At 39.8% G+C, this 107,500-nt stretch overlaps 4 protein-coding genes across 5 annotated transcripts; 2 read left to right on the forward strand and 2 right to left on the reverse strand.

The window, feature by feature from the left end:
- The first annotated feature begins 11,347 nt into the window (after window positions 1-11,347).
- LOC133662294 (solute carrier family 2, facilitated glucose transporter member 4-like) lies at window positions 11,348-20,180 on the forward strand. The gene is made up of 3 exons (XM_062066179.1): window positions 11,348-11,506; window positions 11,576-11,779; window positions 19,610-20,180. Exons 1-3 carry the CDS (start codon window positions 11,423-11,425, stop codon window positions 19,817-19,819), a joined length of 498 nt encoding a protein of 165 aa, XP_061922163.1. The 5' UTR covers window positions 11,348-11,422; the 3' UTR covers window positions 19,820-20,180.
- Window positions 20,181-24,502: 4,322 nt separating this feature from the next.
- On the reverse strand, window positions 24,503-30,236 carry LOC133662866 (Y-box-binding protein 2-A-like). The gene is made up of 10 exons (XM_062067042.1): window positions 30,080-30,236; window positions 29,413-29,476; window positions 29,315-29,348; window positions 29,163-29,252; window positions 28,479-28,706; window positions 26,006-26,085; window positions 25,768-25,933; window positions 25,590-25,691; window positions 25,445-25,517; window positions 24,503-24,930 (listed from the first exon to the last, which is right to left on the reverse strand). The coding sequence occupies exons 1-9, from the start codon at window positions 30,171-30,173 to the stop codon at window positions 25,476-25,478; spliced, it is 900 nt and encodes a 299-aa protein (XP_061923026.1). The 5' UTR covers window positions 30,174-30,236; the 3' UTR covers window positions 24,503-24,930; window positions 25,445-25,475.
- Window positions 30,237-44,397: 14,161 nt separating this feature from the next.
- On the forward strand, window positions 44,398-86,393 carry LOC133662296 (eukaryotic translation initiation factor 5A-1). Of its 2 annotated transcripts, none has more exons than XM_062066181.1 (6): window positions 44,398-44,677; window positions 57,085-57,257; window positions 57,327-57,431; window positions 77,514-77,645; window positions 78,078-78,140; window positions 78,393-86,393. In XM_062066181.1, exons 2-5 carry the CDS (start codon window positions 57,090-57,092, stop codon window positions 78,138-78,140), a joined length of 468 nt encoding a protein of 155 aa, XP_061922165.1. In that variant the 5' UTR covers window positions 44,398-44,677; window positions 57,085-57,089; the 3' UTR covers window positions 78,393-86,393. The 2 variants fall into 2 exon arrangements, with proteins under 2 accessions (XP_061922165.1, XP_061922166.1); XM_062066182.1 differs by having other exon boundaries at window positions 57,088-57,257.
- gps2 (G protein pathway suppressor 2) lies at window positions 83,675-105,300 on the reverse strand. The gene is made up of 11 exons (XM_062066180.1): window positions 105,088-105,300; window positions 103,390-103,507; window positions 103,208-103,317; window positions 97,335-97,447; window positions 97,183-97,262; window positions 95,479-95,558; window positions 94,717-94,888; window positions 87,917-88,000; window positions 84,190-84,266; window positions 84,024-84,119; window positions 83,675-83,958 (listed from the first exon to the last, which is right to left on the reverse strand). The coding sequence occupies exons 2-11, from the start codon at window positions 103,481-103,483 to the stop codon at window positions 83,866-83,868; spliced, it is 999 nt and encodes a 332-aa protein (XP_061922164.1). The 5' UTR covers window positions 103,484-103,507; window positions 105,088-105,300; the 3' UTR covers window positions 83,675-83,865.
- Between the last annotated feature and the right edge of the window lie 2,200 nt (window positions 105,301-107,500).

The raw sequence follows: 107,500 nt of genomic DNA on the forward strand, positions 1-107,500 counted from the left end.
CCCACTAACTGACAAAGAAACAGATAACAGATTTGGGGCCGTACTTATCAAGCTTCTTAGAGTGCCATTTTTCACTTAAGTCCTGAGAATTTGCGAAATTTAGTCCTACTCTCAAATTTAAGAATAAAAGCTTTTTATCAACGTTCTTAAGTCTAAGAATCACTCCTACTCTCCACGATATTTAAGAGACCTTCAGAGGTGTCTTAAGTGGTTAGGAGTTGCCAGCAGGGGATGGCACTGAGGCGAGAGAGACGTGCGCAAACGTTCAGGGAACGGAACAATGTTTTTTTGTTTTTTTTTATGACGAGCAGCTGATCAAACGGCATCGTTTAGACAGAGCGGATATTATTTTTGTCACAGATTTAATATTTTTCGATTCCTTGTTGGTTTCTGCATGTGGCTGCAGTGGGCTAGTATATATAGAGCCACCCACACCAGTTTCAAATTAGTTGCCTAATTAATGAATTGGAAAGAAAATGTTATGACAGTAGCGTATGTGTGTGGCCGTGAGGTGAGTGACGTCAGTGAGTGTGTGGGCGATAGAAGAGAGGGAGCGGTAGCGTGAGTGCCGGCGGGGACTAGTTTGTTTTGTATTATTTTGTAGTTTATTGTCAAAATATACACTCCCATTGTCCACTTAAATATTTCCAAGATATTTCTTTATTCTTAGACAACGGATTCCCTTCCGTGATTGGTCATTTCTATGGACACAGAAATGACGTCACCTAAAATTCCGTTTACGGCACATAGTAATGTCGTAATTCAGCTCTGAGTGTGACACTTAAGATTCAGTCCTACACTTCGCTGAAAGTGTGAGTAAGACGCTTGATAACTAACTTTTAAGTGCAGCTTTCAGCGAAGAATTTATTTACTCTTAAGTCAACTCTTAGCAGACTTCTTAGGAGTAGTGATGGGTTGATGAGGCCTCATGAAGCGTTTCGACACATTGCAAAACTGTATTGATACTGTGTCGATACTGTGTCACTAAATACTGACATCTGCTGGACATTAAAAATCCCTACAGGCAACCTATGGACCGACTCAACTGACACTGATTTTATGACCTAGTATATACAATAATATAAACCAAGTCATTGTATTTCATTTAGGATTATTTAATATCTTCATTTAAATAAAAATATATTTTTATCTTTTTTAGATACAGTCAAATAATGTGAACATGTATCATGACTAGGATGGTAGAAGGTGGGGATTGAACCCCAGTAACCGATTGCTGGCACGGCCACGCTACCAACTTCGCCACGCCGTCATTCCTGTACCTTCTCTAGTAACAGTAGTGATGGGTCCTGCAACACAGATGCATAGGCGCATGCGTCGAGCTCATAGAGCGAAACCCTGTGTCGGTGCGCGTACCGCTTTTAGAAAGTCACGTGACCGATCATGAGCTGCTTTGGTCACGTGACCGATACGCGAACTGTATCGCACTGACGCCTCCTCTGTGCCCTGTGAGCAACATTCCCTCTAAGGTGCGCGCCTGCGCAATTGCGCAGTGCTCAAGCGTCCTCCGCGCACACCGTGCGCCGCACAGCCAATATATGCCGCGCACCAAATCAAACCCATCTGAATTCTAAACAAAATAAACACATTTATTCTGTGTAATTTTGAAATGCAACTTTGAGTGACAGTGACAACAAGCGGCCCTAACGGTGTTCGTCAACAACACGCATTGCGCCGCTTCCTAATAAACAGTTTGACGCGCAGGCGTCAGTGCGATACAATTCATGAGCGGTCACGTGACCAGAACAGCTCATGAGCGGTCACGTGACCAAAACAGCTCGTGTTCGGTCACGAGACTTTCTAAAAGCGATACGCGCACCGACACACGGTATCGCTCTATGAGCTCGACGCATGCGCCGATGCATCGGTGTTGCCGGACCCATCACTACTTAGGAGTAATTCTAAGAAGCTTGATAAGTACGGCCCTTGGTGTCCAGTTCAAAGTGTGACATGATTTAAAAATTTGAGAGTTTACTTTTGTATTTTACATGAGTTATTATTTGTACAAACATGGTGCAAAGTAATTCATGATTTGTTAAAAAAATGTTAGTGGCTAGCTAGTTAAAATGGGATATTGTGATTTCACAAGACTGTCTTAGAAGTGATCATTTGAAAATGTTCAATTTGAAAAATGTGCACTTAGAGAAAATATAAAAATAAAGTGTTGCATATTGATATTCATCTGTTTCTATATATATTTATTGTGAGAAATCATTAAGATGATCAGTGTTTCCACAAAGATAAATATCATTAATTATTAATAATAACAGAGTTAAAGGTAAATTGAGCAAATTGGCTACTTCTGGCAATTTATTTAAGTGTGTATCAAACTGGTAGCCCTTCGCATTAATCAGTACCCAAGAAGTAGCCCTTGGTTTCAAAAAGGTTGGTGACCCCTGCTTTACACATACAAACTGTAGCACACAAAAAAGCACATTTAATTTAAAAAAAACGTTATTATGGTCTTACCTTTACTTATAAATGAAGTCCATGCGCCGCACTTCTTTTGAACAAAAGCATCGATAACTTATCTTCCTTATCTTTCTTCAGTTTTAAAAGTCTCTCTGTCTCGATGGAGATCTTTCTTTAAGTATTACCTTCTGCTTCGATTGAAAGTCCACTTTAGAAAACTGTTTTATTTTAGATATATAATCCTCCATGTTAATAGTCCAGGCAAGAGGAAAAAATAAACGATCGCTGCTAACTGTTACTGCTTGTTGTCACTTCTTCTGCAGCCGAGTAGTCGCAAGAATGATCTCTGGGATCACTACTGCCCTCTACCACCAGGAGGCGGGATTACTGCGAGCCTCACACAGTGCGTCTTCGCAGCGGTTTTATGATTGCTCAGCACAAGAAATACGTTACACACATACAGTTGTTGACAAAATACACTGTACATTATATACCTCAGCTAACTAAACTATGGAAATGTATAATATAATTCATATAGCAATACGGTCTCACTGTACAGCAGGCCAGCAGTTAGCCGAGTCATTGCGCAATCCATGGTGAGGCTTAACTCAGTGATGTGCCTCAACTGGCTGGTGACTCACCGCAAGTCTCTTCTCAGTATTTGAACGGCAAATGTGAAAATTCAGCGATTTTGAATAAAAATAATCTAAAACTGGTGAAGTTAAATGGAAAATAACTTTATAGTATAATCACTGGATACATACATTAATTTTTTAAAAAAATTTCTTTTTACATTTTTTTTCTTTCCATGATGGCACGTGAGGCCCCGCCTCACCTGCCTCCCCTGACTGCACGTCACTGGTATACAGTATACTTATATACATACATATTAGAGCTGAAACGATTACAAAATATATTCGAGGAATTTTCGCTCCGTCGAGGCATCCTTAAGTTTTATTACGGCATTTTGCCTCGTCAAGGCCATGTCCACACGAACACAGATACTTAACAAAAACATACTTACATATGTTTAGGTCTCTTGTCCAAACGCAGACACATACTTTTTGTCCTTAAAAACGCAGACTTTTACAAGCGCTGGCCAAAGTGTAGAGATCCATGAATTGATTTACGTGGACCCCGATTTAAACAAGTTGAAAAACTTATTCAGGTGTTACCATTTAGTGGTCAATTGTACGGAATATGTACTGAACTGTGCAATCTACTAATAAAAGTTTCAATCAATCAATCCAAAACTCTCCGCTCAGCGGAGACTTGTGATGACGTCAAGGTTGTACGCTGTCATTTCCAAGCTCAAACAACACTGCCTTGCTGCCTTTAAACACATTATAAGAGGACTTAATGTATGTTTGAACGTAAACATGCAGCTATTTTCACTCAACATTAATAAAAAAAGACACATCAAAATGGGCTTTGCGACACTCCCACCGGCGCTAATGACAGTCAGCTGTTTTGGATACAATCTTTTTTTTGATTGATTGAAACTTTTATTAGTAGCTTGCACAGTACAGTACATATTCCGTACAATTGACCACTAAATGGTAACACCCGAATAAGTTTTTCAACTTGTTTAAGTCGGGTTCCACATTAATCAATTCATGGCATACTTGCCAACCCTCCCGGATTTTCCGGGAGACTCACGGAATTCAGCGCCTCTCCCGAAAACCTCCCGGAAGAAATTTTCTCCCGAAAATCTCCCGGAATTCAGCCGGAGCTGGAGGCCACGCCCCCTCCAGCTCCATGCGGACCTGAGTGGGGACCGCAACGACAGTCTGTTTTTACGTCCGCTTTCCCACGATATAAACAGCGTGCCTGCCCAATCACGTTATAACTGTAGAATGATCGAGGGCGAGTTCTTGGTTTCTTATGTGGGTTTATTGTTAGGCAGTTTCATTAACGTCCTCCCAGCGCGGTAACAACACACAACAACAGCAGTCACGTTTTCGTCTGCCGTAAACAGCAATGTTGTGACACTCTTAACAGGACAATACTGCCATCTACTGGATAGCCTCCGGAACACTGAAATTCAAGTATTTCTTTTATTTATATGTATAATAAAATAAATATATATATATATAGCTAGAATTCACTGAAAGTCAAGTATTTCATACATATATATATATATATATATATATATATATATATATATATATATATATATATATATATATATATATATATATATATATATATATATATCAGTGCGGTGAGGTCCATGGCTGGTGAGGCACTGACTTCATCACAGTCAGATTTACAAACATATGAACCCTAAAGAGTATCTTATTCACCATGTGATTGGCAGCAGTTAACGGGTTATGTTTAAAAGCTCATACCAGCATTATTTACACATACAAATTGTAGCACACAAAAAAGCACATTTAATAAAAAAAAACATTATTATGGCCTTACCTTTCTTGCTGGACATCCACACAGCCAGCCTTTGCGTGTTTACCACGCCGTTTGAAAAGAACGGGTCTTCTGTCCTGAAGTCAAAAGCAAACCTTTTAGCTCCGGCGTTGGTCTACTTTTAATTATTACCTCCTGCTTCGAATGAAAGTCCAGTTTAGAAAACTGTTTTATTTTACATATGTAATCCTCCATGTTTTTAATAAAAGTTCAGGCGAGAGGAAATAAACAATCACTGCACTTGACTTGCTAACTGTTGCTTGTTCTGCGGCCGAGGAATGATCTCTGGGATCACTACAGCCCCCTACCACCAGGAGGCCGAATTACTGTGAGCCTCAGCCATTACGTCTTTTGCAGCCGTTTTATGAATGCTCAGCACAAAAAATACGTTACATACATACAGTTGTTGCCAAAATACACTGTACATTATATACCTCAGCTAACTAAACTATGCCATAGTTTAGTTAGCTGATAATATTCATATAGCAATACGGTCTCACTGCACAGCAGGCCAGCAGTTAGCCGAGTATTTGCGCACAATCCATGTTGAGGCACAACTGAGTGACGTGCCTCAACTGGCTGCTGATCACCACACCGTCTCTTCTCAGTATTTGAACGGCAAATGTGAAAATAAAAATAAAAATAATCTAAAACTGGTGAAGTTAAATGTAAAATAACTTTAGTATAATCACTGGATACATATAACAATTTAATACATTTTTTTTTTCTTTTTAAATTTTTTTTCTTTCCATGATGGCAGGTGAGGCGGTGCCTCACCTGCCTCTACTGACTGCACGTCACTGATATACATACTTGCCAACCCTCCCGGTTTTACCGGGAGACTCCCGGTATTCAGCGCCTCTCCTGATAACCTCCCGGCAGAAATTTTCTCCCGACAAACTCCCGGGATTCAGCCGGAACTTGAGGCCACGCCCACTCCAGCTCAATGCGGACCTGAGTGGGTACAGCCTGTTCTCACGTCCGCTTTCCCACAATATAAACAGCTTGCCTGCCCAATGACATCATAACATCTACGGCTTCTAGAGAGTAGAGTGCACAACTGCGCACACAACAAGGAGACGAAGCAGAAGAACGAGGAAGTTACAGACATGGCGACGCCGTCGACGAGCAAGATGAAGAAATACGTTTGCAAGTTCCAAAACGAATGGAAACAAGAATTTCAGTTCATCCAGGACAGTTTGAAGGGGAAGGGGTATGTTGCCTGTACATTTTGTAGAACAGACTTCTCCATTGAACACGGTGGCCGAAATGATATACTCATTCATGAACGGAGAGCGAAGCACATGGCGGCGGCAGCGCAGCACCGTTCACAGCCCAGTATTATGGGCCACCTCGCAAAATGGAGACCCGATGGTGTAACATATGCCGAGACAAAGATGGCTATGCTGATAGCTGGAAGCAACATCCCATTCTCATTTGCGGATGTCTACAACAAATCCGTGTGTATATGTGTAAATAAATGAACACTAAAATTCAAGTATTTGTTTTATTTATATATATAATAAAATAAATATATATATATATAGCTAGAATTCACTGAAAGTCAAGTATTTTATACATTATATATATATATATATATATATATATATATATAAATAAATGAATGATAAATGGGTTATACTTGTATAGCGCTTTTCTACCTTCAAGGTACTCAAAGCGCTTTGACAGTATTTCCACATTCACCCATTCACACACACATTCACACACTGATGGCGGGAGCTGCCATATATGTATATGAAATACTTGAATTTTAGTGTTCATTTATACTTCATAAATACTTGAGTTGGTGAATTCTAGCTGTAAATATACTCCCCTCTTAACCACGCCCTTAACCACGCCCCCAATCACGCCCCCCCCCCCCGGTATCGGAGGTCTCAAGGTTGGCAAGTATGCTGATATATATATATAAAATATATATGAAATACTGGCCCTGCGATGAGGTGGCGACTTGTCCAGGGTGTACCCCGCCTTCCGCCCGATTGTAACTGATATAGGCTCCAGCGCCCCCCGCGACCCCAAAAGGGATAAGCGGTAGAAAATGGATGGATGGATATATGAAATACTCGAGTTGGTGAATTATAGCTGTAAATATACTCCTCCCCTCTTAACCACGCCCCCAAACAACCCCCGCCCCGCCCCGCCCCACCCCCGACCATGCCCCACCCACCCCCCACTTCCCGGAATCGGAGGTCTCAAGGTTGGCAAGTATGATTCATGGTAAGCTGTCAAATCTCCAGCAGATGGAACAACTTTGACAAGCAAGACTTTTTGCTGTGTGTCAAAAGAAAGGTGCAACGTTATTTTATGTTTTTAGTCCTTGTTTAACGACAAATCATGAAGTTAACTTACGTGTCTTGCGACCAAGTAACTAAAAAATAGCGTTGTAGTGTGTACTGATGTTAAAGACAATATACACTTCATTGCACATGTACTATATCACTATATCCATGATTAACTGCTTTATAATTCCACAAGAGTTTTGCAGCGGCACACGCACGTCCGTGCACTTTATATAGGCACTTCAACATGCAAAAGGGTTTCGTTAGTGTGTGCTGATTTTAGAAATAATGTAGAGTTAAGTTAAAAGTTAAATGTTGTCACACACATACTAGGTGTGGTAAAAATTGTCCTCTGCATTTGACCCATCTCCTTGTTCACCCCCTGGGAGGTGAGGGGAGCAGCGGGCAGCAGCGGTGCCACACCCAGGAATCATTTTTGGTGATTTAACCCCAAATTCCAACCCTTGATGCTGAGTGCCAAGCAGGGAGGCAATGGGTCCCATTTTATAGTCTTTGGTATGACTCAGCCGGGGTTTGAACTCACAACCTACCGATCTCAGGGCGGACACTCTAACCACTAGGCCACTGAGTAGGTGCACATGTAATACATCACCATGGGTTTCAGCACCACAGGCGTGCATTCGCTCTTTAATAATGTTCCCAGAAATCTGTGTGTACGTGCAGGCTGGTTTTAAAGATAATGTACATGTCATTGACGTCTAAAGTCAATCAAAATAAACATAATAGAAGGTGTAATGCCACCAAGTCAGATATTGCTGCTTTTTTCAAGCTTCTGATTGGACAAAATGTGCATGACAGCAAGTGTATGTTTGTGTGTAGACATAGACACTTTTGAAACTAAACTTGTGTGGATGGAGATTGTTTTAACCCCAAATATGTGTTTTTGAAACTCTCTTTGGTGTGGACATGGCCTTAGGCTGCACCAAATAATAATATGAATCCATTTAATAACGTCAAAATACATATAAGGAAACAAGAAAAGTATCCCACACTTCTCTTTTGTAAAGTAAATTTGTACAGCCGATATGGGCATCTACAGCAACAACATGATTTGCCAGAGAAGCTGGACAGGACAAAAAATAATAATAATAATAATCTTTTCTTTTTTTTTTAAAGCAAAAATATGATTTATTTGATTACTCGGTTAATCGATCGGGATATTCGATAGAATACTCGATTATTAAAATATTCGATAGCTGCAGCTCTAATACATATATACACATATATACATATACTGTACATATACACATATATATACATATACTGTATACCAGTGATGTGCGGTGAACTAAACACCAGGAGAGGCATAGATACTTTTTAAATTCATATGTGCTGCTCTAATCATTGTTGATTTAGGTTGCACATTAGAGTAACAGGAAAAAGAAGGGAGTTATTCGCTTTCATAAAAACGTTATCATAATGATATTATGATATGATAAATGGGTCCTAAAAGTATTTGACAAAGTTGTTATTAAATACTTTTTGGTCCCATTTGCTTTTAACAAAATAAATTAAGTATTGTGAGTGTATCTTTTCCTGAGGGAACTCTCCCGAAGGAATCAATAAAGTATTATCTATCTTACCTTTCTGTATTTGTATCTTAAGCAGCAATAGCTATCCTCCATGAAAACATACTTTTGTATGATCACATTCATTTTGTCTTAAAGTCCAGTTTAGAGAAGTATTTAATCTTGGCTACAGTATGTAATCCTCCATATTGGCAGACACATTCATTTAATTCAATTTCATTCCAAGCAATAAAACAATATCTTTGCATCTGACAAAAAAAAACCACAAACGCTGGCTAAATCTAATAAAAATGGCATGTTTCTTATAAATACAGTTTAAAAAAGAAAAAAAGGCTGCTATCTTGAGCGCCCCCACTTCTCCCAGTGTGGCGAGTCAGAGTACTGCTGAGGCATTGAACTGCAAGTTCACAATATATCACCCCCTACTTTAAGGCAGAGGTACTTGCTGCCTCATGGCCCGCCTCTTCCCAGTGGCGGAGAAATTAGCCTCCAAAAAGGGATAAGACAATGGGAATAGTAAGACGAGAGTCAATACTTCTGAGCGGTGGAGCGACCTTCGTGAACAAAAATATTTCAAAATGGAGGCTGTGTTTGCTCTATTCTCGTTGAGTGAAATAATATGCTTTTGCAAACATTGCTTTTGTAGTGTAACGTTCTATTGTAGGTGGCCTATATTATGACCGTGCTACATTCAAATGCGTCTTCTTTGTTGTTGTTAGGAGAGGCTAGACTTTCAATAATAGCGGACGTTATTAGCTAAACTTTGCCAAATCGCTAGCGGAGTGCAGTGTTCTTGTTATGTTTTTTGGTTTGAAAAATTTAATTTTGAGCAAGTCGCAAACAGGCACCTGATATCATAGCAAAAAAGTGACAACCGAGTTCAACCTGTTCAAACAGAAAGTGCCCAACATCAAATTCTTGGATATAAGGTATCCTGGGTGATTACTGATCTATGAATGGAGTTTTCATGCCTCTCCCAATATAGAAAAAACAGAACAAATTTCATGGTAATTTCACTTGATTTTTATACTTTAAAGGCCTACTGAAACCCACTACTACCGACCACGCAGTTTTCATCCCAAAATTCCACAGTATTCTGAACATCTGTGTTGGTGAATCTTTTGCAATTTGTTTAATGAACAATGGAGACTGCAAAGAAGAAAGCTGTAGGTGCGATCGGTGTATTAGCGGAGGACTACAGCAACACAACCAGGAGGACTTCGAGTTGGATAGCAGACGCGCTACCGTGAGTACAGCTTTGGCTAGGCTGACCATACGTCCTCTTTTCCCCGGACATGTCCTCTTTTGCGGGTGTGTCCGGGGTGTCCGGGCGGGGTTTCTTAAATGCCTCAAATGTCCGGCATTTTGAGTTAGGCATTTTGAGTTAGGGTTGCGTGTATTTTCAATGTACGTCTTGGGCAGGGATCGGCAACACCTAACAACTAAATTAAGGGCGTGCCGTGATGGCACTGCATATATTATCCTCTATTACTTGCACAAACAGCATGCCTTGGCACGCCAAGGCGGGCAAGGCCATGTGTCCTCTTTTTGGGATTTCAGAATATGGTCAGCCTAGCTTTGGCTTCCAAACATTTGATCGCTTGCCCGTACGTGCGTGTCGCTATGTGCATGTCACGTACGTAACTTTGGGGAAATATATGTTTCTTGCCGACTCTGCTGGCGGCCGGGGTGTCGTCGAAAGCTACAACGCCCGCCGCTGCCGCCGTCCCGTAGCTAAGTTAGCTTCAATGGCGTCGTTAGCAACAGCATTGTTAAGCTTCGCCAAGCTGGAAATTATTAACCGTGTATTTACATGTCCATGGTTTAATAGTATTGTTGATCTTCTGTCTATCCTTCCAGTCAGAGGTTTATTTATTTTGTTTCTATCTGCATTTGAGCCCGATGCTATCACGTTAGCTCAGTAGCTAAAGAGCTTCGCCGATGTATTGTCGTGGAGATAAAAGTCACTGTGAATGTCCATTTTGCGTTCTCGACTCTCATTTTCAAGAGCATATAGTATCCGAGGTGGTTTAAAATACAAATCCGTGATCCACAATAGAAAAAGGAGAAAGTGTGGATTCCAATGAACCCTTGTACCTAAGTTACGAAAAAAGATACGTCCTGCACTGCACTGTAGTCCTTCACTCTCACTTTCCTCATCCACAAATCTTTCATCCTCGCTTAAATTAATGGGGTAATCGTCGCTTTCTCGGTCCGAATCTCTCTCGCTGCATTGTAAACAATGGGAAAATGTGACGAGTCCTTCCCCCTGTGACGTCACGCTACTTCCGGTATAGGCAAGGCTTTTTTTTATCAGCGACCAAAAGTTGCGAACTTTATCGTCGTTGTTCTCTACTAAATTCTTTCAGCAAAAATATGGCAATATCGCTAAATGATCAAGTATGACACAGAATGGATCTGCTATCCCCGTTTAAATTTTAAAAAATCATTTCAGTAGGCCTTTAATGGTTGACTCATCCAACTTTAGGGCTTCAAACCAAAATGGCTGACTTCCTGTTCCGCATTGGTTCCAGAGTTTTTTATGTCTTTACTCATGGTGGACATGCTGACAGACTTTCATGTCGCGAGGTGAAAGCGGCTTCAGGGGCTGAATTTTCACGCATCACCTTATACCTTCCAATAAGTGGCATGGTCCAAAAATTAGACATGTTGATGTGTTCTAACAAGTGTCCTTGACAGCTCTTCCTGATTGAGAGGATGGGTCGGAGGACGCTACACATGCTCGGACTCGGCGGTATGTGCATCTGTGCCATCATCATGACTATAGCACTCAGCTTATTGGTCAGTATTACAGAATTTAGACTATATGGTTGCAGCAATTTCACTGACGTCCTGTTCTAAACCTTACAGGATAGTGTTCCATCCATGAGCTACGTTAGCATGCTGGCCATTTTCGGATTTGTGGCTTTCTTTGAGGTGGGGCCGGGTCCAATCCCATGGTTTTTTGTGGCCGAATTGTTTTCCCAGGGTCCCAGACCAGCCGCCATGGCAGTGGCAGGCTGCTCCAACTGGACTGCTAACTTCCTTGTTGGCATGTGCTTCCAGTATATTGCTGTAAGTATCGAGTTAGCTCAGTGCCTGCTTCTGTTTCCTCGTACGCGGACAATGTTTGCACGCGCTGTCTCTCTGTTTTCTACCTATGCGCCGTCGCTCCTTACTATTTGAAGACAGTTGCCGTTTCAAGGGACCAACCATAAAGGAGGGCAGTTGCCGGCTGTGTATTCCATGCCTGCACATAAATAACAAACGGCAAACAATCTCAGCGCAAAACTTTTTGGCCCTGTTTTGATGTCATATTTCACTTTCACCGTATTATAAGTTGGACCAATTTTAATATTAAGATTGAATTAGGGTGTTTGAATCTAGGATCCAGACAGTTACCAGGCTTGATCGGCGAGCAATTGCTGGGTTGCAATCGCATGACCTAGAGGCACTTCTGGGTTTCAGGTGGACGGCAAGAGTCCCATCAGGATTCTGTTTATTCACCTGCATCAATGCTGACTTGGGCGTATTTTGAATGGTTTGTAGGCAATATTACAAGCTATCATGAAAAAAAAATATTGAAATGGGATGGAGTTGATTTATACACTGTTAAGAAAAATAACTTTCCAAAGGTTTAAACCATTTATCATTACCAAAGCAGACTGTTCAAGTTACTGCTCGACCGCATTTACTTCTACACCCACAAGGATTTCAGGTAGAAAAGATTGTAGTCACATGTCTTTACATTTGGAGGGGTCCACCATTAAGCATTCATTTGTGAATGGCAACATTGGACTTATTCGTGTATCAGTAAGTAACGTATTTGATTAACAATAACGAGTACTGGGTTGTTGTGACAGTGATGCTAATGAGAAAAATGATAAATTCAATTTTTGCAGTGGATTTTCTGGCACTGCCATCTACAGTTCTGTTTAGCCAGATTTCCCTGTCGTTCAGGGGGACAATAGTGCCAACAATATTCCATTAACATGTCTTGACCTGAAAATTAACCAAATATTAGCGATATTGTTATTATAAGCGCCAATGCAGACGGACTATTTTAGCGGCGCATTGATAGCGGTGAGCTAATGCTAGCTTACGCTGCTATTGTTGACACACTATAGGTGGCTGCTTCTGATTCGTCTCAAACTTGCTGAAAGTAAATGCTAGATTATAATTCACGTATCTCTCCCCTGCTAGTAGACAAATGTGGCCATAGACCGACAGGCTGGTCCACTTTCACATCCCCCGAGGTGGCGAAAAAGACCCCTAAAGACGCTTCCTGCAGGAACTTTTTTTAACTCTTTGTGAGATTTGTAATTAATTCTTAATCTAAACGGGATTATGTGAGCATCCAGTCGGTCAACATCCCAGCACGGGTGGAAATAATACAGTAAGTGTATGTTTTATTCTGGTTTGCTATTGTTAGTTTGTATGTTTAGCACCTAGAAATGTTGCGGATGCTCGTGTCACAATAACACTGCATTTGGGTAGCAGTCGGCTTCTAAAACTCATCTTCTTTGTGTTTGCGCTCAAAAATATAGTCCTGGATCATAATTTTTCCCAAAGTAATCATTGTTGGCCCTCACAAAGTCTGCTTGATTTGCATTAGTGTTGACTGGATTCTCTGTGAGATTGTGGACAGTGCTTATTATAATTTTTTAGACATCTTTACTTCCCTGCATAATAAACATTGCCCCGTGAAAGAATATTTTATAAAATGAAAAAATAAAAATAGCCCTTGAATCAGAAAAGGGATAATTAATGCCTGTAAAAAGAAAAACAATCACTACAAACTTTTCATCAAAATAAAAACAAAAGAAGTCGAACAACGATACAAGAAGTACAAAAATAAATTAACTGATATTATAAGAACAAGCAAACAGTTATATTATCAAAAAAAATTATATGAAAACAAAAACAATATAAAAGGAACTTGGGATGTTTTGAATAGTCTAATCAAACAAGGATATTCAAAGTTGACATATCCTGATTACTTTATTGATGAAAACGGTGAAGATTATAATATGAGTAATATAGTGAATAAGTTCAACAGTTTTTTTGTAAATGTTGGTCCTAAATTGACTGGTGATATCCCAAACAATTTAGTTACAAAATCAACTATTGAACAGAATTCTTCGTCAATCTTCTTCTGAGCTACAAATGAGCAGAAAGTGACAAACATTGTGCGGAAGTGTAAAAATAAGTGCTCCACTGACTGCCATGATATCAACATGATATTGGTTCAAAAAGTTATACTGAATATTGTAAAACCCTTAACTTATATATGTAACCTATCATTCCAGACTGGCTGCTTTCCAAGTCAAATGAAAATCGCTAAGGTAATTCCGCTCTTCAAAAGTGACAGCAAACACGCTTTCACCAATTACAGACCAATCTCTCTTTTGCCTCAGTTCTCAAAAATCTCAGAGAAACTATTTAACTCTCGACATGAATCTTTTCTTGAGAAGCATCATATAATCAATGACGGTCAGTATGGCTTTAAGTCCAAACGAACAACCTCAATGGCGATAACTGAAACCATTGAAGAAATTACTAATGCAATGGAGCATAAAAGATATGCAGTTGGTATTTTTATTGATCTAAGGAAAGCCTTTGATACCATTAATCATTCAATTCTAATAGATAAAATGGGAAGATATGGAATTAGGGGGCTGGCTGGTGACTGGTTCAAAAGTTATTTAACAAGGAGGGTACAGTTTGTTAAAATGGGTCAATATGTATCTGATACTCTTGGCATTGCTTGTGGTGTCCCTCAAGGGTCCGTGTTAGGGCCAAAACTGTTTAATGTATGTATTAATGATATGTTTAATACATCCAAAGTACTGAAATGTATACTATTTGCAGACGACACAAATATATTCTACAGTAGTGATGACTATAATGAGCTCATAAATACAGTAAACACAGAACTAAACATAGTAAAAAAAAATGGATGGACACAAATAAATTATCTTTGAATATAAGTAAAACTAAGATAGTGATGTTTGGAAATTACAACATAACGTCTGAACGGAAAATAAGTATTGATGGTACCCAAATTGAAATCGTAAATGAGAATACATTTTTGGGAGTACTAATTGATAGTAAACTATCATGGAAACCTCATGTCAGACACATTAAAACAAAAATCTCCAAAAGCCTCTCAATCATAAACAAAGCAAAACTATACCTCAATGAAAATGCACTCGGTACTCTATACTGCACCTTGGTACTGCCATACCTTACATACTGTGTTGAAATATGGGGGAATACTTACCACAACACAATTCATCCTCTGATCATATTACAGAAAAGAGCAGTACATTCACAACGTTGGTTATTTAGAACACACTCATAATCTGTTTATGCAATCAAAGTTGCTCAAAGTTGCTCAAATTTGATGACCTTGTTAAATATAATACATTAATAATCTTATATAAAGCATTTTAACAAATTATTGCCGCCTAATCTACAACGTTTTTTTATAAGACGAGTGCAGGCTCATAACTTGAGAGGCTTTGGATATTTCTTATTGCCGAGAGCTCAAACCACCCGTAAACGTTTTTGTGTGTCTTTATGCGGAGTAAAACTATGGAACAAACTGGCCAAACTATTAATCGATGTAAACTATTATACAAACATTAGGTCTGGTTCAAATATAGAGATGAGGGTCTTTAATTTGACCTGCTGCTGTACTCTGTCTCAAAGTGTTAACATGTGCTCAATGTTTCCTTACCATTATTGCTATGTTGTCTATTACTATTATTGCTACGTTGTCTATTACCATCCATCCATCCATTTTCTACCGCTTATTCCCTTCGGGGTCGCGGGGGGCGCTGGAGCCTATCTCAGCTACACCATTGTAAGAGTATTCCTACACTGTTGATACAAATTATTGTTACAGTGTAATAATTATTGTTACCCGTGGTAATGCCACTATGATACAACATCTGTATTATAATCCTTGAACAAAGTAAGAGTGAAACTCATGTGAATAATCACTGAATGGAGAACTGGGGGTGGGATTAAATAAATTATCTTCTTCCCACTCCCTTTCAGGCAAAACTGGACAATCATGCATTACATACTATACATCACCTTTTGCACTATATTAATTTATATTATTATGTGTCGTCAACTTTGTACTTTTTTATGTCATTGCCTGAAATAAATAAATGAATGAAGAAAAAAAAAATTGATACTACAAACGTATTTTGATGATATCTTTGTATTCGCAAACTTTGGAAGTCTTTTGGTGTCATAAATCAGCTACAGTATACTGTACATGCCTCTTCAATATAGAGGCAACTTGTTTTTCCACTCTACTGCTACTTTAAGAATATTTTTGATGCTAACGAATAGCACCAAAAAGATACTATATATAGTGTGGCCATCTATGCCAAGTAAAGCACTTTGGTTGGTTTTCCTGCACAACAACATCTAGCTTTTAGTTTCTGCTATGAAAATCAACAATAGATTGGACCAACAATCCCAAAATTTATTACTAGGACTTAACATGACATTAGTTTGTTTCCACAATCAGAGGTCTCTGTACAGTAGTTATATTTAGGCACAGCAGCTATAATATAACCCAGACAAACACAAACTAATGCAATCTTTTGTCCTTAGTTTACGCTTAGTTCTGCTCTCACCCTCTACCTATATAGTCAAGAATAAACCTGATTGCATCACAGAAAGTTCCTCATGCAAATCAAATGTTCCAACAAACCTTTTACCACATGATCGCTGCAAACACGAGCATGGTCCGACTATACGCCACGAGATGTTTCAGAGCCATTTCCCTTCATGTGTTTCGGTAATTTCCCTGACTTTATTCTTTTTATGAACCACTTCTTTTGGGACCTTATTAAAAGGTTTTTCGTATTTTTTTATTTGAATGCTTGGAACAGCACAGCAAAGCGACATTTTCAGCTGAAACTCTTCAATCACTAGCGTGTCTTTATCCTCCACGTGCATTACAACGTGACAAAGCAATGTGGACGTGGCGTCATATTAGTAACATTGCACGCTGTTACCAAAATAGAGGGCTAATAGACATACAGGAGGTCCTCAGGTTACAAACGAGTTCCAGTTTTACGTCCATTCGTAAGTCCGTTTTGTATGTAAGTCGGAACATAGGCCTATTTTCTGCAGGTACGTACGTAAAGGTGATTATACCTAACAACACATGTAAAAACAGTATACATAAATACAATATAAATAACATTTGAGTGTCAGCACTTACTTTTACTGTGGTTTGCTTGCATTTGTACAAAGGGGAGATATGGTTACCGCACGTGATAGTGAAGTGAATTATTAACTCATATTATTTTCTACATATGGCGGATGTTTATATTCAACTTGGAGAAAGCGAACAACCAGGTTTAAGTAAATAATGGTTGAGCCCAATAATAAATGAATGAGCCTTAGGTGGACTGGGTTAACTCTCTCACGAGAGGTACTACAGCCCTCTAGAATGACGCTCGCTTGTAATGAAGCAACTTTTTGTTCAGCAAAGCGTCTCCGACGTCTTTTTTGATCCAACCGCACTGCCGTGTCGCCCTTCTGCCAGGGAGAGGGTGATAAGACTAGAAATACACATCAATAGCCTTCCTCTTCCCTGATTCCTCACCTGCACTCACATCTGCTGCACGTTTGGTAGGCATGATGAATAAATAAAAAAGAGTTGAAAATGCAGGGAACGCAAATGATGCGCGAAACGTTTCAATCCACAATGGCGTTCAACTAGTTAGCGTCTCTCCTCCTTCCTCGTTCATCCGCCCCGTAACACCGTATTCTGCCGCGGTTCGGCGACCGAACCGCTCGGTCGCCGTTCGTAACGGCGAGTTGCCGTAAATCGAAATGCCGTTAACCACCAAATGCACGCATTATACCATAGAATATCGTCAGCATTTCTGTATAAATGTTACCAAACATCTTTAACAATCAAAGCGTGATCATGACAATCCACCTTTTGTCTAACTAACATTCTAAATGCCTATCTAAACAGAGGTGGAGCCCCACTGCTTTGCATGCATGGGCTCTCCCACGGCAGGGAACACACGCCTCGTTCAGTATTTTTATCAAAAGGTGTCCAACTTCTGATCGTAAAATCTACACCACTGCGAGCAGCGGAGGTAACCCTTTATGTCTGGGATTTGTTGAAAGGGAATTTAAAAATATTTTCTGCACATGCGGCTCACTGCACGCATGCGGATTTGCCGCAGCAAAAGTGTAGCAAGAAGCACAGCCAACCGAGAGCTCCTGAGTTAAATACAGATGTATCGTTTTTTGTTGAACACACAAATTTGATTGAAATACACGTTTGCCAATCGTTTGGCTACAATACTACCCATGATTGTTTTGCCAGAACAGGTGTGCTGTACAACAGGTGAGTGATTTTCTCCTGTTCAAGTTGTATTTTTAAGCTACCAAACAGTACATGGTTCAATATGGGACGGACCGAGGAAAGGAAGAAAAATGTGATCGAGAATATAGCAACAGTCACATGAATATGTGGGATTGGCTAAGAAGAGAGAACAAGATAATCTACTGGGCCAGATACACTGCATCCAGAAAGTTTCCCACCTTTTGTTTTTTACAGCCTTATTCCAAAATTAAATCAATTCAATTTTGTTCTCTAAATTATACACACAATGCTCCATAATGACAATGTGAAAACAATTGTTTTTCAATTTTGCTAATTTATTAGGAATAAAATAAAAACAATACGCATGTAGATAAGTATTCAGACACTTTGCTCAGTACTTGGTTGCTGCACCTTTGGCCGAAATTCCAGCCTCAAGTCTTTTTGACTGCGATGCCACAAGCTTGCCACACCTACAGTATCTTTGGGCAGTTTCTCTCATTCCTCTTTGCAGCTCCTCTCAAGCTCCATCAGGTTGGATGGGAAGCATTGGTTTTCATCCAGGATGTCTCTGTACCCTGCTGCATTCATCTTAGTCTAGTCAGGGAGGTGACCAAGACTATGGTCACTCTGTCAGAGCTACAGCATTCCTCTGTGGAGAGAGGAGAACCTTCCAGAAGGACAATCCACCAATCAGGCCAGACGGAAGCCATTTCTTAGTAAAAGAAAGTTTGCCAAAATGCACCTGAAAGACTCCCAGACGATAACAAACTAAATTTTCTGGTTTGATGAGACAAAGATTGAAGTCTTTGGCGTGAATGCCAGGCGTAATGTTTGGAGGATACAAGGCACCGCTCATCACCAGGCCAATACCATCCCTACAGTGAAGCATGGTGGTGGCAGCATCATGCTGTGGATGGTTTTTAGTAGCAGGAACTGAGAGATGAGGGAAAGATGAATGCAGCAATGTACAGACACATCCTGGATGAAAACCGACGCTTCCCATCCAACCTGATGGAGTTGAGAGGTGCTGCAAAGTGGAATGAGAGAAAGTGCCCAAAGATATGTGTGCCAAGCTTGGGGCATTGTATTTAAAAAGACTTGAGGCTGGACTTTTTGGCAAAGGTGCATCAAGAAATTATTGAGCAAATGGTCTGGATATTTAAGTACATGTGATTTATTTTTAATTTTAAATAAATTAGCAAAAAAAAAAAAAAAAAGTAATGGGGTGTTGTCGGTAGAATTTTGAGGACAAAAATGTATTTATTCCGATTTGGAATAAGTATGCAACATAAAGTGTAGAAAAAGTGAAGCACTGAATACTTTCCAAATGTATTGTAAGTCTTGGGTGCAGTAGTAGCAGATCTGTAATCATATAATTGTATTGAGTGGGGTGGATTCGGTCAAATATTCCTCCGATGCAGGAGTAGCTGCTATCTAAAAGATATATTTCTGTCAGAAAGTCGTAAACATTCACTATGTACATGTCCAACAGAATCATGTTGCATAAGAAAATTGTGTTTTTGTTTTAGGATCTTTGTGGTCCGTATGTCTTCCTGATCTTCGCCGGTCTACTGCTTTTTTTCCTGGTCTTCACGTTCTTTCGTGTCCCTGAGACGCGAGGCAAAACCTTTGACCAGATTGCCACCAACTTCCTGCAGCACTCTGATGGAATGATGGACATGAATATGGACAAGACCAGCACAGAACTGGACTACTTAGGGGATGAGATAACCGACTAAGACCAGTCTGGGAGAGAGAAAGAGACTCCTTGTGGTGAAAATGTGTATTGTTTCAAATGGTGTTGTGGTGTTCTCCAAATATTTCTAAGGCCACATAAGGGATTTCCTGCACTTTAACGCCACGTACTGCAACTTTTAGCAGCTTGTTCAACTTCTGCACGTCTGTTTATTTTTGTATTCCTTAACGTAGTGAATCAAAACTGGCATCAATAAATCGAACAAGTAAACGGTCTTGTTGAAAACATTTAAAAGCTTCTACTTCCTCATTAGTACGTGCGAGTGTTTTACACACAGAAATACAACTAACCCATTGAAAAATACAAAATACTTGTATTTTAAAAAGAAATAATAAAAATGTAATATTTGTAATCAAATTTGAATCAATTTCAAAATCTTTAAATCTCCGGGTTTAAAAATGTCAAATTATTTTACATGAGTCTCCACATCTGAAAATACACACACACACACACATGTGTATGTACTGTATACCAGTGACGTGCGGTGAGGTTCATGGCTGGTGAGGCACTGACTTCATCACAGTCAGATTTACAAACACATGAACCCTAAAGAGTATCTTATTCACCATTTGATTGGCAGCAGTTAACGGGTTATGTTTAAAAGCTCATACCAGCATTCTTCCCTGCTTGGCACTCAGCATCAAGGGTTGGAATTGGGGGTTAAATCACCAAAAATTGTTCTCGAGCGCGGCGCCGCTGCTGCCCACTGCTCCCCTCACATCCCACGGGGTGATCAAGGGATGGGTCAAATGCAGAGGACAAATTTCATTACACCTAGTGTGTGTGTGACAATCATTGGTACTTTAACTTTAACTTTACACATACAAACTGTAGCACACAAAAAAGCACATTTAATATAAAAAAAAACATTATTATGGTCTTACCTTTACTTATAAATGAAGTTCATGCGCCGCTGTTGTGCTGGATTAATGCACCCCCGCCGTAGAATGCACCCCCTGACGGGAGTGTTATATCAACTAAAGCCCACACTTAAACTTTCCACGTGCAAGATTGAATCTATTTAAAAAAGTTATTTAATAAGAAGCCAAAAAGTGTAAAAACAATAATGTTCGTGTTGGAGGAGTTGTGAATGAATGAAATATGAAATCCGTGCTGCAGTCTGCTGGTGTACCTAATGTTGTAGCCCTGCAGTCATTCACAACTCCTCCAACACAAACATTATTGTTTTTGCACTTTTTGGCTTCTTATTAAATAACTTTTCTAAATAGATTCAATCTTGCACGTTGAAAGTTTAAGTGTGGGCTTTAGTTGATATAACACTCCCGTCAGGGGGTGCATTCTACAGCGGGGGTGCCTTAACCGGCACAAGGAAGCGGGATTACTGCGAACCTCAGCCAGTGCGTCTCCGCAGCAGTTTTATGATCGCTCAGCACAAGAAATACGTTACACACATACAGTTGTTGACAAAATACACTGTAAATTAAAAACCTCAGCTAACTAAACTATGGAAATGTATAATAATAGCAATACGGTCTCACTGCACAGCAGACCAGCAGTTAGCCGAGTCATTGCGCAATCCATGTTGAGGCACAACTCAGAGACGTGCCTCAACTGGCTGCTGATCACAGCAAGTCTCTTCTCAGTATTTGAACGGCAAATGTGAAAATTCAGCGATTTTGAATAAAAATAATCTAAAACTGGTGAAGTTAAATGGAAAATAACTTTATAGTATAATCACTGGATACATATAACAATTTAATTTAATTTTTTTTTTCTTTTTACATTTTTTATCTTTCCATGATGGCACGCGAGGCCCCGCCTCGCCTGCCTCCAGTGACTGCACGTCACTGCTGTATACATAATGTATATACACACACGCCCACACGAGTGTAATGTATATACACACGCACACATGTATGTAATGTATATACGCATGCACACGTATGTATAATGTATATACGCACATGTGTATGTATACATGCGGGCACAAGTATATATGTATGTTTATAGCAGTGGCGTGCAGTCACTAGAGGCAGGGGAGGCGGGGCCTCACCTGCCATCATGGAAAGAAAAAAAATGTAAAAAGAAAAAAAAAATTAATTAAATTAAATTTAAAAAGAAAAAAAAATGTATTAAATTGTTATATGTATCCAGTGATTATACTATAGTTATTTTCTATTTAACTTCACCAGATTTAGATTATTTTTATTTTTATTTTCACATTTGCCGTTCAAATACTGAGAAGAGACGGTGCGGTGATCAGCAGCCAGTTGAGGCACGTCACTCAGTTGTGCCTCAACATGGATTGTGCGCAATGACTCGGCTAACTGCTGGCCTGCTGTGCAGTGAGACTGTATTGCTATATGAATTATATCAGCTAACTAAACTATGGCATAGTTTAGTTAGCTGAGGTATATAATGTACAGTGTATTTTGTCAACAACTGTATGTGTGTAACGTATTTCTTGTGCTGAGCATTCATAAAACTGCTGCAAAAGACGTACTGGTTGAGGCTCGCAGTAATCCGGCCTCCTGGTGGTAGAGGGCGGTAGTGATCCCAGAGATCATTCCTCGGCCACAGAAGAAAAATAAATAAATAAATTAGTGCAGCGATTGTTTATTTCCTCTCGCCTGGACTTTTATTAAAAACATGGAGGATTACATATGTAAAATAAAACAGTTTTCTAAACTGGACTTTCAATCGAAGCAGGAGGTAATAATTAAAGGTAGACCAACGCCGGAGCTAAAAGGTTTGCTTTTGACTTCGGGACAGAAGACCCGTTCTTTTCAAACGGCGTGGTACACACGCAAAGGCTGGCTGTGTGGATGTCCAGCAAGAAAGGTAAGACCATAATAATGTTTTTTTTATTAAATGTGCTTTTTTGTGTGCTACAGTTGTGTAAAGAATGCTGGTATGAGCTTTTAAACATAACCCGTTAACTGCTGCCAATCACATGGTGAATAAGATACTATTTAGGGTTCATATGTTTGTAAATCTGACTGTGATGATGCAGTGCCTCACCAGACATTAACCTCACCGCACGCCACTGGTTTACAAACACGCACAAGTATATACAAACCTCTAAATCAGTGAAGTTAGAATGTTGTGTAAATCGTAAATAATACAATTTGCAAATCATTTTCAACCTAAATTATATTGAATAGACTGCAAAAACTAGCTACTTACTGTTCTAACTGTGAAACGAACTTTTTTGCAAATATTAGCTAATTTGGAATTTGATGCCTGCAACATGTTTCAAAAAAGCTGGCACAAGTGGCAAAAAAGACTGAGAAAGTTGAGGAACGCTCATCAAACACTTATTTGGAACATCCCACAAGTGAACAGGCTAATTTGGTGGGTGCCATGATTGGGTATAAAAGCAGCTTCCATGAAATGCTCAATCATTCACAAACAACGATTGGGCGAGGGTCACCACTTTGAACAAATGCGTGAGCGAATTGTCAAACAGTTTAAGAACATTTCTCAACGAGCTATTGCAAGAAATTTAGGGATTTCACCATCTACGGTCCGTAATATCAAAAGATTCAGAGAATCTGGAGAAATCACTGCACGTAAGCGATATTACGGACCTTCGATTCCTCAGGCAGTACTGCATCAAAAAGCGAAAGTGTGTAAAGGATATCACTACATGGGCTCAGGAACACTTCAGAAAAGTACTGTCAGTAACTACAGTTCATTGCTACATTTGTAAGTGAAAATTAAAACTATGCAAAGCAAAAACCATTTATCAACACCCAGCTTTGCTGGGCCCGAGCTCATCTAAGATGGACTGATGCAAAGTGGAAAAGTATTCTGACGAGTCCACATTTCAAATTGTTTTTGGAAACTGGACGTTGTGTCCTCCGGACCAAAGAGGGAAAGAACCATTCGGATTGTTATAGGCGCAAAGTTAAAAAAACAGCATTTGTGATGGTATGGGGATGTATTAGTGCCAAAGCATGGGTAACTTACACATCTTTGAAGGCACCATTAATGCTGAAAGGTACATACTGGTTTTGGAGCAACACATGTTGCCATCCAAGCAACATTATCATGGACGCCCCTCATTTCAGCAAGACAATGCCAAGTCACGTGTTACAACAGCGTTGCTTCATAGTAAAAGAAGTGCAGGTACTAGACTGGCCTGCCTGTAGTCCAGACCTGTCTGAACAACTTATGCTGTACATCAAGCAAGAATAAGAGTTCCATCTGAAAAGCTTTAAAAAATTGGTCTCCTCAGTTCCCAAACGTTTGTCCCTGTGCCAACTTTTATGCAATGTGTTGCTGCCACCAAGCTAATGATTTGCAAAAAAAAAGTTTCTCAATTCAAACATTAAATATCCTGTCTTGGCAGTCTATTCAATTGAATATAAGTTGAAAAGGCTTTGCAAATTATTGTATTCGGTTTTTATTTATAAATAACCTGCCACCTTCACTGGTTTTGGCTTTGTATGTACACACACGCCTATGTATGTGTAAGTACACACACACTTTTGAAAATGTTGCTTCACAACATTTATATAGAGTCACATGAATTAAAAGAACCACAAGATTTATTTAGTATATAACAATTCAAAAAAAGGTTTTATATTCCTCAAATGGTCGCTGAAAGAACAAGCAGTGGTCATAATTGCAAACATTTGACTAAAAAAATCAAAAAAAGGCTTAATATTCCTCAAATGGTCGCTGAAAGAACAAGCAGTGGTCATAATTGCAAACATTTATTGACATTGCACATAATCCCCTCCATATGAAGACGAAAAAAATTCAAATAAGTAAAAAGTAAAGTCAAGCGGCGTAACTAATCCAAGCTCTTTAAATGCACCTCCTTTGTTCTCCGCCCCCCTTTGTCTTTTTAACTAAATTAAAATTGTGAAATAAAAATCAAGTCTCTAGTCAATACTTGATGTGTTAAAGAAAATACACTTATTTAAATAAAAGGGGGTAGGAACAAGCATCTTTAATGCATTTTTTCCCCCTTTTAAAGATTGTCTCTGTAAATACACACCCGCCACCCATCTGGGTCACCTTTAACGGCGAGAACACCGGTCGCACGGGGTTAGGGGGGCGAGTGCAAGGAGGGGAGAGACATGCCGCATTCTCATAAGGCCAGCAGCCTTTTAACCCTGGGACCTATTGGGGAAAAAACAAACAAATGCATCAGTTCAATACAAATAATTGTATTTCTTTAATTATATGATCAAGTCCTTTTATTTTGACAGTGGAAGTAGTCCAATTAAAAAGGACAAGCTAGCATGTAAATAATCAGGAGTGTGTGGCCCATAGATGGGACATTGAGCTGTAAGAAAGTGCATTAAAGTTAAAGTACACACACACAAAGGTGTGGTGAAATTACCCTCTGCATTTGACCCATTCCCTTGTTTCACCCCCTGGGGAGGTGAAGGGAGCAGTGAGCAGCAGCGGTGGCCACGCTCAGATATCATTTTGGTGATTTAACCCCCAATTCAAACCCTTGATGCCGAGTGCCAAGCAGGGAGGTAACAGGTCCCATGCAAAATAGTGGCTTTTCTAACAGTCTATATTCTTGTTTTTACTAGGTCAAAAGATTCCAGTGTGTGTTGAAGTACATTGAACAACATATGACATTTTCATCATGTTACATTCCCAATATATACTATACACACACCTCTTCCCATTAGGTCACGTAACTGGGATCGTCACTCCGTTGGTGCCACTACATCTGTTACGGTGGCAGCTGCCTGAGTGCAACAATTCAAAGAACTAGTTAGAAAAAGCGGGATGTTAGCAACTTTAAAAAGAAGAAGCCTTACCGCTGGCGATTTTGGCCGTTTTGGGGATTTGGATTTCAATTCGACGGACTTTGACGTCTTAGGAGGGGTGCCGGGTTCCGAAGCTGTCTTTTCAGTATCATTCTAGGACAAAAAAAAATAAAATTTTTAAATAGTGTTAATGCTTCCTGTAGGCCTACAGGTTAGCGTGGTTACTGACTTTAGAAGTAGACGACCCAGAGTTCCTTAGCCGACGGCGTCTTGGTTGACGACGTAGTTTAGGGCCTTCGCCGGTTGTCTCGGCAGAGTCCACTTCTTCGGACGTCAGTGGAGTCACAACCTGGACATCAGCAGACTGTTCTAATGCGGGACGCGGACGGAACGGTCTGGAATGGTCACAACGATTAGTAAGTCAATGGGTTGGGGGGAAAAAAAAAACATGTAAAAAGTTAAGTTACCGCCGATACGGCCGCCAGAATCGACGATGCGGTGGTCTTCGCGCTTGATCACCTTCTGTTCTTGTTTCTCCTGCTTCCCCCTGTAAACCATACAAAGTTCAACAGTTAATTGGCAGGATAGCCCTAAGCTACAAGACAGATGTTCTTCCACTTTTGTCAATATAGCAGTTGGCTATGTGACTATTTCCACATTCACACACACACTGATGGCGGGAGCTGCCATGCAAGGCCCTAACCACGACCCATCAGGAGCAAGGGTGAAGTGTCTTGTTCAAGGACACAACGGACGTGACGAAGTTGGTAGAAGGTGGGGATTTAACAAGGAACCCTCAGGTTGCTGGCACGGCCACTCTCCCAACCGTGCCACGCCGTCCCCAAAAACATCTTGAAAAACATTCAAGAGGTTTGTTTGAGGGACAATGGAAAAGTTGCCCTGAATGCAAATGTCAGTCGGACATCTTTGATCAGATTTGTTGAGCCTCGCTTTAAAAACAGGAGAAAGAAGTCTTCCTCGGAGCGTGTTTAACAGTAGAATTAACTGAAGGCCGTAAATCTCCTTTACCAATCTTGGTTTGGGTGGGCAGAGAGTGACTCTGCACAGGAAGCACAGACCGAGAGCCTTGCCACTCGCCAGGCAAAATGAGGAAGAAAGTGCCGTTGTGGAAATATTTCAGCTTAAAAATCGGATGGCAATTTACACCTATAGACACGGACAAACTAGCAAGAAAGCCGTGATTGAAAACAAAAAAATAAAATACGTCCGACCTTGTGTTTCTAATTGGAGACGAAAAAAGAAAAAACCCTAAGATGTTTAAAGGAGCCATATGTAATAATTTCATGTCAAGTCATTAAATGGCCCTGATATGTCAGAAGGCTTTAATAAATCATGTTATTTTCCAATGGATATGCTCATTTCAAAATTATATTCACAGCCCCGATATATTGTTAGTTTTCATTTCGACGCCCCGCCCTCCACTGTTTGACCAATTAGAAAGTCTAAGTGTGTCATATCCAGGTTGCCAGCTACACACCGCCATCTTCATCGAGCTACTGCAAATGGTAAAGTTACTAAACATGTCATGTAAATCTAAAAAGGTGTCGTTACGATTCTCAACTTCTTCATGACAAAGCCAGGAACAAAACTAGTATTTGTGTCAGGGATGCCTTTGAAAGATGGAGACGATTGAAGGCGGAGAAGATTTTTTTCTTCATCCGACGCCAAACTTGCTAATTTACTTCTTGATAGGCAAGTCAGGCATTTAAGTTTTCTTATTACTTGTAATAAATGGAAATGGATATTTGGTATGTAAACTATATTCTCCAATACAGTATGGTCTTATCTAACAAAGCTAGTATGTTCGTGCAACGAATGCTTAGCATGCTAGCCCAGTTAATGACACATCGACACACAGGCTAACGGGTGAAAAATATATGCCCGTTACCCCGTATATCGACGGGTCATCCAACTGACCGGGCAAAATATATGTTACAAATAAAACCTATGTGGATATTTGTGAGTGCCTATTTCCTTCTCAATATAATGATACGCTGAGGAAATGGGTTCCAACATTAGCACAGCTGTCATCATGGCAATGTGAAACATATGGAGACAGCCAAATCACGTGATAAAATAATTCCTCATTTGTGTAGCATAGGCATACCTTGGTAAAATGTCTTTGTAGATTTGGGTGTACATTAGGCTGCTAAGCATGCTCTACTTATTTTCACCAGTATAACCATTGCTAGCATTGGTTGTAGTTGGTTTTAGTCTCTCTTTTCTGATAGTACTGACCACCATATGATTGCCATTTGTTGTGATATTGTACGCAGGCATGACGTACTTCCTGGAAATAGTCTAATTTCTGTTAAAAATGTGTTTGTTAGAGATTTGTTATTGACAAAACACTAGTCTATTTAGCTATTATGGTCCCAGCACCTCAACCCCTAGTAAGAGGCAGTGGAAGTTTGAAATTCCTTGCAGTAGCCCAGTCCATCGAGCTGGATTCGGCTGCGTATTTGGCAACCTCAGTCAGGGAGAGGGTACTTTAGAATTTTGATTGTGATTGCAGTACCATTTCCGGCCAGATTCCTACATATAGCTTCTTTATTAAAATTTAGCCTACAGAAAAAGTAAATTTTTCAGGGAGTTATTTGTTTTCCAATGACTGAACAATTCTACAGTAAGAAATAAGTTTACATCCAACCAACACTGTCCAAGCGATCATGCCATGGACCCCCAGTCGTGTTAAAACCCTGCATGCGCCCAAAGTGCGTAAACGTTTAATTGTGTTTCAAAGGCTTACATTATATTCCAAAAACTACAAATTAGCACCTCTGGAGCGATGCGTTTGTCACCATAGACGTAATAGTTGGCAAACTACAGGTTAAGCTTTGAAGTGGCCTCGTTAGCCATTAAGTGCCTCCATCAGAGCACATTCTGCTCAATGAAGGAAAAAAACAAACTGTTTTTTACGTCTTGTGGTTCTGGGCGTGGACGACGAGGTCCACGACGTTGCTGCTGAGGTCTTCGGTTCTCCTCCAACCCGGCTTCCTCATCACCGGGGGTCTGATCGTCCGCTACCTTGCCCTGGTCACTGGGTCGGGGGAAGAACTGCCGGCGGAAGCGACGTTTATTGGGAGCGTAGCGGCTCCCCTTGACCGGAACACCACCGGGACCGGTTACATTGGCTGCTTCAGAACCCTGCAGGGAAGAGGGGCAATACAAGTGAGAAATAAGTTGCATACAATTTTAGAGAGATGTGGTCAATAAAATATATTTTTGTAAAAAACCTCAATTAAAAAAAAGGTAACAAAAAGCTTTAAAAAAATTAATAGGAAGTCCTCCCAATGTGCATTTGTTTTACATTCATATTTTTAGCTAGGTTGACCAAAACTTTGTCCAATAGTTAGAGTGAGGAAAAGATGAAAATACAACTAAATAGGGGTATAATGGCACAGTTGGGTACGTACCTCGGTTTTAAGATTGTACATGAAATATATGCTAAGCTTGCCAAAAAAACAAACAAAAAAAACATCTTAGTTACAGGACTGTCTTTGTTTTGCTACCATAAACAAAATGGCCAAACCTGACCAGAGCCATTTAAACTCCAGCTTAGACCCGCATTTGGCAATTAATTGATTTGAGCAAAGAGCTTACCTTAGCTGCTTCAATGACATCGAACTCCACCACTTCTCCATCTCCGACGCTGCGTAGAAACTTTTTAGGGTTGTTTTTCTTAATTGCGGTCTAATAAAAAAAAATATATTACTATATACAAATATTGTATTTGAACAACTGGTTTGCATTACCTGATGAACAAACACATCTTCTTTAGTGTCATTCCTTGAAAAACAAACAGACAATGTAGTGCTCGTCACAGCTTACGCACATCCATCTCGTCAGTTACCTGTTGATGAAGCCGTAACCGTTACGCACGTTGAACCATTTCACCGTGCCTTGCACCAAAGTGGCTGCCGGGACACACACAAAAATTAAAAATAAATGGACAATACACAGACTGGAGTGCAGGAGAGGTCATGTGATCACACACACTGTAAAGTGCAAGACAACAAGAAAGTGTGACATTCTGAGTCAATTATTAACACCAAGTCTTTGAAAACAGGTCAACCAAAACCTCATTTAAAAAACTCAGGAGTATACTTTGAGATGTAATATTGTCTTTAAAATAGGAATGTTGATTAATGAAAGTACAGGGGGGGGAAAGAAAACCCTTACATTACAATAAATAGGACAAAAGAGGCCTCTGAAACTTGAAATTATAAACACCAACGATGACACTCGCACATTTTTCTATTTTCAAATTAGTTCACGATAAAGTTCTCACAAAACAATCAAAGCTTAAAATGTAAACAAAACAAAAAAAGGCCATGCAAATGTAATTATTTTTCTTTTTTTGAATAAAAGACGGAAACTTTTCAAATGAATAGACAAACAATATTGCCTCGTCTTATACACTTGATGTCGTCACACAACCCGCGCACAGGTGTGGTCACCGCGCCATCATTGTCAAGGTGTGTGTTTTTTTTAGGCGGTGAAAGACGCTCGGACCTCACCGATTACTTTCCTCTCCGGGAGCGGTTTGTCTTCCGCCGACGACGGCGGTGCCAGTGACGGCGGAGGTGGGCTGTGCGCCTCGGCGTCCGTCATGCTCGCTATAGCCTCCTTCTCCTTCTTCTTCTTCTTGTCGCCGACACACTTCCAACTTTTAACCCATCAAGCAGCGTTTTCATTGGTGGAGAGGAGCAGGTGTTGGGCGGGGTTTAATTGACGGTAAGGGTGGTCGATATTATGTTTGCAAAGACCCGATTCTGTTGAACTTCATTCGGGAAAGTCAAATGAAGAAAACATGAAGAAGAATGTCATTGGTGATAAATACCTTTTTTTAATGCAAAATTGAAGTTTAGTCAAATCGTATGAAATCATGCGTTAATAACAAACATTTATTTTTTATTTACCACATAAACCATAGACTTAGGTCAGGCTGATTAAAAAAATGAATACATCACATAAAAACTACACACTAAAAAATGCTGGGTTATTTTTATAACCCAATTAATGAGTTGCTAGTGTTGGTTTAAATTTTGGAGTTATTTTTATGACGAGCAATCCAATTTTTTGGTTATAAGAATCAGTATCAGAAAAATTTAAATATAATCCCCGAGGGGAAATTAAGATTTTCAACACAATCCCATTCAAGCGCAGACAAACATTACAGGGAGACAGAACAGGATCGCTGACAGGTCTGCCAACTTCCGGAACCCCTTACAAAAAAGGTGAGAAACAGGTAAACGCGGGGGGGGGGGGGGTGTTCAGTCTAAGCCTGGGGTTGGACTGGGGTCCAGACTGAGGCAAGGGAAAAAAACTCATAGCCATAGCACACATAAGCATGTGTGTAAGAGGAAAACATCCAACAGCAAATAACAGAAAGGACATTAAGGACATTAAAGGCCTACTGAAACCCACTACTAGCGACCACGCAGTCTGATAGTTTATATATCAATGATGAAATCTTAACATTGCAACACATGCCAATACGGCTTAACTTATAAAGTGACATTTTAAATTTCCCGGGAAATATCCGGCTGAAACGTCGCGGTATGATGACGTATGCGCGTGACGAAGTCAGTATAACGGAAGTTATGGTACCCCGTAGAATCCTATACAAAAGCTCTGTTTTCATTTCATAATTCCACAGTATTCTGGACATCTTTTGCAATTTGTTTAATGAACAATGAAGGCTGCAAAGAAGACAGTTGTAGGTGGGATCGGTCTATTAGCAGCGGACTACAGCAACACAACCAGGAGGACTTTGTTGGAGAGCAGACGCGCTAGCCGCCGACCTCACCTTGACTTCCTACGTCTCCGGGCCGCCAAACGCATCGGGCGAAGTCCTTCGTCCTTCTGCCGATCGCTGGAACGCAGGTGAGCACGGGTGTTGATGAGCAGATGAGGGCTGGCTGGCGTAGGTGGAGAGCTAATGTTTTTAGCATAGCTCTGTGCGGTCCGGTTGCTAAGTTAGCTTCAATGGCGTCATTAGCACAGCATTGTTAACCTTCGCCAGCCTGGAAAGCATTAACCGTGTATTTACATGTCCACGGTTTAATAGTATTGTTGATTTTCTATCTATCCTTCCAGTCAGGGGTTTATTTTTTTTGTTTCTATATGCAGTTAAAGCACGATGCTATCACGTTAGCTCGTAGCTAAAGCATTTCGCCGATGTATTGTCGTGGAGATAAAAGGCACTGAATGTCCATTTCGCGTTCTCGACTCTCATTTTCAAGAGGATATAGTATCCGAGGTGGTTTAAAATACAAATCCGTGATCTACAATAGAAAAAGGAGAGAGTGTGGAATCCAATGAGCCAGCTTGTACCTAAGTTACGGTCAGAGCGAAAAAAGATACGTCCATCACTGCCTCTCAAATCCTTCACTGTAACGTTCCTCATCTACGAATCTTTCATCCTCGCTCAAATTAATGGGGTAATCGTCACTTTCTCGGTCCGAATCTCTCTCGCTCCATTGTAAACAATGGGGAATTGTGAGGAATACTAGCTCCTGTGACGTCACGCTACTTCCGGTACAGGCAAGGCTTTTTTTTATCAGCGAGCAAAAGTTGCGAACTTTATCGTCGATTTTCTCTACTAAATCCTTTCAGCAAAAATATGGCAATATCGCGAAATGATCAAGTATGACACATAGAATGGATCTGCTATTGCCGTTTAAATTTTAAAAAATCATTTCAGTAGGCCTTTAAAGGCCTACTGAAACCCACTACTACCGACCACGCAGTCTGATAGTTTATATATCAATGATGAAATCTTAACATTGCAACACATGCCAATACGGCCGGGTTAACTTATAAAGTGAAATTTTAAATTTCCCGCTAAACTTCTGGTTGGAAACGTCTATGTATGATGCGTATGCGCGTGACGTCACAACGGCAACGGAAGTATTCGTACCCAATGTGTCACCATACAAACTGCTCTGTTTTCATCGAAAAATTCCACAGTATTCTGGACATCTGTGTTGGTGAATCTTTTGCAATTTGTTTAATGAACAATGGAGATTGCAAAGAAGAAAGTTGTAGGTGGGATCGGTGTATTAGCGGCTGGCTGTAGCAACACAACAAGGAGTACTTACTTGGATAGCAGACGCGCTAGCCGATGCTAGCCGCCAACCAAATCTGTGATCGGGTGAAGTCCTTCGTCGCGCCGTCGATTGCTGGAACGCAGGTGAGCACGGGTGTTGATGAGCAGATGAGGGCTGGCTGGCGTAGGTGGAGCGCTAATGTTTTTATCATAGCTCTGTGAGGTCCGGTTGCTAAGTTGCTAAGCTAGCTTCAGCGTCGTTAGCAACAGCATTTTTAAGCTTTGCCAAGCTGAGAATTATTAACCGTGTAGTTACATTTCCATGGTTTAATAGTATTGTTGATCTTCTGTCTATTCTTCCAGTCAGGGATTTATTTATTTTGTTTCTATCTGCATTTGAGTCAGATGCTATCACGTTAGCTCAGTAGCTAAAGAGCTTCGCTGATGTATTGTCGTGGAGATAAAAGTCACTGTTAATGTCCATTTCGCGTTCTCGACTCTCATCTCAAGAGGATATAGTATCCGAGGTGGTTTAAAATACAAATCCGTGATCCACAATAGAAAAAGGAGAGTGTGTGGAATCCAATGAGACCTTGTACCTAAGTTACGGTCAGAGCGAAAAAAATACACCCTGCACTGCCTCTCTAGTTCTTCACTCTAACATTCCTCATCCACGAATCTTTCATCCTCGCTCAAATTAATGGGGTAATCGTCGCTTTCTCGGTCCGAATCTCTCTCGCTCCATTGTAAACAACGGGGAATTGGGAGGAATTCTTCCTCCTGTGACGTCACGCTACTTCCGGTATAGGCAAGGCTTTTTTTTATCAGCGATCAAAAGTTGCGAACTTTATCGTCGTTGTTCTATACTAAATCCTTTCAGCAAAAATATGGCAATATCGCGAAATGATCAAGTATGACACATAGAATGGATCTGCTATCCCCGTTTAAATAAAAAAAAATCATTTCAGTAGGCCTTTAAAAGAGCAGAGCTGATGCAACCAGCCATTTGTACATACAGCTACAAAAGTAAAACAACAACAACAAAACATATACACTGTGGTGGCCTCTGCGATGTTGCACGCCATCGTCTGCTAGGTGGGGGGAACATGGCTAGAGTCAGGAGCAGACCCAACAAAGCAACCGAGAGAGCCAACTCCACCCTCGGCCGCCAACTAACTCTCGGCCAGTGTCCAGATGCAGGACATTTGTCCATCCTAAATTGAAGTTTAAAAAAATGTAATACATCACATAAAAACTACACACTAAAAAATGCTGGATTATTTTTATAACCCAATTAATGAGTTGCTAGTGTTGAGTTACATTTTGCAGTTATTTTTATGAAGAGCAATCAATTTTTTGGGTTTGAAGAATCAGAATAAGAATCAAAATCAGAAATACTTTAATAATCCCAGAGGGGAAATTAAGATTTTCAACCCAATCCCATTCAAGCACAGACAAACATTGCAGGGAGACAGAACAGGATCGCTAATGGGTCTGCCAACTTCCGGAGCCCCTTACAAAAAGGGTGAGAAACAGGTAAACGCGGGAGGGGGAGAAAAAAATTCAGTCTAAGCCTGGGGTTAGACTGGGGTCCAGACTAAGGCCAAGGAAAAAAACTCATAGCCATAGCACACATAAGCATGTGTGTTAGAGGGAAACATCCAACATCAAATAACACATGGACATTAAGGACATTAAAAGAGCAGAGCTGATGCAACCAGCCATTTCTACATACAGCTACAAAAGTAAAACCAAAACAACAAAACATATACACTGTGGTGGCCTCTGCGGTGTTGCATGCCATCGTCTGCTAGGTGGGGGGAACATGGCCAGAGATAGGAGCAGACCCAACAAAGCAACCGAGAGAGCCGACTCCACCCTCGGCTGCCAACTAACTCTCGGCCAGTGTCCAGATGCAGGACATTTGTCCATCCTAAATTGAAGTTTAGTCGAATCGTAGGAAATCATGTGTTAATAACAAACATTTATTTTTTTTATTTACCACATACACCTTAGACTTAGGTCAGGCTGATTAAAAAATGTAATACATCACATAAAAACTACACACTAAAAAATGCTGGGTTATTTTTATAACCCAATTAATGAGTTGCTAGTGTTGGGTTAAATTTTTGAGTTATTTTTATGAAGAGCAATCAATTTTTTGGGTTATAAGAATCAGAATCAGAATCAAAATCAGAAATACTTTAATAATCCCCGAAGGGGAAATCAAGATTTTCAGTACAATCCCATTCAAGCGCAGACAAACATTACAGGGAGACAGAACAGGATCGCTGACGGGTCTGCCAACTTCCGGAGCCCCTTACAAAAAGGGTGAGAAACAGGTAAACGCGGGGGGCGGGGGGGGGGGGGGGTTCAGTCTAAGCCTGGGGTTAGACTGGGGTCCAGACTGAGGCCAAGGAAAAAAACTCATAGCCATAGCACACATAAGCATGTGTGTAAGAGGGAAACATCCAACATCAAATAACACATGGACATTAAATAAATAAATAAATAAATGATAAATGGGTTGTACTTGTATAGCGCTTTTCTACCTTCAAGGTACTCAAAGCGCTTTGACAGTATTTCCACATTTACCCATTCACACACACATTCACACACTGATGGCGGGAGCTGCCATGCAAGGCGCTACCAGCAGCCATCAGAGGCAAAGGGTGAAGTGTCTTGCCCAAGGACACAACGGACGTGACTAGGAAGGTAGAAGGTGGGAATTGAACCCCAGTAACCAGCAACACTCCGATTGCTGGCACAGCCACTCTACCAACTTCGCCACATTAAAAGAGCAGAGCTGATGCAACCAGCCATTTCTACATACAGCTACAAAAGTAAAACAACAACAACAAAACAACAAAACATATACACTGTGGTGGCCTCTTCGATGTTGCACGCCATCGTCTGCTAGGTGGGGGGAACATGGCCAGAGACAGGAGCAGACCCAACAAAGCAACCGACAGAGCACCCTCGGCCGCCAACTAACTCTCGGCCAGTGTCCAGATGCAGAACATTTGTCCATCCTAAATTGAAGTTTAAAAAAATGTAATACATCACATAAAAACTACACACTAAAAAATGCTGGGTTATTTTGATAACCCAATTTATGAGTCTAGTGTTGGGTTAAATTTTGAAGTTATTTTTATGAAGAGCAATCCATTTTTGGAGGTTTTAAGGGTATTATTTTAACTAAATTTCTGGGTTTTCTAAATTATGAACCATTTTTGGGTTGTTTTTCAACGAGTAACGCATTTTGGGGTAAAATGCTTTTTTTAAATTAAAAAGTTACTTTTTTCTTGAAGAGAATTTAATTATGGATTAATCTCATTAACATTATTTACAATCACCCAACGATGAGTTAGCATAACTCAACTTTTTGGTTAAATAATTCAACGTAAAAGTTGGGTTGAAAAAATTGTACCCAAAATGTTGAGTTAAAATAACTCAAATTTGTCTTTTTCTGAACTAGCTGTTGGGTTAAAGTTGGGTTATTTTTTAACCCAACATTTTTTAGTGTGTAATGAAAAATAAATGTACATACATTACGCGTTGCTAAAATAAATCAAATCTAACTGAATTTATAATAAATAATAATAACAATATACAGTATATGTTTCTTCACAAAAATGTCAATTAAATGAAAATATACTCATAATTTTTGCACTTGAGAAAACTCTCTCTGACTTTAGCTTCAGACTTCTTTTGCTTGTTTGGTATAGTCCCTATGTGCCAAAGTCAAGGCAGATGAATTATCTATGGCCCCCAGGATGATATTTGATTAGTATTAGAACCTACCCGCAGGCCACAGCCGCCTGCTGCTGTTTTGCACGCACCAGTACTCCTTCAGTGTTGGTGCTAGGAATTTTCAAAATGGGGTCCCAGGGACTCCATCAAGTCATAAAAATGGGGTCCCACAGTAAATTTTTGGGGTCCCACTTTTTTGTAACCGTTTTAAAAACAAATGATAAATGTATGCATTATCCTGTTATATCTCACATTCTATATTGTGTTTTGGAAAAAGGTTGTCTTAAACGTTACTTAATTCATAAAAAAAATAATATAAAAGAAAACAAATTATTATGCGTATGTAAATTTATTCAGTTATAAACCTTCATTCACTTTCTTCTTTCCTAAACTTTACCGCTGCCGGTATATTTTTCTATATTTTTATTGTAATATTTTCAGTATGTGTTTGTTCTTTTTTTGGCCAAAGTACACGTTTGTAAGACAAAGAAAACAATCTGAAGTTGTTTTTATTTTTTAGTTTTAATGCAATGATTTTAATAGTCCAGCCTGCGTGTGTACAGATTTTCCTCCATGCCTCCCCTGAGCTAAAATGAATTTGACACCCCTGGTATAGTCATTACTGCCACATGTGGTCGCAAAGTGTATTACACCTGAGTGTGCCGCAGCCCACAGCTTGGAAACACCTATCTTGTGGCGGCCCAACAGTGGTGAGGAAGCTCTAGTCTAAAAGGTTAAGAACCCCTGCTCAACTGCTCGCTAGTGTTACCATACGAGTGATGGTGCAGAAAAATGGGGAAATAACTACAAAAGTACGCTTCAGTCACTAATCGTGTTACAAAAAAAGATCAGTTGGAATAATAAATAATGTTGGATATAGAGAACTCTCAAACCCTTTATTTATTGAATCAAAAATACTGAAATTCCACGATATAGTATATAGTTGCAAACAGCTAAAATGATGTACAAAGCAAACTATAACCAGCAAGCCAAGAATATACAACAATTCTTTTCAACAAAAGAGGAGAAATATAACCTTAGAGAAAATTTTCATTTAAAACATTTGTATGCACGTACAACACTTATAACCTTTAGCACAGTGGTTCTTAACCTGGGTTCGATCGAACCCTAGGGGTTCTGTGAGTCGGCCTCAGGGGTTCGGCGGAGCCTCCGCCACGGAGGTAAAGACACATCCGACTTATCGTGTAAATAAAAACTTCTCCCTATCGGCGTATTATGGATACCCCCAAACAATGTTCCCTCTAATTTTCCATCAGATTTGTAGGTTTTTTGATTGATTGATTGAAACTTTTACTGGTAGATTGCAAAGGACGAGAATACATTATATGAAACAGTACAGTTTACACAGTACAGTACATATAACGTACAATTGACCACTAAATCGTAGCACCCGAATAAGTTTTTCAACTTGTTTAAGTTGGGGTCCACGTTAATCAATTCATGGTAATGTGTGTAAGGTGTGTAATTTGTTGTGAGTTCATGCACTGTGTTGGTTTTGTTCTTATCATTTGAACAAGGTGATGTTCATGCACGGTTCATTTTGTGCACCAGTAAAAAAACGTATGACTTTTTCTTCAATTTGAAAAAAAACAAAAAACTATTATTTTTCACTAAAGAAGGGTTCGGTGAATGCGCATATGAAACTGGTGGGGTTCGGTACCTCCAACAAGGTTAAGAACCACTGCTTTAGCATATCGGTATGTGGAATTAAGTTATGGAATGGATTAATTAAAGAAATCAAACAGTGTACTAATATGATCCAATTCAAGAAACTGTTCAAACTCAAAGTGTTTACAAAGTACAAAGAATTATGAAAAACATTCTGAATTTATTGATACTACTATTAATCTCACCATATGAAACAACTTACTTCACTTCTTTTTTTTTTATTGTTTATTTTTAACGTTATTTATGGAGTACATTGTTGAGTTGAGTTGAGTTGAGTTGAGTTGAGTTTGAGTTTATTTCGAACATACAACATGATACATCACAATTTCCAGTTCCTCTAGTCAACATGTTTGAAAAGGAGGAGGAAGAAGCAGAGCTTAAACCCCTTTTCCTTTACATAGCAGTTGCTAAAACTTTTGTTCACTTTCTGTTCTCAATTTATTCACAATATACTCCATAAGTAATAACAATAAAAATAAATAAACAATACTTGGTGAAGTAAGGTATATTTCATATGGTGAGATGAGTAAGATTATCTTGAAAATGAATGAATGTATGGGATCAATTCAGAATGTTTATCATGGTTCTGCATTAAGTTTGAAGAGTTTCTTGAAGTGGATCATATTAGTACATTGTTTGATTTCTTTGCTTAATCCATTCAATAATTTAATCCCACATACTGATATACTGAAGGTCTCAAGTGTTGTACATGCGTGCAAATGTTTTAAATTACATTTTTCTCTAAGATTATATTTCTCCTCTTTTGTTGAGAAGAATTGTTGTATATTCTTGGGTAGCAGATTAGAGTTTGCTTTGTGTATAGTTTTAGCTATTTGCAAATTCACTACGATTGATTCAATACATAAGGGGTTTGTATGTTCTCTATATCCAACATTATGTATTATTCTAACTGATCTTTTTTGTAACACCGTTAATGAATAAAATGTACTTTTGTAGTTATTTCCCCATATTTCTACACAATAACTCAGATATGGTAACACTAGCGAGCAGTAGAGAATATGGAGTTATTTTTGGTCTAGAACATGTTTTGCTTTATTCATTATTGACGTGTTTCTTGCCACTTTGTTGTATATTTTTTACATGAGATTTCCATTTCAATTTATCATCAATCATTATACCTAGAAATGTGGTTTCATTTACTCTATTCTGTTTATTTGTATTTGTGTTTGACTTTCTCTTCTACTGTTACCAAATAGCGTTATTTCAGTTTTACTGAGATTCAGTCTGTTTTTGTCAAACCATCTTTTTAATTTGTTCATTTCTTCTGTTATTATTAGTATTAGCTTCTGTGTGTTCTCTCCTGAACAAAACGCTGTTGTATCATCTGCAAATAATACTAACTTTAAATCTTTAGTAACTTTACAAATGTCATTTATATAGAGATTGAACAATTTTGGTCCTACTATTGATCCCTGAGGTACACCACAGGATATATTTAGCGTTGTAGACGTGTGTTCGCCTAGCTTCACGTATTGTTTTCTGTTTGTTAAATAACTTTTAATCCAGTTTAAGACCAACCTTCTGATGCCATAACGTTCTAGTTTTTTTATTAAAATATTGTGGTTAATTGTGTCAAATGCTTTAGTTAGATCCATCAACAGTGCTGCCGCACATTTTTTACTATCTATTGCATTGGTAATTTCTTCTGTAATTTCAATTAAAGCCATCGAAGTTGAAACATTAGCTTTGTATCCATATCGGTTCTCAGCAAGTATTCTATTTTTGTTTGTGAAACTCTCTAATCTGTTATTGAACAGTTTTTCAATGATTTTAGAAAATTGTGGAAGTAGAGAAACAGGTCTGTAATTTGTAAATTGGTGTTTGTCTCCAGTCTTATAAATTGGTGAAACTTCAGCTATTTTCATTTTGTTTGGGAATTTACCTGTTTGAAATAATAGATTACTAATATACATTAATGGTCCTGAGATCTCTTCAATAACCTTTTTTATCATTTCCATTACCATCAGTTGAAGTCTTAGATTTGCATTTTTTCACGATTTGAACTATTTCCTCCTGTGTCACATTATTGAGGAACATTGAGTTGGGATTTCTCTCTATGGTATCATTATAGTCCTCAATTGAAACTGGGTCTGGAATCCTTCCCTCCAATTTTGGTCCAATATTTACAATGTAATTGTGAATAAATTGAGAACATGAAGTGAACAAAAGTGTTAGCAATTTCTGAGTAATGGAAAATGGGTGGAATTAAATAACTTCTGCTTCTTCCTACTCCTTTTCGAACATGTTAAAAAGAGAAACTGGAAATTGTGACTATCATGTTGTAATTGTATGCATGTTTGAAATAAACTTACATCATAACGTAGACAACATATTGTCGTGGTCAGTAATACGCAAACACAATTTCTCGATATATTGATTTAGATTAATCAATACAGTATATGACTATATAATGCTAAATGGTTTGATCAAATATATATTTTAGTCAGTACGTTATTGAATGGAAATGGTCAATTATTTACATATCAACAATTTTGCTCAGTGTGTGGTCTCACGCCTGGTGAATATTCCATTGTATTTATTGGTAATATATGCTCACTATTGATTGATGAAGCATCACTGGTATCTTACAAAGCCATCTTGTTTCCAAACCTGCAGCATTTTTTATTGGAATAACTTGTGAAAGACTGGATAAGTACTATTCAATAAAGAAAATACTTACTTTGAAACAAAGTAACCTTGAAAAGACCAAACTGCTAAAATACAAAACTGACATTGATTCACACTTTTTGTGCCAACGCAGACGCAACACGATCACATTTGTTTGATGAAAGTACTTTCTCTCACGAATTTTGGTCAGACCTGAACAATTTCATATATTTAAAATGTTAACCCTCATTAAATATATACATATATATATATATATATATATATATATATATATATATATATATATATATATATATATATATATATATATATATATATATATATATATATATATATATATATATATATATATATATATACATACATACATGTATATATACATATATGTATATATATAAATATATATATACATATATGTATATATATATATATATATATATATATATATATATATATATATATATATACATATATGTATATATATATATATATATATATATATATATATATATATATATATATATATATATATATATATATATATATATATATATATATATATATATATATATATATATATATATATATATATATATATATATATATATATATATATATATACATATATATTTAATGAGGGTTAACATTGCCATTCTCTCGATGAGCTTCATGAGGTAGTCACCTGAAATGGTTTTCTCTTCACAGGTGTGAAGCTCATCGAGAGAATTCCAAGAGTGTGCAAAGCAGTAATCAGGGCAAAGGGTGGCTATTTTGAAGAAACTAGAATATAAAACATGTTTTCAGTTATTTAACCTTTTTTTGTTAAGTACACAACTCCACATGTTTTGATGCCTTCAGTGACAATCTGATATAAATAGTCATGAAAATAAAGAAAACGCATTGAATAAGGAGAAGGTGTGTCCAAACTTTTGGCCTGTACTGTATATATATATGTATAATTTATTAGTGTGGTCACATGTTTAATTTATAAAATCAGATTGTTCACACTTTTGAAATTGAATAAATCTTGATTAATCACAGATTATTACTCGCCTGCATGAAATTAAGTTAAAAACGACCCCAATATTTGGACGCAAATTCAATGTTATTGTCAGAATGTCATCCAGGAACATGTTTTTAAAATGCTTTACTTAAATGCACGTTGTGTATTTGTTCAAACAAGTTCTTTCCAACATGCACACTTTATTGAAAATAAAGTCATTACTTACATGCAAGTGTATAAAATGAAAAATGAAAAAATTAAGCCCATTACAACTGCATTCGCAAATTCACTCATAACATTCAGTGGAGAAAATGGGTGACGATAGAAACGAGATTTATTGCCATGTGCACGCGTCTTTGTCCTGGATACAAATATTAATCAAAGTAAAACAGTGTATTACATACCACACCTACATGTGGTGTTGTAAACAGGCACATACAGAGCCACCAAAAAAAACTAATATTAATCAAAGTAAGAGTTATCGTGCATTACAAAACCCAAAACCAGTGAAGTTGGCACGTTGTGTAATTCGTAAATAAAAACAGAATACAATGATTTGCAAATACTTTTCAACTCATATTCAGTTGAATAGACTGCAAAGACAAGATATTTAATGTTCGAACTGAGAAACTAAATTTTTTTTTGCAAATAATCATTAACTTATTTTGGCAGCAACACATTGCAAAAAAGGAGGAGGACACGACGTCCACAGTTTCCAAAAAACATTTGAAATGTGGACTCGTCAGGCCACAGAACACTTTTCCACTTTGTATGAGTCCATCTTAGATGAGCTCGGGCCCAGCGAAGCCAGCGGCGTTTCTGGGTGTTGATGATAAATAGCTTTCGCTTTGCATAGTAGAGTTTTAACTTGCACTTACAGATGTGTGTGGGTGGGGGGTGGGGGGTGGAAGGGCGTGTCTGTGTTTACTAACAAGACCCCAGTCGAGTTTCTTAAGATGGAGATATTCTAACTACTTTTCTTTTGTCGAGCACAAAGAAAAGAACATTTTAGTTAAATGTAAGTTGTGTCTTGGATCAAAGATCCCATCTACTGCCCAAAACAGCAATTCAAATCTGCTGAAACAGCTACAAAAGCAACATGCTTCGACACAGCTAGTAAAGAAAGACACAGACTCCGATGCCACTTCACCTCCACCTCCACCACCACCTAAGGATTTTAACAGAGGCACTGCTAGCCAGGACAACAAGAGCCATTGCAGCGTATGTGATAGAAGACATGCAGGCTATTTCTACAGTGGAGTCACCCGATTTCAGGCAGCTAATTAGCATGATACCGGCGTCAAACAGCAAATGGCACGGAAAACATTTTCCACGTACCTGGACACAGTGGACAGTGAGTACATAAAAATGGAAAACCAGCTAAAGAAAACTTTCCAAACTCTGCCTCTGCTCATCATTCATCACTGAAGATACACACTCTGTCAATTCTCTTATATACTCTTTCATTCTAGACTTCTAGAGTGTTTGATTATCACATCACTCTAAATGTATAGACTATAAAGTTCACAAACATAAAGAGGGATCCTAGTGGGCCAGGACAATCTTTCCTTATCTCTAACTCGTAGTGTTCTGGGCTTCAGTACAGTGTTGATCTCCTGAAGACATGATTTTATTTCACAATTCCTTGAGAGAAAAAAATGCCTGGTTAGGCTTTGTGTGTATAGCAGTATGTGTGCTGTATATAGTGACATGACATATAATTGTGTCATGTGTGCCTTCCTTGGGTGAAGCCAGGTTTATACAGCTATGTTGTTATTATGCTGTTTGTTACTTATGTATGTTATGTTGCAGCTATTTAGAATAGTGTTGGCAAGTTGTTCTGGCCTGAAATAAATTGGCCCTTTGAAACATGTCTTTGTCTTTGTGGGTTGTATGTAGACGACATGGCTTAGCAAAGTTCAGTGATGCAAATGCATGTCAGTTGATCAACAGATTGTATTATTCTCCAGTGCAATAACAGTACTGAAATGAAGGCTAAAAGGGCATTAATGGGAGCCTTAAAAAAAATAAAAAATAAAATAAAAAAAGAAGTAACTAAATACTTACTTTTCACAGTAACGCATTACTTTTTGGTGTAAGTAACTGAGTTAGTAACTGAGTTACTTTTGAAATAAAGTAACTAGTCACTGTAACTAGTTACTGGTTTTCAGTAACTAACCCAACACTGGTGATTTCTTCAGATTCTCTGAACCTTTTGAAGATGTTACAGACCGTAGATGGTGAAATCCCTAAAGTCCTTGCAATAGCTTGTTGAGAAATGTTGTTCTTAAACTGTTTGACAATTTGCTAACGCATTTGTTCACAAAGTGGTGACCCTCGCAATAATTTAATTTAATCAGGTATGAATAATGAATACTGCGCATATGCACAAGCAGCAGTCAGTTCTCATGGATGACGAGCGTCAAGTCACAAGTATCCACCCGGATACATCTTACCTTCAAACTAAAAGCATTTTTACATAGGATTAACTAGAATTGAAACCTGCACTGTATGTGGGTTAAATATATGTCCGTTTAACGTAATAATATTGACTGTTAAAAACATTTTAATGAATTAAACGTGTACTGACATGTCTACGACACCACAGCGGAGGAATAGTGGGGGTTTTATTTTGATAGTCATAAAGGAAAGTAGGCACAGGTTTTGTTCTATCACAGACTGGACTGGGATGAGAGAGAGGGCGGGCAGTGCGGTCCAGCCAAAGCCGCTGACGCCACTCGAACAACGGGACCGAAGGAGCTGTCTGTTTTTTCTCCGGTCCGGCGGTGGCAGCGGCGCACTTTGACGCCTAAACAGCCTTGAGGGTTTATTTAAAAAAAGACAAGCTGTTGGGAGTGCCATGAAAACAGAAGATTAAAGACGAATACAACTGGCGGCTAACAATAACAACAAAGGGAGTAAAAGAGAGGGGAAAGTAGAGCAAGAGAGGGTATTTATATTCTTTAAAAGGTGAGTTTTGAATGAATCAATCCACATAATGATGTTTTATCTCAGGCGTGTGCTCAGAATCCAAACACCTGTGTCTGGGTTTAAGGCAGCTCATTGAAACATCGTCTCGTGCGCACAACAAGCTAGCCAACCAGTATTCTCCCATTTGTACCACTTTTATTTATTTATTTCTGTAACATTTGATGAAATATGGAATGTTTTTGTTGACATAGTTCAAATAGGTGTCAGCTCTCGTGTTGGCACTGCAGCGTTTCCAACCCGAAGTAATGGCTTCGTCATTACATTAAGCTAGCTGTTCTCATACCAGCTCCATCAGCAGGCCAGTATTCCAAACATCATGTAAAAATAGGCGAGATATTAAGACCTTTTTTGTTGTGTGTGTGTGTTTTTGGGGGGCTAAAATGTGGTTATCAGTAGTCGTTGAGAGTGTTGAGCGTCACTGCATGCGCACTGGATGAATGCGGCGAAGTGGGACCGCCCTGCTAGGCCGCAAGCATCACTGTTACCATGGACTTCCTGCTGTTATTATTGTTTTTTTTAAGTCACATTCCTTTTTGGATTTTTTTGATAGACAATTTAGTTAATTTATTTGTGTACTATGTTAATATTGGTTAATACGCTAACCTTACATCGCTAAAGTGTTATTCTAATAAAAATGGCTGATTCATCTGTTCCAGGGTCAAAGTATGGCCACCAGCCAGCCTGAATTAACGGTTTAAGAAACATTTTCAGCTCCACATGAGCAAAAGCACTTTTGGCAATTGAGGCGGGGGAGAACCGAAGTGCTGCCCCCACGCAAGGTATGGGTATCGTTTAGAGTTTAACCAGTAGTAGTACCAGATCGATACTAGGAAAAAGGTGCTGGTGCTTAAACAGTGCCTGAACCACAAACTTGCAAAAAACAATCAAATGTCATTGTTATGGAATTTCAGGTTGAATAGACTAGTTCAGTGGTTCTAAACCTGGGTTCGATCGAACCCTAGGGGTTCGGTGAGTCGGGCTCAGGGGTTCGGCGGAGGTCAAGTAAATGGTAAATAAAAATTCTCCCAATCGGCGTATTACGGATACGGCAACAGCAGAAGTCACACTGATTTGCAGGTGTGTAATTTGTTGTGAGTTTATGCACTGTGTTGGTTTTGTTCTTTGAACAAGGTGATGTTCATGTACGGTTCATTTTGTGCACCAGTAATAAAACATGGTAACACTTTAGTATGGGGAACATATTCACCATTAATTAGTTGTTTATTAACATGCAAATTAGTAACATTTTGGCTCTTAACTAGTCATGATTAAGTACTTATTAATGCCTTATTCGGCATGGCCTTATTATAACCCTAACCCAGGCTCTAACCCTAACCCTAACCAAATAACTCTAAATGAAGTCTTTGTTACTTAGAATATGTTCCTGTAATGTCCAAAAAACTGTAAATTAAGTCTTTGTTACTTAGAATATTTTCCCCATACTAAAGTGTTACCAAAAACATATAACTTTGTCTTGAATTTGAAAAAAAAAAACATTTTATTTTTCACTAAAGAAGGGTTCGGTGAATGCGCATATGAAACTGGTGGGGTTCGGTACCTCCAACTAGGTTAAGAACTACTGGACTAGTTATTGACATACTAACATTATACAAATTAAATGTGAAATACACATTAAGAAGTAGGACATACAATCAACAAAAAATGGTCATAATTATTGCAGCAATACAGAATGTAGAGACCGTGCAAAAAGCGACTTTTCTGTTGTAATATTGATGCTCATAATTCCGGTTGTTCCTGAATGCAACCTTGCCATTGGTGCATAATGAGAAAGGGCTGTGTTGGGTTGTTAAAAACGTAACCCGACATTACTTACAATACCTTATGTGTACAATTCCTTGAATCATAAGAATATCACGGCCATGGACTTGTTGCAGGTGGCTGAGACTGCATTAATTTAGCACCTAAATTAAGCAATGCTAGCTCAGTGATGTTGACGGGTTTTCAATGGAGTGAGCACCTGGGACCCACAGGCGGTCATTTGAGTGGGTCCTGGGAAAGTTCTGTGTTAACTCACTGAAAGGGACTGTTTGCAACCTATTAGCAGATGCCCAGAGGGCGCTAACTTTCCAATGTGTTTTAAGCAATTATATCCTGCTCTCATATGGCGTTTAGCACGTGATGAAGTAACTATGCCCGAATGTAACATAAAATAATCTTTGGGCACCTCACCATTCGATTACATTTACGGCTCAGGAGCTACGCTTCGATTAAAAATCGATTACTGATGCATCTTTAATTTATGTATTTTAATTAGGGCTGGGCGATATGGACGAAAAAGTATATCTCGATATATTTTTTCTTAAACTCGATATTCGATATATATCTCGACGGCGAAAATATTCATATAAAGATATACATTTTTGAGCAATATTCACTGAAATTGAAGTGAATGACCACTGTACTGCAAACAATCAGTGGCACTTTTTTAACCCACTTATTCAAGATGGGTATTTACAGCACAGAAAATAAACTGTTTAATTAGCACAGAATTACATAACATAAATAAAATAGAAAAATATTATTTCCTCGTAAAATAAATAACATAGCTGTGCAAATAATACAACATGTATCAACTCAGATAAAAAATAAATTTGCAGGCATGCAGGCAGGCACTTTTTAATTCCCAGTCGACGAAGTAATGGACACACACGTACGGTTCTGTGGTCCAACTAGAAGTGGTCCGTGCAAAGTAAGTGACTTGACTTCATTGTGCGGCTATGATCCTCCTCATTTCGTCGTACATTTCGCTCGAAAATTCTCTTTTCTCTTCTCTGACTCTTGTCGTCATTTGGGATGTCTGTTGTGTTTTCCCTTCCTGGGTTAGCGTATTAATCTTGCCTCTGATTGGCCTGTCCGTAATGTTTTGCCTTACTCGTAACCAATCGTGACTCATCATAGTAAACGAACCAATCATGGATGTTCTTATACGTAAACCAAACAATCATTGATCTTTCCCGTATATGTTGTCCCCTGCCTGTGGAGTTGCACTAGTCCACTGCTTTCTCTTCTCCCTCTCGCTTCTTTTGTAGCATGTAGCTTAGCTAACCGCTACATGGGTCTAAAAATAGCTAAGCTACGGAAATTGCTACTTTCCCAAGCGCGGCGCACACTGCTGCTCACAGGGATCTCTCAATAAGGTGGCTTGCTGCAGTCAGCCAAATTTGAGAACTGTCTGCATTACTTAATTTACAATACATACATCGATTATTGACATTTACTAATCGATTATGTAATCGTCTATGTCTGAATCGTGATGCATCTAAAAATCGATTATTTCCCCCACCTCTCGTGACAACTTACAAGCCTGAACGCAAAACAAATTTGTCGGACCACATTCAATTTTTATTCAAAGAATCAGTAATTGTGAAAAATATAGACACTTTAAAATATACATTGCTTTTTAGTTCTTATATTCCTGTTTTTGTAAAAAAAAAAAAAAAAAAAAAAAGTAACATTAAACTTATTTGGTGATGACATGGTATGATATTGTTGTAATTAAGTCAGGGGTGGGCAATTAATTTTTACCGGGGGCCGCATGAGCAACCCGAGCACTGCTAGAGGGCCACACCAACAATATTTCAATTAAATTTTGCTCAAATTATTTTTGATATACCGTAAGATGAATAATAATAATAATATTTTCATTTAACCTAACTTATCTTTATACAAAAGCAGATGGCTTTTGATGGTTTTATTTTTAACACTTTCTTATACAACACTTCCTGATGTATAATACAATGCAAAAATTTCCATTTCTGTCCCTTTATCCTGCATCCTCTTTGTGAACTTAGCACGCCTGTAAGGTGATTGGCGAAGAAGGAGGAAGCGTTGCTGTTGCGGAAATGAGGAGTGAGGATAGACGTGCGTGCGTGTGGAAAGAACGAGATAAGTTGAGCTGTGTTAGTATAGGTTGCTCAATAAAAGTTTAAAAAGAGCGTCAGACTTGGTGTGCACTTCTTCTGGACGCTACAATTGGTGTCAGAAGTGGGATGAAATGCCTCCCAGTTCGCCTTGCCATCAAACCTTGGAGTCTTTCTTGAAGGCGTAATTCCCCCATGCCAAGCAGCGTGCGCTGCACCTGTAGACGCTTCCTCTCTCCTTCCTCTCTCTCTCTCTCTCTCTCTCTCTCTCTCTCTCTCTCTCTCTCTCTCTCTGTGACGCTGCCTCTCTCCTTCCCCCCTCTCTCTCTCTCTTTGCGGCAAGCTCCTCACGTCCGGGATTCACACGGCACCTTAAAGGCCTACTGAAACCCACTACTACCGACCACGCAGTCTGATAGTTTATATATCAATGATGAAATCTTAACATTATAACACATGCCAATACGGCCGGGTTAACTTATAAAGTGACATTTTAAATTTGCCGCTAAACTTCCGGTTCGAAACGCCTCTGAGGATGACGTATGCGCGTGACGTAGCCCGACGAACACGGGTATGCCTTCCACATTGAAGCCGATACGAAAACGCTCTGTTTTCATTTCATAATTCCACAGTATTCTGGACATCTGTGTTCGTGAATCTGTTTCAATCATGTTCATTGCATTATGGAGAAGGAAGCCAAGCAAGCAAAGAAGAAAGTTGTCGGTGCGAAATGGACGTATTTTTCGAACGTAGTCAGCCACAACAGTACACAGCCGGCGCTTCTTTGTTTACATTCCCGAAAGATGCAGTCAAGATGGAAGAACTCGGATAACAGAGACTCTAACCAGGAGGACTTTTGATTTGGATACACAGACGCCTGTAGAGAACTGGGACAACACAGACTCTTACCAGGATTACTTTGATTTGGATGACAAAGACGCAGACGTGCTACTGTGAGTATGCAGCTTTGGCTTTTTTTTGCGTATGTACGTAACTTTTTTAAAATATATAAGCTTTATGAACCTTGGGTTAGGTGAACGGTCTTTTGGGCTGAGTGATTGTGTGTGTTGATCATGTGTTTGAATTGTATTGGCGTGTTCTATGGAGCTAGGAGCTAGCAGAGGAGCTAGGAGCTAGCATAACACGTACCGTACCGTAAGTGCGCGTCACGTACGTAACTTTTTAAAAATATATAAGCTTTATGAACCTTGGGTTAGGTGAACGGTCTTTTGGGCTGAGTGATTGTGTGTGTTGATCGGGTGTTTGAATTGTATTGGCGTGTTCTATGGAGCTAGGAGCTAGCAGAGGAGCTAGGAGCTAGCATAACAAACACGCAGGTGTTATTATGCAGGATTAATTTGTGGCATATTAAATATAAGCCTGGTTGTGTTGTGGCTAATAGAGTATATATATGTCTTGTGTTTATTTACTGTTGTAGTCATTCCCAGCTGAATATCAGGTACCGTGAGTATGCAGCCTTGGCTGCTAAACATTCGATAACTTGACCGTATGTGCGCGTCACGTACGTAACTTTTTAAAAATATATAAGCTTTATGAACCTTGGGTTAGGTAAACGGTCTTTTGGGCTGAGTGATTGTGTGTGTTGATCAGGTGTTTGAATTGTATTGGCGTGTTCTATGGAGCTAGGAGCTAGCAGAGGAGCTAGGAGCTAGCATAACAAACACGCAGGTGTTTTTATGCAGGATTAATTTGTGGCATATTAAATATAAGCCTGGTTGTGTTGTGGCTAATAGAGTATATATATGTCTTGTGTTTATTTACTGTTGTAGTCATTCCCAGCTGAATATCAGGTCACCCCCGGCTCTCACAGCATCTTCCCTATCTGAATAGCTTCAACTCCCCACTAGTCCTTCACTTGCACTTTACTCATCCACAAATCTTTCATCCTCGCTCAAATTAATGGGGAAATTGTCGCTTTCTCGGTCCGAATCTCTCTCACTTCATGCGGCCATCATTGTAAACAATAGGGAACTTTGCGTATATGTTCAACTGACTACGTCACGCTACTTCCGGTAGGTGCAAGCCTTTTTTTTATCAGATACCAAAAGTTGCAATCTTTATCGTCGTTGTTCTATACTAAATCCTTTCAGCAAAAATATGGCAATATCGCGAAATGATCAAGTATGACACATAGAATAGATCTGCTATCCCCGTTTAAATAAAAAAAATTCATTTCAGTAGGCCTTTAAGTCCCCACTCAATGTACTTCCCCTCCTGTTCCATCTTGACAAAGTCGCCAGGAAACATCGTGGCACGTACCTCCCGATGACGTAGCAGGCTGAGCACACAAGCAGCGCAGTATGCGCACACAAGCAGCGGCAGTATGCACAAAGTTTTACTTACGATACCAAATGTAGCGTCCAGAAGAAGTGCACACCAAGTCTGACGTTCTTTTTAAACTTTTATTGAGCAACCTATACTAACACAGCTCAACTTATCTCATTCCTTCCACACGCACGTCTATCCTCACTCCTCATTTCCGCAACTCAAGAACACAACATCAACTTCAGCAGGTCGTTACACTATATTCTTTAAACACAGCAACATGTGCATGCAGTCCATGTCTTGTTGAAAACACGCCATTCGTCATCAACTTTTCTCTTTTTAGCGTCTCGGGGATAACCGGGCATCACTTGTCGCTGTGCACCTTCACTCACAGGTTACACACGGACATACGCCCATAAATAACGCTTTTCAAAACAAAAGCAGCACCGTTGTATTGCACACTCGAAGTAGATACTTTTTAAAATTTGTTTTGTAATTTATGATTGGCCTCACGCGGGCCGGACAGGGACATACAAAGGGCCGGATGCGGCACGGGCCGCAGAATGCCCAGGTCTGAATTAAGTGATGTATTAATTTATGTGAAAAATGTATCTGAATAATAAAAAAAACTCCAAGTCTGAAAAAACAATGGTCACAGGGGCATGACATACAACATAATAAACTGCATTTGAAACATAAATAGCATTTCAAAACAAAATAGCACCAAAGTAAATTCCTAAGGTTCAAATGAAAACAAGTAATACCAAAAATTTCAATACAAGTTCTGATTTTACCATTTTAACAAAATATACAATACAATAGATGTGCCTGCTTTATTGTAAGTAGTGCAAATGTTGCTGTACATGAAAGTATCATCTGAAAATTGCAGACATTGGTATGTGGTGATGAGCCACAGCTTGAGACAAAACTTTTTTTACTACGACTGTATAGAAACACTTCAAGTTAGATCCACTGATCAGTGTTCTTCGGCACATGGCTGCCCAACACAAATTCCTGCAAGTCGAAATTTCCTTTCATTCTTGTTCCTTTCCGATGTGTAGTTTGTTGTAATAGAAATACACAAGAAACTAAAACGGCCTTCTTTCATCTCCGTAATATCGCTAAAATTCGTTCCATCTTGTCCGGTAGCGACGCTGAGATCATTATTCATGCGTTCGTTACGTCTCGTCTCGATTACTGTAACGTATTATTTTCGGGTCTCCCTATGTCTAGCATTAAAAGATTACAGTTGGTACAAAATGCGGCTGCAAGGCTTTTGACAAAAACAAGAAAGTTTGATCACTATACTGGCTCACTTGCACTGGCTTCCTGTGCACTTAAGATGCGACTTTAAGGTTTTACTACTTACGTATAAAATACTACACGGTTTAGCTCCAGCCTATCTCGCCGATTGTATTGTACCATATGTCCCGACAAGAAATCTGCGTTCAAAGAACTCCGGCTTATTAGTGATTCCCAGAGCCAAAAAAGTCTGCGGGCTATAGAGCGTTTTCTATTCGGGCTCCAGTACTCTGGAATGCCCTCCCGGTAACAGTTAGAGATGCTACCTCAGTAGAAGCATTTAAGTCCCATCTTAAAACTCATTTGTATAATCTAGCCTTTAAATAGACCCCCCTTTTTTTAGACCAGTTGATCTGCCGTTTCTTTTCTTCTCTCCTCTTCTCCCCTGTCCCTTGCGAGGGGGAGTTGCATAGGTCCGGTGGCCATGGATGAAGTGCTGGCTGTCCAGAGTCGGGACCCCGGGTGGACCACTAGCCTGTGCATCGGTTGGGGACATCTCTGCGCTGCTGACCCGTCTCCGCTCGGGATGGTTTCCTGTTGGCCCCGCTGTGGACTGGACTCCCGCTGATGTGTTGGATCCACTGTGGACTGGACTTTCACAATGTTATGTCAGACCCACTCGACATCCATTGCTTTCGGTCTCCCCTAGAGGGGGGGGTTACCCACATATGCGGTCCTCTCCAAGGTTTCTCATAGTCATTCACCGACGTCCCACTGGGGTGAGTTTTTCCTTGCCCGTTTGTGGGCTCTGTACCGAGGATGTCGTTGTGGCTTGTACAGCCCTTTGAGACACTTGTGATTTAGGGCTATATAAATAAACATTGATTGATTGATGATTTATTGACAAGAAACTAGCAATAAACAAGTCGTCTAGCGTTCTGTGATGGCTTTGCTGTGTTCGAAAAATACGTTTTAGGAAGGCCACTGTTCAACCAATCAGCATTTGTAATTATTTTGCATTTGTCAGCGGATTCCGTTTTATTGATTAACTAACTAATGCGTCCGCGTTAGTTTCGTGAACGCAGAAGTCATATGCCTTACTTTTTTGTTGAGTTTGGTTATTATTGATTAGCAGTGGTGTGCTGTCAGGGCCAACAAGGCTGGCCTTCTCTGCTGGCCTAACCTAAATCAATGATCATAAATTAACAATGTTCATTTTATTTTGAATTTACTTTCCATAAACTTATAAAAAATATTCATCATACTCCCCTTATGTCATATTAGGCTCCAGTGTTGCTTGTTTTTACGTCTATCCAATCAGAATTCCGCAATCTTGTTGCCTGTGCTGTCTGAATTCTGCCGGAGGCTTTCTGAATCAACATTAGTGGCAGCTGTGCAGTGTACACGAGCGGAGGACATTCAGTTGACAGATGGTTGCCATAGCCAATCAGATCACAAGTTGTTTACAGTAGACCTTCTAGGTTGTCTTAAATGTGACTGTGATTGAATACTCACATGTCACTCCCAAGTGAGTATCCAATCACAAGTTGTGATTTTCGAAAGTAGGAAGTGGCACGGGAGCCATAGTGGCTAGCAGAGAAATCACCTCCCACAGGTGAACAGGCAAATTGGGAACAGGTGGGTGCCATGATTGGGTATAAAAGTAGATTCCATGAAATGCTCAGTCATTCACAAACAAGGATGGGGTTAAGGTCACCCCTTTGTCAACAAATGCGAGAGCAAATTGTTGAACAGTTTAAGAAAAACCTTTCTCAACCAGCTATTGCAAGGAATTTAGGGATTTCACCATCTACGGTCCGTAATATCATCAAAGGGTTCAGAGAATCTGGAGAAATCACTGTGCGTAAGCAGCTAAGCCCGTGACCTTCGATCCCTCAGGCTGTACTGCATCAACAAGCGACATCAGTGTGTAAAGGATATCACAACATGGGCTCAGGAACACTTAAGAAACCCACTGTCAGTTGGTCGCTACCTCTGTAAGTGCAAGTTAAAACTCTCCTATGCAAGGCGAAAACCGTTTATCAACAACACCCAGAAACGCCGTCGGCTTCGCTGGGCCTGAGCTCATCTAAGATGGACTGATACAAAGTGGAAAAGTGTTCTGTGGTCTGACGAGTCCACATTTCAAATTGTTTTTGGAAACTGTGGACGTCGTGTCCTCCAGACCAAAGAGGAAAAGAACCATCCGGATTGTTAAAGGCGCAAAGTTGAAAAGCCAGCATTTGTGATGGTATGGGGGTGTATTAGTGCCCAAGACATGGGTAACTTACACATCTGTGAAGGCGCCATTAATGCTGAAAGGTACATACAGGTTTTGGAGCAACATATGTTGCCATCCAAACAAAGTTACCATGGACGCCCCTGCTTATTTCAGCAAGACAATGCCAAGCCACGTGTTACATCAACGTGGCTTCATAGTAAAAGAGTGCGGTTACTAGACTGGCCTGCCTGTAGTCCAGACCTGTCTCCCATTGAAAATGTGTGGCGCATTATGAAGCCTAAAATACCACAACGGAGACCCCCGGACTGTTAAAAAACTTAATCTGTACATCAAGCAAGAATGGGAAATAATTCCACCTGAAAAGCTTAAAAAATGTGTCTCCTCAGTTCCCAAACGTGTACTGAGTGTTGTTAAAAGGAAAGACCACGTAACACAGTGGTGAACATGCCCTTTCCCAACTACTTTGGCACGTGTTGCAGCCATGAAATTCTAAGTTAATTGTTGTTTTCACAAAATGAATAAAGTTTATAAGTTTGAACATCAAATATCTTGTCTTTGTAGTGCATTCAATTGAATATGGGTTGAAAAGGATTAGCAAATCATTGTATTCCGTTTATATTTACATGTAAGACAATTTCCCGACTCATATGGAAACGGGGTTTGTAGTTTTTCTCCTTTGCTGTATACTTTTAGTGTGGGGACAAGTGTCTCCAATATTGTCCACACCTGTCTCCATCTAACAGCAGTGCGCTCTTAAACAAACAGCGGGAAGCAAGGGAAAATTACTGTCGCGTCCCGGAAGAGTTGGTGCTGCAAGGAATTCTGGGAATGTGTTCTGTTGTGTTTATGTTGTGTTGCAATACAAATGTTCTCCCGAAATGTAATTTATCATTGTTGTTTAGTGTGGTCTCACTACAGTATATGGCACAGATTTATGACAGTGTTGGCGTTGTTTATACGGTCACCCTTAGTGTGACATGTAGGTCTGTTGACTAAGTATACTTCAAGGGGATACCCTCGAAGTGAAATTAACGTTGTTGGTCCGTCATGAGTAATGAACCATACAACGTTAGTGCACATGCGCCTGAGTTCGTGTTATCTAACAGGCATCAATAAATGAAGGGGTTTCAGTATATTATAAAGGAGACTGCTTACAGTCTCCTTTATAATAATTAATAACTAATCGTCTGGAATTTTATCGCAAATTATCATTATGCTGTTGACCATTATATCCCTCGTCCGTTACCAAGTAAAAAGTCAAGGGCGGTCACGGCAAGTTGTTGCCGCAAATGTTGGTAAATTTTTATGGGCATTACGGCATATGAGAGGGCGGTCGCGGCAATTGCCGCGGTTGCCGTGATTAAATTTGAGCCCTGGTATTACTGTTTCCGACATGAAAAGTTGGGAGTACAGATTTGACCGAGCATTTGTCCTCCTTCAGAAGTAGCATCACAGCCTGTATTTTGTCCATCGTACAAGATGCTAACATCATTTAACTGTCTGTTGCAGTTGTGAAAATATCCTGCTGAGCTGCGTACTTTGGCACAGGTGGATAAATCTACTGTTACTGCACTGATACATTTTTCCTGAGATACTTGTCACAAATTCAAGCTAGGAATTTAACGCTTTTTTTAGGTTGTATCAAAGCGGCAACACAGACAGGACACACTACCATTTAAAACCAAGATTTAGCAACCTGTTTTTTGTGCCGTTGCTCTGTAAAAGCAGCACCAAAATGGAATGGAGGTTACAAAGTCAAACTGGCAATTTACCGCCTTTTTAAAGTTTAAAGTTAAAGTAAATAAATGATAAATGGGTTATACTTGTATAGCACTTTTCTACCTTCAAGGTACTCAAAGCGCTTTGACAGTATTTCCACATTCACCCATTCACACACATTCACACACTGATGGCGGGAGCTGCCATGCAAGGCGCTAACCAGCAGCCATCAGGAGCAAGGGTGAAGTGTCTTGCCCAAGGACACGACGGACGTGACTAGGATGGTAGAAGGTGGGGATTGAACCCCAGTAACAAGCAATCTTCCGATTGCTGGCACGGCCACTCTACCAACTTCGCCACACCGTCCCAATGTACCAATGATTGTCACACACACACAGTAGGTGTGGCGAAATTATTCTCTGCATTTGACCCATCACCCTTGATCACCCCCTGGGAGGTGAGGGGAGCAGTGAGCAGCAGCGGTGGCCGCGCCCGGGAATCATTTTTGGTGATTTAACCCCCAATTCCAACCCTTGATACTGAGTGTCAAGCAGGGCGGTAATGGGCCACATTTTTATAGTCTTTGGTATGACTCGGCCGGCGTTTGAACTCCCAAATAACCGATCTCAGGGCGGACACATTTTAGTTAGTATCAGAGCTGCGACAGCGCTTTTATACTGCCATAAAAGTCAGATTTTTCACTCCTCTTTTTTACCTGTTTGTGACAAGCACTGGTCATACTGGTATATGCAGTCAAACTAGTCATTTTGCGCTTCTTGAGATACTATCAGAGCCACATTGACACTTAATTTACACTCAAGTTGACCTTTATCCAATGTCATACATAGGTCACAAAGTGTGAAGTGTGACACTAACATCACTATCTAATTGCACAGTTGTGCTTGGCAAAAGTCCAACCAGTTGTAGCAGTTTCCCTCCGACTTGGGCCTCTGTATAAAATACACAGATGGAAATATGACAAATCTACCGTCAACCTTATTTGTGTTCCTCTGTAGCAGACATGGCAGATGCAGAGCTAGATTTCCAGACAGGCGATGCCGGGGCATCCGCCACCTACCCCATGCAGTGCTCCGCCCTGCGCAAAAATGGCCATGTCGTGCTTAAAGGACGACCCTGCAAGATCGTTGAGATGTCCACCTCTAAGACAGGCAAGCACGGCCACGCCAAGGTTGGTAACGGGGGTAAAACCTAATATATGTGGCAAAAGGGTAGTGCTACAATCTCTGTTCCTGTGCAGGTCCACCTGGTCGGCATCGACATCTTCTCCGGGAAAAAGTATGAAGACATCTGTCCTTCTACCCACAACATGGACGTGCCCAACATCAAAAGAATGGACTACCAAGTAAGACTTTTTCAAAATCAACACAGCACATGATTCAGGTTGGGCATCGTTTTCAATATGGACAATTCCGTTTCCGTTTCCGGTTACTAGTTCTGACTGCGGTACCCAACGATTCTTGATTCCAATTTTTTTTCAAGAAGCAGGGGACAAAAATGTACTATGAATTCCTCACAGGGCTATCAAACAGTACAAAATATAAATAATTTGAACTTCAATATTAATGTCATGACGTTTCTTTCTACAGGACTACACTTTCACAAAAGATGATGATTTCCATACAGATCATCCATGAGTGAAATCATCCGCTACCGAGCACTTGTTTTGACAATATATTCTTACATTTATTTATGGTGAGTGCTCTTGACAGTGCAACAATATTGACACAGTATTTAAACTTGTTCCTTATTCTGTTTTATTACACACATTCTCTGAATTTGTAAACACTAACAAAAATGACCAAAACACGATTTTAGGAAAGTTAAAATATCGATCTAATCAGGGAGATAGAGACTGAAGTAAAAAAATGTCTTGGATTGTGGTGTTTTTGTGTAGATGTAAGATACTGAAGGTTTGTTAAAAGAATAACAAGGAGATAGGGATCCCTGAGGCACCTCCTTATGAACAGGGACAAAATCCGAACAAAGTGCCCTCGTATTTAATACACTGGGTCCTGTTTTCTAAATCATTTGAAAACCAAGCGACAGGCGTAGATACCATGATTTTGTTGAAATCTTTTAACCATATTTTATTTCAATAAAATAACTACAATAAATACACAAAATATGAAGAGTTCATGCACAACAACATACCTCCAGTGTCCTTGTTTTGATAGCTCAAGTGTTTTTTTTGTGGAGCTTTTCATTAAACAGCCATCTTGCTGATGTTGGTTGCAATTGAATAATTTCTAACAACCAAAATGATAGTCTCAATTCGAAAAATGTACATTTATTACAAAAGGGGAATTTTGATAATTTTGTACAGATTCTGTAGCAAAAACAAATACCTCCAAGCAGTGGTTGTTTATAAAAACAGACTAACCTATATGGTACCAGCCTGGCCCTAAAAATGTGTGAAAACAGATCAGGTTTTAATTCATTCCATCGCTGTAATGAATTAATTTCACCTAAACAAACACCTTTTTTGGGGATCCCTGGACAAGGGGGTTCATTGACGGCTGCATCATGACATCATTACATTGACAGCTGAATCACAAGACAACAACAGCAAAGTAATCACACAATTCAGTTTGTCATTCGAGAGAGTAGTGGCCACACAAGTATCCTGTACATTATGTACTAGAGATCGACTGATACGTTTTTTTCAGGGAGGCCTATTACCTATATTTGGAGCCGATACTCATTTGCAGTAAAAGTTATTCAAACATGAACATCAGTAAACAGCTGGACAAGGCTTTTTTTTGGGGGGGGGGGGGGGGGGAACATCGGACCAGTAGCGACATGATGTTTTATGCGACACTAATGTTGTGGTTAATTTAGTTTCAAAGAACACCCGGGGGGTTTCACAAACACCTTTACTAGGTGTGTTGAATTCTACAGGTTTGAGGAGCATCAAAACTAGCATTTCAAAATATGGCAAATCTCCTGGGAAAATTGGTAAAAATATGGAATTTGTCTACATAACAATAACTCACTGAAGCCATGCATAACAACTTCCGGACGGCTTCGAAGCGATTCTGGACCACCATCTGCCGCCTCAGGAAGGGGAAGCAGTGCACTGTCAACACCGTGTATGGTGAGGATGGTGTTCTGCTCACCTCGACAGCAGATGTTGTGGATCGGTGGAGGGAATACTTCGAAGACCTCCTCAATCCCACCAACACGTCTTCCTATGAGGAAGCAGGGCCTGGGGAATCTGTGGTGGGCTCTCCTATTTCTGGGGCTGAGGTTGCAGAGGTAGTTAAAAAGCTCCTCGGCCGCCCGGAATTCCTTAAGGCTCTGGATGCTGTGGGGCTGTCTTGGTTGACAAGACTCTGCAACAACGCGTGGACATCGGGGACGGTGCGTCTGGATTGGCAGACCGGGGTGGTGGTTCCTCTCTTTAAGAAGGGGAACCGGAGGGTGTGTTCCAACTATCGTGGGAGCACACTCCTCAGTCTTCCCGGTAAGGTCTTTTCAGGTGTTCTGGAGAGGAGGCTACGCCGGATAGTCGAACCTCGGATTCAGGAGGAACAGTGTGGTTTTCGTCCTGGTCGTGGAACTGTGGACCAGCTCTACACTCTCGGCAGGGTCCTTGAGAGTGCATGGGAGTTTGCCCAACCAGTCTACATGTGCTTTGTGGACTTGGAGAAGGCATTCGACCGTGTCCCCTGGAAATTCCTGTGGGGAGTGCTCAGAGAGTATGGGGTATCGGACTGTCTGATTGTGGCGGTCCGCTCCCTGTATGATCAGTGTCAGAGCTTGGTCCGCATTGCCGGCAGTAAATCGGACCCATTTCCGATTTTTTCATTGAGGGTTGGACTGCGCTAGGGCTGCCTTTGTCACCAATTCTGTTCATAACTTTTATGGGCAGAATTTCTAGGTGCAGTCAGGGCGTTGAGGGGATCTGGTTTGGTGGCTGCAGGTTTAGGTCTCTGCTTTTTGCAGATGATGTGGTCCTGATGGCTTCATCTGGCCAGGATCTTCAGCTCTCACTGGATCGATTCGCAGCCGAGTGTGAAGCGACTGGGATGAGAATCAGCACCTCCAAGTCCGAGTCCATGGTTCTCGACTGGAAAAGGGTGGAGTGCCATCTCCGGGTTGTGGAAGAGATCTTGCCCCATGTGAAGGAGTTCAAGTACCTCGGAGTCTTGTTCACGAGTGAGGGAAGAGTGGATTGTGAGATCGATGCGGCGTCTTCAGTAATGCGGACTCTGTATAGATCCGTTGTGGTGAAGAAGGAGCTGAGCCGGAAGGCAAAGCTCTCAATTTACCGGTCAATCTAAGTTCCCACCCTCACCTATGGTCATGGAGCTTTGGGTTTATGACTGAAAGGATAACATCACGGGTACAAGCGGTCAAAATGATTTTATATAAGGGCTCTCCCTTAGAGGTAACAAGGATACCATAAAAAGAGGCTGATACCGATTTACGTCAAAACGCCAAATATGAGCGCTGATAATTGGCCCAGCCAATAATTGGTTGATTTCTATTACCTACACATGCTTTTTTTGCTCACGGAGCGCTCAGATTCATCAGCACAGCGTCTCTTTTTGTGCCCAGTAGGCCAGGGAAGCACATGCTCACTGATTTCATCAAAGTTCCTCATAATTGACGCTTTCATTCAGTTACAAGCACAGCCACAGACACAAAGCAAGCGAACATGTGCGCTGATATCGGATGACGTCATCAAACTGTGACAGTCCTCATGGATTTGTCAGGAAGAGAGCGGGGTGCTTGTCGCTTTCTGAAGCAAAAGCGAATATTCAAATGTGAAATGCGAAAGATAAATGTTTTTTGTGGATCATTTGATTTGACCTCTGGCAGAGAATGGTGTAACTCACAACTTTATGGGTTTTGCCGCATGAACTCTTCATACACCCTCTTGGCAGAAGAAATACTGTTGTGACTCTAAAGAGCCATATTTTTATTTGATTGTTTAGACAAGTCGTTATTCTTCCATTTTAATTTAAAAAAGTTTTAGAATTTTTTTGAATGATGAAAGCCAATTGAGTGTTCACTTTCCATTTATGTGACATCACGCAAGTTGACTTCTTGTTGTGGACGCCTCCATCTGTGTTAAAGAAAAACAAAAAAACACCTTTGTCTGTGTCGTATTCCTCTGAGTAAAGAGTGATCACTCTGCTAATAAAAGCACAGACTGAAGGTTTAATGTGTACAATTGAATAGCCCAGTTCCACAGACATGTTTGTACCAGTTTACATTGGGGTATGTTGTTTCTTCATGGGCAAATATACCTAAAGTCTCTTGTGTACATATCAGGGCTGAACGATTCATTTCTTTTAAATTGTAATTCATCCATGCATCTGGGCGGAAGTGGACAAGTGTCCACCTCATGACAGGGACAACACAGATTGACAACATTCACACACGAGGGACAATTTAGCGTTGCCAATCAACCTATCCCCAAGTGCATCAATGAATTCATTTTCCATCCATCCATTTTCCACCGCTTGTCCCTTTTGGGGTCACGGGGGGTGCTGGAGCCTATCTCAGCTGCATTTGGGCAGAAGGCGGGGTACATCCTGGACAAGTCGCCATCTCATCGCAGGGCCATGAATTCATTTTGACAATGTTAAGTAAAAGAAAATGTTCCTCTCTATCTTGTGTTGGGCATTAATACTAGACTCATCTTTCATGCGAGAGCGCACTCCACACACACACACACACGTCGGTGTTTCCTATTTTCTCATTTATCTGTGGCCACGAATGAACTCATGGTGCTAATTTGGCGTTTCCAGGTATGCCCTGGCTCATACACAAATTATAATGGATGCGAGGCAAATGTATCATAAATTCGCTTCACAACACACCTCATATCGCCAGAGAAGATGCAGTAGAAGGATGGTCTAGAGCGAATTTTGCAACTTCAACGTTATATTCAGCAAGTAGAAGTACAGATGGCCGCCAAGGTACTCCGCTCTCTCGTTGTTGCGTTTTTATTTGTTTCTTGCATTTAACAAAGACCACAGTCTAACAGGTCCAATTATTTGTGTGTTAATCATTTTTGGCCAATAAAGCTGATTCTTATTCTAAATCTGATAATGAAAGTAAAAGAGAGAAGTGTTTACCGGAGTTGAAGTTAGGGATTTCATAAGGGAAATTTAGTAATTTACAGGCCTCAAATTTTAACATTTTAAGGTCAAGGCAAGTGTTGCCTTAAAGGAGGGCTCATATTTTAGGGCACCAAGGCAAGACAATTACATTACAAATGTCCATTATAGGGATGTCACTGTGTGAACATTTCTTATCAAGGTTATTGTGACCAAAATTATCACGGTTGTTATTAACGCGGTGCTCAACATTTTTAAAAGCTACTTATACTGAAATCCTTTGACCAATTTTTTTTTTTTTTTTTTTTAAACACACTTTCAAAATGTATATATGTACCTCAACTAGAATAGAAGAATAGAATAGAATAGAAAGTACTTTATTGATCCCTGGGGGAAATTCAGCACCACAGTTAGCTCACAATAGACAATAATAATAAAAAAAATAATATAATATATATAATATATTATATATATAATATATAAATAATATAAATATATTCTACATATACTACATATACTCTACATTTAAGTGCAGTCAAGGAACATATGCATTATACAGTCTGATGGCTGTCGGTATGAAGTGTCGTTCCGTGTTGCATTTTGGCAGTCTGAGCCTTCCACTGAAGGTGCTCATTCTCCCCGCAAGGTCCGAGTGTAGTGGGTGGGAGGTGTTGTCCATAATGGCTAGGAGTTTTGCTAGACTTCTCCTCTCTGACACCACCGCCAGAGAGTCTAACTCCACTCCCACCACGTTACTGGCCTTCTCTACCAACTTGTCCAGTCTGTTTGCGTCCCTCGCTCTCAGCCCGCCAGAAGACTAGACTAGAAAGCTGAATGTGCATATGAAAGCAACACAAGCATTATAAACAAAGTAATATGGCAAAAACAAAATAATACTATAAATAAATAAAAATAAATGTGAAAAATTCGCAAGATGGCATCTTATGGATATAAGACGTAACTGCACTTTTTGTCCATATAGATAAAAATAGTGTTAATATATGAGGTCAAGTCTTATACATAGGACTGCCCGATTATGGACAAAATAATAATTAAGATTGTTGTGTGAACGCGACGCCACCATGTAATTTATGCTCTACATTCTGGATCAATATATTTAAAGACAAATAGTTGTGTTTTTGTTCATTAATAGTATCAGCGTGTCAGATTTGTTATTACATGATGCCTTTATCTCTTGTTTTACATTTTCATAGAGAGAGGTATTTTTTTAAGTTATGTACATTTACATGTACTAATGTGTGTACATGTACATGCTGTATCAGGACAGCTCCATTGAGAGTTTGAGTAGAAATATGTAATATAGGAATTAACTATACACTATAAAACATTAACAAAATGCAATGTCACATGGATGTTTTTTTAAATAATTACTTTGTGGAATGAAAAAAAACAATGTAAAAAAAACATGGTGTTTACTTTTTTTCATATCAATACAAAACACAAAGCAGTTTGACTACTGAAGGTGAAGTCAAATAAACAAGCTTTGTTCTTCAACAACAACCATGTACTTCAACTTGGCCAACAAAAATAAAGAAGAGTGACAACTCACATCCAACACACAATCAGCCAGCATTTAAATTGATGAGATGACAATTTTTTTTAGCTAGTATTGATGTTATTGGAACACTAAACAAAGTTGGCAGTTAAATAAAGGAGGAGTAAACATCCCAGTAAACAAACTACAAACTTTATAAACAAGTTGTGACTACGTTCCCGACACATCGCCTTATGCATTGTAATTCTCCGTAATTCTGATGGAAGGACGCCAGTTGCATGTTCAAAATGAAACTGCAACATCAAATATTGTTCTCCTCCTTGCGCTCTTAATCACACACCGAGACTCCACAGAAGTAGAAGCGATTGAAACGAAGCGATCAGCTCCGTTAGCTCGGAGGGAAGTGCGCATGCGCAGACTCTGCGGCGCTTCAGTATTCAGGAAGTAAGCAGTTGCCTAAAGTGCATTACTAAATAACGGCTTTTTGGTAAATAAACATGTAAACGGTGTTACTATAACCGTCTGGAATTTTACCGCTGTCTATCATTATACCGTTTATCGTTACATTCCTACTCCATTAACAAGTAAAAATTCAAGGGCGGTCACGGCATGTTGTTGCCGTAGATGTTGGTCAATTTTTAGGGCATTACAGCAAATGACAAGGGCGGTCGCGGCAAATGCCGCGGTTAAATTCGAGCCCTGCATTTATGCACAGAAACGACTGAACAACACAGAACTTCAACTACTTCCACTTTAACAACCCCTAACGACAAAGCAATATATAAAATAAATAAATAAAACATTGAATATTAAGGGTATGTGAAAGTTCGACTTGTTTACTTCCCTGACGACCTCATTAAAGTGTTGTAATCAAACAGAAATATCAAACTGCTAAAATGTGCCAAACATGGGTGTGACGATCTGTCACATTCACGTCTTATTTTATGTTTTCGTAGTTTTCTTTATTTCCTGTCAGCGCTCTTATTTTGGTTCCATTTCCTGCATGTCTCCCTGAGCGCTCGTTTCCTTCACCTGTCCCTAATTGGCAGCCTGCACACCTGGTTGCAGTGGCCAATCAGGCTGCTATTTAGGCCTGCCTCGCCCTCCAGTCAGGGCTCGATGATTGTTTCCTGTTTTCCCTGCATGAGCACTTACCAGTTGCACTATTTCCTTTTCTGACATTAAAGTCATGTTTACCTGCGCTACGCCTGCCATCTCTGCATCTTGGGGTTCAAGACCAACAGCACCTGACAATGGGGCGGTGTAGCTCGGTTGGTAGAGTGGCCGTGCCAGCAACTTGAGGGTTCCAGGTTTGATCCCCGCTTCTGCCAACCTAGTCACTGCTGTTGTGTCCTTGGGCAGGACACTTTACCCACCTGCTCCCAGTGCCACCCACACTGGTTTAAATGTAACTTAGATATTGGGTTTCACTATGTAAAAGCGCTTTGAGTCACTACAGAAAAGCGCTATATAAATATAATTCACTTTGGGGACGCAGTGGCATGGTTGGGAGAGTGGCCGTGCCAGCAACCTGAGGGTTCCTGGTTCAATCCCCACCTTCTACCAACCTCGTCACGTCTGTTGTGTCCTTGAGGAAGACACTTCACCCTTGCTCCTGATGGGTCGTGGTTAGGGCCTTGCATGGCAGTTCCCACCATCAGTGGGTGAATGTGGAAATAGTGTCAAAGCGCTTTGAGTACCTTAAAGGTAGAAAAGCGCTATACGAGTATAACCCATTTACCATAAGTGTTGAGAGTTTTTGCATATCACCAATCATGCACTGTAATGGATATATATAAGTGTAATTTTGAATTATATATATAGTGCTTGAAATTGTTTTATAATGTAAAGTTTACTAAGCAGAAAGTGTGTTATGTGCAGCCATGTGTTGACTTTATTTGTTGGTTATGGTAAATTTATATCATGAGTGGGGAAAATGTGTTTGATGTGAGTCATATAAATTGATGATGTTCTTTAGTATCTTCCAAAGGAAACTCATGGTCGTCAACCATCGCTTCTGTCGTCGCCCCCAAGAAGGCGGCAAGATCACTTTGTGTCATGGGACTAAACTTGGCCAAAAACACAAGCGGGCCAATCTTATAGTCAAAATTGGGATGGCTTGTGGGCCGCACTGAAGACTCCAGTGGGCTGCACTTGGACTGTGGGCCGTAGTTTGTACACCTCTGGTCTAGAGACTAAGAAGTTTATAAATAACAGCAACTGTTCATTCAGCATTGTCACAGTCAGCACACGACACCTAAGAGGGCAGATCAATCCATAAATCAGTGTATGATCAATACTAGAATGATTAGATCGATATTTGATTTTCTTCTTCTTGTTTTGTTAATCTTACAAACTTCAAAAAGAATTTTGTGGACGCTGGAGGACTTTGAGGGCAAAAAAGATTGAGTAATAGAAAGTGTTTTTTGATTTTGTTAATTTATTTTTGCTCAAACAATTGTACGTAATAAAAGAGAATAAGGAACTAATTTCAATATTTTGCCTATATTGTGAAACTGTCATTAGCACTCACAATGAATACATTAAAAAATGTACAGATGAAGTGAATTATATTTATAAAGTGCTTTTCTTAAGTGACTCAAAGCACTTTACAGAGTGAAACCCATGATCTAAATTACATTTCAACCAGTGTGGGTGGCACTGGGAGCTGGTGGGTAAAGTGTCTTGCCTAAGGACACAACGGCAGTGACTGGGATGGCAGAAGCGGTGATCAAACCTCGAACCCTTAAATTGCTTGCACAACCGCTCTACCAACCGAGCCACGCCGCCCAGTTAATACATGTGATTGTTATCTGCTGATCTCACTCATGAATGATTGTTATTGGAATGGGCAGAATAAACCTAGCTAATACTTATTGTACTGTTGTCGTTAGATGATGTTGACAGTAATACAACACATTCGGACAATAGTTATGGTACTGTTGTCGTTTGAATGATGATGTTGACAGTAATGCAACACATGTGGACAATAGTTATGGTTCTGTTGTTGTTTGAATGATGATGTTGACAGTAATACAACACATGTGGACAATAGTTATGGTACTGTTGTCGTTTGATGATGTTGACTAATACAACACGTGGACAATAGTTATGGTACTGTTGTCGTTTGATGATGTTGACAGTAATACAACACATGTGGACAATAGTTATGGTACTGTTGTCGTTTAGTGATGTTGACAGTAATACCACACATGTGGACAATAGTTATGGTACTGTTGTCGTTTGATGATGTTGACAGTAATACAACACATGTGGACAATAGTTATTGTACTGTTGTCGTTTGAATGACGATGTTGACAATAATGCAACACATGTGGACAATAGTTATGGTACTGTTGTTGTTTGAATGATGATGTTGACAGTAATACAACACATGTGGACAATAGTTATGGTACTGTTGTCGATGATGTTGACAGTAATACAACACATGTGGACAAAAGTTATGGTACTGTTGTCGTTTGAATGATGACGTTGACAGTAATACAACACGTGGACAATAGTTATGGTACTGTTGTCGATGATGTTGACAGTAATACAACACATGTGGACAATAGTTAAGGTACTGTTGTCGTTTGAATGATGACGTTGACAGTAATACAACACATGTGGACAATAGTTATGGTATTGTTGTTTGAATGATGATGTTAACAGTGTTATGTTTCACTAAAGGGGAGGTGACGGCAACTGACACCAGAGGGAAGTAATATTCATGAATGTATTATATATATAGTTAATGTATATATAATAATAACAAACAATACTACTGAACTATATAATGGAGTGTGAGACCAAAATACAAGAGTGTGAGGTGTAAGACTATGTGTGTAGCTAGCTGAAGTGTGTGTTACCAAGTGTTGACGAGAGCGAACGAGGTAGTCCATGGGGCAGGCAGGTGATCCGGGGCGAGAGAGAGGCGTCAGAGTCCAGGGTCAAACGAGGAGTCAAGGCACGAGGGAGGCAGTCGAAATCCAGGGCAACGGAAGGAAAACACTGCGGGCACAAGGAAGATGACAGGAGACAAATCAAGCACGGGGAAGAATGACAGAGAGAGAGCAAAAGAGAGCATAAAGCTTTGCTTACGGTTCACCATATGAGAACTAAGTTCCCGCCAGGATCCCTAGGTCCACTGGTCCTTTAAGCAGCTCGCCCTCATCAATTCCAGGTGTGCAGATAGGAGATTGCATGCAGGCTTGTCGCTGCGTGGGCGCTCAACGTGAGCGGGGGCGCGTCCGAGCGCGCTGTCAGCGGATAGAGAGCGCATTTGGGCGTGGCCCGCGGTGCGCTTGTCAGGACGAACAGATGAGGGCGCATTGGAATGCGCCCTGGCCGTGACAAACAGTAATACAATACATGTGGACAATAGTTATGATACTGTTGACGTTTGATGATGTTGACAGTAATACCACACATGTGGACAATAGTTATGTTACTGTTGTCGTTTGATGATGTTGACAGTAATACAACACATGTGGACAATAGTTATGGTACTGTTGTCGTTTGAATGATGATGTTGACAGTAATACAACACGTGGACAATAGTTATGGTACTGTTGGAATGATGATGTTGACAGTAATACAACACATGTGGACAACAGTTATGGTACTGTTGTCGATGTTGACAGTAATACAACACATGTGGACAATAGTTATGGTACTGTTGTTTGAATGATGATGTTGACATTAATATAACACATTTGGACAATAGTTATGGTCCTGTTGTTTGATGATGTTGACAGTAATACAACACATGTGGACAATAGTTATGGTACTGTTGTCGTTTGAATGATGATGTTAACAGTAACACAACACATGTGGACAATAGTTATGGTACTGTTGGAATGATGATGTTGACAGTAATACAACACACGTGGACAACAGTTATGGTACTGTTGTCGATGATGTTGACAGTAATACAACACATGTGGACAATAGTTATGGTACTGTTTGAATGATGATGTTGACATTAATATAACACATTTGGACAATAGTTATGGTCCTGTTGTTTGATGATGTTGACAGTAATACAACACATGTGGACAATAGTTATGGTACTGTTGTTTGAATGATGATGTTGACATTAATAAAACACATGTGGACAATAGTTGTGGTACTGTTATTTGAATGATGATGTTGTCAGTAATACAACATGTGGACAATAGTTATGGTACTGTTGTCGTTTGAATGATGATGTTGACAGTAATACAACACGTGGACAATAGTTATGGTACTGTTGTTTGAACGATGATGTTAACAGTAATACAACACATTTGGACAATAGTTATGGTACTGTTGTTTGAATGATGATGTTGACAGTAATACAACACATGTGGACAACAGTTATTGTACTGTTGTTTGAATGATGATCTTGACATTGATATAACACATGTGGACAATAGTTATGGTACTGTTGTCGATGTTGACAGTAATACAACACATGTGGACAATAGTTATGGTGCTGTTGTTTGAATGATGATGTTAACAGTAACACAACACATGTGGACAATAGTTATGGTACTGTTGGAATGATGATGTTGACAGTAATACAACACATGTGGACAACAGTTATGGTACTGTTGTTTGAATGATGATGTTGACATTAATATAACACATGTGGACAATAGTTATGGTACTGTTGTTTGAATGATGATGTTAACAGTAACACAACACATGTGGACAATAGTTATGGTACTGTTGGAATGATGATGTTGACAGTAATACAACACATGTGGACAATAGTTATGGTACTGTTGGAATGATGATGTTGACAGTAATACAACACATGTGGACAACAGTTATGGTACTGTTGTTTGAATGATGATGTTGACATTAATATAACACATGTGGACAATAGTTATGGTACTGTTGTCGATGATGTTGACAGTAATACAACACATGTGGACAATAGTTATGGTACTGTTGTTTGAATGATGATGTTGACATTAAGATAACACATGTGGACAATAGTTATGGTCCTGTTGTTTGATGATGTTGACAGTAATACAACACATGTGGACAATAGTTATGGTACTGTTGTTTGAATGATAATGTTGACATTAATACAACACATGTGGATAATAGTTATGGTACTGTTGTTTGAATGATGATGTTGACAGTAATACAACACATGTGGACAATAGTTATGGTACTGTTGTTTGAATGATGATGTTGACAGTAATACAACATGTGGACAATAGTTATGGTACTGTTGTCGTTTGAATGATGATGTTGACAGTAATGGAACACATGTGGACAATAGTTATGGTTCTGTTGTTGTTTGAATGATGATGTTGACAGGAATACAACACATGTGGACAATAGTTATGGTACTGTTGTCGTTTGATGATGTTGACAGTAATACAACACATGTGGACAATAGTTATGGTACTGTTGTCGTTTGATGATGTTGACAGTAATACAACACATGTGGACAATAGTTATGGTACTGTTGTCGTTTGGTGATGTTGACAGTAATACCACACATGTGGACAATAGTTATGGTACTGTTGTCGTTTGATGATGTTGACAGTAATACAACACATGTGGACAATAGTTATTGTACTGTTGTCGTTTGAATGACGATGTTGACAGTAATGCAACACATGTGGACAATAGTTATGGTACTGTTGTTGTTGTTTGAATGATGATGTTGACAGTAATACAACACATGTGGACAATAGTTATGGTACTGTTGTCGATGATGTTGACAGTAATACAACACATGTGGACAAAAGTTATGGTACTGTTGTCGTTTGAATGATGACGTTGACAGTAATACAACACATGTGGACAATAGTTATGGTACTGTTGTCGATGATGTTGACAGTAATACAACACATGTGGACAATAGTTAAGGTACTGTTGTCGTTTGAATGATGACGTTGACAGTAATACAACACATGTGGACAATAGTTATGGTACTGTTGTTTGAATGATGATGTTAACAGTGTTATGTTTCACTAAAGGGGAGGTGACGGCAACTGACACCAGAGGGCAGTAATGTTCATGAATGTATTATATATATAGTCAATGTACATATAATAATAACAAACAATACTACTGAACTATATAATGGAGTGTGAGACCAAAATACAAGAGTGTGAAGTGTAAGACTATGTGTGTAGCTAGCTGAAGTGTGTGTTACCAAGTGTTGACGAGAGCGAACGAGGTAGTCCATGGGGCAGGCAGGTGATCCGGGGCGAGAGAGAGGCGTCAGAGTCCAGGGTCAAGCGAGGAGTCAAGGAACGAGGGAGGCAGTCGAAATCCAGGGCAACGGAAGGAAAACACTGCGGGCACAAGGAAGATGACAGGAGACAAATCAAGCACGGGGAAGAATGACAGAGAGAGAACAAAAGAGAGCATAAAGCTTTGCTTACGGTTCACCATATGAGAACTAAGTTCCCGCCAGGATCCCTAGGTCCACTGGTCCTTTAAGCAGCTCGCCCTCATCAATTCCAGGTGTGCAGATAGGAGATTGCATGCAGGCTTGTCGCTGCGTGGGCGCTCAACGTGAGCGGGGGCGCGTCCGAGTGCGCTGTCAGCGGATAGAGAGCGCATTTGGGCGTGGCCCGCGGTGCGCTTGTCAGGACGAACAGATGAGGGCGCTTTGGAATGCGCCCTGGCCGTGACAAACAGTAATACAATACATGTGGACAATAGTTATGATACTGTTGACGTTTGATGATGTTGACAGTAATACCACACATGTGGACAATAGTTATGATACTGTTGACGTTTGATGATGTTGACTGTAATACAACACATGTGGACAATAGTTATGGTACTGTTGTCGTTTGAATGATGTTGACAGTAATACAACACGTGGACAATAGTTATGGTACTGTTGGAATGATGATGTTGACAGTAATACAACACGTGGACAACAGTTATGGTACTGTTGTCGATGATGTTGACAGTAATACAACACATGTGGACAATAGTTATGGTACTGTTGTTTGAATGATGATGTTGACATTAATATAACACATTTGGACAACAGTTATGGTCCTGTTGTTTGATGATGTTGACAGTAATACAACACATGTGGACAATAGTTATGGTACTGTTGTCGTTTGAATGATGATGTTAACAGTAACACAACACATGTGTACAATAGTTATGGTACTGTTGGAATGATGATGTTGACAGTAATACAACACATGTGGACAACAGTTATGGTACTGTTGTCGATGATGTTGACAGTAATACAACACATGTGGACAATAGTTATGGTACTGTTGTTTGAATGATGATGTTGACATTAATATAACACATTTGGACAATAGTTATGGTCCTGTTGTTTGATGATGTTGACAGTAATACAACACATGTGGACAATAGTTATGGTACTGTTGTTTGAATGATGATGTTGACATTAATAAAACACATGTGGACAATAGTTATGGTTCTGTTATTTGAATGATGATGTTGACAGTAATACAACATGTGGACAATAGTTATGGTACTGTTGTCGTTTGAATGATGATGTTGACAGTAATACAACACATGGACAATAGTTATGGTACTGTTGTTTGAACGATGATGTTAACAGTAATACAACACATTTGGACAATAGTTATGGTACTGTTGTTTGAATGATGTTGACAGTAATACAACACATGTGGACAATAGTTATGGTACTGTTGTTTGAATGATGATGTTGACATTAATAAAACACATGTGGACAATAGTTATGGTACTGTTATTTGAATGATGATGTTGACAGTAATACAACATGTGGACAATAGTTATGGTACTGTTGTCGTTTGAATGATGATGTTGACAGTAATACAACACGTGGACAATAGTTATGGTACTGTTGTTTGAACGATGATGTTAACAGTAATACAACACATTTGGACAATAGTTATGGTACTGTTGTTTGAATGATGATGTTGACAGTAATACAACACATGTGGACAACAGTTATGGTACTGTTGTTTGAATGATGATCTTGACATTGATATAACACATGTGGACAATAGTTATGGTACTGTTGTCGATGTTGACAGTAATACAACACATGTGGACAATAGTTATGGTGCTGTTGTTTGAATGATGATGTTAACAGTAACACAACACATGTGGACAATAGTTATGATACTGTTGGAATGATGATGTTGACAGTAATACAACACATGTGGACAACAGTTATGGTACTGTTGTTTGAATGATGATGTTGACATTAATACAACACATGTGGACAATAGTTATGGTACTGTTTGAATGAGGATGTTAACAGTAACACAACACATGTGGACAATAGTTATGGTACTGTTGGAATGATGATGTTGACAGTAATACAACACACGTGGACAACAGTTATGGTACTGTTGTCGATGATGTTGACAGTAATACAACACATGTGGACAATAGTTATGGTACTGTTTGAATGATGATGTTGACATTAATATAACACATTTGGACAATAGTTATGGTCCTGTTGTTTGATGATGTTGACAGTAATACAACACATGTGGACAATAGTTATGGTACTGTTGTTTGAATGATGATGTTGACATTAATAAAACACATGTGGACAATAGTTGTGGTACTGTTATTTGAATGATGATGTTGTCAGTAATACAACATGTGGACAATAGTTATGGTACTGTTGTCGTTTGAATGATGATGTTGACAGTAATACAACACGTGGACAATAGTTATGGTACTGTTGTTTGAACGATGATGTTGACAGTAATACAACACATGGACAATAGTTATGGTACTGTTGTTTGAATGATGATGTTGACATTAATATAACACATGTGGACAATAGTTATGGTACTGTTGTCGATGATGTCGACAGTAATCAACACATGTGGACAATAGTTATGGTACTGTTGTTTGAATGATGATGTTGACATTAATATAACACATATGGACAATAGTTAGGGTCCTGTTGTTTGATGATGTTGACAGTAATACAACACATTTGGACAATAGTTATGGTACTGTTGTTTGAATGATGATGTTGACTTTAATATAACACATGTGGACAATAGTTATAGTACTGTTGTTTGAATGATGTTGACAGTAATACAACACATGTGGACAATAGTTATGGTACTGTTGTTTGAATGATGATGTTGACAGTAATACAACATGTGGACAATAGTTATGGTACTGTTGTCGTTTGAATGATGATGTTGACAGTAATACAACACGTGGACAATAGTTATGGTACTGTTTGAACGATGATGTTAACAGTAATACAACACATTTGGACAATAGTTATGGTACTGTTGTTTGAATGATGATGTTGACAGTAATACAACACATGTGGACAACAGTTATGGTACTGTTGTTTGAATGATGATCGTGACATTGATATAACACATGTGGACAATAGTTATGGTACTGTTGTCGATGTTGACAGTAATACAACACATGTGGACAATAGTTATGGTGCTGTTGTTTGAATGATGATGTTAACAGTAACACAACACATGTGGACAATAGTTATGGTACTGTTGGAATGATGATGTTGACAGTAATACAACACATGTGGACAACAGTTATGGTACTGTTGTTTGAATGATGATGTTGACATTAATATAACACATGTGGACAATAGTTATGGTACTGTTGTTTGAATGATGATGTTAACAGTAACACAACACATGTGGACAATAGTTATGGTACTGTTGGAATGATGATGTTGACAGTAATACAACACATGTGGACAATAGTTATGGTACTGTTGGAATGATGATGTTGACAGTAATACAACACATGTGGACAACAGTTATGGAACTGTTGTTTGAATGATGATGTTGTCATTAATATAACACATGTGGACAATAGTTATGGTACTGTTGTCGATGATGATGTTGACATTAAGATAACACATGTGGACAATAGTTATGGTCCTGTTGTTTGATGATGTTGACAGTAATACAACACATGTGGACAATAGTTATGGTACTGTTGTTTGAATGATGATGTTAACATTAATACAACACATGTGGACAATAGTTATGGTACTGTTGTTTGAATGATGATGTTGACAGTAATACAACACATGTGGACAATAGTTATGGTACTGTTGTCGTTTGAATGATGATGTTGACAGTAATACAACACATGGACAATAGTTATGGTACTGTTGTTTGAATGATGATGTTGACATTAATATAACACATGTGGACAATAGTTATGGTACTGTTGTCAATGATGTCGACAGTAATACAACACATGTGGACAATAGTTATGGTACTGTTGTTTGAATGATGATGTTGACATTAATATAACACATATGGACAATAGTTATGGTCCTGTTGTTTGATGATGTTGACAGTAATACAACACATTTGGACAATAGTTATGGTACTGTTGTTTGAATGATGATGTTGACATTAATATAACACATGTGGACAATAGTTATGGTACTGTTGTTTGAATGATGATGTTGACAGTAATACAACACATGTGGACAATAGTTATGGTACTGTTATTTGAATGATGATGTTGACAGTAATACAACATGTGGACAATAGTTATGGTACTGTTGTCGTTTGAATGATGATGTTGACAGTAATACAACACGTGGACAATAGTTATGGCACTGTTGTTTGAACGATGATGTTAACAGTAATACAACACATGTGGACAATAGTTATGGTACTGTTGTTTGAATGACGATGTTGACAGTAATACAACACATGTGGAATAGTTATGGTACTGTTGTTTGAATGATGATGTTGACATTAAAGGCCTACTGAAATGAATTTTTTTTATTTAAACGGGGATAGCAGATCTATTCTATGTGTCATACTTGATCATTTCGCGATATTGCCATATTTTTGCTGAAAGGATTTAGTATAGAACAACGACGATAAAGATTGCAACTTTTGGTATCTGATAAAAAAAAGGCTTGCACCTACCGGAAGTAGCGTGACGTAGTCAGTTGAACATATACGCAAAGTTCCCTATTGTTTACAATGATGGCCGCATGAAGTGAGAGAGATTCGGACCGAGAAAGCGACAATTTCCCCATTAATTTGAGCGAGGATGAAAGATTTGTGGATGAGTAAAGTGCAAGTGAAGGACTAGTGGGGAGTTGAAGCTATTCAGATAGGGAAGATGCTGTGAGAGCCGGGGGTGACCTGATATTCAGCTGGGAATGACTACAACAGTAAATAAACACAAGACATATATATACTCTATTAGCCACAACACAACCAGGCTTATATTTAATATGCCACAAATTAATCCTGCATAAAAACACCTGCGTGTTTGTTATGCTAGCTCCTAGATCCTCTGCTAGCTCCTAGCTCCATAGAACACGCCAATACAATTCAAACACATGATCAACACACACAATCACTCAGCCCAAAAGACCGTTCACCTAACCCAAGGTTCATAAAGCTTATATATTTTTAAAAAGTTACGTACGTGACGCGCACATACGGTCAAGTTATCGAATGTTTAGCAGCCAATGCTGCATACTCACGGTACCTGATATTCAGCTGGGAATGACTACAACAGTAAATAAACACAAGACATATATATACTCTATTAGCCACAACACAACCAGGCTTATATTTAATATGCCACAAATTAATCCTGCATAATAACACCTGCGTGTTTGTTATGCTAGCTCCTAGCTCCTCTGCTAGCTCCTAGCTCCATAGAACACGCCAATACAATTCAAACACCTGATCAACACACACAATCACTCAGCCCAAAAGACCGTTCACCTAACCCAAGGTTCATAAAGCTTATATATTTTTAAAAAGTTACGTACGTGACGCGCACGTACGGTACGGTACGTGTTATGCTAGCTCCTAGCTCCTCTGCTAGCTCCTAGCTCCATAGAACACGCCAATACAATTCAAACACATGATCAACACACACAATCACTCAGCCCAAAAGACCGTTCACCTAACCCAAGGTTCATAAAGCTTATATATTTTAAAAAAGTTACGTACATACGCAAAAAAAAAGCCAAAGCTGCATACTCACAGTAGCACGTCTGCGTCTTTGTCATCCAAATCAAAGTAATCCTGGTAAGAGTCTGTGTTGTCCCAGTTCTCTACAGGCGTCTGTGTATCCAAATCAAAAGTCCTCCTGGTTAGAGTCTCTGTTATCCGAGTTCTTCCATCTTGACTGCATCTTTCGGGAATGTAAACAAAGAAGCGCCGGCTGTGTACTGTTGTGGCTGACTACGTTCGAAAAATACGTCCATTTCGCACCGACAACTTTCTTCTTTGCTTGCTCGGCTTCCTTCTCCATAATGCAATGAACATGATTGAAACAGATTCACGAACACAGATGTCCAGAATACTGTGGAATTATGAAATGAAAACAGAGCTTTTTCGTATCGGCTTCAATGTGGAAGGCATACCCGTGTTCGCCGGGCTACGTCACGCGCATACGTCATCCTCAGAGGCGTTTCGAACCGGAAGTTTAGCGGCAAATTTAAAATGTCACTTTATAAGTTAACCCGGCCGTATTGGCATGTGTTATAATGTTAAGATTTCATCATTGATATATAAACTATCAGACTGCGTGGTCGGTAGTAGTGGGTTTCAGTAGGCCTTTAACATAAGACATGTGGACAATAGTTATGGTACTGTTGTTTGAATGATGATGTTGACATTAATACAACACATGTGGACAATAGTTATGGTACTGTTGTTTGAATGATTATGTTGACAGTAATACAACACGTGAGGCCATGACAGCAATTGTTAGCGGGTATATCACCAAACAGGCCTCTTTAGTCAAGGTCGTGCATGTCATGCTGCTATGTGCTATGCTATGCTACCTTACCTTACCTTACCTTACCTTCGTCCTCGCTCTCATCTCCCCATAGCTGATTGGTATCCAAGATGGCTATCTGTCCCTGCTCCAGGACAGTGGGGAGGTTCGAGAGGACCTAAAAATCCCCGAGGGCGACCTGGGCAGAGAGATCGAGAACAAACACGACAACGGCGAGGAGATCCAGGTCAGTAACAGCGTTCAGTACTGTGGCACCCAGTCTATTAGCCTGGAGACTGGAGGTGTGCTCATCCAGATCTTGGCCATTTTTGACTTTTTTAAAAACTGATAACAGGTCAGGTGGAGGATAAATGACAACTTGATAACTTTGTCGTCATCGATCATTTGCCATGTCCGTGTCTGTTCTTTTATTTCCTGGCTTTCAAACAGGTCCATTCAGTGCTTGGCTCTTAGCACCTGAGCAGGTGAAAGTGTGTTCCAGTCTTATGACTGTTCACGTTTCTATGTAACAGGACTGAATAGTGAGGTTGAAATGTTTCTACAAATATTGCATGAAACTGTCCAATGATCCAAATGTTAATTGAACATGGTTTATTTTAGTCATTTCATGTGGACAAGGCCATTATTTGACGTAAACAAAAATGGATGCTCTTTTCAGGTGACTGTTCTCAATGCGATGGACGAGGAAGCCGCCATCGGCATCAAAGCCTTGGGTAAATAGGTAAATACCAAACACCTTCCTTCTCTTACTATCTGGTGTACTTTTCACAGCAAGTTTACCAGTTATTTCACCAAAACAAGACGGTTAGCGGGCAGATCAATTCAAGGCTAATCTGCCATAATTGACACGGCAACACTCTCATGGTCTGAAGGCGTTACCTAGAAGTATTTCCTGCCATTTTATTTTGTCAAATAAAAACACACAATAATTATTTGTCTTCCCTTCCCTTTTCTTCTTGCACCTGTCTTTCAGGGACTTGCACTGGACACCTGTGGGGAGTGGGGAGAAAAGGGAGGGACGCAATTCTCTGTCTTTTTCCTCTTTCTTTTCCCCCCACACTTTCTCATGGGTCATTTTTACAGATGTATTAATTATGACAAATGATTTGAAGGTGGATTATGAGGTAGAGCTAACCCTTTGTGGCACTAATGTTTTTTTAATATCATAAGGGCTTTATCCGAAGATTTGCTCATTTTATGTTTAGCACTTATTTTATTGCAATTTATTTGAAGTTGGCCCTTATATCCTCCTCCTCTTTTTTTACTTTCTGCAACATCAATGTTCACAACAATGCCAACACAGTAAAATCAAAGTATCAGGTTAATCCTCCTTAGAAATAAAGCATTACATTTTAAAATAAACAATTACTGGTCATTTATGACAACTAATATCATTTTGGGAAAACACTACTCATTAATATAAATATATTTAATATTTGTTCATATATTATTTTTTATTTTAACTTTTTTTTTAAAGGCATTTTAAACTTTATAATTAAGAAATAATAGATAATTTAACAAAATTAATATATAAACCAATATTTTGAGAAAAATATTTCAGCTTAGCTTTCAAAATTCCATATTTTGCCGTGGAATCCAATTTTTTTTTTCTTTCCCGTTTTGTTTGTTTCGCCACTGCAATGATCAAGTGTCTGTCGGCAGCACTCGGGAGTGTGGGCTCATCAAAGAAGTGTAGCAGTGTCATGTTACGTCATTACGTTGACTAAAAATATCTCACTAATTTTGTGTAAACATATTGACAAATAAGAGACTTATTATAAAAGTGAAGAAGAAGAATACTGTCTGGAACATCAAAGAAAAAATTCTTCAAAAATGTTTCACATGACAGCGCCCAGAATTTATTTTATTCAAATGTTGGAAATTATTCAAGGTTCCTCAGGAGGAAAGCTTACAATGTATTAAATCTATAAACCGCTATAAAATGGTACAAAAGTGAGTCGATTGCAAGTTATTGTGATGTAGACAAATCCCATATTTCTACCAATTTTCCCAGGAGATTTGCCATTTTATTTTGAAGTGCTAATGTTGTCAGACCTGCAGAATTAGACCCACCTTGTAAAGGTGTTTGATTTTTGGAGCTAAATTAACAACACTAGTGTCGCATAAAACAAGTCGTGAATATAATGTTGAAAAAAAACGACCCAAAGCCTTGTCCAGCTGTTTATTGACGCTCATGTTTGAATAACTTTTACTGCAAATGAGTATTTGCCTCCTGGTCTACTAATAATCGGCCGATCTCTGCTTTTGATGTGTGTGAGGGCTAGGAAAAAACTCTAGTTTACCATGTCTGGGTAGCTCAACTAAAAGGATTAGAATAAATAGGTAAAAACTACTAAGTATACCGTATTTTTCGGACTATAAGGCGCACTTAAAATCCTTTCATTTTCTCAAAACTCGACAGTGCGACGGTGCGCCTAATAAACAGAATAATTTTGGTTGTGCTTACCAACCTCGGAGCTATTTTATTTGGTATATGGTAAAATGATAAGTGTGACCAGTCACACATAGGAGATATGTGTAGACTGCAATATGACTCAAGTAAACACCAACATGTTATATGTTCCATTGAAAATATAGAACATACACACAGCGCTCAAGAATCCATCAAAATGTTTTAGTATGACTTTGGTAAGCTACGAAGCCGCACCGCTTGATGGATTGTACTGTGCTTCAACATAGGAGTATTATTATGGTGTGTGTATAAGGTGAAACATATTATCTGCCGTTTTGTTTGGCAATATTATGCAAAAGCAACTTTTCTTACCTTCTGGTACCTGCTGATCTGTATTTGGGATCTGCATAAGTCCTGAAAATTTGCGCGAGTCCACCTTTGTAGTTCGTGCCGACACCGATAAGCTTCTTCTTTTTCTCTATCTTCATGTTATGGGACATTCATCCTCCGCTGTTGCCATTTGTAATATAAAGTAGTGTAAAGTTCTTACTAGTGATGGGTCCAGCAACACAGATGCATCTGCGCATGTGTCGAGCTCATAGAGCGATACCCTGTGTCCGTGCGCGTACCGCTTTTAGAAAGTCACGTGACCAATACGCGAACTGTATCGCACTGACGCCTCCTCTGTGCCCTGTGAGCAACGTTCCCTCTAAGGTGCGCGCCTGCGCAATTGCGCACTGCTCAAGCGTCCTGCGCACAGCAAATATATGCCGCGCACCAAATCAAATCCATCTGAATTGTAAACAAAATAAACACATTTATTCTGTGTAATTTTGCAATGCAACTTTGAGTGACAGTGACAACAAGCGGCCCTAACGGTGTTCGTCAACACCGTTCAATTGAACACCGTTCAATTATTGTAACGTCTATCGAGATGCTTCGAGGACAGGAATTATATCGATCATTTTATTGAGCAAAACTGTTTATATTCGGCCATAACCACACCAAAAATATGAGTAAAAAACTTCTATCTCGAAAAACTAGTCATTTTCTGCCGTACAAACCAGGCCAAAACCAACTTGTCATCTGTCACCAACACGCATACCACTAAGCCACTGGTGCATTTATGGCCACACAAAAAGTCGGACAACTCAAACACCACACAAAGTTACACTATGACTCCTCAGTCATATGTGTGCTTATTTTTCTGTCATTTATTATTAATGTTAATTTATTGATATTCATCATGGAATGCTGTTACTAGAGAAAGTTACAGGAATGACGGCGTGGCGAAGTTGGTAGAGTGGCTGTGCCAGCAATCGGAGGGTTGCTGGTTACTTGGGTTTAATCCCCACCTTCTACCATCCTAGTCACGATACATGTTCATATTATTTATTGACTGTATCTAAAAAAGATAAAAATATATTTTTATTTAAATTAAGATATGAAATAATCCTAAATGAAATACAATGACTTGGTTTATATTATTGTATATACTAGGTCATAAAATCAGTGTCAGTTGAGTCAGTCCATAGGTTGCCTGTAGGGATTTTTAATGTCCAGCAGATGTCAGTATTTAGTGACACAGTATCAATACAGTTTTGCAATGTGTCGAAACGCTTCATGACGCCTCATCAACCCATCACTAGTTCTTATATCTGTCAGTAAACTCGCCATGAAAGCGCTAAAACATACCGGTATAGTGAGTGTCATTATTCACCCAAGAAACTTTAGTTATTATAGACTTCCGGTCGGACGCTTTTTCACGGTATACGTTGTTGTTGCACTAGTGTGCCACGGATGAGAAGATGCTGCTCCGTTGTTGATTTAAGTAACGTCTGAATGTCATTAAAACAGTTAGCTCCATCTTTTGACACTTCTTCCACATCCGTCCTTGCACGCTACACCGCTACAATAAAGATAACGGAGAAAAGATGCTGTCGAAGGTGAGCCACATAAATAAGACCGCCCACAAAATGGCGCATCCGGAAGCGACTGTCAGAAAGCAACTTGAAGATGATCTGTAAAACATCATCTACGCTGCTGCTCACTGCTCCCTCACCTCCCAGGGGGTGATCAAGGGTGATGGGTCAAATGCAGAGAATAATTTTGCCACACCTAGTGTGTGATGATCTGTAAAACATCATCTACGCTGCTGCTCACTGCTCCCTCACCTCCCAGAGGGTGATCAAGGGTGATGGGTCAAATGCAGAGAATAATTTTGCCACACCTAGTGTGTGTGTGTGACAATCATTGGTACTTTAACTTTAACTATGCAACATTTTGAACAAAGAATCACCATTACATGTTATGTAGACCACAAGGAAGTGTTTTACATTTAGAAAAAAAATTATAATATGTAAATTATAATATGCACCCTCATCGGCAGTGCGCCTTATATTCCGGTGCGCCCTATGGTCCGGAAAATACGGTAATGGTAATATAAGAGATTATATTGGTGTGCATTGAAGGATTTCACATCCAGCGAGGCTCTTCATGCACAACGAGCACCATGTTACCCACATAATGCTGCTTGGGTGGGTCAAGTTGACCCTTGTACAGTTGAGCAGGTGTTTGTGGCCTTTTGGCATCAGGATTTTGTTTTTTTTTCATCATGGTTCCATTCACTTCTTACTGCAATAACTTTGTAAAATCCACTGCTAAACTAAGCTGGAACATATTATGGTGTGGATATAAGGTCCTAAAAAGTCTAAAATGCAATCATTTGAAGTTATGACCTTAAAACCTCTAAATTATTTCAAAAGCTTATAAAATACGACTACAAAATGCCTCGGAAATAAATTTGTCATATTCATTTTCTTTGACTTTTAGGGGCCTGAGTATATATGACTAAAGTCTCGGATAAAAGTGACTACTACTCTACTGTCTTTTGGAGTAACAATCTAAATGTTATGTTATCAATGTCATGTAAACAAGGCTGTGAAGCTCCTTGGCGTTCGCTCCAGTGATGTCTCATCGCAATCAAAGATAAAATAGTCCCATCTTGTCGGGTGAACGACTTGCCATGGCTTTGGATCTGAGAATTCCATAATTTCACCCGTTCATTGGGCATTTTTCTACTTGCTATTATCAAGCGGTCCGTCGTGGTGAAGAAGGCAAAGTTCTCAATTTACCTGTCGATCTACGTTCCTATCCTCACCTATAGTCATGAGCTTTGGGTTGTGACCAAAAGTACAAGATCACTGGTACAAACGGCCAAAGTGAATTTCCTCTGTCGGGTGGCGGCCTTACAGATAGGTTGAGAAGCTGCTCCTCCACATAGAGAGGAGCCAGGTGAGGTGGTTTGAGCATCTGGTCAGAATGCCCCTCGAACGCCTCCCTGGGGAGGTGTTAAGGGCCCGTCCAGACTGTTAGGAGACCACGGGAAAACCCAGGACACAATGAAGAGACCATATCCCCCAACAGGCCTGCGAAGGCCTCGGGATCCCCCGGGAGGAGCTGGACAAAGTAGCTGGGGAGAGGGAAGTTTGGACTTCTCTGCTTAGGCTGCTGCCCCTGCGACACTACTTTGGATAAGCGGAAGAAGATGGATGGATGATCAAGCTTGTAGCTCAACAGGAACTGAACGTGTCAAAAAGGAGTCAGAACTTAGAGTTAACGCATTATTATGGTTGACATTGACATCCCTAATTCAAAGATTAAAAAAACAATTGACAGTTTATTTTTTTCTTTGCCAATTAAAAATAAATATATAACGGACTACAGATATCTTAATAGCAATCACAAATCCAACTTTAATTTTTAAAACACAAATTTCATCATTTAACCATTGATTTTCCCCGTACACATTTCAAATGAACCCATGGAATTTACTCCATCCTAAATAAAAAAGAAGCTCATGGTGGACTTGTTCAGCAATTTAATGAGCAAGGTTCAATAATGCAACAAAAAGCAATTCCTATCACTTCTATAAAAGCAGATAATATAATCCCAAATACTTTTTTCTTAGGCTGTGTTTAAAATGGTGGACTTTCATGAAATGAAATACAAGATTATGGCAGAATCCAGGGGTTCATTTGGTGTGGTGGTAAAACCTCTGACCGCTCTGGGCGTGAGGGAGGAAGCCGTGGCGAGGTGCGGTCTGGGGTGAGCTCTGGAATGGAGCCTTGGTGACACAAAGGAGTCCTCCTTCAAATCCATCATTTGTTATATGAATGAGAGAGTAAGTACCTTGGCAGTGGAAATCTGAACAGCCATGGATGGCGTAGGGAGCAGGCCTTGAGCTGACGGATGCATGGTCGGGGGGTGCATGGGCCTCAGAGCTCCCTATGAGGACAGCAAACATGACAAGTTGCTACGGGAGTTTTCACCACGTGAAGAAAAACTAAATGCTTACTGCGTCGGTAAAGCCTGACTGCTGGTTGGCGTGTTCCAACTGCTTCTGGAGGGGGATTCCTGCTCCTGGGATGTAGCCTGACCCCAACAGCAAGTCACAATGTTTAGCATTCATAAACACAAAAATGACAGTTCTACTAATCTGTTAACATTTACAAAAAGGCTCTCTGTGTAATGCTCCAACTAACTTATGACTTAGGACTTATTACTCATCCCTATTTGGAAAAATCATATCACAGCTTCCATTCACTCCTCCGCCGCCACCACCAAACCCCGCCCCCCCCTACACTGCGCCCCCACACATCAACCCCCCACCCCCACCCCCTCCGTGCGTCGGTTGAGGTGGGCAGGGTTTGGTGGTAGCGGGGGTGTATATTTCAGCCAGAAAGAGTTAGGACTGCAAGGTGTTCTGGGTATTTGTTCTGTTGTGTTTATGTTGTGTTACAGTGCGGATGTTCTCCCGAAATGTGTTTGTCATTCTTGTTTGGTGTGGGTTCACAGTGTGGCACGTATTAAGAGTGTTAAAGTTGTTTTATACGCCCACCGTCAGTGTAACCTGTATGGCTGTGGACCAAGTATGCCTTGCTGTCACTTACGTGTGCAAGCAGATGCCGCCTACAACATGTGGCCGTGATAGCACGCTGGCTGTACATGTTGTGGAGGGTGATAAAGGCAGTATCAACACGGCACGCCCTTATTATTGTTGATTGGGTGAAAATCAGCAGACATTCGAGAGAATTGGTTCAACCGCCACCCGCCCGAATCCAATTAAAATAGATTTTTTTCGTCGTGCATCCGCCCGACCCGCGGATTATCCGCGGTTGTGTCCGCAAACCGCGCATCTCTAATACATATATATATATACACATATTCATACATATATATATATATATACATACATACATATATATATAAACATATACATATATATATAAACATATACATATATATATAAACATATACATATATAAACATATACATATATAAACATATACATATATAAACATATACATATATATATATATATACATATATATATAAACATATACATATATATATACATACATATATATTAGGGCTGAATCTTTGGGTGTCCCACAATTCGATTCAAAATCGATTCTAGGGGTCACGATTCGATTCAAAATCGATTTTTTTTTTCAATTCAACACGATTCTCGATTCAAAAACGATTTTTTTTTTTTTTTTTTAAATGAAAATACACAATACCATAATAATGCAATACAATTTCAAAACCAAACCCGACCCAGCAACATTCAGAATAGCAATAAACAGAGCAATTGAGGAGACACAACCATGAAATGGAACAATCTAAAAGTAGTGAGACAAAAATGAATATTATCAACAGTATCAATATTAGTAACAATTTCAACATATGAGTGATTAAAAATCCCTCATTGATATTATCATTACAAACATTAATAAATAAAAAAATGAAAAAATATGAACAAGAGTGTCAGAGTGGCTTACACTTGCATCACATCTCATAAGCTTGACAACACACTGTGTCCAATATTTTCCACAATTATATAATAAGTCATATTTTGGTTCATTTTATAGTTAAAACAAATTTAAATAATGGATCCCATATTCCAATATATGACTTATTATTATCTAAACTAAATGCAGTTTTTTCTACTGATATCATCTCCATAGCTTTTGTGTACCAGTCAGTATGTATTATGTGTGTATACCAGTCAGTATGAGTTGGACTATCAACATCTATCCATTTTTTTTAATATTACCCTTTTTGTTATTATGCATATTGAAAGAAATGCATTTTTAATCTTTGATGACACGTTACTAAATTGATGGAGATCCCTAAGAATACAAGTTTGCAGTGTCATTGGGATATTTATATTAAGGACTGTGATTGCTTCTTTTGTTGTTTTCAACCATAACTCTTTTATTCTCTGACATTCCCACAATAAATGAACAATCAAAAATGTTTATTTATATAGCCCTAAATCACAAGTGTCTCAAAGGGCTGCACAAGCCACAACGACATCCTCGGTACAGAGCCCACATACGGGCAAAGAAAAACTCACCCCAGTGGGACGTCGATGTGAATGACTATGAGAAACCTTGGAGAGGACCGCATATGTGTATAAAAAATTAAAAATAAAAATCGATTTTTTAAAAAATGAGAATCGATTCTGAATCGCACAACGTGAGAATCGCGATTCGATTTTTTCCCACACCCCTAATTATATATATATATATATATATATATATATATATATATATATATATATATATATATATACATATATATATATACACACACACACACACGTAGTGACAATCTACAATGTAAATATCCCCTCGTGCTCCGGTCCAGGTGAGACAATGACTAAATATGTCCAAACATTGAATACATTAATATACAAGTAATTTAACAAGATATCCCACACTTTTCTTTTGTAAAGTCTGAGCAGCTGGACAGGACAGAGTTTTAAAAAAATTGGGAAGTTCCACGAGCCGGTTTGTCGAGGCTGGCGGGCCGGATCTAGTAGTTTTAAAATGTAACTGAGATAAATAAAAGTTACCCACTGTTAATAAAAACTATAGTCCCGTTTTAACATTCTTAATTACAGGTTACTTCAAACATCTAATTATAGCAGGTTTGATGAAAGCGACAGTTTGATGAAATGTATTTTCCGTTAAAGAAAAATCATGCCTCTTCAATACAGCCATTACTTGCTTGTCTTGATGACATCAAGGCCTGGATGGCCCTAAACTTCTTAAACTTCAATGAAAAGAAGACAGAAGTAATAGTGTTTGGACCTAGTGGTACCTGTGAGCTTCCCCCTGTTGACTTTGGCCCCTTGGCTTTGTACGTTAAGCCCATGATCACCAACCTGGGTTTTCGTATTGACAGTGATTTTAAATTGGACCGTCAGATTGGCACAGTGGTGAAAGCCAGCTTTTTTTATTTACGTCAGCTGGCTAAGGTTAAAAACCTTCTTTCTAGGCAACAGTTTGAGACAGTAATCCATGCCTTTATTACATCTCGGCTGGATTACTGTAACGCTTTATATTTTGGAATTAGTCAGTCCTCCCTCTCACGTCTGCAGCTGGTCCAAAATGCAGCTGCCCGACTTTTAACAAAGAAAAAGAGAGCACATTACTCCTGTTTTAGCCTCTCTCCACTGGCTGCCTGTGTCTTTTAGAGTCCATTTTAAAAGTATCTTGTTTTTAAATCCTTACATGGTCTTGCCCCACCTTACCTCTCTGAGCTGCTCCACCTCTATGCCCCCACCCGGTCCCTCAGGTCAGCTGATCAGCTGATCCTGGAGGTACCCAAATCAAAGCGTAAGCTCAGGGGGGACAGAGCCTTCTCTGTTGCGGGCCCCAAACTCTGGAATGATCTTCCACTTCATGTGAGACAGGCCCCTTCTTTGGCTATTTTTAAGACCCTTCTTAAAACCCATTTTTATTCACTGGCTTTTAACCCAGCATGAGACTTTAAACTGTTTTTAACTTTTAACTTTTTTAACTGCTTTTTATCCAACAAAATTGTTCTTAGGGTAATTTTGTATTTGCTTTTTAATGTGTATTTTACTTCTGTTTTAAATTTTATTTTTTAGTCTGTCCTTTGCCTTTATTTCTTTGTGGTGTACAGCCCTTTGTCTTTCAACTGTGGTTGTTTTTAAAGGGCTTTATAAATAAAGTTGGTATGGTATGGTATGGTAAAAAGGAAGGACTGACCAGGCTGAGACGTAAAGTGACTGTGAACAGGGTAACCAGGCTGCTGATGGGGCAGATACTGCATAGCCTGGAAGGCGGATGCTCCTGAAATATAAAAAAATACACGTTATAATCCATCCCTAACTTTCAACATGCATTTACATTGATTTAAAAATACATTTTAAGTGCATATAAAATATTTTTAACCGAGTTCAGGTAATTTACCAATAAAGACATTTAAATTGAAGGAAGACAGGTTTGCATATTTACAAATCAAAGAGCATTTTTGTGTGATTTTGATATGTCATGATATACTGTATATTTAAATAAATAATATACATATAAGGGCTGTCAAAATGTACGAGTTAACTCATGTGATAATCACAAAAAAAGATCGCATTAGTCATGAACACACTTAGAATAATCATGCAATAAAAGCTCTTTCACTGTACGCTCAATGATCAGATCAATGTATACGTCAGTACAAACATGAAAATGGAGACTACGACTGGTGTAGTCGCTGACAAATGACACTCCAAAATACAGCCTGAAAGAACTTTAGATGAAAACTTACAGGTTTTGTGCAAATAAATGACATGCATTCAAGTAAAACGTTTAAAAATGTTCCTGGGTGACATTCTTGACAATAAAGTTGCATTACAAATGTTTTTTTTTACGCAAATTTTAATTATGCATCTGTGATTATTCTAATTCCAATACATGATTAAACATATATATCGTATTTTCCGCACTATAAGGCGCACCTAAAAACCTTCAATTTTGTCAAAAGCTGACAGTGCGCCCTACAATTTGGTGGGCCTTATATATGGACCAATATTGAGCCTCCAACAGGTAAAAGTTTCAATCAATCAATCAATCGCAACTACGGTAAGCAGCCGACGACTTCATTTCCCCCCGCAGAAGAAGAAGCGCGCGGTGCATGCTGGGATATATGACTGCGCGAGGCGTGCCGTTTAATTTCCATGTGTTTGTTTATGTAAAGACCCCAAATTGGCTCCTATTAAGAGACACGCTTACGACGCAGAGTTTAAACTTAAGACGATCAGTCACGCAGTAGAACACGGGAATAGAGCAGCAGCGACACTGACTCGATTAATGACGACTTCGACGAGACTGTTTAATTCGGACACTGAAGTAAAAGAATTTGAGGAATTTGTGGATGAGGAATAACTTCATAAAGTGAGCTTTACATGTTTATTTTGTGTGTTTTGATGTGTGACATTAACGTTTGAGCAACGTTGAGTTATTGATATATTGTTATTGCTCTGCACTATTTCGAGTGTTACTATATTGTTAAGTTAAAGTACCAATGACTGTCACACACACACTAGGTGTGGTGAAATTTGTCCTCTGCATTTGACCCATCCCCTTGTTCAACCCCTGGGAGGTGAGAGGAGCAGTGGGCAGCAGCAGTGCCGCGCCCGGGAATAATTTTTGGTGATTTAACCCCCAATTCCAACCCTTGATGCTGAGTGCCAAGCAGGGAGGTCATGGGTCCCATTTTATAGTCTTTGGTATGACTCGGCCGGGGTTTGAACTCACAACCTACCGATCTCAGGGCAGACACTCTAACCACTAGGCGATTGCACTAACGTTTGATTTACCGCAACAGTATCACTGTTTTTTACGTGTTTATTGAATCAGGGAAAAGTTCCCTTCCACTATGTGATATAAATGTTGCACTACATGTTATACCTTGCTGGTGTTAAAAGATAAACAAAACACCACGTCACTGACTTTACCTCGGGGAAAATAATAAAACAGCTGTTTATTCATTTTGGGAGTGAACAGAGTTGTCAGAACGCTGGTTTGTAATCTATTAATAAAGTTTGACTGACCTAACTGTTTTGTTGACATTCCCTTTAGCGCAGCTCCCTATAATGGATGCATAACGTAACCCCAGCCTCTACTGTAGCGTCTATTCTATGCGCCTTATAATGCGGTGCGCCTTATAGTGCGGAAAATACAGTATGTATATACACACTCACACACATATACAGTTGCAAAAAAAAAATGGTATAACCCTTTGGGATTACTTGGATTTCTGCATAAATTGGTCATAAAATGTGTTTTCATCTTCATCGAAGCCACAACAATAGACAAACAGTCTGCTTAAACTAATACCGCACAACAAATTATAGGTTTTCATCTTTTAATTGAACACAACATGTAAACATTCCCAGTGCAGGTTGGAAAAAGTTTGTGAACCCCTAGGCAACTGACTTCTCCAAGAGCTGATTGGAGCCAGGACTCCGCTGCCCTGCCCTATAAAAACCACACACCTGTGAAAAGTGTGCTGTTCTCAAGAAGCATTGCCTCGCACCAAAGAGCTCACAGAAGATCTATGATCAAGAATTGTTAACTGGCATAAAGCTGGAAAGGGTTCCAAAAGTATTTTTAAAAGCCTTGATGTCCATGTGTACACAGACTGTCTACAAATGGAGAAAGTTCAGCACTGTTGCAACTCTCCCTAGGCGTGGTCCACCTGACTGTTAGAGCACAGCGCAGAATGATCAGTGAGGTGAAGAAGAATCCTAGAGTGTCAACTAAAGTCTTACAGAAATTTCTGACACATGCTGACATTGTTGACAGGCGGATTGGCGGAGACTGAGAAAGTGTTGTGTGTCTGGGAAAACATTTGAGACGAAAGTGTTTGCACGGAGGTAAAACCCTCTTGCCGTTTGTTAGCATCGATATTGGCAATAAAAGTTAAAAATAGGGTCGGGCTGTGGGAATTCTCCTGGGGAATACAATACATCATATAACTTTAAAGGCCTACTGAAATGAATTTTTTAAATTCTAACAGGGATAGCAGATCCATTCTGTGTCATACTTGATCATTTCGCGATATTGCCATATTTTTTCTGAAAGGATTTAGTAGAGAACAACGACGATAAAGATCGCAACTTTTGGTTTCTGATAAAAAAAAGCCTTGCCCCTACCGGAAGTAGTGTGACGTAGTCAATTGAACAGCTCCTCACATTTTCCTATTGTTTACAATGCAGCTAGAGCGATTCGGACCGAGAAAGCGACGATTACCCCATTAATTTCAGCGAGGATGAAAGATTTGTGGATGAGGAACATTAGAGTGAATGACTAGAATGCAGTGAAAGACATATCTTTTTTCGCTCTGACCGTAACTTAGGTACAAGCTGGCTCATTTGATTCCACACTCTCTCCTTTTTCTATTGTGGATCACGGATTTGTATTTTAAACCACCTCGGATACTATATCCTCTTGAAAATGAGAGTCGAGAACGCGAAATGGACATTCACAGTGACTTTTATCTCCACGACAATACATCGACGAAACACTTTAACTACGGAGCTAACGTAATAGCATCGTGCTTAACTGCATATAGAAACAAAATGAATAAATCCCTGACTGGAAGGATAGACAGAAGATCAACAATACTATTAAACCAGGGACATGTAAATACACGGCTAATGCTTTCCAGCCTGGCAAAGGTTAACAATGTTGTTGCCAACGACGCCATTAAAGCTAACTTAGCAACCGTACCTCACAGAGCTATGCTAAAAACATTAGCTATCCACCTACGCCAGCCAGCCCTCATCTGCTCATCAACACCCGTGCTCACCTGCGTTCCAGCGATTGACGGTGCGACGAAGGACTTCACCCGATCACAGATGCGGTCGGCGAGACGGAGGAAGTCAAGGTGAGTTCGGCGACTAACGCGCCTGCTATCCATCTCTGTCTTCCTGGTTGTGTTGTTGTAGTCCGCCGCTAATACACCGATCCCACCTACAACTTTCTTCTTTGCAGTCTCCATTGTGCATTAAACAAATTGCAAAAGATTCACCAACACAGATGTCCAGAATACTGTGGAATTATGAGATGAAAACAGAGCTAGTTTGTATTGGATTCAATGGGGTACCGATACTTCTGTTTCACTGGCTACGTCACGCGCATACGTCATCATCCAAAGGCGTTTTCAACCGGAAGTTTAGCTGGAAATTTAAAATTGCACTTTATTTAAGTTAACCCGGACGTATTGGCATGTGTTGCAATGTTAAGATTTCATCATTGATATATAAACTATCAGACTGCGTGGTCGGTAGTAGTGGGTTTCAGTAGGCCTTTAATTTGTTTTCACGTAAAAAAAAAACAGGCCTTATTTTCAATGTGTGATGGCAGTGAAAATGCCCTGTATGTGCCACATTGAATTACATTAACGCACGCACGAAAGTATTCGGACTCCTATACATTTTTCACTCTTTGTTTCATTGCAGCCATTTGCTAAAATCAAAAAAGTATATATTTTTTGTCCTGCAGCCCATCTTTATTTATTATTAAAACAGAATATATCACATGGTCATAAGTATTCAGTCCATCCATTTCTTCTGATCCTCCTTGAGATGGTTCCGCTCCTTCATTAAAGTCCAGCTGTGTTTTAATTAAACTGATTAGACTTGATTAGGAAAGGCACACACTTGTCTATATAAAGACATTACAGCTCACAGTGCATGTCAGAGCAAATGAGAATCATGAGGTCAAAAGAATTGCCCAAGGAGCTCCGAGACAGAAATGTGGCAAGGCACAGATCTGGTCATGGTTGCAAAATAATTTATGCAGCACTTAAAGTTCCTAAGAGCACAGTGGCCTCCATAATCCTCAAAGAAAGAAGTTTGGGACGACAACAACTCTTCCTAGACCTGGCCGTTCAGCCAAACTGAGCAATCATGGGAGAAGAGCCTTGATGAGAGAGATAAAGAAGAACCCAAATGTATGGGGGTGTTTTACAGCTGCAGGGACCGGTCAACTGGTTCCAATCAAGGGAAAGATGAGTTCGGACAAGTACAGGGATATCCTGGTAGAAAACCTCTTCCAGAGTGCTCAGGACCTCAGACCTGGCTGAAAGTTCACCTTCCAACAAGACAATGACCCCAAGCACAAAGCTAAAATAACAAACGGAGTGGCTTTGGAACAACTCTGTGACCATTCTTAACTGGCCCAATCAGAGCCCTGACCTAAACCCAATTGAGTATCTCAGGAGAGACCTGAAAATGGCTGTCCACCAAAGTTCACCATCCAACCTGACAGAACTGGAGAGGATCCCCAAATCTAGGTGTGAAAAACATGTTGCATCATTCCCAAGAAGACTCATGGCTGTACTCGCTCAAAAGGTGCAAATACTAAATACTGGGCAGAAGGTCTGAACACTTATGACCATGTGATATTTCAGTTTTTGTTTTTTAATAAATTTGCAAACAATTCTACATTTCTGTGCTTTTCTGTCAAAATGGGCTGCTGAGTGTACATGATGTGAATGAAATTATCTGTGAAAAATTTACAGGGGTCTGAATACCTTCCGTACCCACTGTGTGTGTGTGTGTGTGTCTGTGTGTATATATTATATATCAACAAAACTACAACATCCTCTACAAATAACTTATTTTAACTAAAACCAGCAGTTTTTTTACACAGAGATGTGCGTTGAGGCCCCTGCTCTTCACACTACTGACCTATGACTGCACTGCTAAACACCCCAGCTGTCTTTGCAAAGTTTGTGGAAGACACAGCAGTAGTGGAGGCATCAAATACATATCTGGTGGATTGGTGCAAAAAAATTTGCATCAAGGTAAAAAAAAAAAAAAAAAGGATATTGTGGACTTCAGAAAGGTTAGACACCCTCCTTCTCCCCTGCACATCAGAGGAGCAGATGTGAAGTAGTCTTCAGCTTCAGGTATCTTAGAGTTAATCTATCCCAGAACCTCACCTAGATCCAGAACACTTCCTGTCTTTTCAAGAAGGCACACCAGCATTTGTACTTCCTGAGGAAACTCTGGCGGGCTGAACTAAGGAGCTCTATCCTTCGGAGCTTCTACAGATGTGCAGTGGAAAGCACTTTCTACACTAAATGGGCTAAATCTTGTGCCATCTCGTGTGTGCTGGTAAGACATTAAAGTTCCTCGAAAGTTTCACGTCATATTGTTGTGAATGTTCTTCATCATGGTGGACTTCATGGCCACAGTCTAAAAAAAAAAAAACCCCATGGCTTTCACAGCGGCACATCAAAGCTTGACTGGTAAACACTAGAGCGAACATGAAACATGGATGAGTTCTGGGAGTCAGTTCTTTGGTCTTATCTAAACTTGAGCAATTAAGGCAAATAGATGCTGCTTTTGTTTGGCGAAGGAAAGGTTAGTAACTCCCAAGCATGGTGATGGGAGCAGAAGGCTGAGGGGCTGTTTTGCTGCTTCAAGCACATAAAAACTTGATCAGATGCATGGGACTATAAAAAACTATGTTGATATTTTTACGAACAACATATTAGTTATTAGCAGGAAAAGGAGCAGAGAGGTCCACCATAGAACAGTGGTTCTAAAGTTGTTTTCATATCATATCAGGGATTGGATGTGTTTTCGGTTTTAAAATCTGCCAAGAACAGAAAATAATATCATCAGGGACCTGAAAATAATACAGAATTGTATTTTGTTTACACTAAGTTAGAATCTTTAAAATGTTTCAAAATATTACAACTGGTAACTCAAATTACACAAGTCTATACACTTAATTGGCTGCTTCTGAGACAGGATCGATTGTTTCAGCCTTAATTTACCGGAAGTGGGTCTTGCGGTTTAAAGCAGCAACACTGCTACACTGAATTTTAAAACACATTTTTCTTAAATGAAATTGTTAGTATATGATTCAGTTCACTAAATTAAAAAAAGCTTTTGTAATAAAGACACAAATCAAACGTCAGTCAAGCCCATAACGTAAGTGTCTCCTTTCTCATGCTTTTTAGATGAAACTTTTAATGCTCAATGTATTTGACATACCTCTGATCTGAGAGCTGCTGGCAAAACTGACTGGTACAGACGGTCCGGGGGCATAGGCAGCGGAATGCTGTGCCGGAGCCACCCCATAGGACTCGTGGACACTCGGGGCCCCGCTGAACTGCCCGTGTTCAGCCGACCCAGAACTGAACGCTGGTGTCTGATAATGACGAGTCTTGAAAAAAAACAAAAAAAACTTACATGTTAATGACAACTAACCCAAAGCATATGTCTTCAAGGAAGGGGAGTTATTAGACTAGTTAACTAGACTTGACAATATTTTCCACAAATGTATTTATACACAATTCAGTGTTTCCACCAGAAAATGTGTTAGTTAAGGTGGTGTCTCTCCAGGGGACAGGCGGACGGGCGGGGTGGGTGGCTGTAAGGAACAGTGTAACTCGGCCTGTCGCCATCACCATCACGTCTCCACCTCATCGCTTCCACCACAGCCTGGGGGGCATTGCTTCCACCTGTCCCTCCAACAACTTGTATTGCTGCTGTGCCAATCACACCGCTATGGCAAGTTCCCCCTGATTGGCAGACAGTCCGTTTCTCAGTTAGCAGCTCGTTTATGTTGAGTTTTTGGATCAGGAAAAGAGATTGTTCCAAAAAACACATGCAGAAGCTCAAAAACTGCACGTAAACAGGGTAACTTTAGGATCAGATTAATTTAGAGTTTAAAGTCTGGGGTCCCCACACCATCCCTTTATCAGTTTGGGGTCATTGACCTGGAAAATGTAGAAGAGATAGGCTTTTACTTACGGAAATAACAGCGGTTGGGAAAAGTTGTTTACTGCGGTCTCCGAGTAGTGCGCCAGGTCGACTATGGCTGACGGGACTGCCTGAAGATCAGAAATAGCAAAACAGTCACTCTTCGGGGAAAACTGCACTTTTTGGGAATTTTACCCATCATCCATAATTCCTTTGTGGGACAAAACAGCTCTTTTCTTTTTTAGATTGTGAAAAACTGCTAGCATGAGGCAGCTAGCAATGCAGGCACTGAGAGACATCTAGGGCTGCCGCTATTGATTATTAACGAGTAATATATGGATTAATTTGTTTGATTAATCAAGTAATCGGATAACACACACTTTCTATGTGACTTTTAAGGAAAATGGTTAGGGGTTTTCTAATTACCTTTCTTCTTATAAATGCACATTACACCGAAATTAAACTTTTTCAATGAGAGCGTCACAATGTCATACTTAGATTTTTAAAAAGCGGACGCTATTTTGCGTGTGAGCAACTTTATTTCTTCCATTTTTAACTTTTTTGAGTGGATTAATATTGGCCTGTGGATAACTGGATTGTTAGACTCTGGACTTTTGAGGAGGAAATATAGTGTTACAAACATGTGTGTGGAATTGCTTCCAAACTGATTATCACATCCAATAGGGCTTGGCGATGTGTGAAAGAAAAACTATTTTTACATTGTTTTTAACCTGCCAGTTCTATAGAATATGTACTAAAAAACAAATAAACTAGGGATAATTTAACGTTTTATTAACATTCCAAGTGAATAATAAAAATAAATTGAATACGAAAAAGCACAACAACAATATACTAATAAATTGAAGTTGACATGTGTCAAAGTAAAAGACAGTTATTATTTCAACACTGGTGGTCCAACTATGTTATTAGAAGCTGTCAAGTTATCAACTAACTAACGAAGACGTTTGATCGCTGGTCGTGCTCACAACTGGCTGCAGTAGTAACACACAGCTTGTGTGACAAGCAGACATTATATTTGCCAAAGAAACATATTACCTGACATATACAAGTCATTTGGCTGTGTATTTTGGAATTAATTGGGGGCCGTTTGTCCCAGGTGCAGGTACAGAAAGGGCCCCAGAAGGCTGCAACGTGCAGGATGCGCGACCCCAAAGGGTTTAAGCGGTAGAAAATGGATGGATGGATGTGACACTGAATTTACAAGCTAAAGGAAAGCACAAGACATGTGCTGAAAGATACAACATCCCATTTGTCGGCACGGCATCCCAGTGAGAGCAGACATTTTAAGTGAATGTTTCATCTTCTTTGAAATGTTGAGCTTTAGTGCTTCATAACACTCCAAGACTGCCATGATTAGTGGTAGCAAACACAGAAAGTGCTCTCTTTGCACTCTGGGAAATCAATGTATAATCAAGATGTTGTGCTAATATTTAAAATAACCAAAAAACATGTTAACATGAATGTCTACTACATTACACATATACTTACAGCATGTAAATAAAATGTTGATGAAGGTTATTGGATGTTTTCAGTGCTTTACAGGCGGACTTGATGAATCCCCATTACCTGCATTGTAAGCAGCTTCATGCTCACAGTTATTCTATTATTCACAACGTGTCTCACGTATGAATTGTGGATAATCGGCAACAATTCTACAAAAAAAGTACAGTCTTCATTAAAAAAAGTTCAGCAGTGTTAAAAGTCAAGTAGAGTTTATATTAAGGCAGGACTTACCCTGAATGCTGAGGAGGTGCTGGCCAGCATGCATGGGGAGACTGGTTTGGTAGCTAGCGGATGTCAAAGTAGTGATGTCACTAACACAGCAGAAACACAACAGTTAACCTTACATACAGCGTACATCAAACAGTTCTTCAAGTTCCACCCACCTCTGCTCTTTCCTACGTCTCTTCTCCTCTTCGTGGAGAACTTTTTTGAGTTGCAAGAACAGCTGATGTTTCTCTTCTTGGAGACCCTGAAGCTTCTCGCCCATCTTCATCACCTGAATTGTTACATTATTATACTTTTAAGGGGTAAAAAGTTATGCACTCTGAAGTTGTCCTATTTGTTGTTTGCCTCTCGACCAGGGATGTATTTCCTTAGGATTTTATCGACACCAACATCAATAATACTTATGGATTCTGGTATTCATCAGTACTCTTATCAGTACTATATGTAACATCTCCCAGCAGGGAAGTCTTTTATCAACAGCTGCTTTTGAAGTCCTAAACAAGTCAACTATGTTTGCAGTGCAAGGTGCAATGCAGTAGTTGTGTCATCTTCTTGTAAAGAGCACACAGATTAGTGACAGCATGACATATTTACCACGGTCAGTTGTATCATTTGTTCAGAATCTTAACGGTCATCTTAAACCAAACCAATTAGTAACTGATACCAAAAAATACCGGTAATCTGCAGTGTTTCCCATAAACTGCCAAGATACTTGTGGCGGTGGGGGCGTGGCTGTGGGCGTGGTCACCATGACATCATTGAGTAATTTGCATAATTTACTACAATGATATGATTTTCTCTAAAAAGGCTCAAAAAATGTATACTTACTAATTAATAATAACAGTTTTGTTTTAAACATCCATCCATCCATCCATTTTACAATATAATTACAACACTTTATGTACATATTTATATACAGATTTGAACAATAAGTTATTCACTGAAATATATTTATTAATTGTGGTTCTTACAAAAAATATATCTTATAAAATATAAAAGCTAAAATGTCTCTTAAAGCTCTGCCCCTTTAATTAGTGAAGGGGTCGGGAACCTTTTTGGCTGAGAGAGCCATGAAAGCCAAATATTTTAAAATGTATTTCCGTGAGAGCCATATAATATTTTTTTTAACACTGAATACAACTAAATGCATGCATTTTTAAGTAAGACCAACATTTTTAGAGTATAATAAGTCTCTCATTTTTTTTAATAACATTGTTATTCTGAAGCTAACCAATAATAAATAAAATACTCCTTACCATTAATGCGACTTCTTGAACAGGTGCGGTAGAACACGGATGGAAGGATTAAAATGCATGAGAATGTTTTATATTTTGAACGTTATCTTTACCAGCGGAATTATTCAGTACTTATCCTGTTAAGTAATGTCAGCTAAGATTTACCTGAGAGCCAGATGCAGTCATCAAAAGAGCCACATCTGGCTCTAGAGCCATAGGTTCCCTACCCCTGAATTAGTGCATACTAAATCATTTAACTTTAGCCTACTACTACAACCATATTATTTACCAGCAACATAAAGTGAAACAGAGGCAGAGGTGTCCTGCCACAGTCAGTAACAAATAAACAGAAAACAGTAGTGGTGGTAGATAGACACAGAGCTTCATCAAACATCTGATCCACTGAACAAAGAGCTCCAAAAATCTTGAACTTTAGACTGCCATCAGTTTTACTCCCTACACTTAACCATGTGTTTCCTACTGCCTGCAGACTTTGCACCCTTTGTTAAGGCAATGAATTTTTCGGGGCTTCCAAAAAAAATAGTGTAAGGCCTTATCGTAAGGAAAGTCCTTGGAGTCAGGTCAACTATACATCAACTATATGATTTGCCTGAGAAGCTGGACAGGACAAAAAAATAAATTAAAAAAAAAAAAAAAGCCGAAAAATCTATTTGTGGCGGACGTAATTCTTTCGTGGCGGGCCGCCACAAATAAATGAATGTGTGGGAAACACTGATCTGTATACATCCCTACTCCCAGTATAAAAAAAAAATCACATTTACCATCTTGTAGGCATGTTGTTGACATGGATGACCCTCAATTTCATTGTAGGTATTGAGGCCACAGGAAGGGGGCTAACTACCTTTGCAACACTCTTGACTATATTCTTGTTCAAATTGTTATTTTCCACTAACTCAAATTCAAAGTCATGGTTTGGTAGCGATGCTTAGAGGGCGCTCCTGTTCGATGCTGTTGTTTACACTGGACAGCAAATCTGATTTTTTTTGCCCTGAAGAGACACAGATTAGATATTCTTTTGCCAGTCTTAAAGCTCCGAAGTGCTTCAAATCTGATATTTTCAGATTTAGCCCACATCAGGAGGTAGTCCAAATCTGTTTGGAATCGATCTTTTCAAATGTGGCTGCAGTCTGAAGTTGTTTTCCATCATTTCCCTACTTCCTTGGCATCCATGTTTTTTCATGTAGTAGCGAGTTCCTTGTTCACTAACAGAATCCGGTCAACTTCCTTTGTTTTCACTTTATCCAACTGTGTATGCAAGTGAGGTCATGGCCACACCAATGTGGACATTGGACAAAATGGACATTGGGGCCTGTGCGTGTTTATACTGGAGTCTGATAAAGATCACATTTTACTTGTAAACCAAATAGTCAGTTGGAAATAACCAGATTAGGAAAACATCTGATTTAGTGTACTCTGGTCTGCAGTGTAAACATAGTCTCTATAGTTCAAAGCAGGGTTGTCCAGATACAAATATTTTGGTAGGGCTGGACATTTCTTCAAGTTCTAAATTCCACTTCGATTATGGCTTTTAACGATTATTAAAATATAATATTTAAAAAAACAAAAAACCATTAATGGGCCATGTGCTTGTGACGGTGAAACGGATTAGGAGCAAATGAGTGAAAAAATAATTTTGAGATTTCACTATGATTGCTCCTTTTTATTTGACACAGTGCTAGTATCCTCAATCGATAATCACTAAACTCAACAAAAAAGTAAGGTCATATGATTTCCACCTTCATGTAACTGCATAATCCATCCATCCATCCATCCATCTTCTTCTGCTTATCCGAGGTCGGGTCGCGGGGGAAGCAGCCTAAGCAGGGAAGCCCAGACTTCCCTCTCCCCAGCCACTTCGTCCAGCTCTTCCCCAGGGGATCCCGAGGCGTTCCCAGGCCAGCTGGGAGACAGTCTTCCCAACGTGTCCTGTGTCTTCCCCGTGGCCTCCTACCGGTCGGACGTGCCCTAAACACTTCCCTAGGGAGGCGTTCGGGTGGCATCCGAACCACCTCATCTGGCTCCTCTTGATGTGGAGGAGCAGCGGCTTTACTTTGAGCTCCCCCCGGATGGCAGAGCTTCTCACCCTATCTCTAAGGGAGAGCCCCGCCACCCGGCGGAGGAAACTCATTTCGGCCGCTTGTACCCGTTATCTTGTCCTTTCCGTCATAACCCAAAGCTCATGACCATAGGTGAGGATGGGAACGTAGATCGACCGGTAAATTGAGAGCTTTGCCTTCCGGCTCAGCTCCTTCTTCACCACAACGGATCGATACAGCGTCCGCATTACTGAAGACGCCGCACCGATCCGCCTGTCGATCTCACGATCCACTCTTCCCTCACTCGTGAACAAGACTCCGAGGTACTTGACCTCCTCCACTTGGGGCAGGGTCTCCTCCGCAACCCGGAGATGGCACTCCACCCTTTTCCGGGCGAGAACCATGGACTCTGACTTGGAGGTGCTGATTCTGATCCCAGTCGCTTCACACTCAGCTGCGAACCGATCCAGTGAGAGCTGAAGATCCTGGCCAGATGAAGCCATCAGGACCACATCATCTGCAAAAAGCAGAGACCTAATCCTGCAGCCACCAAACCGGATCCACTCAACGCCTTGACTGCGCCTAGAAATTCTGTCCATAAAAGTTATGAACAGAATCTGTGACAAAGGGCAGCCTCGGCGGAGTCCAACCCTCACTGGAAACGTGCCCGACTTACTGCCGGCAATGCGGACTAAGCTCTGACACTGATCATACAGGGAGCGGACCACCACAATCAGACAGTCCGATACCCCATACTCTCTGAGCACTCCCCACAGGACTTCCCGAGGGACACGTCGAATGCCTTCTCCAAGTCCACAAGGCACATGTAGACTGGTTGGGCAAACTCCCATGCACCCTCAAGGACTCTGCCAAGAGTATAGAGCTGGTCCACAGTTCCACGACCAGGACGAAAACCACACTGTTCCTCCTGAATCCGAGGTTCAACTATCCAGCGTAGTCTCCTCTCCAGTACACCTGAATAGACCATACCGGGAAGGCTGAGGAGTGTGATCCCACGATAGTTAAAACACACCCTTTTTAAAAGAGAGGAACCACCACCCCGGTCTGCCAATCCAGAGGTACCGCCCCCGATGTCCACGCGATGCTGCAGAGTCTTGTCTAACGTAAAAGACAAGGAGCTTTTTAACTACCTCAGCAACCTCAGCCCTAGAAATAGGAGAGCCCACCACAGATTCCCCAGGCACTGCTTCCTCATAGGAAGACGTGTTGGTGGGATTGAGGAGGTCTTCGAAGTATTCCCTCCACCAATCCACAACATCCGCAGTCGAGGTCAGCAGAACACCATCCTCACCATACAAGGTGTTGATAGTGCACTGCTTCCCCTTCCTGAGGCGGCGGATGATGGTCCAGAATCGCTTCGAAGGTCGTTTTCCACTCCTCCCATGTCCGGGTTTTTGCGTCCGCGACCGCTGAAGCCACACACCGCTTGGCCTGTCGGTACCTGTCCGCTGCCTCAGGAGTCCTATGAGCCAAAAGAACCCGATAGGACTCCTTCAGCTTGACGGCATCCCTCCACCAACGGGTTCTAGGATTACCGCCACAACAGGCACCAACTACCTCGCGGCCACAGTTCCAATCAGTCCACTCGGACTCAATGTCCAGCACCTCCCTCGTGACATGTTCAAAGTTCTTCCGGAGGTGGGGATTGAAACTCTCTGACAGGAGACTCTGCCAGACGTTCCCAGCAAACCCTTACTATGCGTTTGGGCAAGCCAGGTCTGTCCGGCACCCTCCCCCACCATCGCAGCCAACTCACCACCAAGTGGTGATCGGTAGAAAGCTCCGCCCCTCTCTTCACCCGAGTGTCACCCTTATGCTTGAACATGGTGTTCGTTATGGACAATCTGTGACGGGCACAAAAGTCCAATAACAAAACACCACTCGGGTTCAGATCCGGGCGGCCATTCTTCCCAATCACGCCTCTCCAGGTTTCACTGTCGTTGCCAATATGAGCGTTGAAGTCCCGCAGTAGAACGAGGGAATCACCCGGGGGAGCACTCAAGTACTCCCTTGAGTGAATCCAAAAAGGGTGAGCTGAGCTGCTGTTTAGCGCGTAAGCGCAAACAACAGTCAGGACCCGTCTCCCCACCCGAAGGCAGAGGGAAGCTACCCTCTCGTCCACTGGGTTGAACTCCCAACGTGCAGGCTCGGAGCCGGGGGGCAACAAGAATTGCCACCCTAGCCTGTCGCCTCTCACTGCTGGCAACGCCAGAGTGGAAGAGAGTCCAGCCCCTCTCGAGAGAACTGGTTCCAGAGCCCTTGCTGTGCGTCGAAGTGAGTCCGACTATATCTAGCCGGAACTTCTCCACCTCGCGCACTAGCTCAGGCTCCTTCCCCCCCAGCGAGGTGACTGCATAGTAGGCCAATAAAACTAAATTTGCTGATAGATGCTAAATAACATCAGAGAAATTGACATGAATGTGAGTGAAATGTTGTCATTGTGAGGAAAAGAAACATTTGATTAGGAAAATAATAATAATAAAGGCTGTGCTCCGTCACATACAAAAAAAAGTACTGGTAGGGTTCTTGTTATATTTTTTGGTTTGAAAAATGTTACTTTAAGCAAGTTGCAAACAGCACCTTTAAATATAAACTATTTGAGTTGGAAAAACGTCTGCAATTTGTGTCGTCACTTGTCATTAATGGGTAATGGAGGGTTCGGCAGCCAAAACCAGTTGAGAACCATTAGTCTATTAAGTTGTGATGCTATATCTTAACCTGTTCTTTGGTCTCCTCCAAGGACATCCTCTCCTCGATTTCTTTGGTCCTCTTCCTCTCCTCCTCCTCCTTCATCTTCTGCTCCATCATCTTGTCTACTTCTTCCTCCTCTGGACAAAATGGTGTCATTAACAATGAGCGTAGCGTATCATAATGTGCGTCCCCCATATGAGGCTAAGAACCTTGTCTTTTGCGTTCCCTTTCCCTCATGATGTGCTTGTGGAGGGCGCGCGCCATCGCATTAGACAGCTTGGGTCTCTCCAGCAGGGCAGGCATGGTAACGGGCAGCGGGGGGGCCAGCTAAAAACAACATTCATACACATTTATTAACAATTGATTCACATTTTATGTGGCTACATAAACAATAGTTTATGCTTGTGTAGTAACTAGTTTGCTACCTACAGTGTTTTTGTCTTTATTTTGCACTAGTAAGGACAAAATGATTCAATGATCATGACATTTCAAGTAAAAAGCATCAGTCTAGTATCTATGTAACATCACTGATTTCTGAGCGCCAACAGGGTTCGAATATAACCACAGCAACCGCGGCAAGTGCCTCGACCGCCCTTGTCACTTGCCGTAATGCCCTAAAAAATTTACCAGCATCGACGGCAAGAACATGCCGTGACTGCCCTTGACTTTTTACATGTTAATGGACTAGGGATGTAACGGTATAATGATAAACCGCTGCAAAATTCCCGCCGGTTAGTAAACGGTATGATAAACCACTGTAAAAATCCCGCCGGTTAGTAATACCATCTAATTTTTTAATTACCGAAAAAAAATTCATTTAATAATGAATAATGGGGAATTCGGTGAACAAATTTTTTGAACGACTCTATTTAAGGAACTGATTCTAGTGATTCAGTACAGTCAAAAGAACTGCCGATCCCATCAGCACTGGCGAGAGTCAGGTTATGCCCTGGCACACCATTATGATAATTTCATGACCAAAGCAAAACACTTTTTACACTTTTATACTGAAATAAATACACCTACAGCTTATTAAATAAAAATAAAGAAAAAAATACCGTCAGCTTTAAAGTTTAGGTCCATGAAGGAAAGAAGAAAGTGAATGAATGTTTATAACTGAATACATTTACATACGCATCAAAATGTATTTTCTTTTGTATTATTTTTTTATGAATTAGTTTATGACAACCTTTTTCCAAAACACAATATAGAACGTGAGATATAACAGGATAATGCATACATTTATCATTTGTTTTCAAAACGGTTACAAAAAAGCGGGACCCCATTTTGAACATTCCTAGCGCTAACACTGTACAAGACATGCAAGTAGGGGCTCCCTGCTTCATCTCTACTTCACTGGGGGGCCATTAAGACACCTGTCCCACACAGTAGTTACATTTTTGTTCTTTAGTTACTTAAATATTGAATTGTAGTAAAACATTTGTGAAGTTACCATGTTATCCTATCGCAAACTAGCCTAATATGTTGACACCACCTACTGACTGGACTCAATGTTTACCCAATAAGTGAGAACGCACCAGTTACTAGTGGCAGCCTTCGTGTTGAGCTCCATGCGGATTTAAAAGCACTTATCAATTGGGGGCTTTGCACTTATTTGTCGAAAACCGTATAAATGCATGAAAAGAACACATTTCACAACAAGAGGCCTATACAGATTAGCTAGCTCGTAGGCTAGCATCATGGTTCGTTACATTTCCTATGCAACGGCAACAGAACATTTATTTTTATCGGATTAAAAATTGACGCAGCTTTTTACACGAATTAAGACAAAATGTATTTAAACTTCCAGAAATGTAGAAAAACTGCCAGCTTGCTTGACGCAGCAAGCTAGCAATGCTAATGCAAGTCGGGCAACAAAAGGTGTACAGAAAGTCCAAAATGCTTACTTTTGATGACTGTGTGTCCTTTGGAGTTAAGTTAATCCTCTTACTGTTTGGGTTCAGATAGTTCTTATTTGGCTGTTAAACCAGGATAACACAATTCCGTCACATCTACAGACCGGCGATGATTCTTATTCCGGTAATGCTGGGTGTAACCACGTGACCGTGACGAAAGCGCGCTACCGCGCCGGGGGTGCATTCTACGGCAGGGGTGCGTTTTCAGTCACAACACTTTTAAACGTGTTCCAGCAGCTGCACTTTATTTAGCACCCTATGCGGAAATATGGTATTTTAAAGGTTTAAAACGGAAGATATCATCAAAAAATTGCTAAATTTGGCAGAGGGGACACATGCACATTAAAGAAGCAGACTTTTCAAACTGTTTGGTCGCCCAAAAAGTACAAAAGTATTAGGGCTGTGAATCTTTGGGTGTCCCACAATTCGATTCAATATCTATTCTTGGGGTCAGATTCGATTCAAAATCGATTTTTTTTTCAATTCAACACGATACTCGATTTAAAAACGATTTTTTTTCCCGATTCAAAACGCTTCCCTATTCATTCAATACATAGGATTTCAGCAGGATCTACCCCAGTCTGCTGACATGCAAGCAGAGTAGAAGATTTTTGTAAAAAGCTTTTAATTGTAAAGGACAATGTTTTATCAACTGATTGCAATAATGTAAATTTGTTTTAACTGTTAAATGAACCAAAAATATGACTTATTTTATCTTTGTGAAAATATTGGACACAGTGTGCTGTCAAGCTTATGAGATGCGATGCAAGTGTAAGCCACTGTGACACTATTGTTCTTTTTTTTTTAATATAAAAATGTTTAATGATGTCAATGAGGAATTTTTAATCACTGCTGTGTTGAAATTGTAACTAATATTGATACTGTTGTTGATAATATTCATTTTTGTTTCACTACTTTTGGTTTGTTCTGTGTCGTGTTTGTGTCTCAATTGCTGTTTATTGCAGTTCTGAGTGTTGCTGGGTCGGGTTTGGTTTTGGAATTGGATTGCATTGTTATGGTATTGTTTCGTTGGATTGATTAATTTAATTTTTTTTTATTAATAAATAAAATAAAAAAATTGAATCGCACAACGTGAGAATCACGATTCGAATTCGAATCGATTTTTTCCCACACCCCTAAAAAGTATAGATGCACATAATTTCTTTACATCTGGTTTGGTCTGTCAATTCCACTGCATCCGGAAAGTAGTCACAACACGTTTTGTTGTGTTATAACCAAAATCCAAAATGGAATAATTCATTTTTATTCTCAAAATTCTACACATAATACTCCACTATGACAATGGGATTTTTGTTGTTGTTTTAAAATTCTGCTAATTTATTTAAACTAAACAAAAACCACACGTAGATAAGTATTCAGATCCTTTGCTCAATACTTTGTTGATGCACCTTTGGCAGCAATTCCAGTCAAGTCTTTTTGAGTATGATGCCACAAGCTTGGCACACCTATCTTTTGGGCACTTTCTCTCATTCCTCTTTGCAGCACCTCTCAAGCTCCATCAGGTTGGATGGGAATGTTTTCATCCATGATGTCTCTGTAAATTTGAAAGAAGTGAAGCGCTGTCATTTTGATGATTAAAGCTTACATCTTATTAAAACTTAAATGGAAAATTTCAGGTTTTCAAAAACTGAACCATGATCATCAAAATTGCAACAAATCAAAGCTTGACATATTTACCTTTGAATCTCGTGTTTTTTTTTTTATCACATATTCGCTTATGTTTGAAGTTGAGCTGCTGAAATGGGTCAACTTTTACACGACATCCTACATTTTTGAGTCTCACCTGTATTGATGACAGGTTGATGTTATAAGCAGCTTACAAAACTTACAGTGGGGACAGAAAGTATTCAGACCCCTTTAAATGTTTCACTCCTTGTTTCAGTGCAGCCATTTGCTAAAATCAAAAATGTTAATTTTATATTTCATTAATGTACACTCAGCAGCCCATCTTGACAAAAAAAAACTGAAATGTATAATTGTTTGCAAATGTATTAAAAAACAAACTGAAATATCACACGGTCACATAAGTGTTCAGACATTCTGCTCAATATTGAGTATTTGCACCTTCTTGATCTATTACAGCCATGAGTCTTCTTGGGAATGATGCAACATGTGTTTCATACCTGGATTTGTGGATCCTCTGCAGTTCTGTCAGGCTGGATGGTGAACGTTGGTGGACAGCCATTTTCAGGTCTCTCCTGGGATGCTCAATTGGGTTTAGGTCAGGCCTGTGGTTGGGCCAGTCAAGAATGGTCACAGAGTTGGTCCAAAGCCACTCCTTTGTTATCTTAGCTTTGTGCTTGGGGTCATTTTCTTGTTGGAAGGTGAACCTTCGGCCAGGTCTGAGGTCCTGAGCACTCTACGAGGTTTTCTACCAGGATAT

Source organism: Entelurus aequoreus, linkage group LG12 (assembly GCF_033978785.1).
Source record: "Entelurus aequoreus isolate RoL-2023_Sb linkage group LG12, RoL_Eaeq_v1.1, whole genome shotgun sequence".
Classification (NCBI taxonomy): Eukaryota; Metazoa; Chordata; class Actinopteri; order Syngnathiformes; family Syngnathidae; genus Entelurus; species Entelurus aequoreus.

Excerpts from the sequence above, each read along its gene's own strand:
- LOC133662294 (XM_062066179.1), top strand. The coding sequence starts at position 11,423 with ATGGGTCGGAGGACGCTACACATGCTCGGACTCGGCGGTATGTGCATC. Across the intron at positions 11,507-11,575 it reads CTATAGCACTCAGCTTATTG|GATAGTGTTCCATCCATGAG; the intron begins GTCAGTATTACA and ends TAAACCTTACAG. Across the intron at positions 11,780-19,609 it reads TGTGCTTCCAGTATATTGCT|GATCTTTGTGGTCCGTATGT; the intron begins GTAAGTATCGAG and ends TTTTTGTTTTAG.
- LOC133662866 (XM_062067042.1), bottom strand. The coding sequence starts at position 30,173 with ATGACGGACGCCGAGGCGCACAGCCCACCTCCGCCGTCACTGGCACCG. Across the intron at positions 29,253-29,314 it reads AAGATGTGTTTGTTCATCAG|ACCGCAATTAAGAAAAACAA; the intron begins GTAATGCAAACC and ends TTTTTTTATTAG. Across the intron at positions 28,707-29,162 it reads ATGTCATTGAAGCAGCTAAG|GGTTCTGAAGCAGCCAATGT; the intron begins GTAAGCTCTTTG and ends TCTTCCCTGCAG.
- LOC133662296 (XM_062066181.1), top strand. The coding sequence starts at position 57,090 with ATGGCAGATGCAGAGCTAGATTTCCAGACAGGCGATGCCGGGGCATCC. Across the intron at positions 57,432-77,513 it reads TCAAAAGAATGGACTACCAA|CTGATTGGTATCCAAGATGG; the intron begins GTAAGACTTTTT and ends ATCTCCCCATAG. Across the intron at positions 77,646-78,077 it reads ACAACGGCGAGGAGATCCAG|GTGACTGTTCTCAATGCGAT; the intron begins GTCAGTAACAGC and ends TGCTCTTTTCAG.
- gps2 (XM_062066180.1), bottom strand. The coding sequence starts at position 103,483 with ATGCCTGCCCTGCTGGAGAGACCCAAGCTGTCTAATGCGATGGCGCGC. Across the intron at positions 103,318-103,389 it reads AAGGGAACGCAAAAGACAAG|AGGAGGAAGAAGTAGACAAG; the intron begins GTTCTTAGCCTC and ends CATTTTGTCCAG. Across the intron at positions 84,267-87,916 it reads TCACTTTACGTCTCAGCCTG|GCTACATCCCAGGAGCAGGA; the intron begins GTCAGTCCTTCC and ends TGTTGGGGTCAG.